We start from the raw sequence: 111,248 nt of genomic DNA on the forward strand, positions 1-111,248 counted from the left end.
TTTTCAAAAGAACTCCGTTTACATAAAAAAACGTCCTTGGCAAAGACTTGAAAAGTTTGGATCTATCTCATTTTCTATCCAATAAAAATCTCTCTCTCTCTCCCCTTTAACCCTCCCCACCGACACCTCCACAGAAACTACAGTCAGAAAGAGAACAAAAAGAAAGAGTGAGTCGAACACATGACACAAACACACATAAAATGTTGTATCTGTCTCTCTGTAAGTGGCGTCAGCAGCAGCCCTGACAGCGTATCGTTTCCCGGCTGCGGTGACTCATGTTGTTGTCTGGTTTCGTGCTGTAATCAAGGTGTGGTCGGTCGTCATGCAGGTGAATTAAGTGGTTGTCAGGACACAGCGTCGTTTTAGTCACTTTCACATGAAAAGCACAGCTATTGAAAACTCGAATGCTATTGTACTATCAACATAATTGAACTAGCCAACTAGTCTGAAAAGGCTATTATAGACTTATACTCTACTGTGTCGTGTTTTCTTTCTAATTTTATTGTCAAAATGTATCCACTGGAAGTCTGCTGTGAGCTTCATCTTTTCTGAATTTATCATAACATTAGGCTATAATAGGTGACATAAGCTCAGGCAGTTTTTAAGAAGTAAACATCTTGCTGTTTACTTTATTGACTCCAGTTCCTGACAAAAAACGAGCTCTAACGCCTCTCTGTGTGGAGCTGTGGCAGGGTGGGGTCGGGGTGAGGGGGGTGGAGTCTGTGCTGAGGTGACGCTTCTTTTACTCATTTTTGTTCAGAGGACTGTCGGCCAGCAGCAGCAGCAGCAGTGGAGAGAGTGGAGAGAAGAGAGGAGAAATACTGAAGTGTCCCGTACCGAAGAAAACAACAGCGAGCTGGAATTACTTTGAACTCTTCGTTGTGTTTCGACAGGTAAGACTTAATGAACGTGTGTTTACTTTCTCCGACAGTTTTAAACTGCTCTTAGTGTTTTTATCATCGACCTTTGTTCTTTTTCTTTCTTTTTGCGTGTTGTATTTTCTACCCTGCTATTTGTTTGCGTGTTAAATTTGTGTGAGATACTTTCTGCTTCGTTTTTTAAAATATTTTCCTTACCTGGGTGCATATCCAGCTTCATATTTGGAATTCATTTCCGCATGCCTCAAACTGACCACCACTGCCTGCTGTTTCGATGAAACGCACCAGCGCGAGCTCTCCGGTCAACAAAAGTTTGCTTTATCTCATGAAACTAATCTTTTCAATGTCAAAACTGGCAATTACCCCCTGTCTGACAAGTAATAATGACGTTTATGGCCCCAGTATCGATCATACATCTTGACGTCACTTGTCAATAGTGGGTCCCACATAGTCATTCGTGGTGTCTAAGTGTGTGCGCGCGCTCATCTGTTTTCGCGTGCGAGAGAAGCAGGTGAAAGGATAAAAGGGCTATTACTGAATTTTTGCTAATCTAGATAATGTCTTTTTTCAGAATAGACGGGGTATAATGGGTTACAGGCTATAATTTGTATGACAGTGATATCTCGGATAAACTTTTATGGTCACTTGTTGGCTAGACAACAACTAAACATTTATGGTTGTAGCTTACTCATAAATATAGACTTTAAAAGAGCTGACGTGATCAACTGATAAGCCAATTCACAGAGGTATAAATGTGCAGCTATTTCACTGGATTTCACAGGTTCCAAACTGTACAATAAAACATCTACTTTTATAAAACTAGGCCTAATTGTTGGCCTTTATATTTAATCAATCTGTCCATTTATTGTATTTGTCCTCTAATAAATAATGATTTTGTTTTGGAATATGTCACACACATTTTCCCAACATGTTACAGACCACACGATTAATCTAAAAGTTTATTAGCGAAGAGATTTAATCAATCTTGAGTTTCATCCCTTAAAACATTTTAACATTTGAGCTCAAACAGCCAGTAATACAATGAGCTAATTCTGCAGGGGGGGTATGTTCTAGTTCGCACACACGTGTAATGTATGACAATGAATAATAAATCATATCTTCAAAATGTGAGGATGTTACTATAGCGCCCATGACTCCCACACAGCTGTTCCTGCCAGCAGTGATGTCTCCAGTTGTTGCCAAATCTTCCATGATGTCATTACCTCAGTTTGTAGATGCATCAGACTTGACAGGACAGCAGATTTTCAGTCTTGCTTAATGACCTCAGGAAAGTAAATCCACTTAAGTCAACATCTATTTTAAATTACTTTTATCTTATCTGCTTTGTCGTATCTGATTTAGTCATTGGCTGTGTTTTCTGCAGCCAACTTTAATATGTGTTTAAGTCACATTTGACATGGACATTTGTATTCAAATATAAAAACCTTGGACCATTAAACTGTTAATGATCTATTGTTCTTTTTATTAAAGTATCAGTAAGTTACACTGTCCTAAAGCAAAAAGAACGGCTCTAAACAAGTTTGTGGCATTCATCTTGTTTCTGGACCAACGCGTCCAGCTGAGGCTGAATGTGTGTCAGGTTGAATAGGACACGGTGCCAATACTTTCTGCCAGTCAGGCCTCTGCCAAGCTTACCCCGGGTCTGTGTCATCAAGTTGTGCAGCAACAGACAGCACCCTGGTTGGAAAGCTGTTCCTGTCTGCCCTCAGGGGAAGAGGGCGGCTGGATGGTGGGACAGCAGCGGGGGATTGGGGGGGGCTGACTTACTGTAGATTTCGCAGCTACAGCTGTGGTAGCACGGTGATTATCTCCCCCCTCCTGCTTAATTCCGTGATACTGTCCTACATTAGCAGAGCAAGAGGCCAGGAGATCCTTCAGTTTATAAATAGGCCCACACTTTGCAAAGGGGATTACTGTATGGCATATATTCTGACCTCTTTGTTTAAGGATTTCTTTCTCTGTGGATTGACTGTCTTACCTCGTTTTTGTCTCTGTTCAGCGGTGCTTGACTGAGTACTTTCCTGGGGCTCAGTTACAGCCACTCGGCGCACACGTCTGGTGACCTGCTCTGTGTTTGCATAACACCCGGCCTCCTCTGTGTTCTACTGTTCCCATGGAGAAAGGGACGCACAGAGATAAAGTTTCCCATCAGCCACGATAGGGGTCTTTGTGGTTGGAGTCAAAAGCGAGCTAGTGTGACGGCATCAAAATCTCCACGGGGTACTCTTCTTGAGAAAATCTTCATTAGACAATGCTGTCATCAAACCAAAGCAGATTTATTCACCCCGGCAGCCTCCCAGACACCCAAAGCTCTACTAGTATTATAATCTCTTACCAGAGGACATAACCGCAAGAAATCCTAGTTGTTAATTCAATCTAAAATGCATGACTTTCACTAGCTAAACCAGGCAGGTGCAACAAAATACAAGTGAAGGGGTTAATTAAGTCATGCCAAATGATTGTTTGTCTCTTTGTTTAGAGTGAATACGGTAATTAAATAATTGGCAGGATCATCTGAAAAACGTCCATTCATGTGGAAGATTTCTGCTGTCACTGCCAGAACACAAAATCAGAAGCTTCCAGCAGGGCACAGCGGTATAATGCTGAGCAAGTAAGGCTGACACTGCCCAGCTGAACTCTTCCCATGACAGCCAGTGGAATTAATTATTTACCTTCAACAGTTCTTTTTGTTGGCTCAAAGGAGGAGGACGAGAAAATGTCCCTTACTTAAAATGTCAAAGGCCTAACGGCTGTTTCTTCCCGTCCCTGGCACTTTTAAATCTGTGTGAATGTCTGCCAGGTCGTTCATTTCAAGTCAGCTCCTATCAAAGCTCTGTCCAAAACACCCATGCACCCGTCCAACAGCATGCTGAAAATAGCTGAATCCCGCTGTTTTCTCCAGAATACATTACCATTGATAATTTTTTCATTACTGACGGCGCATCCGAGCAGGGAGGGAGTGAACTAGATTCCAGCTCTGACTCAAAAGATAAAGTTTTCACAGTTGGATGATTTGGCTGAGTTGGACTTCTCAGCATAGTGACTGTGATGAGGCCTGTGGTGTCTGTTTTTCTCCTCCTCCTCCTCCTCCTCCACCCTGTCCCTTAATTACACTTCTATGAGAGATTGAGGAAAGTGAGGACAGCAAGGGTGTGGCTGAAACGGAGAGCGTGACTTGTTACATGCATTTGCTCAACTTGATCTCACAAGGAAAATAGTTTTGCAAACCGTCACTGTTGAGTGAAAATGTCATAACTCTGTTTGTTTTTATGTTTCACTGCGATTGAAGGATTTCGTGCTCCCATGGGTTGGGAAAGTTGTGCAACCCTGGGGCCTGTGAATACTTTACAAAACACTGGATTACCTAAAAATGCAGGGGCTTTTAAGACAATCAAGGCTGTTCCTCTTCCTTTCAATTTGCTCTTTTGTGCCTTAAAAGTTGACATTTTGGAGGTGATTGTCTGACAACAGCAGAATATGGAGCAAGTGTCTCGACTGTTGTGAGAATAAGTCACTAAGTTTTTAATGCGGCTGGCTTTTACGCTTCAGACACATTTAGATTTTATGTTTCTTTTTCATAAAGAAACCCTGAACTTGAGCTGCTTTAAGAGGAGCGCTGTATTCGTTTGCCCCCCTTAGATTTTTTTACCCAGCTCTCTAAAGCACCCCCTCCCGCTCCCTCGTGTCTCTAATCCCCCTGAAAAATTAATCATCTGTCACATCGCCTCAGTGCTCAGACGCACACCGATGCGTAGCAGTTGCAGTTTAAGAAATAACTCCCCATCAGGCCTTTAAAACGGGGCTTTGGATGCAGCGCTGGCCACTGAACTTGGCCGGTGAACACACAAAGGCATTTTGATGTGCTTCAGCCTTTTGGTTCCATCCAACGGGGACACTTGAGACCCGGTTTCCTTTTCACTGTGACAGCAGTCAATGGGACAAAGCAGCTACTCTTTTCCTCTCTACGCCAAACAAAGTAACACAGAACCTCTCTGTGCTGTATCAGACTAAGTCCATCCTCTTCCTTCCTACCGTCCACCAAACAACATGGAGGAGGGGGCGTCGCTGTAGGTAGTCATTAACCTAAAAACACTTTTATAACCCAAAATAACAATAAATGGGCATCAAATGTTCAAACCCTGGAGTTAAATCTTTAACAAATCTAATGAAACCCACCCAGTGACTTCTTTTATGATCTATTGTTCTCCTGATACTGAAGACAATCTTTGGACAAACTTCCTCCCGCAATATCTGACATGTAATGGACTCTTTGATGAACTTTGTGGCTTTGCAAATGAGGGTTTATTACCACGCAGAAACACCCTTCCCTTTTTTACTCATTCCCTCCTTCTTTATCAGCTTGGTGTAATCTGATCCTGCTCTGCTCTCCGGCACCTCCTCCGAGGCAGCTCACATTTCCTTTGATTCACAGCGAGCTCCCACAGGGAGTAAACAACTGCACACCAGTTTGCAGCCAACATACTGAATCCACTGGCCTAATTTAACTCATTAAAGGGGCTGCAGTGAATCACCTGACAGATCTGGGACCATTAACCAACCGGCTGCTTATTTAATTCATCGGCATGCTGACTGTGGTTGACTTTGTTGTTGGGAATGTTTCCAGATCGGGAAAGGAAGGGGAGAGTGCCGCGCTGTATCTGCCACGTTCAGACAAATTCAGTGTGTGTTGCTCAAGTGCACAGCAGCAGTGTCTCATTGTCTGTTCTTTCTCTGTGGGCCCTTGGCATGCCAGCGTTGCTATGGTCTGGATTTTATCAACTGCATGTTACAGTCAATTGACGAATACTCTCTCTCTCTCAAAGAGCGTGTGTCTTGTTCTACCAGGACTTAGCGCATGGCGTGACACAGCCTACAGTAGTTTGTCACCATAGTTGTGCGTGTACAGTATGTAGGAACGGTTGCTAAAGTCCAGCTTCTGCTAATGAACTTCTCCTCAGACCAGACAGGCCAACAATGTTGGTGAGTCAGATAATGTTGACCACCACTTCCTGTCACCCACCACAATAAATCCATTAGCTGTGCACCACTTCACATCCTCTCTTATTGATTTATAGCAACCAGCTACCCAGTGAGCCCCTGCTGCCTCCATTACAGCGCCATGACGGCCATTGTAGGACGAGTGGGGGATAGGGGATGTGTGGTTTGGGGATCGGGAAGGTTAGTGGTTGGTGTTAAGCTGTATCCCATCGGGACGGCTGAACCCCGGCTCTGTGGGGAAGAGACGCACAGAGCCCAGTGTCAAATCTGGAGGCTCAGCTGGCTGCACCAGCCGTTAGCTCTGTGAGTGCAGGGTGTTGTGTTAAAGTAATATGGAGTAAAGAGTAAGAGGAGCGTGGTTGCATGTCAGGGGACATATATGTGACAGCATGTGTGTGAGGGGGGGGGCAGCCTATATGTCAAATCTGTGCAGATGGTGCAGGAAGCTTTACAGATGTGTGGTAACTTAATCTGCTTTATTTGCATGTCAGTCTAAACATGACATCAGCAAGCCTGTTAAGAACCACAGACAGTCGAGGTTTAGTTCTTAAAACAAAGCTGTGATGATCTCATGACGGGAGAGCATGCAGTTCACATAAACATAAGATACAATTATTGCTGCAAAAATTGGTGTTTTTGGTTGTTGAGTTAAAAGAATAGCTCTAAAATTTTGGGAAATGCTTTCTAAGAGAGTTACAGAGGAAGACAACGACTTAAGTTTGTACAATAAATATGACACTGCCGCTAGCCATGGAGACAGCTAACTTCGCTTGCTGTAGCTTTATGTAAAAGCGCCAGTTTGTACTCAGTCAGGGGTTAATGTGCAGGAAAAGTGCCTGTGGTTTTTGTGTGGATAATTAACATGATTTCTAACATTGTTATTATTGAGCTTTCTCTGGACAGAGCAGGGTTTCTACTGTTCCCGTTCTTCTAGACTAAGCTAAGCTTAGAACAAGTTTTAGAAAAAAGCTGTAATGTACTGACTATTATTATGCAAAATATTTTTGTTGAATTCTTGATTTCATTTGTTTGGTTAAAACATGTTAAAAGAAAAGCTCAACTTTTTTGGAAAAAGTCCTTTTTGAGTTCTTAACGAGATTTACTACTCAGCTACCTCTAGCCTAGGAGACAGTTAGCTTAGCTTCTCTTAGCTCAGTATAAGCCTACTTTGTACTTTTATGTGTATTTCCTTTCATGTTTCTTAAAACAAATTATTTATTAGTGAACATAGAGGTTCAGGTAAATGTATATTATTGTTTCTGGATAGAGCCAGGTTTCTCCTGTTACATGTCTTTAAGCTAAGCTAGGCTAACCAGGCCCTAGCTCTAGCTTCATATTTAGTTGACAGAGCTAGGAGAGTTGAAAATCCCTAAACTAGTCTTTTACACTTATGAGCTTAATCTTCTAAAGCAGCTTCTAAGGCAAGCCTGTAAAAGCTGAGCACAACATATGGCAAAGGTCAGGTAACATGTAATTTACGCCCCTGTCTGCCAAAAAGACATGAAGCTAATAACAAATCATTGTCATGTATGTGAGGAGCCACAATTGTGTACGACCAGGGTGCATCTCCAGCCCCCCGGGCCTCTTCTCTGACCTGATTCATTCCTGCTGTGACACGAAGACAAGCTTAGAAAGACGAAGTCAAAATCTGTCCTGCAGTTTGTCACCACATAATTGATTAATAATCGTGAGCATTAAGATCTACAGTTTAGCCCCTGCAGTCTTTAGGTGTATTCAGCCTCACCCAGCTCACCCACACACTGTGCCACACCCTGCAGAGAGCGAGTCACTGCTGGGGAGACACTCCCTGTGTAACATGCCTGTGGTTGGAGGGGGGCCGGAGAGTGAACCTGTTTTCATGATGTAGTTATTCGTCCATTGTCACACTGTCATGTCCTCATAGTATTGCTATATCTTTAGTCACTGTCTGAGTGAGTCGGTGAGATAAGTTTAGAAAGGTTCAGCATGAAAAAAGTGATAAAAATGATTTAGAACAAGATTTATGTGAGATCATTGGACAGATTGAATATATAGTGTTAGTGAGGAATGTCACAGCAGTGTTTCAGCATTGCGTGCTAAACAGTGTCATCTCTGCTCTTCTGTCGCAACGTGTTCACTGGCTGCTCGCACTGATATGCATTCCTGGTTTTACTGGGCAGGTTTTTTTCTCTGGAAGAAGTCCTCTTGCTTAAAAAAGAAAGTGGGAGGGGATGAGTGTAAGGTTTCCCGAGTGAAAAGTGTGGCTTCCAAGTTTCTGTTTATGTGGGTGGATGAATGGATGGACGGAGGTAGTGACAAAGCAAGGTACAGTGAGAGTGAAAGGATGCATAACTCATTAACTAGAAGAGAGCAAAGTCCAGACACAAGCACAAAAAACAACTAACAGCTTTAATTCAGCGCTGAACAATCCCTCAGTTGTTCCACTTTGAGTAAACTTGTCATAAAACACAAAATAAAAGTCTTTTACTATATTATTTCAAAAGTATCTTCTTGGCTTAGACTACAGTCTGGAGCATTGTGGGAAAGTAAAAAGAACAAAGTTATCAGGAAACCCAAGAGGCCACAAACACTTATCAGCAATCAGGCGAGCAAAGCTTCAGACATCAGATGGGTCAGCAGATAAAACCTCCATAGTTCAGGGCCTGAGCAGAGTTACCTAGGCGATAAGCGGGGCGTGTTGCAGCATTGCAACAGTTGGCTGAACTCACTGCCTCGCCCAGGAAAACAAAGACTACACAAACACTGTCCCTGATTTACAGAGAGCAGGAAAGGTCTGTGGCGACACTGTATGCATGCTGTAGATCTGCTTCTAACAAACAGACATGTTTTTAAAGCCTTTATAATAAGCTAAACTTAAGCAAGGTTGGTCTAATTATGTGAATTTAATCCCATTTGCATGTTGATCACCAGATAGCAAGTAGTTGCTTACAATCTTGATGACAAGCCGTCATGCTAGCTTTTTTCAAACAGAGGCCACACCTCTAGTGGGAAATGTAGGCGTACACCGTGATAATAAGCATAGTTTCTGCCTGTGCATGTGTGAGTCAGTGCTTCATCTGTGTGGTAGCATGTAGCTGCAAGTCCTCCGTGGACTGGTCCTGCAGGATCTCATGCCAGACTCACAACTGCTAAAATCGCTGAGCTGCTCCCTGTGAAAGTGAGAATCAGTAAAGAAACATGTTAGGACTTTACAAGAACAGCAGGTCCAGGTGGATGTGTTTTGAACATAATCATATCCATAATAAAAAAAAATAAAACACAAACAGACCACAAAAATTTGGAGAGTTGCAAATGAGTTGCTAGAGATTAATGAGGAACATGCTGGTGCACACATAACACTCATACAACTGTAACGGAAAACAAAGCCCCCTGCCTGCTGAAGCTACAATGACACACAATTACATACCAGTACACACACACACATCGATGCCTGGGGGGGAAAAAGTGGGCGGGGTCGGCTGAGGGAATGAAACACAGCACGACACATCCCTATGCAAAGCCTGAGGGTGAAAAGATGAGGGAGTGGTGCTTTAACTAATATGAACAGCTCCGGCGTAAAGCAGCGAGACAAAGCAGTTCACTCTGTACAAATTCTGTTCCTCCAAACCCGCAGGTCAACTTTGATTACAGTACTCACCACATTGTTAGGCTGTGATAGTACGAGTGTGAGAGTAGGTTTAGGTGGTAATTTAGGGGTTTATAGCTCAGTTTGTGCCAACACAGCAGCTCGACTGTGGATTTTAGCCCCGACTTGTTTTATTAGCTGTGAAGACGGAAGATAAGCGTAGTTGCTTATTGCAGGGAATCGAGCCATAACATGCTGTCACACAAAGAGCTTCGAGGAGGGTAATATTTTCACCTGTTTTCGTCTGTTAAGGCATTTGCTTATTGACTGTATTGTGTGTAAAGCCCCCTGGTACCTTCAGTGCAGTGCCTGAAGAAATCAACACACACACTATTACATGTTCAACACTCACACACAAAAACACAATGGTCCCCCTGCATTGTGCTCAGCAAAGGATACCGTGAGTGACTGTCAGACATCTGAAAACACTTGTAACCAGCACAGTGAAGGCATTGTACTGTATCTGCCATATGTTACATGTAGAAAGCTATTATGAAGATTTCTGTGGTGGGTGACACTCGCGCTGCAGAAATGTGGAGAACAAGGAAGTCTGTAAGGATAGATTGTGTTTAATCTTCTATTTTAGGTTCAAATACACAATAAGGATCTTGGGTGCAAAAGAGTCTGGCTAAGGCGGCAACATTTCAAGAAAATGAAGTTTAGTGTTTGAAACTGTGTCAGTAAGTAAAATACTTTTGCCATATCTTAATAAACAGTCTGCAGTTTACATGTAAACTAGTTCTGTCAGCTTTACTCAGATGTGCATACATTTAATGGTAAAGTGCATGAAAATGAAAGTACACTACACCTGGGTCAAAATATTTTCCTATTATCAGATACAGTATAATCGCATACTTAAGTAAATGTAGGGAGAATATCTTTTAATAGGGAAATGAGATCGTGAAGGAGGAGTAGCAAAAACTTGCACCAACAAGTAGCTCGGCAGTTGCACAATCTTGACAATCAATCTTAAACTACATAAGATCAGGAAGTCCCATTTAAAGAGACCCACAAGTGTTTAAAATGTGGCACATTTTTGACTCAAGTTGCAGGCGTTTTCCTGAGGTTTGTGTGTGACGAGGAGTATGCTCACTGTCTGAACACTCTCTCAGCCAGTGGAGGGTAAACCTGACGAGCAGGTTCCTGATTGCCTTACGTCAGCAGCAGGCTGCTCCCACGGCTGTATGGGTGGAGGCCCGGGGTGAAAGGTCACTTGGGCTGGCTAACATTCCTGACTTACAGCTGTCTCTCCTTCCACTTCACCCTCTCTCCCCCATGAGCCTCTGCTGCTGCTCTGTGTTGTCATTTTCAGGTCAGGGTGCATGTCTGAGGGGGAGTCGTCCTGTGAGCTGTCACACTCCGGTTGCATATAAAACTGAATGATGTGTTGTGTGAGGTAGCAGAGACTTCGCTGGAACAGAGGCGGCGAGCAGCTTCATCATCATTGTGACGATTAAATGTGTGACTGAATCTTGACCTTGTCTCTGTTTGTGTTTTTTCTTTTAGGTTTGCTTCAGCGTTGTTTGATAACGTGAGGCCAGGATGGAAATGAGTAAGTCATGAACAGATCTTTATTTCCTCTTCCTACATTTTTGCATACTCTGTTTTAGTAATACAGTGATTTTTGGTTTTATTTCTGCATTTTCAGGTTCCTTTTAATCTAAATCACCTCATTACACAGCACTTTTAGGGGACTGTTGAATGTTTTGAGCTTGACCTTTCCTACTTCCAACTATTGTTGTCATGTTGTTATACTGAGGTCACTTCCTAAACACAAATGATAACTAAAAGTTGCTTCTGTAAAACAGTTCCTTTGTGTGGTGTCAAGGTAAACACTGGGGAGAAAAATGAGGGTAGCCACCTCTAAAGTCCAAAATGTCTTCTCTTCCTGCTCTGCAGTGGCTGAGGCTGAAAGCGGCGTCATGAAGGTGACAGAGTGGCAGGAGACAAGGTACGGCATCGACTCCGGCATCCAGTCCGGAGCCAATACATACAGAGATGACGACGGCGATTTAACCAACTCCAAGTACACTGTAACCACCATCACAACTGAAGAGCCCGGTAAGACCACAAGCTAGAACCAAACCAGCCAGTATGCATAAACGGTATATTCTAATCTATCTATATAATCTATTCGATCTATATTCTAATAATATGTGGCCTGTGATGTCATCTATACAGAATTTCATGCTACCAGAGCCCTGCGGGTGCGAGCTGCAATGTTTCCAGAGACCATTGAGGGGAGCACCACCATCCTGTCTACCCAGACAGACCCATCCCAAATGACCAATGTCCAGAAGCTGGCTGAGCCCTCCCAGCTACTCAAGCAGGCCATCGTCCATCTGATCAACTACCAGGACGACGCTGAGCTGGCCAGCCGCGCCGTGCCTGAACTCACCAAACTGCTCAACGATGAAGACTCGGTGATGAACCCAGAACACACACACGCACAGTCTGAAATTAACATTACATTTTACATTCCTGATACCTCATTAACTACGGTGTTGGTGTTACTTGTAGGCTTTGTGCTAAGCTAAGCTAAGCTAATCGCTGTAGCTTCATATTTACTGTACACAAAAGTAGAACTTTCAATCTTACTCTCAGCAAGTAGGCAAACAAGCGTTTTCCAAAACGTTTAACTACTTCTTCAGTCAACAACAATTGTGAAAATCCTTTAAACATTTAAGTCATTTATCCTGAAATACACCACAATCCATAAGGCCAAAGCTTTTCGCCGATTTATGGCATTTCAAATTCAATATTTTGGCGTGATTTAAAACCGTCATAGAAGAAGAATTGAAAACAGGAAGAGTCACTTTCAAATGTTAATAATATTTCCACCAGTATAAATTAACTCTTACCTCCTCTTTCACTTCTCACCAGGTGGTGGTCAGCAAGGCAGCACAGATTGTCAACCAGCTTACACGCAAGGACGCCTCTCGGCGTGTGATGATGCAGTCCCCGCAGATGGTGTCGGCGGTGGTGCGGGCGATGCAGAACACGAGCGACATGGAGACAGCCCGGGCCACAGCCAGCATCCTGCACAACCTGTCCCACCAGAGAGAGGGTCTGCTCTCCATCTTCAAGTCCGGAGGCATCCCTGCTCTGGTCCGCATGCTCAGGTACATCAGGATGAAGAGAGAAATTTTGATTCTTGTTTTTTCTTCTCTTCTTGTTTATATATGTTGGGAAAATATACTCTACTTATTAGCTTAAGTTTAAAGCCAATATCCACCTGAAAACACTGACTTTATTCATTATTAGGCTCAGTTTTTTTGTTCTGTGCTCCTTTTGACACAGGTTTTACTGACAGCTATATTAGGACATACCACATACTTAATATGAAGAGAAACCTCATTGTTCCTGCCTCAAGTAGAAGTAAAAGACACAGAATAATTTCTTTAAATGTCACTTGAAATTAACTAGTTGATTGTGTCTAGAAGTAAGAACATCCAATAATGGAATCTGACTTTAATGCATGGCAACAGGACATGCCATTTTTTTGTGATACCGACCTTAACCACCTGTTTTTCTCCATCAGCTCTCCCATGGAGTCCGTGCTCTTCTACGCCATCACCACGCTCCACAACCTTCTGCTGCACCAGGAAGGAGCAAAGATGGCCGTGCGTCTGGCTGACGGCCTGCAGAAGATGGTTCCTCTGCTGAACAAGACCAACCCCAAGTTCCTGGCCATCACCACAGACTGTCTGCAGCTGCTGTCCTACGGCAACCAGGAGAGCAAGGTGTGTGTGTCTGTGTGTCTGTGTGTGTTACTTACTGACTTAATACTAAACAAAATGGCTGATTCATTTCAAACCAGCCAAGTGTTGTAATTTGATACTGTTCAGGTTGTCGAGCTTGTGGGTGCATGTGTTTTTGTTTTGGGTGTGGCATGTGAACAGAGTCGTTCAGAATGCTGGCACAGTGAGGCTGTGGGTGGGGTTATTAAGTGGAAGATGATTAACTGCTGTTTATCTGCTTGGACAGGTCACAGCTTTGTAAGAATTGTTCATTTTGAAAGGTTTTCTTTACAAAAGAGTGTTGCATAATACATATTGTCTTCACTCCCTATGTACTTGTTATATGCAAAAATACTCACACAGCCTCTCTCTCTCTCTCACAGCTCATCATCCTGGCCAACAGGGGACCTGAGGGTCTGGTTAACATCATGAGAACCTACAACTATGAGAAGCTGCTGTGGACCACGAGCCGAGTGCTCAAAGTGCTCTCTGTGTGCCCCAGCAACAAACCCGCCATTGTGGAGGCTGGTATGTAATGTGTGTTTTCTGTGTGAGTGCACACCTGTGTGTGTTTATAAGGCAGTCATACAGGTGTGTCAACTTCTTAATACCTGAACTGCCTTGTTGTCAGCCACATCAGAAAATGAAAGTACGATTTATGAGATGCTGGTGAGAGCCGAGTGATTTGACTGCTCTGATCCTGCAGGTGGGATGCAGGCTCTGGGTAAACACCTGAATGGCTCCAGCCAGCGCCTGATGCAGAACTGTCTGTGGACGCTCAGGAACCTGTCTGACGCTGCCACCAAGCAGGTCCGTCACCACAAGCACTCGCAGTTCTTTCTCTCCTTCTTCCTTTTTGTAATTTCTGATAATTCTGTAGACAAGAAACTGAAAAATGTTCTCGTCCAATCATTTCCAGGAGGGAATGGACAGCCTGCTGCAGACTCTGGTCGGCCTGCTCAGTTCAGACGACCTCAACATGCTCACTTGCTCCACCGGCATCCTGTCAAACCTCACATGCAACAATGCCCACAATAAGTCCCTGGTCACAATGAACAATGGAGTGGAGGCGCTGATCCACGCCATATTGCGTGCCGGTGAGAAGGAGGATGTGACTGAGCCTGCCGTTTGCGCTCTGCGCCACTTGACCTCGCGCCACCAACAGGCTGAGCTGGCGCAGAACGCCGTGAGACAACACTACGGCATCCCCGCCATCGTCAAGCTGCTCAACCAACCCTACTACTGGCCCGTCATCAAGGTAGAGAGAAGGGAGGGACGGTGTTTGAAAATCATGTAATATTAACTTAATCTTTTATGCCAGTTTTTTTCCTCGTTGTTTAGAGTGATGTGCCATCACAGTTTAGCGTGAAATCATATCAGAACATCACCCTTATTTGAGAGAGTTTTCTAAAAAGAAGGTAATAATGTTTTCGTGCAAAGATGAGGGTTAAAAAAATAAAGGACACCAACAGAACAACTAGGTGCTTTAAGGGAGCATAAGTTAAGATTTTAATAAACATGTTGATGAACAAATGGGTTTAGTCAAAAGGGAGCGACTGGGCAAAATGGGGAGAAGTAGACAGATGGACAGAGGGGATGGCTGATCTGGCTGAAGTCCAGAGTCTCAATCAGCCTGAAAGAGCATGAAATACTCATGACAGCAGGAACAGTATGTTTGACAAGAGGAGGCATCAGGGGGAAAAATAATCAATTCATGTAATGGAGAAGCTTGAGTTGTTTTGTCCAGTAAGATATAACAGCATAATGACCGTTTCTTTACCTGTCCTCCCTGCCTAAAGGCTGTGGTCGGCCTGATCCGCAACCTGGCGCTGTGCTCCGAGAACCAGGCCCCTCTGAGGGACTCTGGAGCCATCCCCCGTCTGGTCAACCTGCTGCTCAAAGCCCACCAGGACGCCCAGAAACACGGCTCATCCACCCAGCAGACATACCAGGTACATGAAGTGCTAGACTGAAAGGATGCTTTTGATGACTGAGGAACTATTTGTGTGTTTAAGGGATTTGGGGAAAAGAAGATGTGAATTATTTAAGCTTTTTTGTATGCTTGGGTAACATTTGTTCTTTTCATGCTGCTCCTCAGGATGGAGTGAGGATGGAGGAGATTGTGGAGGGCTGCACAGGAGCTCTGCACATCCTGGCCAGAGATCCCATCAACAGAGCAGAGATCGCCAACCTGCAGACCATCCCTCTGTTTGTTCAGGTAACAGAGGACACTGAGGCTCCCCCACTTTACTTATTATTATTCCTTGTGTTTTACTTATTTTCTTCCTCCCCCTCTGCAGCTCCTCTACTCTCCAGTTGACAACGTGAAGCGTGTGGCTGCCGGCGTCCTGTGTGAGCTGGCTTTGGACAAAACATCAGCTGAGATGATTGACGCTGAGGGCGCATCGTCGCCGCTGATGGACCTGCTGCACTCCAACAACGAGGGCATCGGTATGACACCCACATAATGGACTTTGATTAGCTCACCATTAAGTAGCCTTTAGTCAGAGGTAGAAAGCAACAAAGTCAATTAGCTCAAGTGCAGTGCTTACTTTAAGTGCAGTTTCCAGGTGCTTCACTCTGCATGACCATGTCCATTTTGTTCGATGGTATCCTTTTAATGCACTACATCTCAGAGTGACATGTCGTTTCTCCTATATTAAAGAAAACAACACAATCATGAAGAAGGATGCAACGTTTGAGTTAATTCTAGCTAAGCAGGTCGTTGACTTCATAAAATATGTAAACACTTAGAACAAGTTCTAACTTAATAATTAAACATGAAACATTGTGCAGATATCACTTTACACTCACAGCCAAGTGGATGTTTGTGTGTTTGTATCAGAGTCACAGATAGACGCTACATTTAGTAACTTTGAATCTATTTTAATCATCATTTTATTTATCATCATATTTTTTATCTTGCTAAGAGTTAGATGGAAGATTGATGCCACTCTTGTGTCTGTACAGTAAATATGAAAAAGCAATTTGTACTGATTAAACAAACAAGAGAACGGTGTTTATAAAGCCGCTTTCCCACTGGTCAGGTGGGAAAGGTTAAAATCGGCGTTCAGACCCGGGTCAAATGACTCTGCAGTAGACCCGGGTAATTATCGCCTCGGCTCCGATCGGCATTGATGAGAACACAAAACCTGGGTGGACACGCTAATCTCAATCCCTTTTCCTCTCGTCCAAATCGTTCCAAATTTGTTGGCGCCGAGTTGAAACAGATAACCAGATTGAATGAGTAATAGATACAATAAAGACCTAACCACCGTAACATGTTCCCTGGCCTCCATGCTGCTCACCAAAGAGTATAATGTATGTTCTTTGTGCGTGCTATTGTTTACACGCACAACCCTGTTTCCAGCGCGTTTGTGACGTCAGAAAAGAGACGAAAGGAGTATACTCCACTGGCAATTGGAAAAGAGACAATCGGCATTTATTAGCAGGTCTTCTCGGGTCTGAAAACCCGTGTCAGCAGTCTAATTTTGATGGTAAATGGGTAAAAGTGAGCTTTAGAAGTTCCTGTAGGCTGATTTTTGATACCTTTTTAACAAAGAGCTATGCTATCCATTTCCCCCTGTTTGCAGTATTTATGCTAAGCTAAGCTAACAGCCTGCTGGCTCCAGCTTCATATTTAGTGTACAGGTAGAAGCCTCAGCAAGAAAGTGTATTTCCCAAAAAACTCACTTTGAGTTCAAGTTGGTTATTTCATCATTTACTGGCCACATTTAGGAAGATATTTCTCTTTGGCCACATTTCCCATTCCTATCAGGCTTAAGGTTTGTTTGTTTCACACATTGTGCTGTTAAAGATTTATGACTCATTATACTAATTCAATATATTCACAAGTATCCAGAGAATACTATTAAAGAGTCCCTCCTGCAGGCAGGGGTTCTAAAACTACTGTGTAACCGCTTTTAACTCTGCTGAAGACTAGACTAAATGTACACTTGATCTTTTTTACTGTCAATACATCCACACCCCAACACATTATTTTTAAAGAAAGGAGTGGACGGCTTTTGTAAATCATTGAATGTGTCCTTGTTTCCCCCCTCAGCTACGTATGCTGCAGCTGTGCTCTTCCGCATCTCTGAGGACAAGAACTCCGACTACAAGAAGCGTGTGTCTGTGGAGCTCACACACTCTCTGTTCAAACACGACCCAGCTGCCTGGGAGATGGTGAGTGTTTGGCGCCCTCCACTGCCAGAAATGAACAACTGCACATTAAATGAGATTCGTTTTAGATATTTGTTTTAATCTCTAGAAGTTTCTGTGTAACTCATCTGAACCCTTTTGTATAACGCTGATAGCAGTTTCAAACTACATTTAAAAAAACATTTTTTAAAGAAACTTCATATCGTAATCTGCAGCAATACTTCACGGGCTTTAAATAATCTTTCTATATATAAAAGTGTTGACTTAGTTTGACCTTTCCCCGTCTTGTGACCCCTCTGCAGGCCCACAACACTCTCCCTGCTGTCGACCAGGCACAGTACCAGGATGGTGAGTAACTATGTCTGAAATGTGCACAGACAGCACATTCCCCAGCTCTGGTCACTCCACCACAGGGAGCGACCGCTGTGTTCAAATGCTGTAATCTGCTAACAGGATGCCTCCCCGCTGCAGCCTACACATTCCATCACATTCATGATGAAGCAAAAGAAGTCGTTTTTTCTTGTTAAATGAGAACTCAGTTATTCAGTATCTGGAGGAGCACAGGCCAAGCTATCTCTTTTACTTTCATGTCTCTTTTTAATCAGGTACTTGTGTGGCCTCTTGTGCCTTTTGTAGCATTGTAAATTGCCAAGTCACTCTTTATCTACATTATTCAAATATGGAGTACTTAACCTGATTCTTGTTTTGCTTACTTTTATATAGTTTTATTCTTGAATCTTTTTCTCTTCAAACATTCCTCTTTGCCAAATCCACAAGATTTTCTCTCTGTCAATCTCCCTCCCCTTATCCGTGTTTTCATCCTTCTCTTAATCCCGTCCTTTCCTTCTCTTGACTTTCTCCTTTTATGGCGGTGATGTTTTCTGTGTCCTCATAGAGCAAAGAGACCCTCAGGGGGGGAAAGGATCAGTCTCCTCTCTCTCCTTGTGATCATAGTTTCCCAAAAATGTGGAAAACGTTTAAAGTTTTTCACTGTCTTAAACACCTTCTTTATACGGCTCCTGCCACTACTTTGACAGCTGCAGTAAATAAACCAAGTGAAATTGCATATTATCTGTTGGTCTAGTGTGAAACAAGTAAAAACAAATGTAATGTCTTACAGAAATGGATGCTGGTTTTCAAGCCTATGGGTATGGAGGTGACTTACCCATGGACGCCATGGAAGGAAATATGATGGCTGACGATTACGCAGGCAGCATGGCCTACCAGGGACAGGCCTACAATGATTACTAACCTAAAGGTGAGTAAACATAAACGTTACCTCAGCCAATCATGAAATGTAGTTTAAATCTTCTGAAAACTAAATAACAGATCGTTTTTAAGCTTCAAAACACAAAGCATATGAAGGGATAACTTATGAAGGTTTGGACACTGAAAAACTCTGAGGCTCTGCCTCGTCAGGACCGCGAGGCTGTAGTTTGATCGGATTCAGTTGACAATGGGCTGACAACACGAGCAAATGGCCTTTTGTTACCAACCTCTTAAAAGCTTTAAATCTTCAAAGCACATCAGGTACAGAAACAAAACATGATACCAGATACAATAGTGCCGACAACATTTTCAACACCACTATATAAGAATGTCATACGGCTAAATATGGCAGAAAAACTAAATGAATGATAATAAAACCTTCAATATTAAAAGTCAAAGCTCCTGTGAGGAGTTTTACGCTGGTTATGAAACAGACTGAAATTAATTCTGACTACTCTATACGAGCTACAAAAGCAAACCAGACCATCAGCGTCAAGATTTTTATGTCTACATACTTATTTTTAATGCCTGAAAACGCTGGCGGGCGGTAGGTGTCAGACGAAGCGATTAACTGCACGCTGCCTTTGTTTACATTTCCCAGGTGAGTGAGAAAGTGAGTGATACATATGACTGTTAAAGAAAGCAGGAAGAGATGTTTTGTAAAAACCAACTCTTAAGCACGTACAGGACAGAATCAGAGAAGGGATTAGAGGTACGTGTCTGTGAAGGTCATCCAGGTCATAGTCATTCTAAGCTTAATCCAAAAGGCAACTAGACTTGTACTTGAAGTTCTTGAAGACGTTTCACCTTCAGGCCACCACCTCTGTTAAGGGATGGTTTTTCCAGCTTAACATAGATGGCTTCCTTGACACCTTTCAAACCAGCGGTCTTCTATGGTGGCCTTAGACACCACCTATCACCCACTTACAATGCAGTGTTGAATTCTCTGCCCAAACAGCTGAGATCACGCTCACACACAGGATCATGTGAGCCTAACGACCCACCAACACCAGAGGGTGCCAGCAACTCTGTGACACTAGGTCAACAGCTCAGGTTAATGACTCACCCTTGCTTACACATCTATTAGCATACTAATGACTTTTGGATGAGACGTGAAATGTCTTCAAGAACTTCAACCGAGTCCAGTTCCCCTTTGGATTAAGCTTGGACATAAGAGGTGCGGCTTTGTCCACAAGGGGCGCCAAAATCAGCACAAATCTAAACTCACTCAAAATGAATGCTTAAAATTGTTTAATTATTACAATGTTTCAAGAACCTGAATACTTTTTTTTGTACATTAAATATATTCCCAATAAAACGAATAAATAGTTGATATATTCTAGAGATGTGTTACTTGTGTTGTTGTAGTAACAAATGGTATTTGTAGGCTGACGGTGGCTAACATTATTGCTTTAACACATGAGAATTTAAATCAGACCAAAGTGTCATTGTTACTTTGAAAACAAACTATATGAATAGATGTTTCATCAGCTTGTACACAGAAAGACATGGAGTTGTTTACATTCCCATATTTAGAAGTAAACAACTGCTTAAGTACATGACATCACTTCCCCCCGTCCACTTCAAAGCTTTGAGAAGAGCTCTTTAAAGTTTGAGGTTTCTATTTCACAAGATAACGTGTGTGCTCGACAAGCTTTTCTCATCATGTCTCTTTCCTCTTCTCACAGACCCAGAGACGGAGGAGCGGTGGAGAGGAGGAGCTGATGTGTGACGTAATGGGACAAGGAGAGGAATCTCTGAAAGCCTGATGTAATATATGCAATTATCAGAGTACGGGACTCATCATGTTAACAGGGCTCAACTTTGTTTTATAGCATAATTTTGATTATAATTCTGACAGTGACGACGCTTGTAGGTTTCTGTTAGAGAACCTTTTCAGAGTGTGTGTGTGCGTGTAAGTGAGTGTGTATGTGTGTGTGTGTGTGCGTGTGTGTTTATGCTTTCGGGTGGGTATTCTATGCCAAAGAGATTTTATTTTGTGATGATAATCATGTAGCTTCTTCTTTTTGTAAGAAAAGTCTAAAAAAAAAAGAGAATAATAGTTGAACACACTGCCAGAGGTGCACCTGCTCACCACTCTGTTTCTTTTTAACGCCTTTGTAACAGACACTGCTGTCTGCGCTGCAGTTAGACACTATAAACTGTCAACTTTCTCCCAGTCAAAGTCAGTGAAGAGTTCACATCGGCTCAGCAGTCACTGATTCAGTAGGAGTGAACAAACGAGGAGATGTGGAGGTCTCTGACAGACCCCTGAGAGAGCGGTGTAGGGCCGCCCCCCGCCATGGTCATGACTTTTTAGAGTGTAGATGTTTGTTTTTAGGAAATGTTTCTCATCTTTTATAAGTTATTCATTGGGAAAGGTTCACATTATCCGGCATTACTAGATTCTTAACAAACATGTCTTTCATTAAAAGAATGGTTCTGTGACTGTTATAATCAACATGTGAGATGATGTAGTCGGGGTCGGCCCTACAGCTGGAGAAACTACTGACAGGGAATCTTGTCTTTCTACTTAATAAGAGTTTTTACTGAAATTTTGTTTAATAAAATAAAGGATATATTAAACATATGATGGTGTCTGTGTTTACTCAGGTAAAGATTTACATGTTGTCAGATCTGTAACAATATAGAAGCTGTGATATCACAAGTCATCACAACTAAAAATGCACACTTTGATATGTTAAGTGTTTTGACTCCATCCCATAATAACTACCTTCTGTCCTTCATGGTTCCTACCACCCTTTTTTATTCATTAACAACTTATTAGGCTCTGCTGGCTGTTTGACAATCAAAAGAAGGATTATATTAAACAACATTTTCCATAAGCATACTCCAAATTGTATCTTCCTCTTTGAGATAAACAGCTTTAGGCTCTCTCATTAGTATCATCCAGTGATCCACTGAAGGAAATCGTAACAGCAGGATGGAGAAAAACATGGATTGAGAGGAAGGCACTACAAGTGATAAACCAGCTAACTAAAACGCTCCTCTGGTCCTGTTGCAGCAGTGACGTCAAGCATGACGTTCGCTGGCAGGGTTCATTACATTTGATAATAGATAAGAACTCTATAAAGATAAAGATGGATGTAAAACTCCTGCTGGAAAGAATACAAAAATAAATATGCATAGCAACTGTGTGTTTTATTCAGTTTCATCTATATAGAAAATAAATGAACACTTTCATCTGACAGTATGACCAGTCAAAACAGCCACATCATGCAGACACATCATACACAGTAGTATAATAAAGGACGACGGAGAAGAGTTGATAACATTAAAGATTATTGCTTGATTTCAAACTTCATCCCTTTGCTAGAGCCGCTCCTCTTCTTCAGTGTAACTGTGAGTACAGAAAGTGTGTGATACTCTACAAAGTATAAGCATGTTTCAATTTCTTTCATGTGTCTGCACATTCACTCATGCACAAGAGAAAATAGGATGAGTTATAATCATCATTTAGACGAGTAGCGAGGCTGCAGCAGCTAACTGTTGCTTGTGAAATAGCTGCTTGTCTCCTGCATTAAATATGCTTCCTCTCATCGGCCTTCACAGCTCAGTCGATCATGATACAAGATCTTAAAACACCAGAATCCACCTTTCGAAAACTGTCCTGCACACTTTATATTTAAAAAGACAGAAAAGGGTGATTTTAGGTTGATATCCTCAGGTTGTTGTGCCCTGCAAACACAGTTCTTTGTAGCTTGAGGCTGAAAAACTGAAGATGAGCTCCAGGTGGGAAAATCTCACGTCTGCGACCACCCAAAGGCTCAGATCACATGATCAAACATGTGCATGGACTGCATGATGTTCTCATCCTGGAAGGTGAAGCAAGGGGACAAAGTTAAACCAGTGAGAGAGCTGTGGATGGAAATAGAGGTTTCGTTCATCATGTCTTTATATGAGTCATAAAATAGTTAAATATGAAAACAGGCAGAAGACCTTTTGACATGTCTCCAAGAACTCCTCGATGGTGACCACTCCGTCATTGTTCTTGTCCATTTTCTGGGAGAAGACAAAGATGTTTCAGAGGGTAACTTGAAGGTGCACAGTGGAGTTTTGCCTCAGCCTGCATAGTTGAGATGATCTCTACTAGCTGGCAATCGACCTTTAATGCATCACCACACACTCGTGCATACATGTGTGCCCTTGTGCGTGTGCAAAAGATACAAACAAATCAGGGACTAGCTCATAAACACATTGCTCCATAGCGCCACTTGTGCTCAATAGGGTGCCTTTAAGAAGCCCAAACAACATGCATGAAGACATATAAACCTGTTGCAGAGTGCTTTATATATTTATATTAATCTACAGTGTGCAGAGTGGACAGATGTCTGGGATTCACCTGGAAGAAGTTGTCGACATGATCCTTGGGAGCGCTGTCCTTCATGTTGGGGTAGGTATACTTCCCCATCATGTCGTAGATAGAGTTCATGATGTCTGTCATCTCCTGCACAGACAGAGGGGAGAAATAATGAGGGAAGAAAAACGACCAAATCAAACAGAACAAAGAGCTTCAAACACAGAGAGAAAGGGAGAATGGTTCTCGTACCTCTCTGGTGATGCAGCCGTCTTTGTTCAGATCGTACAGATTAAAGGCCCAGTTGAGTTTATCAGTGACGGAGCCTCTCAGTATGATGGACAGACTTAAAACAAAGTCCTACAGCAGGAAGATCCGGAAAGTGAAAGTAAGAAAAGAGTGCAGGATGCAAGATGAGTGCTGTATATTTAGTGGTTTGCTGGAACAGCTTATGTTTTAGTGATATGTGCATAAAACAAAAACTAAATGCTTAATAAAGAGGATTTTTTTTCAAACGGTCCAGTAAAAACGATCCAGGATTTACTTGATGAAGTGTTTTCAGGAAAACAAAGATTATTTTTGTAACATTCAGCCTTGTCTGTGTGTCAGCTGAAAGGTCTATATGAGAAACACACATAATGTGTCCTTATGTATTTAAATAAAAAGTAAACACTAAGCTCAATATAATACATTTAACAGGGAGTGGGGAAGCCTTCTTTTTACTTTGTGCTGTCGGCCTTTTCAAAGTCCAGACTTTCCACTATAGAGCACAATGAAATCAAACACAGAAGTGAAGTAAGCTAAGGAGCACAAACATTTGGCCGCACAGCAGAGTGAAGGAAGCGAAAAGTTACCTCAAAGCTGACCGATCCGTTGTTGTGGGTGTCAAAAGCCTCAAACAGGAAATGTGCGTACATACTGGAATCTGGGAAAAAAAAAGTAACCAGTCAATAACATGTCCTGCAGATTTTAATGAGTTCAGGGGTAGAATCGGCCGTCTCTCAATCGGAAGGTTGGTGGTTCGATCCCTGATTGCTACAGTCACATGTCTCAAGCAAGGCTCCAGTCATTTTTTCATGGGAAAGTCACGTCAAGTCAAGTCACAGGTTATGTCAAGTCAAGTCCAGTTGAGTCCTTAGTTTAGGGAAGTCAAGTCATTTTTTTCCCACCCAACATACAGCACTCTTACCTGTAGTATCCGGTCTTTATAAAGGGAAAAGACAAGGTATTAGTAGCTTGTCTAATAATTATATTATTGGCCAAATTATATAACCTGTTCAAAAAGTATGACGATGAATTGTATCTGTATTATAATTATTGATATTCAGTGAAATAAAAAGCTTATTTATTTAATATTCCTCCCCATCACTTTTAAACAGTGAAACACTGACAGCTAGACTACAACGTCAAACACAAAACAAATTACCTACATTTCCTTCAATCCAAAAAGTATTCCCTTTCATATATATAATATATCCCCATCACGGGGGTCTTTGGTGCTGCGTGTTGCCATAGTGAGGAGTTTGACTGACAGCCAGTCATCAGTCATGACAATCACATACTGGGGAGCTTTTTGAGTCGTCCAGTCATGATCCCCAGTTTGTGCTGCATACAGACTTAGAAACTTGAATTACATCATTTTTTATTTAACAGCTAAGATTTAAACTCATGAACACAAGCAAGTCTTTCGAGTCATCATGTCTCATGTCTCAAGTCCAAGTCGAGTCTCCAGTCATTTATTTTTTGTCAAGTTAAGTCGCAAGTCATCAAAACAGTGACTCAAGTCGACTCGAGTCCAAGTCACCTTCACTCAAGTCCACATCTCTGTTGTATGAATGTCCATAGATCCTGACTGGAGATTGACATAGTAGCCTTTGCCATCAGTGTGTGAGTGTGACATGTAGTTTAAAAGCCCTACGAGTGGTCTGAAGACTAGAAAAGCACTATATAAGTACAGTCAGATTATTTATTTACCAAATAAGAGTCAGTAAGGTTTTTTCAGGTTGTGGGTGCTGCGGTTTTCTATAAAACTGTAAAGCCTGTGAAAAATGGATTGAATAATTGAATGATTGATGTTTGTCAATATGAAAAACAGATTTATCGTTGCAAAACGTGTGAGAATGCCTGAATAAAATGTGTGCACAGATGAAAATCAACAGTGACACACAAAAATGAAGAAAAATAACAACTTTGGAAACATTTGACTACATTGCTCGATTTATCTGACACTTTTATCCAAAGTGAACTACAATTTGTGCTTTGAGCCGTGTGAATTTGTAAGAATCATACAGGTATATCAAATGTGAAGAGTTTTCTCTGTCCTGATGCTAATGTGGAGCTCGTTCAACTTCTGTGGAGGACAGCATGCAAAAGAATAGCGTGATGGTAATCTGATACATGATGTCTCTGTCTGATCGGGCCCTAATCACAGATTAAAATCCAGAGTATGTCTCCCCCTGGTGTTTGAATATGAAAATCAACTCTCCTCCAGTGGCAGTGTGTCTCACAGTGAAGAGGGAAGATATTTTTTTTTACAAAACTCCAGTCGGTTGTTTTACATCTGTTGTCTTGTAAATGTAAGTAACGTTAAAATTACAAACGAGTTGGAGGAGGAGGATGTGACTGACCTCCATGAGGGAAGAACTGCGAGTAGATGCTTTTGAATGTCTCTTCATTCACCACACCGCTGGGACACTCCTGTGTCAATGACACACACACAATTAAAAATTCCTGTCAATATGAATAAATTAAAAAAACTACATATTCATAAATCTGTGGTCATTAAAAAGATCAAAAATCAGCAGGATTATTTGACGTACGTTTTTGAACCCCCGGTAGAGGACCTGCAGCTCTTTCCTGTTGAAGCTGGTCTGCTGCACGAGTCGGTCGAGCCCCTCCGGCCTGTAACTCACCGTGGCCAGCTCAGAGTCATCTGTTAAACTTCCTGCACGCAGGGATGGAGAGAGAATTAAATAAATACTCCCTGAGATACACCAGAGTGAACATGAATCACCTTAAGAGTTAGGATGTTTAAAAGTATCAGTGTATCAAGTTTCCTTGGTGACTAAATATGTACAGGAGGAATAGGAGTGTTGATACTCGCCTTGATTAACTGAAGAGCTGGAGCTGGAGCGATAGCAGGGGAGCAGCTTCAGGAAGCGCTGCTTTATGCTCTTTTTATGAGGTTTGGATGGAGGATTACCTGGAGACAACCAATCACAGCAGAGATTACAGGCAACGACCAACATCAGGAAGCAGCAGGTTAAATGGATAAAACACCAAACTATACTTAAATACTTTCCCATTAAACTTAGTGTGTGTATGTTAGTTTGCGGACCTGGCTTTGATTGATTGACGCATCAGATGAACGCTGTTTGGAAAGTTAAAGACACATGATAAAAGTCGGAGCTCTGATAAACAGAAGTCAAACTGAGTGGGTAAAAAATGTTGAATGGACTTCCTGTCATATGAGACTTTAAAAGCAGTTTTCATGAGTTGGAAAAAAGTCTACAGCTTTGCAGGGACGACTACTGACAGTCTAGACCCTGATGCTGCCACACCACCATTCATAATGACACACTATTCATAGCCTGCCATAACACAAATCTGACATGTTTTCATTAAATCCATAAATTAGAAAATGTAATGTTGAAAAGAAATAACTTAAGAGACCTATAATCAGTGGTGTAGGTGGGTGCATGGGTGAAGTAGTGTGGACTGCAGTGCTGTGTTGTGCTGACCCACAAGCCAAACCACAACCAAAAAGCCAAACGTCTCAGGAAGAAGAGCACCAAACAAAACAGATCCAAGAGAGTCCTTCAGAGCAGCACTGGCACGCTGTGTCCAGGTGTTGACAGTGTTACTGACCTGCAGCAGAGCAGAGCACAAACAAGAGCAGCTACAACCGCCATGCGACAGGCAGAGACAATGATGTCACAGATAATGCCTCGACCGTCAATTAATGCCGGAAACAAAACAAATTCAGCCGAGTCTCTCCACGTAACACTGGCAAGTTTAGTTTAGACCACAACAAGGCCGAACCGCAGGAAAGGTCTGAACTTTGTTTTAACCAATGTAAACTTCAGGAGTTAGAGCAGCATGTTAGTTTTGAAAATGTGTCTTAGTATATGTCGTGTACATTTTTCTCTTTATAATCCTATAAAAGTAGCCATGTACAAAAAATAGCAAACAAAAATGCACTCTTTGAGTCTGATGGCAAAAAAAGGCTCTGTGCTGGTGCTAGCAGCTGTGTTAGCTGCTCTGTGAGGACACCGCTAAATGCTAATCTTACCATGCTTACATGCTCACAATAACAAATTCTGATGTTTACAAGGTTAAAGTATTATTGAACAAAATTCCCTTGTGTTCTTTTGAACAGTCTTGCCTCTTTTCAGCTGCTGAATTTGGCAGCGTGAAGTTAATCGCCTTGTCTGACACCTACCCCAAGGTGGCAGTGGTATCAGGCAAGATAGAATCAGTCTTGTAGCTGATGATCTTCTTGATCTTTGTTTTTGTAGCTCATATGGAGCCATCAGTGTTAATTTCAGTCAATCGTTAATACGGTGGCCGACAAGGGCAATCGCTGCAACAGTCCTAATGATTTCCATTAGAAGAATCAGGCTGCACATTCAGTAACAATGTAAATTACCAAAAATTTGCAGCCTGTTTCTTCTAATGGAAATCGCTTGGGCCGTTGCAGCACAATTGGCGTTGTTGGCCACTGGACTTAAATGACCTGAGTTGTCAGAATGTCAAAATGACATCGTAGACGGCCCACACATGACTTTAACTGCTAGGCTGCTCTATTTGACTGAATCCTTGGGAAGGAGAAGAATAAGAGGGAGCTAGCCAGGGCTTTGGACCCAAACTATAATGCAGTAAGAATAGTGATGACTTTTTTCATTTAACACCAACCCTAGAATTTGAACTTACTGCTTCTTCTGTGTATAATAATGATGAGGTCCCTGTACATGAGTCTAACATGTTTGTGTTTATGTTTGGGATCATGTTGAGAGAGAAGGCGGATGGGTTTATATGAATGACTCAGATTTGGGATGGGCCCTGTCACTTGACCTTTCTCCCTTTCAGGGGCCCAGCCATGTCTCTGCCACTAGAGGCCAGTGTTGCACTACAATCAGATAACACTCAGGTGTTCAGAGAGTCAGGTCAGAGCAAATATAAACTAATACACAGACAGGACGTCACTATGAGCAATGCAGGAGACACCAACACATGGAGCAACCTGTTTGATGGATAAAACATTTGAGCTCACAGCTGCTTTATAACTAAATGGTGGCTCCAACATCTTACTCACTAAAAAATAGAAGGTTATAAGAAAGAATGAATTAATGATGTAATTTAAATGTGTGACAATGATCCCGATGCAACCCTGTCTTTATGTCAATCAAACTAGCAAACACAGCACTGGAAAAATAAACAAAGCATTACGCACGCACACACACACACATAAACACACACACATGGGCAATGAGAATGGCACATACAATACATCTCCACTCTAATATACTCTTTATAAACTGGAGAAGCATTATTCAGAGAGACAACAAAAAAAACTCCCCTGCTGTTTCATTTCTTTAGCAGGTATTTTTAGACGTGACGTGGCGTCAGGTTTGCAGAGTAATCCAAGAGAAACAGGGCGAGAGGTTGTTCTTAGAGAGACAAACAGCTTATAAACGTCTGGTTCAGCTGCAGCATCATGCCAGCTGATTGTAAGAGCTATATAAGATATTAAACATACAGGATTGTGTCCCCTCTGTTCTTTATGTTACATTACACGACCAAATGCAACATGCTATTTAACTAAACTTTTAATGCACGTTTATGTTTCCAGAGCAGCTTGTTGCATTTCATTTAACCTTTGACCTCTCCCACGGTACAAACTGAACATTAAACATCTAAGGGTTCGACTGACTCAGCAGTTATTTCAGCAGGTCTGAGATCATCCAGCAGCCTTTCCTCAGGTCTGAGGCCGTCTGAGTGACTCTGATTAAGGGACATTAATACACTAATCCCTGCTGTTATTAACACACTGAAAAACTCTTTTGATCCACCGGAGCAAACGTTTCAAGCTGTGTCTGTGAAAAGTGGCAGAGAAATAGAGAACTACATTAAAAGGAGGGCAGTGATGCATTGAGTATCATTGAGGATCATTAGAGCAACTTTTACTCATAAAGAGGCTTATGAATAATCTATTAAAGTCTTGATCCCTTTTAAAGATTTAGCAGACCAGACATTTATTGCTGCATCTCAGTTTGTTTTGAGGGGAGGGCTTAATCTGTCTTATTACTTTTCTAAACATCAAACGGGGCTGTATCATCCCATTTATCCATTATCTATACCACTTATCCTGCTCAGGGGTTGTGGGAGGGGGGGCTGGAGCCTATCCCAGCTGTCATAGGCCGAGAGGCGTGATTACACCTGGACTGATCACCAGTCAATCACAGGGCTGACACACAGAGACAGACAACTATTCTATCTACAGGCAATTAAGATTCCCCAATGAACCTAACGAGACTGTGGGAGGGAGACAGAGTACCAAGAGGGAACCCATGCATGCACATGCAAAATCCCCACAGAAAAGGCCTCCTATGTCGGCACCTGGATTCGAACCAGGAACTTTCTAGCTGTAGGGCGACAGCGCTAACCACTGCACAACCGTGCAGCCCTGGACCAATCGGCTTTTAATCAACCAGATCAGGGAGGCGAGTTTCTGGCATGAAGAAAAAAAGATGGGGTCTTTTCTTAGAAATAGGACTAACTTGTAAAACTGTCCTTTCTTTGGTTAATCTTGTTAGGCACATTTCATACAAAAACTCCCAAATGATCCGATTAAACACTGAGCTGAGACACAGTGAGCTCTATGGACCTATAAATGACCAAAACTGTTTCCATAAGTTCTTTATCCAAGAAGTGAGCACGTTAGCAGGAAAGCTTTTGTTTATCTGTGTGCCTCATAACTCGTAAGAGAGAAATATGTAGTAATTTTTAAAGCATAAAAAAGGGGTAAAATTATCATTCCTGGTTGTCTTGGAGCATGTTGTGCTCACTGGGAGGTCACGGGCAGCTCATGTCAGGTCACACAGCACCAAATGAATGTTTGTGAGATAACGTTGCCCGGGCAACAGCCTCCACTCTTACCATAATCCTCAGCGGGACAAGCTTCAGATTACGGACATCATTCAGACCATGGACACACACACACACAAATATTCCAATTGACCCAATATCTCTCCTCTGAGGTCGTCAGGAGGTCCCAGGTGAACCTGAGTTTATATCACAGGTTCTTTTTACCTCATGTGGACTCACATCATCAGTTATATATCAGCTTTGATTTTTGTTACACAACGTTGATCTTAATGCATCCGTCCAGACTACAGCCTAATCCATTTGGCACCAAAGACATGACGTCTATTTGCTGCTGAGGGATTTTATTTTGAAATCTGTAATGTAACTATGTTATATAAATACAATATTTATGTTATCAGTTACAGTTTTTCATGCATTAGAGTAAAACCCCATGAGCGCTTTACAAAGATATCCTGAGTTTAATCTATGAAGGTAATCATGCAAACACACACGCATGCACACAAAGAGAAGAAAAGGCTTTTTCATTCATAATTGCAGGTGCACTGGAAATGATTGTACAATATGGTGCGGTGGAGACTTTCACCACACTCACAATCACAAGTGTGATAACAATATTTCATAAACCTAGCCGAGGGATTTGATTCTGAAACCCCAAACTATAAACACATGAATCTGAAAAGAGTAGTTTCTCACACACTTTGCTTTCTTGTTAAAGTTAGACTCTCTAAACTCTTTACAATAGATAATTAACTGCAACCAACAACTGCTAGCTTAGCAGAAAAGACTACAAATAAAGGAGAACAAAGGAAATAGGAAACAGCCAGCAATTTAATATAATATAAATATATATTATTTTCCATTCACCGTCTTTAAACACCGCCTCATCCCACACTCGTGTTCTGTTTAATGTTTACTTCATGTGCGTCTTCAGTTTTGTAGATCTCTCTGTCGTAGCCTTCAGTTTCTTCTCCGTTGTTTTGTCTCTTTTTTTATCTCTGTAAACAGACCAACGTCAAATTTACCGACTTCTTTGGCAGATTTATATGATTATAGTTAATTGTGTGATTAGAGCTGAAACCCTACGGTCTGTTCTTCATAGCAACGGTCTGTTATCGAGAAACAGCAGACCTCGGAATGCCATAACTAACCAGTCAGAATCAAGTATTTAACACAGCCGTGTAATAAGTAGGCAATATCACACTCGAGGTCGTACTGAATATCATCATGGCTGTGATTATCTGGCATAAGGCCACAGAATCACAGCAGTGCTGACACAGTTACACAAGTGGCAAATATTAGTAAAAAGTCAGATTCATTTTTTAGTCCACCAACTCAACTAGTTCCACAAGTTAACTGAAACTGGATTGTTGTATTTCCAAGCAACACAATCTCCTGTACCTATTCTAGATTAACACAGATTAGCAGTTTTTTTATCATGTACATTTATCTGTATGTTTTAATTTATCGTTAATCAGTGAAATAGTGAACTGTGTGATTCAGAGCCACCAGCTTGATTAATCTTGACATACACGCTCTGCTGTAATGTTCATTAACAGTATTCAGATCACCTGGCTGAGGCAGAGTGATACACAGAGTGAAAAGTCCCGATGATGTTGTACTATATATATCAGCACTCATGGAATGCCTCTTGTCCAATCAGATTACTTGGTTGGAACTAACTGTTGTTCAACCTGGAATGAGAACGTGTTCCAGATTTAGTTACCATTGGACAGAGTGAGGCTAGCTGTTTCCAGTTTTTATGCTAAGCTAGGCTGCTGGCATTAGCTTTAAAGCACAGGTATAATTCTCGTGGTTGGCAGGAGCTATGACTTGTTTCCAGGTGACATGATGGTGCAGCTGAGCAGCAGTCAGTCAGGGTGATTGTAACATGTGAAGTGTAGTGAAGAAAGTGATGACTTGATAAAGATGAGGTATCAATAATGTATGAACAGAGTCAGGAGTAAACAACAGCAGGTTTACAGCAGAGCGGCTGCACATAAAGACCTTTTCTTGCTCAGTGTAAATGTGTTTGTAGCTGATAAATCTTTAAAATGCACTAAAACAGACTTTTTCCATAAGCAGTACTTTTTATCTACACGTTTACTATCGCTGTATGCTGTTTGTTTGACAGAAACAATTGTGTTGGACAGTAAAGGCAGCACTTACACAGTTTGTGCCTCAGGCTGCAGAGCACCACAGCGCTCCTGTGCTCGACTCTCTGATAAAACTTGAACGCCCCCTTCAGCCTCTGTGTGCCTGCACCTGTTCACTGTTTGGTTAACCTGCTGCTCAATGGAAATCACACTGGGTATTGTGCCCGTAACAACTAACAGCCATGTAATGAACCTTAATCTTTGTACCATCTGTTCTTCTGTCAGTGGTTGTCCTGCTGAGTAAACGTGACGAGCACAGAGCAGCTATTTTTAAACATTTATAAAGTCATGTTTAAAAGAAAAGACTATTTTGGGAAGTTGTCACAAGAATGACTGACCAGCCTTACACTGCACAAAGAGCGAGGTGTGTGTGTGTGTGTGTGGTAAGATAGTCACTGATCTCTAAAGAGTCTTTGCAGGCACTCATGAGGAAAATAAAACATTGAAAAGTCTGACAAACAGCCTCAATGATCGCATGAGGCGACAGACACAGACAGTCAGGTATCATTTGAAAACAACAAACAAATAAACTCCACTTTTGTTATATTCTTTTTTTTCTGTTCTCTCTCCTCTCCACTTATCGGTTTATTTATCCCAAAGATGTCGACTTCTACACCCCAGAGGGAACTATTGATGTGCATGTTTTTGCTGAAATTTGGACTTCAGTTACATTTACTGCCAAATCAGTTATCAGTGCATTTGGGTCTTTGCACTGCATTTTTAGAGCATCTCATGAAAACAATCGGCTGGGATCTATTCATTTTTCACCGTCTATTAATAAGTAGTCTACTTAATGTCAACAATATTGTATAATATCCAACATTTCAAGAGCCAACATGTTTATTTTGTCATTTAAAATGAAAAAAGTAATAAAATACCAACATTTTAGAAGCTGCAACCAAAAATTGTTTGGCCAAATGATTGATTAATCAACTATTCACGTCACCGTCAATGTTAACAAAGGTCAATATGGAAAACAAAACCATATATATTTCACATCTATTAATAGCACCGTCTACTTTACAGTCTCACGTGCAGACTGTAGTCATTTAGTGAACAGAATTCAAATTCATATTATACATCCATGTGGAGACACAGAACCTCCATCACTTCTTTTGAAAAGTACTTAGACTCACTTTATCATCAACATGAAACAGTTTACATCACACATTGCATGTAGTAACGTGTTTCCCTGTTGACCTGACCTGATGATGCTGAGGACCTCTGGACGATACAACCAGGCTGCTTTAAAGACCATTTGCACATATTCTACTGTTATTCTATATCTAACCATGATGTTAAGTTAATCAGGCTTATAATAACAAAAAATACCTTTCAAAAATGATGCTCAAATTCACTAAATTTTGTGAATGAGGCTGATGGGTTTGTATGGAGCAGCAGCAGTGTGCACACTCACACACACTGAGTTTGCACCCTGGCAGATTATCAGCAGCTATAGTGACAGATGATGAAACAGAATTTTGTGTAAATACTTATTAAGTATTAAAGTCAAATTTTTGATTAGCCAAATTATCGAATGTGTGGCAAAAAGTTCTTTAGAAACCAAAGCAAACTTTCATGAGGGCACAGAGATCAAAGCCAGGTCATACCGCAGAAAATCAATAAACTGTTCTGTTTTTCAGAAAGATAAGAGAAACGATTACCTGTGAGTGGGTCGTAAGATCTGTCCAGCTCTCTGGAGTCAGACAAGCTCTGGTCCTGACTCCTGGACTTCATGTTGGTTTCACTTCTTACCGGAACCACCTAACCGAGCCTGCCGGAGCTCTGAGTTTGCGCGCGCAGGAGCCCCAGCTCGTCTACGACTTCTGACACTTCATGCCTGTTCGCGAGTCACTTTCCTTCATCAGCCTGGTCTCAGATAGAAGGAACGAGAAAAAGCGTAAGAAGTCCGTGTAAAGCTCCTCTGTGTGTGTCCCTGCTGCTCGCCTCTGTCAGAACTGAACTCTCTCCTCCTCGCGCTCAGCAGCAGCGCGCGCTCACATCCACACACTGCGCTCTGGCGTCACTGTGAGACGCTTCTTTGGGCTTTTGGTTAAAATGTGATGTTGGTGTACTGCTTAGAACAAGCAATTCGATTCAACTTTACTTTGATCGTTGCCCACACCCACAAAAGCGTTAAAGTGTCAGCTGGAGCACGTGCACTTGAAGAAAAGAGAGCGACATTGCAAAGTGAACGTTGTGGAAAGTAACTACATTTACTCAAGAACTGTACTCCTCATACAATTGCTACTTATTCTCTGCTTCACCTCAGAGCAATATTGCACTTTTATCTGCATAACATTAATCTGACATCTCAGTTAGCCTATTAGTTTCTTTACCAGTTAAGATCTGCGCACACAACGTTCAAACAGCAGCTTATTAAATATCCTGCTTTGTATAAACAGCTACAGCTTTACTCGATAAGTTGATTGACAGAAAAATGAAATGCTACAACTTATCATTAATGAAATCTTCATGCAAAAATATTTAATTTTTCTAAATATTATTTTACATTTTGTACTATTGTTTAAAGCATTGTCACTCTTGGCTAAGAGTAGTTATATTTCACTTTTTCTAAATTTTTACAAACCAAACAATCAATCAATTGATGAAGAAAATAGGCAGGTTGGTACATAAAGAACATAATCATTAGCTGCAGACATATACACAAAATGAGCTGTAAAATTGTTCTTCAATTGATCAGTCTCTTGCTATATCAATATAAATCAATTTCTATAATCCACAATCATATCAAAAGTTATCTCAGGACTATAGAAATAACTCCTTGTTATATTATTTAGAGAGAGCCAACATGAATCCACCTTGAGCTCGTGCTCGGCAACAAACCTCGAGCAGAACCAGACTCATGGTGAACAGCCATCTGCCTCAACTGGATGGGCTGGGACAGAAAGAGAGAGATGGACAGAGACAAACAGACAGACACACAGACAGACCAATGACCGTATATGGATGACGAGTCTCCATCTGCTCTCATTGTACTTTTTTTTTTTTTTTTTCGTATCAAAATATGTACAATGACGATACTCAAATGTACATCCGTATATAAGAGACACCAAAGGATCACTACTTACTAAAGTGATGCCAAAATACCCCTGTGATAGGCGCTGCCATCTTGCGATGGTGACGTCATTTGGAGCCAGAGTCTGTGCAGTAGAGATCGGCAGGTGGAGTGGCTGTAGCCACTGCCACTAACCAAAACACAAACTAAACTCGTCCTCCGCTCTGCTAATCCGGAGCAGATCGGCGGCAGGAGCCGTATCAACAGAGCTGTCAATCATGATTTTGACAGCATCAAATAACTAATTAAGAATAAACTTGTCAGAAAAATGAACACTTGGATGTAAATCAGCATGAAAATAACTAGCTAAAATGACAGGAACCATGTTTGAGAAACATGTATTTGGTGTGTATATTGATTTTATAGTTTTACTCATGTCCCACCTGTTAACATGGAGGAGGCGGCTTTATGAACTATACTGTAGCCCATCAGCAGGGGGCGCTAGAGATGTTTTGGCTTCACTCTTAGGGAGCTGTCATGTCGTCCATCTTTTTATACTGACTATGAGACAGACAGACGGACGTACAACACCAGATCATACAGACGTTTGGTTATAATGCAAATAATAGTAGAAAATGGTTAATATTAGCAATAACAACTAGGCTACAGTAATGATAATATAAGTATGATTGGTAATATTTATTGTAACAGATGGAGTCAGGCAGGTCCACAGCAGCAGGCCATCTGCAGCAATGATCAACTGGAACCTGCGAGACAAGGGAGCTCAAAAATTACTGGGAAGATATATGGTTGGTAACATGCATTTATAGGACATGAATGCATACAGATCTATATACATATATAGAGAGAGGAGGACACAGGAGCTCGGTTAATCAAGTCCCCCAGCAGTCTACACCTAAAGCAGCATTACTAGGGCCTAAGTCAGCCCTACCTTTAAGCTTTGTCGAAAAGGAACATCAATTAGCACTGATGCATAATGATGATAATATTATATGTAATAGTGTAACAGTCACACAGGACATTTTCTGTATTGAGTGCTGTTACTTTCAATACTGCAAGTACATTTTCCTGATTTAACATACTCTTAGTAAAGTAACACTTTAACTTGCAGGACTGGTGAAGGTGAATTTTTATTGTGGTATTGTGTTATACAGCTGACAGCACAAGAGGAGGAGTGATATGGAAAGACAGACAGACAGACGTGGTGGTGTATATGTGCTGATCTGTGCCTCTCTGATGGATGGTCTCACCTTGGCTCGGGTCTTGAGCAGCTTTGGCTCGATGGGGAGAAGTAAAACCTGGGGATCAATACGCTGTCAGCTCCTTGTCCTTGAGTAGAGTTAACGGATGACTTACTCATATTTCAGAAAAAAAGGAAGCACCAAGGTCCTGATTATAATAAACTCATTTGAATAATAAATCCATAAATACTCCCTGTAAGCTTGATGGAGACAGAGGAGGCCACGGCCTGATTTATGGGATAAACTTGAAGATCTCACAGCTTTGTTTCCCATCACAAGCTGCTATTTTTACACACTCACTGTTACACTTTGAGCTTTTCTGGGATACATCAAGGTGTAAAGAAAAGCTGTAAATGAGTGGACTGTCATGTGTATTTTTAGAATCAGATTTATTCTGTCCCCTCAACTTCTAAATGAATTATGGCATATTCTGTGTAAAAAGGACTGTAGTCACAATGTTACATCTGCATAAGAAGGAGATTTCAATAAAGTTGGATATTATTCTTTAGCTCATATTACCAAAGGGTCCTTGAGAAAAGATGGCTCCTAATAAGCAAGTGTTTTTTGATGATTGGGGCGATTGAACTCTTCTCTTTGATGTTGCATCTAAGTTTTACAGCTGTAAAATGATCAACATTACCTTTTCACTTCAAGTTCAATCCTTCCTTTGCAAAGAAAATGTGATTTTAGTAAAATGCAAATCCACAACAACCGAAAAGCCAAAATAACTTCCATGTTGCACCCAAGCTGTTTAGTTTTGCCCTTCAAAAACCTAAAGGTCAGTTAGAGCAGCAGCCTCTACAGCCATGCTAGCAGCTCAGTGCAGCTGTCATTGAGATAAATGCTAATATGCGTACACCAATGCTAACATTTGGATGTTGAAAACATGTTTACAATGTTCATCATGAAAGTTTAGCATGTTAGCATGCTAACAATTGCTACTAAGCGCAAAATACAGAGTGCAGATGAGGCTGGCGGGAATGTCATTAGATTTCTAAGCTTTTGGTCAAAAATCAAACGACAGAAACAGAAATGTTGAACAAATGATGCAATTAGATGGGTTACAGCATCATCACAGTGAATACAATTCATCCTTCAGATGCTGAATCACAATATCAAGGCGATCCTATGAGAAATTGTTGATGTTTTAAATAAAAGTACAAACCTTAACCTCGTGGTACAATAGCTCTTAAAGTCAAACATCACCAAAGGCATCAGGATGAAACATCTGGGGACCACGAATGTGTGCTCAACAATGAGACCACTCCTAGTAGATGTTTGGATATTTAACAGAATAAACACAGACTTTGACATGCTGGTGCAAGAGGGGATCAGTAAAGTAATCAGGATTCATCCTCTGGGGAACAAGAATGTCTGTACCAACAATCAGTCATCCATCCAAAACTGGTGGAGACTTCTCTAGAAATTTAAAATGTCAATAACATGGTAACTACAGGAAACATGATGGGTTTACCAAAATCATCTTTTGGGGACCATGAATGTCTGTACATGTCTATCCATCCAGTAGTTATTTCAGTCTAGACCAAAATGGTGGATCAATTTGCTATTGGAGCGTATGTGCTTCCCTTCAGAGTAAACTGTCAAACCACCATAGAAAAACAAAATTGGAAAAGAGAACTTATTTTTCCAAGAACTAAACTAAATAATACATGTTTGGGATAAACACTGTGGTGAAGCTTCTTTATAGACAGCCAGGTGGATGAGGGATTACTCTGTCCCCTCTCAGAAGACTGATGGATGGAAAACAGGAAATAATATCTATCAACTGCAGGAGACGAAAGGGACAAAGAAAAGGGGAAGGAAGGACACAAAGGAGACCTGAAGATAAAAAGAACCAAAGAGAAGGAAAGAGAAGCAAATCTGTGACAAAGAGATGCTTAAAAAACTCTGGGGAGAAATAGAAGACGACAGCAGGAAGGCGGTGGAGAGGTATTAGAATATATTAGCTGCCCTGGGACGGTTAAATCTTGCAGTATTGATGGTGTTTATCTCCCTCATGGGTTTATACAGAAGTTTAGCATTGCTGCAGGCGGGAAAGTGGAGCCGACAGATAACCAATAATGAGCTGGGATTGATGCCTGAAGTTATGCATGCTGTGGAGCAATGATACAGGTGACAAATACACACACACACACAGAGATACAGTAGAAGTACAGCTAAAAAGGTGAGCTGGCACAGGCTGGATCAGTACTACAGTAGATCATTTTCAGTATAAGACATAAAAAGTAGTGCCACGTGTCGGCAGGAAAGAGGCAGTTTAAGTTGATTTAGTTTTTTCTATATTTTATGCAGGCCCAGATACTGGAGAGGACACAGATAAAGAAAAGAAGGAGTGAAATGATGATAAAGGGATGAAGGAGGGGGGGCTCAGGCGAGACAAAGTAGGCAATCTCCCCTCAAATGAATATTTGATGAGAAGGCTGATATGCTCAAATGAAACGTTATAAATACTCCGCAGCGTTAATGGGTTGTCACAGTAAAACACACAGCTTGGCTCTGTGTCTCAGCTGCCCTCTGCACACACACACACAAACACACACACACACACACACGCAGAGCAGTGATTACATCAGAGACTTGATATACTGCCCAATATACAATAAAGCCAACAAAATTAAAGGATTTAGAAATACGTCATGTCGGGGGATTGAGGTCCTCAATATTAAAAACACATTGCATAAAGTGACATCCAGGAACCGTCATCACCCTCCTCCATCCTCACACACACTCACAGTCTGACTTCAGCGCTGCAGCATTGTTCCCAGCACATTATTGTCCCTGGCAATGGATCTTTGCACGAACATGATGCCTGCATGTCCATTAGAGGCTTATCAGAGTAATTCTCTTCAGCACGCGACCGCACAGTTCTAATTAAGTCTGTGAGAGGAGGAGAGATACAGGACAGAGAAAGGGGGGGGGGGGGGGGGGAGTGGGCTTGTTATCAGTGATGTTAAAGGTCCCACTGCTGCATTACAGGAGCCAATAGATGGCCCTGCATGCCCTAATCAATAAACTACAAGTGTATGAGGCAGTTCTTTCTTGTTAAAGGAATGGTAATGTGATCATGAGGAGAAAGTTCCCTTATTGATTGTACTGATTCCTTAAACTACTTTCAATTCTCTTTTGTTCCTCTCATTTTGTTCAACCAGCACCAAAGACAAAACTACTTAAGATCCCATATTCTGCCATTTGGCCAATTAGTTAGTCCCCATTTATCCGTAACTCTGATCATATTTTAGAGTAATGTGCTTTTTTACCGACTTCTTAAAGTAAACAATTACATTTAAAATTCTTCTTTTGCAGGTGGTTTCCTCACAGTGGGAGGGTCCCAAGAGGTTGAAATCTTTTTTTAGCCATGGGGGGGGGGGGCGGCATCTGTGTGTAGTTTGCATGTTTCTCCCCGAGCATGCACAGGTTCCCTCCAGCTACCCCGGCTTGCTCCCAATGACATGCTTGTTAGGTTTGCCTGCAGGTGTGAATGTGAGTGTGAAAGGATGTCTCTGATTGACTGGCGACCTGTCAAGGGTGTACGCCGCCCCTTGGCCCCATCCACATGATCAGGATAAGCTATCCTACCAATACGCTGATGATGCACGTTATTATACCTCTAAAACTCAGTGACACTGTGTGCAGAGAAGCTTCCATTAAAGGTGCACTGTGTAAGATTTTACATGTATTAATCACTAAATATTATGGTAGAGGAACTGAAAAATTGAGACCTTCCCCATTTTCTGTCATTGCCTGTAACAGCCTGTGGGCTGATGTATGTAAAGCATTCGGGTTGGTTTACCTGCGAAAAGAAGAGGGTGCGATGCAAGCTGAGAAATGGAGACACATAATGCCAACAAACGACCGGCACCCACAACAACACCAACACAAAGTACGTGCAAGAATAAAAACAAAAACAAGTTGTATCTATTGAAGCCCGACTGGAATGTGACCAACGTCAGGGGGAAAACTAGCATCAACATTGGCAGGGCATGCGAATTATGGGGACCTTTGATTGCTTTTGGGGATCAGAACAGACGCAGAACTGCCTTTCTTCCTATTGGACAGGTAAGCTGACATCGCCGCAAAGTGTGTGTACATATATATCATCGTGATATTGTGGCTTTAGCAGGCTAATGTTAGCGAATGCTTGTGATGATTTGCTGGTTTGCCGGCATAATTTGTCTTTTGGTTACGAAGCACGATGCCAGATTTATGTAGTGTATACTATAGAGCTAGTTGGCAAACCTTAGCATGTTCGCTAACGTTATGACTACCAAAATACTATGCGAGTTTGTATGTCAGTTGTCTAGCTTGACAAATGACTTTGCCAGCTAACATGACAAACGGTGTTGATTTTGGCCAACAGTAAATTATGTAGAAGAACAAAGCAAATGTGTATAACTACTGATTGTTTTCTATTAGCCAATATCGTTGCATTAACCACTTAGGCTAAGGTTAGCCAGTTAGTTGTAAGCTGGCAACAAGCAAACATTAGCTTGATTTCTATCCCAGACGATTTGCCAGTTAGCCGATGTAGCAAATTACCATCAAGTGGATAACATCAGCGCGTGCAAGAAGATTGACTGCAGTTCATTCAACAGCCAGCGGTGTCACTTACAACAAGGATTTTACACAGTGCACCTTTAACGTGTGTGAAACTTTTATAACGTTTATCCAGCAATTTCATTCTGATTTGTTTATTCTGACTTCTGTTTGTTACTTTGGTAAACAACTAAAAATCCAGTTGATGTTTGTGCAGGCCTGAGGGAGCTGACATCATTAGGTAGGGGCTCAAGGAGAAAGTTTATCAGAGATATTGGCAAAACAATTCCACAGTAGGAGGGGGCAAAGGAGTGGATGGAGGGAGATTGATCGAGGACAAAGAAGAAAGGAGGGAAATCACCAGTTTCAGCAACCATGACCAGACACTTCAAGTTAAATCACTTCTCAGAATAATATCTATTCCTTCTGATTAACTCCACACACTTTTTTGCACTGTTTCTGTCAACTGCTTAAAGACTTTTTCATGATTCAGTAGATCAGAACTGGAACTTGGTCAACACACATGCACATATTGCATTAGTGAGTCTGGACTGTTCATCATTTTGTGATGTTTTGGAAACATTTAATAATGAAATGATTCAGCGCACACTATCTGATGAAATTACCTCATTCCTGCTGTGACTGCTTCTCTCACATTATCCCTCAGAAGTTCTTCATGGAGGTTAAACAAGTGACAAAAAAGTGTCTTAGGAATAAGCAATGTGTTTCAGTCAACAGCCTCGTTTTCTATTAAGTATTAAGTACAACAAAAATGTGCTGGTTTACATGATCAGCACGTATGGACTAATATTCATTATGAGTATTGTCTTTGGCTGACTGGCAATATAAGTCTTATATTCTCTTTTAGCTCTGTTTTTGGTCACTACCAACCTCTAATTGAATTTTCTCTCTTGTGCAAGTACATGGTCAACATTGTACACCAGCTCGTCGCTCACTTTGTCCCTCTGATGTTTGGTGCTGAGCAGAGAGTGTATAGTGTTTTAATATTACAGTGTATAACTTCCTGTAGCGACTGAAAACAAGAGAGACCAAAATAGAGTAAAAATACAAGTGAACAAATTCTCCATGTGAACAGGTGTTTTATAACCACATCTGGGCCTAAGATCAATTGTTTTAGCTTTAAATTGAATTTATTAATTTATTCCACTTTGTTTTTACTGATGCTGAAAAAATATGCACCATTTGAATACCACAAATGACACCACTGTTAGTTGAGCGTGTGTTTTAGGTTGTTTGACGCTGAGGTTGAACTTGCCTGGACAGAGAGTGAGGCCAAAACATTACATAATAAAACTACTGGAGCTTAGCGTGCAGCCATCCTCTCTGCAAACTCACCCAAACACTCGATCAGTCGAGCGTAAGCTGCTTGACGTTTTACTCAACAGTTCATACGAGCTCAACGGGGGACCAGAAATAAAGAAAAGATCAGAGTAAAAATCATTTGTTATCAGGGACAGTATTCATCGCATGAAGAGTCATATTTCAATTCTGCAGAGTGGGGATAGGAAATCAAGTCCCCCGCTGACACCCGATGCATCACACTCAGAGAGTCGGCAGTGTCAGCAGAGGACAGTGTGTTTGTGTGTGTAGGTTAAGATGATGAGGATGGTTGTTGGAGAGCTTAGTTTTGATGATACAGCATATATAAGGGAGTAGTTAATAGAGGAGGCATTAGTTTAGTATAAGGAAACCAACCTTTATTTAAAAAAGAAACATAAATATTCTACAGGAGTTGGAGATGAAAGAAACGAGACCCTACACTTGAAGAAATTGCATAATTCAGATCTGCCTCCAGTCAAAATAACCACTCCAAATGTTCAAACAGTTGAATGTATGAATCTTTTCTTATATCTAAGCAGACTTCAGGTGCCGGAGACACAATCATAACTTTTAACCATTGTCAGATTTCCTTTTGAACTAACCGCTCCCTAAAACACATTGTCATGTATTTGTTACACTGACGAAAAAAATGCCTTGTGCGCTGTACAGTCATGAATGTTAGTCATGGCTTTGTTCAAAAAACAAAGATTTGCAACATTGAAAGGTTTCATTACCTCAGAGTATTCTCAACTTGATCACAGCTGAAAATATTCCACCCCTTAGCGAACATGAAAATACAAAATACTCCTCTAAGAATTAAGTTAACATTCACACAATGAGCATTCAGAGTTAATGCCAAAGAGGATTCACCATAAGATTCAAACTGAAAAAGGCTCAGGGCCACCAGAACAGATGTTAGCCAGGGAATAATGCTTCACTCAAAGCCTAAATCTTCTAAAATAATCACTGGAGAGATAAATCATAAGCTGTGGACTGTTTGACAGCAGGATCTACTTACATCACCATCAGAGGCAGAGAAAGGTGGATGTGAAAGCTAAAAATACTTGACTTCCCCACCTTAAATCCAAACTATCATGAGACAGCTAACAGTCCAGCCAATACTGCAGATTGCACATGAAAAAGCAGTGCAACACGGGCACTTCCTTTAACTTATCACACACACACACACATATGAACGAGCACAAAGGTATTAAGTCAGAGTTTTCATCTTCTTAAGGTGCATCCAGCCCGTCAGTGTGTCCATCTCTGTTTCCATTGTTCAGTTGTCAGGAGGAGGAGGAAGAGGGGCAAAGAGGAGTCATGGGAAGAAGAATGGAGGATTGTACTGGATGGTGTTTGTAGTGTATGTGTGAAAAAGTATGTTTGTATGTCCACACGCACGAAAATGTACCGTCCATGTCCGTCTGAAGGGAGAAGGCTGAGTGTAGGTGTGTGTGTGTCTCTCAGGAGATGGTGGAAAACTCTTTGAGCAAGATGTCCTGACTCATTGTGTTCAGAGAGACATTCTTCCTCACATTCAGACTGATGGAGCGAACCTGGAGAAGACAGACAGACAGACAGACAGAGTGAGACTTATCACAGCTCAGGTTCATACTAACACAGTAACACACAGAGGCCGTGGCTTAATCTCGTCCCAGTCACTGCCCCATTGCCTCATCAACTTGACATTTGAGTGCTCCTGTTGATGGTCCAACACATTAAATTCAATTCATATGTATCTGTCTATCAACATATCTGCTGTTTTATTACACTCCACTACTTTTCAATGTCTGTGCATGTGCCAAAAATGGCAGGAAGCACACAAAACACACATTTTCTATTTTGTCCCACTCAAAAACATTTGCAACATTTTTTGTGTTAATTTTGTTTGGTATGTTAATAACAAAAATCATAAGCCCTTTATACACTGCCAGTTAAAGGCGGGATTATTAGCCTCTGTTACGTTACGTTGTTCTATGTAAAACACACAGAGGTGGAATGGTGGGGCGAAGTTGTTTCGCCTCAGAGCCAGCATGGGAGGTAGTAACAGAGGCGTAACAAAGGGGAAACGGCGTCTGCGTAAACCGCGGAACCGGCAGGGCAGAACAGCGCTGTGTGTGTATGTATTTGAAGCATGCGCCGTTTGTTTACACCTTGAGCATGTTTTGCTTCCACAACACCGGTACGCTGTGTAAAAACACACACTGGGGCAGCTTAACACCGGTGTTGCTTGGTGCAGTGGTCTACGGAGGATTTCCTGTTTGCATCACCAGCTGTTCCCGCCCTTGACCTTGTCACCAAACACTGCACCTGTTGCCTAGCAACAGGTAGCTAGCGTGCTAACTAGCAGCACATAACTTAACCTATTATTTTAAAGTTGGGCCAATTCGATGGATCCTTCTTGGCCCAGGAAGAGAAGGATGCATTTGTCGGTCGCATCTGAAGGAGCCTTTGAAATGGGACAGCCTTTGATGCGCTGCTGTGACGCAATTGGCCTTCAAATATGTGTTTTGAAGGGTGAAGCTCCTGAATTGGGACACAGCTATGGAGTACCTAGTGGAATCCTTTAAAGCATTATGCGGCTCTAGAGGTGATCGTTCAAGCCTTAAAGTAATACCGATAATGTTACTTTGATGATGTCATTAGGGTTATCTTGCATTGGGCATCGGAACAACGCAGTGTTTACAGAAATCCTGTGTTACAAAAAGTTAGGAGAGTTAAGTGAAGGATCGATCCTCTTGATAGTTATAACGCACATCTGACATCGGAATGTGTCAATCAGAGAAGTTTCCTACAGCGTTGAGTCTGCTTTCTTTTGCAGAAGATCACATTTAACCATCAACTCCCACAATGCATTGCCCCTCTCTCTCTTACCAGCTCCTTGAAGAAGGCAGCCTCTTTGGGCTGCTCCGAGTATCTCTCAAACTGGTCCAAACCATCCTGCAGTTTGAGCGTCAGTGTGTCGTAGTTGGACCGAACCACCTCCAGCACCTGAGAGGGGGCGACATAAATGAACATAACCGCTCCACAACAGAGAGCTCTTAATGCATCACACAGCAAACACTAACTTGAATCGTCAACAGTCAAATATTAATCAGTGTTAAATACTTTATCACAACATTTTTATTCATGGGGGATCATGTGGAAGGTCGCAACCCTTTAGCATCGCATCTTGCTCCTGCATGAACATCTCTAGTCAGTAACTCCTTCCTGTTGGGATTAACTGCACACTTAGAAACAGCAACATGTCATCTGCAAATAGATTAATTTAGTTGTGTCATTTGCTTTGTATTCTTGTTTGTTTGGTCCCTTTTCTTCACAGTAGCTAGAATTATGTGATGGTTCCTAATATCAGTGGTTTAATTGAAGACTGGTCCTCAGTTTGGTACCAAAGTGGAGTCCAAGTGTGTGTTTCTGTTTTCTGTCCCAGTTAGATTTAAGTGACAGACTTTCACAATAAGGGCACTTTTGCAGCAGGAGGTAATTTAAGGAAGGATTCGCTTCATAAATTTTAAGGTCAAGGAATAAATACAGTCACTTTAATTTGGTAAAGTTAATGTGTGCGAGTGTGTGTACTGTGTTCTAAGTGCAGAGGACACTCGTGCCTGAGGTGAAGTCCAGCTGAGATAAGGTGAGCTGAAATCAGAGCTAATTATGCAGAGATTCTCCACACTTCCACCCCTGCCGTCCCCTCATTCATCCATGAAATAGCCCCTAACCAGACCTTTTCCATTATTTTAATAATGTCCCTGCAGCACTCCACAAAACATTCACTGTGAGGAGCAGGGGCAGGACTTTGTCGTGCCAACCAGAGAAGCTCTATAAACACACACGTCTCTCAAACACATCCAGCTTTCATCCAGATGAAAACACAGATGTGGATGTAGGCCTTCTACAGTTTATGCACCCACAACAACAACATATTCTCCTTTAGCTCCGGCAGTAAATCAAGTGTACAGCAGAAACATCATATTTCATTTATGAACAGTGTGAGAAGTAGGAAAACATTATTCTTCCTTTTATTTTCCTTTAATAAATCTACAGCTCTGCTCTGTGCTGTTTTTATTTCTACCTCTGATGGTTCAGTGATGAAAAATTAATTCCCATCTTTCCCTCCCTCTCTCCCTCACAGCTCTCCATCATCCTCCTCTCTATGAAAACGTGGAGGGAGGTCCGAAGGAGACCTCAACAAAATGTGCATGTTTTTTTTAATCACTGGTGCTGACAGAGATGGCAAAGAGGACAGAGGGTAGGACAGAAAGTGTGAGCTATGACCAAGAGAGCAGGGACAATGAAAAGGAAGAGAAGTAATGTAGAATAAAGGAAAAGGTTAAGAGAAGACAAAGAGACAATGTAACCTTTATGAAAACTGTGCAAAGTGTACAAGTGATGATAAGTGTAGGGTTCAGCATTTTGCACACTTGCACACACACACACGCACAGACTTAATGCATCACTAAGCAGACATGATTGTGTGCAAACAGTTGTCATAGTGTTTATCTTGAAGCGCTGACACAAAAGCAGCTCTGTGTGCTAAAGTGTGTTTTGGCTCTAATATTGTTCTGTGTGTGACAGACACAAAGTACAGCAGCTCATTTAATGCTGTGTGTTTCTGGAGGACATTCATCTCACAGTGTCACTGCAGGGAATGAAGAGGCTCCGGGCGGATGGAGTGCAGATGGTTACTGTGTGTGTGTGGACATGGATTACTCAATATGTAGAGACAAGAATCTGTTTATAACAGGAACCTTCTGGAGACAGGCTTTCTTTGAGGACAAAATGCAAGTCCCTGTAACATACCGACTATGTTATCCATGACATTATGACCACCTGCCGAATACTGTGTCAGTACTCCTTCTGGAGCCAAAACAGTCCTGACCCATCGAGGCATGGACTCCACCCGACCTCTGAAGGTGTGCTGAGGTATCTGACACCAAGACTGGTGTGCTTGGTCAGCAACAGTGTTTACATAGGTGGTACATGTCAAAGTGACATCCACATGAATGGCAGGAACCAAGGTTTCCCAGCAGTACGCTGCCCAAAGCATCACACTGCCTCTGTGGCGTGCTTTTTTCCCATAGTGCATCCTGGTACCATGTCCTCCCCAGGTGAGCGATGCACACATACCCGACCATCCACATGATGTAAAAGAAAACATGATTCATCAGACCAGGCCACCTTCTTCCATCGCTCCGTGGTCCAATTCTGATGCTCACGTGCCCATTGTAGGTGCTTTCAGTGGTGGACAGGGGTCAGCATGGGCACCCTGACCCCATACACATCAAACAATGATGCACTGTGCGATCTGTCCGTATTTGTGTGCACAGTTACTCTTAAGTATAAAGAAGGCTACTCTCATCATGCTGTGAATGACACAGGCAGGAGCTGTAACCTGCCATCAGTTCATCATAGTTTATAATAACGCAGTGCGGGAGGACACAGACGTTTAATAACGTGGATCTGTGTTAATCATGCAGATTCTGTCTCTCTTTCACTGTTAACAGAGACTCCAGTCTGCTCTGCTGTGTAGTTCATATATTTCACTGATAAACCATGGGAGCATCAGGCTTCATGATCACACTAAGTTGTCTAACACATCATCACTTCAGTCTGAGATCACCCGCTCCCTCCCTCCCTCCCCCTGTGCGTGTGCTCTGCCCCTCTCAGTGTTGCAAGTCTGCATCACAGTTTGTATTAAATTATGTTTTTTAAAGTCTAATGAAGGTGAAAGAGGCTCCTTGTATATAAGACTGGTCAAGTACCAGTTCGGATCTGGTTAAGGGCATCTCTTCAGAAAATGCATGTACTTGGATGTGACGTACTCTGAAGTGATGGACACAAGCATGTTGAGTAACTGCGTGACGACAGACAGAAAAGAAAGAGAAATATGAAAGGATTCACATCTTATGAAATAAGTCGAGAGGGCCGGATGTAATAAGGAAAAAAACAAAAAGGGGTCTGACAAAGCGACGTTCTTAACGTCACTAAAAAGGATCAACACATTATCTCGTCCTGCGTTCTCTACTTCCGTTCTGCCTGTTAACACACGTGTGAGTCACCAGCTTTCAACTGGAGACTTTTGTCTGCTTTCAACATTATTTTGTTCAGGCCGAGGTAAGAGGTAAGTTGTCTTTTGTTCAGATTAAGCTCCAGCTGAGGTTTTTTCAAAACCCTCCTGCATTTTTTCATTATCCAACCAACATTATGTGTTCAGAGAGAGTGACGTACATTTCTGATAAATGAGCATTACTCCAAAACACAGAGAGAAGTAGGGTGGGCAGGAAAGAAGGGGTTAGGTGGGGAATGACATCCAACTAAAGGTCATGAGGGGACACAAACTGGGGTCATTGCAGTTCATGATCTAAGCCTTAAACCCAGATAACCAGAGGTCACAAAAGGACTTCGCGTCATAATCAGATAAAATGATTCCTGGATTGACAGCAGAACGGTATAAAGATCTTTCTAGTTGGATATCTTTCTATTTTTATTTAAGCTTCATTTTACCAGGAAGTGCTGGCTACTAGAGCTGCACGCTATTGGAAAAAACTGAACTGACATGGGGATTTTTCTTCTCTGCGATTTATACTGCTGGATGTAAATGCAGTGTGTTTTTATGTACATACAATTAAAAATGAATGGTTGTACTTTTAGTTATCATTTAGGACTTTAGGTCTCTTTTCTACGAACAAAACAAACTCCCTCCTACTGTCACCACACTTGGTTCTGCCCTCTGACAGGCAGGGACTCTCTGATAGACGAATACAAAGAAGAGTGAGAACAGGTGGAGTGACATGTTTTGTAACAGTGTTCAAACGTATGTTTAACAGCGTGTCAGCCCCCTGACTGTTACTTTTTGAAACCAAAGCTCACCCTATTGAACTACCAGTAAACTCACGCCACACTATACTGTGCGTGCTGAGCCGCACGTCTGTTCCGTAAACAGCCGGCGTATGTTGCCACAGCGCTGCACCTCGCGTAACTGAGCATCTGCCTTGATATTACTTGTGACAGCAGCTGCATCACGTGCATGTTTACAGGCACAAGACACTCCTTTTTGCACCAAGCAATACAAAATCAGCAGCATGACGTGTTTCAGGTAATTTAATTGCTGTCCTGCGATTTGACTTTGCACATGCGCACATAGCAATTGTTATGGTTAAACGATAAATCGTGCGGCCCTCGTGGCACCTTTTTATTTATTTATGCAGCAGTTTTAGCAAGCTGGTGTAGTTGGGATGTGGTGTGATAAGAGCTGGTGAATATGGTTCAAATGAGTCACGATAAGTTAGATTACTTTTCTCGCATGGACATATGGCAACACAGAAGAATGATAATCACATATTAAATATTGAAACTAAGATTTAATGCAAAGAGCTGCTAAAGCCAGTCATTAACAACCAACCAAGTTGGATAGCTTAGCGGATAAACCTTGGAGTGATGTCACCAATTCTGTGTTGTACTCACTACTTGTTTCCACTGCACTCAAGTCGCAAAAAAACACTTTGGAAGAGGTTATCAAAATTTGATTTACATTGACATGAATGAGTATGGATAGCTTACCTGCTGCAAAACTTAGACGAGTCAAGTTAACTTCACTTGTCATTTGTTGTCAGGCAGAAAAAGTTACACGCTCAAAGACATCTTCCTTTGTAACAGGTCTCATTGATAAAAAGTACACCTTGATAAGAAGTATTTAAACTTTTACTAACTCTTTTCTCTGGTTAACATGAAAAAAATGTGGGTTAAATTCATTTTTCAAACCTTATTGTTCAGTATGGCAGCAGAAAGTTTGTTGCTGACATGATCACACTACAGTAGCTCCACTAAGATGTCTCTGTAGTAGTAGGCCTCTCGAAACTACCACTTTCCAAAACACAAAGTGAACTATCTGATGTGTCTAACGGGTGTTATATCACAAGTGGAAAATCATATAAAAGCACTCAGCTCATAAGTAAACTTCTGCCTCTCCTCTTTGTTGTGAATTAATCTAAGGAATAAAAGCAGAGAGGTAATTGGGGAGTATAATGACCAGATCCATCACTCTCTTATCAGCCTGCAAAAAAACAGACTCCTGCACCGTTTCAACAGAAATGATAAAGTCTTAAATAGAGCCAACGCTCGCTTCAGTGAGCTTCAGCCTCCATCGAGACACACGGTTTTTTTTATGATGAAGAAAAACTCAGCGTGTCAGGAGTTGTCCCGTGGCTTCATGAATCAAGTCTAACTCAATATATGTGTTTGCAAAACATTGGGACGCCTATTGTGTTGATAAATTGTTATTTCTACAAGAGTGAGAAACATTTACTGTACATTGAGTATCCAGGAAATGATAAAACTGTGAAGGTTTAGCAGGAGATTATTCAGTAGTTGATATTTGTGTGTCCAGAAGTAACTTAATGCAGTATGTTACTGTGTGTGTGTGTACAGTGTCAAAAGTTTCATGTTTCTTGTAAACAGGTTCCTCTTACCAGCCTGACCTGTTTACAAAGACTCAGCTGTGATGCGTTTGAGCTCAGTCGTGTGTGATAATAACTGCTCTACTGTCGTCTCATCAAAATAAGCGATCCAACTCATCCATCTCTGTCACACAGCTCAGCGTACTCCTGGATGATCACATTCTTTCAAAATAAAAGCAGTGAGCCCCTCCTCATACACTTTAAAGTGCTGCCTGTTCTCCATCGCACACTAAAAAATTCATTAAGCTTTACCTTTGAAATGACACGAGCAAAGTCTCAGTGGAGTTCTGCCCAAATGGCCCTGAGATGTTGCTCAAGTTCAGTTTTATTTACATGCAGCTTCTTGTCGGAGTGTGAAAGGATGGGATGTGTGTTGTGTTCACCTGTTCTTCAGACAGCTGGGAGATGTGGTTCACGGCAGCGTACGACTCTATCTTGGGGTTAAAATGGTTGATGATGGCCCTGAAAGACAAAGACAAACATGACTTTGGTTTGAAATCCAAAGATTTAAATTACAGTACACATCTATGTTCCCAACCATACATTACAGACATAATGTGATCATTATACATCTCATTCAGAAACCATGTGCTTTCATCTATTTTAGGGAAGACCTTCCACCACATTTAAACCTGCTAATATGGATTTTCTCTCAATAATCCGCAAGATTATTTGTGAGGTCAGCCATGTTGGGGGATAAGGTCCGGCTCGCAGTAGGTGTTAAGGTCAGAGCTCTGTGCGGGGAAGTTTTGCCACAACAAACTAAGAAAACAGTGCAGTGAGGTCCTGTCATGTTTAACAAAACTGTTGTGTTGGGCTGACATCCAGAGAGAGAGAGAAAGATCTAAAAAGATATAAAGAGTTAAAATAATGACTGTTGATGCTGCGCAGGCATGTGGGGCGGTGAGGCTTATCATTAATGTTTTGTTTGTTGTTTAACGCATTTGGTTTACTGTAAAAACTTGCTAGAGATACGGAGAAGAAACGTTGGTTATCATTGTTATTTCAAACGTGATTTCCATCATTAAAAGCCAGCACACACAGTAAAGTCCTTCCCATCCCTGCTGTCACTCACTGTGGTCTATATTTCCTTATCCTTCATCCTGATCATCTTGCCTGAGACTCCGAGATGCGGTGCTCGCATGCTGTGGATTCACTTGCAAATATCAAGATCCAGCGGATCGTTTACATTCTTCCTTCCACCACTACGCAGTCTGGCCCTTTTACTGTCTTCCTCAGACAGAAGTGGAAGTTAAAAATGGTGCTTTACTCTTCAGAAAACCTGATAAACAATTGATGTGTACCCGCTTCTACGTGAGACCTGCGTATATTTGTCAAACATGCAGCCACAACCGGCTATTAAAAGGGGCATAAAGAGACTTTAATTGGGATCGGCTTATACCGTATTTGAAGCTTTACAGTATTGCATTTTATGCTTGGCTGAGATGTTAAAGTTGGTGTTACAGTTTGTTTAAACTACATTTCACAACGAGCAATGGACAAATCCTTAAATAAAATAGAATTTAGATGAAGCGTGTGATATCAAAGCATGCTGAGGCCGTTACAGTTTACATCAGTCATAGTGGCTTGCAAATGAGCCCACATACACACTTTACTTCCTAATGTTAATGCATCATGTGGTCCTGAGGGGCAAAACTATCTCAAGCATGTGTTCGTCTTGAGCAGGTGATTTTTCTCCACCTGAGAACTGAGCTTTTCCAAAACAGCCTCCTAAGTGGATAAAAGGTGTAACTCTAGTGTGATGGTTTATTTTGAGCAGACAAACATGAGAGTTTTTGTAAAGCGATGACGTCAGCCTGCTCAGTCAAAGCCTGAGGGGGCATCGAGTAACTTTCACAGCACATCTGTTGTCATTATCTTGTATTTATGTTTGTTTGTCTGACAGTGATGCAGGTATAAAGTAATGATGTGTGGTGAGCAGGCAGTTTATGAGCTGCAACTCATGATTTGTATGACAACAGAAACAAGATAATCAGAGGGCTTAGTGAGGAGATAGACTAAATTCAGGGAACTCTTAATGCTATTACATAAAATAACATTTCAGACTAAACGTTGAAGCACCAAAGCATGAACAACTGCAGCCAGCCCGGCTACAAACTGTAATGCTTGTTCCTGGAAAAGCCTTCTGTGTCTCCTTTAGGTCCAAACTAATGATATAATGACAGTTCTGAGAGCTCTGAACAGCAGATACAAACGAGCTGTTTCAAGCAAAATCTCATTTCTGTTTATTCCTTTTCGATTCGGTCAAACTGGGAAAATTAGATGTTCAGTCAGAGGCAATCTTTTCCAGCATTAGCATATTATTCTAGGAAATAAACACCTTCATAGCTCAAATATAAGTTGATTTAATAAGAATAAATATGCAGTGAATACTGTATAGTGGTAATCCTGATGGCATTAGGGGTGGGAGGTCGGTGTTTGGAGGAATGCACTGATGAAAGTGAGAGAAAATTGGTCCCTTCATGTGAGTCTCAGTGGGTTATCTTCACCTCTCTGTCTTAATACCTTCATACATCTGTTCACTCAAATATTACTCCTTCAATCTATTCCTCCCCGGCTTCCCCGTCACCCCCTGTGATTGCTTCTTCAAACAGTGCAGTCTGCTCCATCAGGAGCCCACTGAGTGGATGAATCCTTCGGGAGTATCCAGCTCATACGGGTGCCCCCAGGGGGCCTCCATGACGGGGTGACCTCAGAGGATCATCTCTTCGGAGGACGAAAAAGAGATTACAGGGGACATCGTGGAGGGGAGAGCGTGAACAGGATGTGTGTGGAGTAGAGCAGTGTTGGGGTAAAGAAGATAAAGGCTTAAAAATGATCAAAAAGACGGGCCTCAGGGAGGAAGTGTGGAGAGGGAAGTCAGACAGATGGAGAGCCTAAATTACAGCTCCAGACTTCATTCACTTTATTTTGACCTTTCCCGTCACTCGTTTGCAGTTTCCATCAATCCAATATGACTCTTTTGTCCTTCTTAGGACACTGTACTTGTGTGTTGTGAGTGTGTTTGTGTGTGAGTGTATGTTTTTACCGAACATTGACAAGTGCGTGTGTGACCTTGCTGGCTGCCTCCTTCCACTGGCCCGTGTTGGTTGATACTCTCAAAACTAGACGGCAGAAAAAGAAACAGGATTATATCCACACATACACAGCTGGACTTTTACATACCCCTTTTCATCTGTACGGTTAAGGACTCTCACAAAAATTTATTTTTTATTGCCACTTAATTGCCACTGATTTTAGTGAGAAACTCTTTGGATCTATGAAAGATTGCGAGTGAAAAACATTCATTACAGTAAGCCCGAGCCCAAGGTGACATGATTAAATGTTCTGTTCTGTCCAACAAAAATCCAAAGATATACAACGAACAACTCAACTAAACAGTTATACAAAAGCAGCAAACCTTTTGTTTGATAGTTTACTTAATCGATTAATTACTTATTAAAATACAGTCCCTTCATTCTCATCAATGGGCTGGTCTTTTTCAAAAAAACATGAACATGAACATGTATCAGAAAAACATGCAAAATAAAAAGAGGAATTCTGGTGATTGAAACCAGATTTAATGTTATAAAGAGAAACTTGCAGTTTCCAGAGTGGGGAGGAGGACAAGAATGAAGCTGGCTTATATTTGAGACTCAGGCAGGGATCGAGCTTACGGGCCTGTGTCGTCCCAGGGGCCATGAAAAATAAGATCATGGAGGATGAAAATTAATTTTGGGACGAATTTCAGAAGAGGGTTGAATGAATATAAAAAGACGTTACCGTACAATAAATGCTGATGAAGCTGACAGTTGTCACACAGTTGTTCTCAATGACAACATAAACACGGGCACGCGCTCACAGCACAGACACGGGCCTGTCATCGCTTGTATTCTATGTCAGCCTGACGTTATCAGTTGGCTAACGTCTGATGTTAACAGTAATGTTACAGTTATGCATGTTAACGAGTGAGCAGCCGGCGTTTCCATTTACAGCGAGTGAGCTGAAATAGTTAACATTAATTATGAGGAGTCATTACTCTGCAGCAGCTCAAATCACGTTAATCACTTACTTTTTGTAGTTACTACTCATCGTCCCCCTTTGGGACATAAGGCTGCAACGAGACATTTTTTCCATGGCAACATGCTGCACCTCTCTATGACAGGTGTGTCTTGTGCAGCAGCTCAGACGCACCGCGAGTAGGGACATTTTTAGCTTTTTGGGGGCCCTATGGAAAACCCTGTTTATTTTCTGTAAATGTGGGTATACTGTAGGCACTGTCACAAAACTTTTACTTATTATTTTCAGATTCCTCAAATGCCTCCAGTGCAGTGATTGATCATTTAATCATTTGTTTGCTGTTTTATTTAAGTTAAAGGTCACTTTGAATGACTTTGACGAGATTCTTTTTGGAACGGCTTAAATTGTATTTTGGGACGTTTCTGGAAGGATAGGGAAAATAGTTGGTTAAGAGCCCTGCTCAGAGAGTTCATAGAATAACAATAATCTCACTACTAACGTACCCATACAGTAGAGGTTGTCAAAAACCTGGTGCATTCGTACGATTTCATAGTACAGCTCGTCGTAGCTGTTGGAGGTGGGCAGGAACGTGTCGCCATATGTTATGAACATGTTGAACAGGTTCACCACCTGGAGGAGACACATCAGGCATGTTAGTGGACAAACACTTTGAACTTTAGTCTCAAAAAGGACCCAACAAGAGAAATGAGAGAAAAGAAAGAAACAAAAAAAAAAGTTTTCTGAGGGAAATCAAATTTATACTGCATCAGTTTCTGCACATGCAGCCTGTTTGGCCTCTTCTGTCTCCTCTAACAAACAGTTCAGAGTCTGGTGTGTGATTTGACTCAGCTGGGCTTCAAGCAGCACCACTGATACAGCATCTGGCTGTTTATCTATTACAAGACCATACACACATCCCCAAGAAACTCATTTCCATTGCTAGTGTACTCTGTCAAAGCCCTGTCTGCAGGTTGAGTGTATGTGCCTTTGTGTGTGTGTGTGTGTGTGTGTGTGTGTTGCTCACCAGTAAGGCCAGATGAAAGATGTTGTGCTTGGCCAGCAGTGTGGTCTCATTTGACAGCAGGAACTTCAGCAGGTTGATGAGCGCTGTGCAGAGGGAGACATGCACACAGTAATGAAATAATGTGAGTGCTGACAGTCGAGTAGAAGCAGAGGCATGCGGCGGCAGTCTGCTCTCCTCAGTGTGTGACTTTATTAAGGTAGATAATAGAAACACAGGAGGGGGGAACATTTCAACACCAAAACAAGTCCTTACAGAGGAAAACAAAAGCCATAAGAAGAACAAAAATGTGAGCGCACAAAAAAAGCTTTTAACGAGCTACAATCCGAGCTGGCACAACATCACGCTGAAAGAGGACAAACACGTCTATTGCTTTAATTTGGAGTATTTTTCTCTCTAGTCTTATTTCAGGGTGTGCAGTTATCACCACCAGGGGGATAGGGTCAGTGTCGTTCAGGGAATTAAGCTGATTATTACTCTGATTAGAGGAATATGTATCCTAATGAGGCACAGTGCAACGGGGCCATTACAATCTGAAATGTTGTCTGTTTATGTGTTGACCAGGCTGAAAACAAGACCACCAGGATGGATTGTTCTTTCTTTAGAGACTCATTATCTCAATGATGCAATACACTTCAAAAACAACAGACCTAACGACCTCAGGATAATGTTTCAAAAAGGCAGGAACTCTTCACTCTAAAGGAGACGCCCTGCACGTCACAACGTGTTTCCTATTTATATTATACATACAAGGTGTCCTGAAAGTTACATTTAGAGCATGAAGCCTGATTTCGTAAAGATCCTTCATGGTTAACGTCTGCATATGATTTGGAAGTAAAGAAAGGAACGATGCAACGACTTTTTTGTCCCTTTAACACAGCTCTTAGCAAGTTGCAGAGCGAGGCGCTAACAATTAGTGACTATTTAAGATTTATATCTGTAATAATAGTAGTAAAACTTTGTTAACTTTCTTTTTTTAACTGGTCGTACACCTCGTTTAGCCTACAGCTAACAGAATTGGTTGCTCAGTGATAGTAATTATGTTTAATGAAGCTAACAGTTATCATCATTCCCTAGTAATTTTATCTTTTCATATCAATAAGCCCAGAGCAGGATACAGCTCCGTAACGAGGCCAACATGACTGATTATAAACCAGTTGTATGGCTTTTATCCACTCGGTGATGTGCATCTTATGTTTTGTACAATTGTTGCACTCTAACAGCTTGGATCAGCATGAAACTCTCCTGGTTAAACCATCACTACAAAAGATCAACAGCTGTGTTAGAAAGTATTTAGATCCTTGATGAAAGCTGTAGTTAAAAGCCTGTGAACAGAAAAACTTTAGGGAGAAGTTCGCTGGGAGTCCCTAGATACACTTTAGAAGGAACATCCAATAATGAAGGTTCACTTGAGGATTGATATTAACAATAAAAATAATAATAATAATAATAATATATATTTATTTAACTTTAACTTTATTATCAACTACAACATATTCTTTCAGCCACAAATTCAACCATGAAGTGTTTTTCATTTCAAAAACTCACTGATCTAAACCTTTGACTGGCTCCTTCTCATAGCAGCAGCGGTCAAGTATCTTTATAATGTTTCCTGTTTTTAACCATTATTTTAAACACCCCTATGATCATTACATCATCTGAGAGATAAGTGTTAACAATTCATTTTGATGGCATCAATATGTGTTTGATTTATTTTTTATGAGCTGTTGAGTTTTAGACTTCAGGTTTGTCACTTTCATTTGTTTTGTTCTCACATCACTGCTCCCTCGCTCTCATTCACTCTCCAACTGATGATCAAAGATCCTGTTATTCACCAGTGTTGTCCACTTGATATTCCTTTGTTTCTCTTTTTATTAGTATTTTGCCAATAGCAAATCAAACTTTATAGTTATCTTATTTAGAAAAAAACACCCTCCAACAAAATGCAGGTAAAGTTCTTGAGTTCCTCCCTATAAAGGGAGCCTGCCTAACCTGTTGACATGGGAAAATGAGGCCCCCTCACCTGACCAGAGCTCTCTCCAGGTGTAGTGTAACCTGATTCTGCACTTCTTCTGGTAGCACAGGAGTTTGTGGATGATCTGCACACAGCGCCTGCACAGGACATACACATTAAACTGATGTGACTGAGCTGTTTAGTAGATAACACAGGAAAAACGTGTGTTTGTGAAGTGCAGGTGTTCTTACAAGTATAAATCCATGGGAAAATCCTTCATCATATGAGTGACAATAAACTCCACCATCAGATCTAAACAAAGGGGTACAGATAAGACAGAGGAAGTTATTATGAGATGGATGCAGGCCAGGAAAAAAAGTCCTTCCAACAAGTAGAGGAGAATGTCCTGTGAATGTACTCGAGAGTTTTTATTCTGAATGCTGGCCACCCAGCCGTGAATAAAGGTTAAAAAACACACAAAAAAAATAGAAACATTTGAATATAAAATTAATAAAACATAAAACTGTTCCTCATACCTAGAACAGCACACACCAGTGGCCGTGAGGGGATGTTTTTGTCCACCGCTTTTTTTCTGTGTCTCATGGGCTGAAAGAAATACAGAATTCAAATATTCACTAATTGCGTAACAACTTAAAACACTGTTTAAAATGCGCAGCTTACAGTTTTCTTTGTCAAGTGGGTGGTTTCTTAAACGTCACATGGATGAAAAACCTGGTTAACGTAATCATGGACAGGGCTGCAGGCTGCAGGTTCTACATTAAACATAACCTGACGGTCTGAGAATGGCCTAATGATTTCTTCTTTAATTTCTGTTCTCACTTTCACTCACTTACAATCAGAAACTCACCATTCTGTGGAGATTGACTCTGAAGTTCATGTTGTCGTCATGAAGGAAGGCATCAGCGTACTGGTCCTATAACACACACAGGTGACGTCAGAACACAGACACTCTATAGGAGGTGAAAATGTTGCAACAGTGGACCTGCTCTTACCTCGGCTATGCAGGTGAGGATGATTAGGCACAGTCTGGCACTGTTGAGGCGATGCTCATCTAGAAACACACGCATATACAGTATTAGCCTCTTAGCAGACAGAAAAATACAGGGTCGAGTTTCTTCTCTCTTGTTTGGAGAGGAGAGCGAGTGAAACGAATGAGTGCGATAACAACCGTGGGATTGAAGAGAAGAACATTTATTTGCCTCTGCTGTCTAAGAGACGTACGTGAGAACACTTCAGGACAAGACAAAGTGAAAGAATAAATAATTATAGAAAGGCAGAGTGAGAGAGACAAAGAGGAAGAGGACAGGGAGGTTTACCTTTAGTGTCCTGCATTACGATGGAGGCATATTTGAGGAAGGTGATCAGAAGGTTGCTCGTCTGCAGGTTGGGATCCAGCGGCAGTTCTGGGTTGTTCATCACTACGGAGAAGGTGATACAACTTCAGTTAAGCATAATCACTGCATCTTTAATGTTTTTCTTATTGACCCTTCACTAAGTCCCGCCCCGATTGGTTACTGTTGCTTGACCGCAGCCTCCGCGCCTAGTTACGGTTGCTAACGTAGGATTGGACAGTGGCCGTTCAAGAGAGGGGCTTATCAAAGGGTCAACTGTTATGGAAGCGGAGAAATAAGGAGAATATCATGACGTCCCAGACACCTGAGCCTAAACTCAAAGCTCACTGTCTAAAACAGAGAATTAAAACAGCTGTTGGCTTTCATGAGCAGACAGAAAGCTCACTCAGGTAAATAACAGCGTTACAGTGATGTCTTTGTCCCATTACTGTAGCTGTGTTGTCTCGACAGGCAGCGTCATCCCTTTAAAAATCTCTGCTCTCTCTAACATACAGCTTGTTCCATGGATAAATGATGAGGCAGTCATTTCTATCTCCCCACCGCAAACTAAACACTCATTTGTTCACTTCTTCCTCTGATCAGTGCAGGCTAAAGAAAGATTTCACACTGTCAAGACACATATCATCACAAGGGGCTTTACTGTGGAAGGAGAAGTGTATTCCTGACATGTGAGTGCAGACACGCGTGTGTGAGTGTTTCTGGTCTCAGTATATGCTCCTCTAAGTGCTGCAGCTCCCATGACATGGCGTAGTGCACGCTGCATGTGAAACATTCATCTGTGCTTGAAGCTGCAGGTTAATATTTTATACAGAAAATGGCTCTTTGGTTTACAGCAACGGGAGGAGAGCAGGCCGGAGATAGAAACAGTCACCTTTTTACAGCGTGTGTGCTGAGTGACCTGATTTTGAACGATGTCACCTGAGCTAGCAACAATATTCATCTTCAAGTTTAAAGAGCTAATAATAAATACTTATTACATATGTATAAATACGATTAACATGTATGTAACCCACATTAAAAGTACAGGAGCTTCTCTGTTCTATCAGATAACCTTTAAAATCTATTAAATATTTGAAAGGCTGCTGCTGAGGGTGCATGTGTGCCTCTGCTCAGAGCAGAGAGGAGATACAGACGTGATGTTTTGAGGGAGAGTTTTTAAAAATGTATGTTAAAACTGTTCCGATTAAATTGAGCCGAAGGCTGAGACCCCCGATGCCAAAAAGCCTTTACTCCATTTGTTTCCCTTCAGGTGTTTTAAATGAATATTTCAAGTTTGGTTAAATCTGATTTGAAGGTGAAGCCATGGTATTAAAAACATGTTAACATGCAGTCAAGCTGTCCTTCCTTGTAAGCTCTGGTGTCCGTCAAGGTGGAAAATTTAATGTTAGGCCATTTCTTTAAGTCAATTTCTATAATTATATTCATATTATAAATCTATCATTTTGAACACTCTTGAAGAGTGGCCTAACGTCACCCAACAGCGATGTGTCAGACTGCTGGAGAGCATGCCAAGATGCACGAAAGCCGTAATTAAAAACCAGGTTATTCCACCAACTATTGATCTCTGAACTCTTCCTGAGTTAAAACATGAGTATTCTGTTGTTTGAAAATAAACATGAACTTGTTTTCTTTGCTTTATTCGAGGTCTGAAAAACATCTTTTTGTTATCATAACCAGTTGTTATGTCCTGCAAATAAAAGACCTAAATGAGAAGTATTTGGAAGAAGTGAGAAATGTTAAAATAAAACAAAAGTTCATTTTACACAAACCTATAAAAAGAAGAACCACAAAAAAACTAATCTTTGCAGTGGTCTCTTAATTTTTTCCGGAGCTGTCTATCTTTACTTCATAGTCCAAACACATTCTTCAGCTATGACAACATAAACACAGAGTTAAAATAACCTTGCTGCCATTCACAATTTTATGTGGTCAGTGTTTTTTGAGCCTCAGCTCTTCCCCACTGCAGAAAATGTGGTTTCACATACGGACATGAAGGCAGTGTGAAGTAAACCCCAAAACAATCTAGAAAAAATCCCCTCAGAAACTGATGGTCGATGTAACAGTCACTACATCCATGTTTCCTACGGTTAATGTCTATGAAAAATGAAAAGGTGTATGACTTACTGTCAAGGGAGGGCGGCGTTGTGCCAAGTGGTGTTGTAGGTGTGGTTGGAGTAGGTGTAGTAGGTGTGGTTGGGATGTCGATCTCAGGGTGGCTCTGTTGAAAGACCAAATATACATGTGTAATGTCATTAATAAAGAAAAGTTGTTCAAGGCTACATTACAGGCTCAGCAGGAGAGCCACATGAGGACTGAGGAAAGGAAACAGGATGCCGTTTAACGGGAGTCGTGAAGAGGAGGCTTTACTTCTTGTAGTGCAAAACATTTACATAGTACGGTAGATTTATCATTTACTGCTAATTCATCTTGGATTGGTGACTTATTACAACAATTAAAATCGCAGCCTCTCTGTGGAGGCACCGTTTGTCTGAACTGTATTTGTGACCAATCCTCACTCTCCCCTTAGAGAGTTAGGATGACTCAAACACTGACTTTGAGTTTCCTTCATAAAGTAAAAGAGACAAAGTAAACTAAATGATCTAGTGCACCTTTAAAGAAATACATGCTGAAAGTAGCGTAAAATAATTATCTCAGTATCTTAACCCTGCTGCTAAGGTATGTACAGGTAAAATAATGTATTAAACATTAAAGAGATAACCCCTGTCTCCTCCTTTAATCCAACCACAGTCGAGTTTGGTCCATTCTTGTCAAAGGTCAATCACATCACATATACTAAGACTGGAGGAAGATTAGAAGGCAAAGGATGGAAAAGTTTTGTTAACGTTTGATAGATATACAGAGACAGGAAGAGAAGAAAGATTTCAAGCAGTTCTTAATGTCATTAATACTGTCCAATCGAGGTTTTGAAACTGTGCAGATCTTGGCAAACCTGCAACCTCTCTTATTTTGAAACCACAATTCTCTTCTGAGAAGAACATTAAAAAAGGTAGACGTAAAGGAAAAAAGCAATGAATCTCACCTGTGCTAACACAGTGATGAAGTTGCGGTTGAGGTGCACAGCCTCATAGAGTGCAAGGAGAATCGCCTCATTAGTCCTTGAAAAAGAAGGGAAGTTTGTGATCAGAGTGAACTCTTTCATTTACAAAATAAAACCTCCAAAACTTCACACAACATTAGACGAGGCAGGAAGAAGCTTCATGCTTTGATGCAGTCGAGCTGTAGAAACAAATGGAGGGGCGGTCTGGTGTTTAAAGTTGATTAACAGCTTCAGCAGGTCACTTTTTTAATTTTCTGTCTCATTAAATACTGCACAACCACTAATACATCATTTACCACATTTCTTTACATTAAATTCAAACTGATAAATTATTTGAATATAAAAAATAAAAAAAACAGCAAACCTCGTTAACAAGGAAAAGATGGATGCCTTGGACATCTCAAATGTATATATATAACCCCTCCTCCCTTTGTGTTTAATGATTTATTGATTGTTTTTGTAAATGTTTTTTTTTCTTTTAATTTTATTTTTCATCTCCCAGTTTATTTCTGTACATGTTTTGTTTTGGTTTGTACTGTATGAAGTTTGGTTATGTGTGGACATGTTATATGTAATATTTGTAATGGTATGGGTCAGAGTTAGAGTTGGGATGGGATCTTGGTAAAAAAAAACTGCAATCTGTCAAACTGTATTTCAAATAGTTTTTTGAAAACTTCAAAAACTAATAAAAACACTTAGAAGAAAATAAAAAAACTTGCAAGCTTCATTTTTAACTTTAAAACACCTCACTGACTTAAAATCTGAAGAACAGCAACAGGGCATCAAGCAACTGTCTTAACATTTGATCTTACTGCTACACGGTCACGATCAGTGAGTGTAAATGCCCCCTAATATTGAAATATCCTACAAAGAGAAGAACTGTTCAAACTGTGGTTATATCATATTGTAATGTCCGACTGCAGTTTGCAGATGTTGAACATTTTACCAGACAAATATTTATTAATGAATCATGATGAAAACAAAGCTATTAAATATGTTATGTATTATATACATATGCTGTTGAGCTCTACTCAACAATGCCATTTTGTCTGAATCCAGTTTGAGTTTTGAAATATGTTCAATGAAACAGAAATCATTTGCAACAACAAAGCAGAGAGCAGGAAAAAGCCCTGCAGCAGTGATGGATTCTCTCACTGAAGTTTTAGAGAAAAATGTAATTAACTTTGAATGATGACTAAGAAACTTAAATTACTTTGCACTTACTGTACGGAGAGTTTCTCATCAGCATCTGCTATAAACATGCTGCCCACCTGTGAACAGAGGGATCAATGCATCAACAAACAGTGGCGAAAAAGCAGCTACAATGTGGCATATGAATATTAATAACGTTTAAATTGACAATCGTAAGTAAGTATAAGATCCTACCATACTAGTGAGGGTAGAGAAGAACCCGCCCTGGTTCTCCTCCTCTTTGTCTTTGTACTGCCTAAAAGGAAAGACAAGAGAGAAGGACAATGAGCAGGATGTAATGAAAGAGTGGAGAGGATAAGACTGAAGACAGGCAGGGTAACACAACAGCAGAGGCAGAGATGTATGATTCCACTTTAACCAAACAAATATTTACCTAACATCTCCTTCTGCTCACTACACTTTATTATCTGGGGGGGGGGCATTCAGTTTCTACACAAAAACAATGAACTGTACGCAGCCATCATCCATCACTTTGATGCATCCGTCTCCACACGCAGACAGACAAGACCCACCTCACACACAGTATTTTAATTTCCAAACCTCTGCCTCATCCAAAAAACATCACAGAGAAAAGAAAACTGTCAGATATAAATAACCTGAAGTATAAAAGGGCCTGTTTTATTCAGGAGAATAGAAATAGAACATTTGTGGGGGACATCAAACTAAAGTGATGACGTTCATTAAAAACATGTTTTTGAAACATGGACATTTTTAGATCTCACCTGTTATATTCTGTCAGAGCTGTGTGGACAACCATCCCCATTCCCTGAAGAAGAAAACATCCAGTGTTTCAGTCAAATCTTTGATGATCTGCCTGACATCACACTGTTATTCATTATTCTGCAGTTGCATACTTACATCTAGTGTTGGCTCATCGTCCACAATGGAGAGCTTCACTATGTATGGATTCACAGACTAACAAACAGAGGAAATCAATGAATTAGAAGCTGTTAAATATTTCACACAAATACTGAACTTAATTCTTCACATCAGTTCTGCATACAGTAACAACCGGCTACTGATCAGGGTCTCTTATATACACATGCAAGGTTCAATAATGCAACTACAAACGCATGAAGATCAGCTTTAAGATGGCTCCCCTGTTTGTTGCCAAGAAAGCTGATTTACTCGCAACAAACTTATAAGCCAAGTCTGTGACTCTTGATCAGAAAACAACTCAATCAATCAAACTGACTGTCTTTTTCATGCTGCAGCAGTGACTAAACTGTAGAATGTTGCAGCAAACTTCAGCTGTGTCTTACACACTTTACTAGAGTAAAAAGACAGAAGCTCCGTTTGCTGTTGCTCACTTTGATCACGTAAGAGGGTACATCCAAAACCCCAATCCTCATCCTTTTATCCCCTCCTCCCACACTGCCACTCTTATCCTTCCAAGAAATATCTGGAGAAGGACGTGAATTAGAATTCATCTCAGAGAGCTTGTTTGTTTCTGTCATTACATCTACATGTAGGACAAGTCTGTCTCTTTAGCCTCTTTCACACATGCACTCCCAACATTTTCCTAAGAGAGATTTCCAGAGTTGCCCTTTCACACATGTTCCTCACAGTGGGAGATTTTTTCCCTGTCGGACACAGAGGGGGGGCAGGGCGAGGGGCAAGTATATCATGTCTTTTTTTATCCGTCAAAGACCGTCATCCACGATGGACTCGACACTCGACCCCCACATTCTGTCTCTCCCACACCTGGAGCAGCGTCTCCCGCATGCTCATCAGAAAAACACACACACACACACACACACACACACACACAGACAGACGTTTGCTGGTCTCTCCTGTAAATGCATTGATTGAAGTGCGACGTTTTCCGTTAAATACTGACCATCTTATTCTGTTTTAAAAGTTTGTAAGTACAGCTGTGTAGTGTCGGTCTCATTGGTCGGATTTGATCATTTCAACGCGTACCAACGAGCCTCCCTCCCCCGGTCACTTGCTTGCAATGAATACTCCTGAGTATTTCTTGCTGCGTTCACACATCGGCCGACTCGGACTTTCTCCCGACATGATACCAGGTCGTTGTCAGGAGAAAGTCGGGGTCAAAAAACCGTCCCTTTGCATTCACACATGCAGCCTGCCCAGGTAAAGTCAGGACATGTTCAGGAGTGCAGTGCATGTGTGAAAAGGGGCTTTTGACACCTGATATGACCCAGGTCAAAGATTTAAAGACATGTAGTGTTGGGTTTAATTCTAACCTGCACAAATATCTTGTTGATGTGTTCACGGATGAACCTTTATGCTCAGATTTTAATCGTGGGCTTTGCAACATTCCTTTGTGATATAACTTGACACCTGTACTACTGTTATGTATTAAGAGATACTGGCGATATGATGGATTCACAATACAGGCATTATTATTAAATATTAAGATATATTACAATTTTGTAGCCATTTACAAGCCATTATACTGCGACATTTTATAAATCTAATATAAGATAACTGCCACAGTATAGAGAACACCTCCCTTTACCGTTTAAAAGAAACTTTGTGTACTTGCTGCTCTAATTGTTTCCTCCAGTGTCAGACAGCAGCACAAATGTCAGTCTCTGAGTCAATGAAAAAGGCGAGCAGTGCAGGAAAGGAGGCCTGATCTCTGGAGATTTTGGATGCACATCTATAAACTCTGTGACACTTAAGAGGATTTATTACGCTGTTGCTCAATACTAAAGCTTAGTACTCCTCCCTGCTACTCTTAAAGGCTTTTCTATAGACAAAACAAGAATAACTTTATAAGACAAATAATGTACAAACCTCATATTTCCTGTAGTTGACTAGCAGTGCCAGGAGCACCACAGCATCATAACCATGCCGCCCTCTGCTGGACACATCTGACAGAATCTAAGGACAGGAGAGAGGGGAGAAGAGGTCACCACAAAGGATATAAGACAAAGAGTCACAGCAGAGAAAGCCTGTTGCTCATCACTCACCTGCAGAATTGCTTCAAAGATGCTGTTGATCATCACATATTCCAGTATGGTGTTCTGACTTATATTGTCTGTTACCTGTTAATACATTTTTAATATAGTTGTTATGTTTTACTGGCACAACAAGCATTCCCAAAAGTCATAACATTATAATTAATCTTTCTGTCCAGCCTCACCGTCACCAGACACAGCAGCAGTTTGAGACACAAACTCTTTAGACTCTCTGATCCTTCTCCACAAAGAAGGCTGTCCAGTCTCTCCATCAAGTCCTGCAGGAGATACAAACGTTAACAACATGAAGAAACACAAACCATGTATTTCTCTTCTTTCTTTCTTCAGTGAATTGTCCACACACCTTCATCCTCTGCTCAGCCTTGTCAAACCCCATGAGCATGTTGATGATGTCAAAGCCAGAGGCGGATTTGTTCTTCTGGTGAACCCCCCGGAAAAGTGCACAGAGAGTCTGGGGAGAGAGGCAGAGGAGCTCAGTGATCACCAGAAAATATACTGGTGACAAAACAGAATCCATGAATCTTATAAGGGGAGACTTTTCAGATAAGTTATAGCATGATCTGCAAACTCTGATGCTCTTAATGTGTTGTTAACATGTGCCATGTAAACAGGGGGGGAAAAGCACTGTGATTGTACCAAACTTTGGTTATCTGCAAGGGGGGCTGGGCGATCTAGCCCAGGAACCATTTTTCACATTACACGCACCATTTAGGATTTAAATTGATTGTTTTTTCTTATAAACAAACACAAAATCAGAGGTAGTAATTTGGTGTTTGAAATGCAAGCAGCAGCTTAAAGAGAATTTTTTGTTGACCTCTCCCAGAGAATTGGAGGAGCGGTAGCGTATGTTGACCCCCATGTTGACATTTTACCTTTGTCTTAAGTAAATTCTTGTGCTATAATGAATGGTGGGAGCTCAGTGAATCAGAGGCACTTCCATACCTTAATAACCTAAGTTAAAGTGGAAATCGAGTTTCATTTTTAAACATAAATTCCAAGTCATTGATCAAATTTATTTATAGCCCATCTGTACCTGCAGGGCATTGACTACTTTGATCTGGTGCTCCTCTCCCAGAGCCTGAACACAGTGGTGGAACAGAGAGTTGATGTTGTCCTGGATCCTTTGTACCTCATCTCCGTCAACACTCTCCAACTTTGTCTCCAGATACTCTAGGTTCACCTAAAACATGATGGATAGACAGAAGTAAACAGGTGAGGTGCAACGGATGGGAGAGATGGTATTCAACTGACAATGTTACAATAACATCCTGTCAAAACAGCTTCAGCTCAGACAATTAGAAAGGCTGAGAAGCAGAAAAGTCTGTGTGTACACATCACCACTTCCTCTTTTCACTACTTAGAGTTTGCCATCACCACCAACAAATATGTCATGATCATAAGGCTGAAAGTAAGTACGGACATCACATTCTGAAATCTGTCTCCCATTACCATTTTTCTGTTTTACTTTACCTTCATAAGAAACAGCTCATCCCAGAAGCGAGGGTTGTTTTTGGCTGGATCTTCTTTCTGAATCACAGGAATAGACAGGACTTTGTTAAGACTCCATGCACACGTATTACTCCTCACTTTAAATCATTGACATTCTCCCATTGCGATACTCACTGCAAAAATCTCATCATACATCAGCACCACCTTCTCTTTCAAGGGTTTTTTAGAGGATGACGTCCTCCTCAGAAGCCCTGCCTTCTTCTCCACCTGAGACATGACTAAGTCTGAGAAAAGAGACACAGTAAGGTAAATAAAGAGGATGCACATATAATCTTCTGTTCTATGGATTCATTAAATTATAAGGGAGATTATCTATTTTTATACATCCAAAAATCCAATTTAAAAAAGACCAAAATCAGGCTGCCTGCTGATCTTAGTCTAAACGCCGCTTATTTCCTACTAACGATAGAAATCTTTTAGTGTCACAAATGTTAAGTTTTATATTTCAGAAACTAAGAATAATTTCTTCAAACACCTGGGTATTGTACTGAGGAGTAACAGAAGTAAATGGTGAGTTAGGCTGGGACTATTTTCAGACATGGACAAGTGTGTAATTTAGAGTCCAAGAAAGGTACAAAAGTGTATTTGGATTAAATTCCAGCACCCATGTTGTTCATTATGATTAACAATATCAGCCTGTGCAAAAAATGTGGCTCATTAACGCCTTCACGTCTACACAAGTTCTATGACACAGAGGAAATTAGCATAATCAGGTTTTGGCTTCACAGACAATCCTTACAGTGGGATCAATTAATTGATTCTTACTAACAATTAAAACATAACCTGTAGCCTACACTACAATCCCTCCTGCCGATACACTAGCATGTTGTACTCAGCCAACAGAAAGACCCTCCACAACTGAAGACTCACTCCCATTACTGTATGTCATAAGAGGTTAGGCCATCAAGCACAGTCACCTGTTAGAATGCACAAGTATCTAGTGTTAATAGCTATTTAACAAACCTCCATTACACAGAATGAAGCAAAAGCACAGTGAAAACATCTGTAGTAACCATTAGACAGTGATTTCCTTCAGTGACGTCACGTTAGTAAACAATTAACGTAAACCTTCTGCTGTGAGATAAACAGAGTTGCCATGTTTAAGTTATATGACGCAAAGCTTTGAAATAAGTGCAAGTTAGCTCAAGAGGGATTATGTTTTTCAAGCAATTATCTGCTCACAATTGCTTAAGTGATGGCACATTATGTTGTGTGAAATATTAACAGCTAGATAACCTGAGAGAAGTTGGGATGGGCAGCTAGCTAATTGGCTAACATTAGCTAACTGACCTATCGTTAGCTAACGGGGTTTAACTAACGTTAGTCCAGGGCTAACAGTGACCTGTCCAGGTTGACAAGCACGTCTTGTTGTGTGATAAGCACTCGAAGATCACTATAATTCATAAGCTGTTAGCTCACCTAACGTAAATCAACTGAAATGTTCAGTCTTTGCAGCCACAGCTAATGCTAACTTAGCTAGCTTATGCTGACAGACAAGGATGTTAAAATTGATTTAGCGTTGGCTATCTTATTTCAGGGTACAATTATTGACAGCATTACTCTGTAACATGTCTAGAAGATGCCGTTTAGTTAGGTTTATGGTTCTTACCTCAATGAAAGTATTAAAATCTATGTCGTAAATATTGTTCATGAATCCTTGTGACAACACTAGCCTCTGTTAGCCTCAGTTAGCATGCTGCTATCAACAGCCTCCTGCTGGTCTTCAGGGTCCTGGTGCACCTCAGATACTCTGTCCTCTTCTCTATGGGTTTGATGATTGATACTACATTTATTGTATTCAATACATGTTACCGTTAACGATGAGATAAGGCAAGGCAAGGCAAGTTTATTTATATAGCACATTTCAGCAACAAGACAATTCATAGTGCTTTACACAGAACAACAAAAGCAAGAAACACATCATAAAACAAGACATTGTAAAACAATGTCATAAAACAACATAAAACAAGACAAGATAATATCACACATGCATTTTAAAGTGAAGTAGGAAGAATATTTTACGTTTAATAATTAGTATAAATAAAATTCACACAATTTTATTTTTCTTTGTTGACACAGCTGCATTTTTAATGTCATTTTATTATAAATAAATGCATGGACCAAAAAAATTATAATAAAATAAAATGATACAGGAAAAATAATTGGCTAAACCCTGAGATGCCAGAAGCTGCCACTGTAGACAAAGGGCTGAAGTGTCCAGGTCCTGAGTCTCTGTGATCTTTGGCCACTTGTTGCTGATATAAAACACAGGGGAGTAAATGATAACTGTAATTTCTGTTAGAGCTGATCATCTCTTAACGCATGCACCAACAGGTTACATAATTTTATGAAATATCTTCGTAGAATGAAAATGAAAGTGTAAAAAGTTCATTTATTTTCTAACTATATTTTCTAGTAGCAGTTTTATGGCATCTTTACATTCCTGATTAACCATAAAGAGGAAATTAAACAGTCAGATGCCTAATATATAACTGCTTTTCAAATAAAAAGAGATCGTTGATCAAGATTTGTGACTAAGAAAGAGTATAATATTCTCTGATAGACCCGTTTCTCTGCACAAGTTAAGAAATTGCACAATGGTTTTGTCTCCAATTTAAAGCAACAGTTGATTCTTCCATGTTTTGACCTCATGAGTTCCTTGGTAAATTAAATTTACCATCAAGGGTGCAATATATCTGGTAAAGACTAACTAGAACGCCTCAATTTCCTGAATAAATGAGACGAGATCTCCTTTTATCGTGTCATTAGACAGAGAGGGAGATGAGAAAGAAGAGGAAAGGAAATCAGGATATAATGAGAGAAGTGGAAGCGAAGAATAGCTGCTAAGGAGTGAAAGAACATTAAGTGACACACACAGAACAGCAGGTAGTTAAACACACACACACTAAACATTCACAAGGAAGGTTGCTTTTAACTTTTCTGTCGCTTGAAAATTTGCTCATGATGGTGAATTTTAAGCCTGAAACTCAAAGTTAATGTTTCATTTTGTGGAAAAAAAAGCATTTTAGACATGAAGAGGAGAGAGTTTGAGCAAAATAAGGCACTACTGTGATGATATTAGAGATTTTCAATGTGTTATAACAGCATTATAGTTCTGTAGCCTAGCATAACACCATGTCTAATAACCTCTTAAAGACAATGTCTCACCAGATTATACTGTAGAGTAAACCAGCAAAAGAATCTCTACAAAAACATAATGGTAAGTTCCTCTGTAAAGATCACTGATATCCAATTTCCCAGATGGATCAATGCACAATTATAATGAAGAATTACTCTTACTGCCACCTGTCACAACATTTAGCTAAGCAGCAGTCCTGTGTTAAAAAGATTATTTATAAGATTTTTTTTTTTTTTTACATATAGGTTATCTTAATTATCTGTTAACACTTAGTTGTATTAGAGTAAATCATCTTTCATATTTTAACTCGAGCTATTGCAAGTGTCATTAGGTGAGCGAATAAAGAAGACATAACTATAACTCTCTTTCTCCCTTGTGGACCCTTGCAGTGTTTGACGCCTGTGAATCATCTTTGTGATTTTGTTAGGACAGGTCACACGAGTCTGAAGTTGATAGTAAACATTAACCGTTTGAACTGAGGAACATGATAAACGGTCTTGAGAGTAGTAGAGAGCTGTATGTGTCTATGGCTCGAGTCGACGCACTGTTAACAGATGACACAATAGAGCAACAACATCATGTCATAATGCAGCACTGATAGGATTAACAGACCTCAGTAGCAAAGACATGAACAATATGAAGATATTGTATCTAAAGTGTCAAAGGGCACTAATAAGTTGACTGAAGCTGCATGTTTTACTGGAATCAGCAGCTGATCACAGTAATCTGGAGACATGACCTGCTTGGACTGTTGTTATTATAACTTCATCCATTGCTGTCATTAGTATGTTCAAGGCCTCTGCTATAAATGGAGATGGAAGAATAAGAAGCTAATACAAACACAGAAAAAAGCATGGAAGGACAAAAAAAACCCTGAAAATGCAAAGAAAGCGACTTGACCCGTATTCATGAATAATATAAAGGGCTTTATTTAGATGATGTATTTAGTATATGTGGTCTGCCAAGAGCAGAGCTTTAAAAACACATCCTCCCTTTCTTTGTCTTTATGGCACTCACAAATATTATCAAATAACAAAGATGTGTTTGGTAGGTATGAAGTGATGACTGAAAAATCACAACTACCAGAGAGAGGACAAAGCCCACCTGCTCTGCCATGCAGGTGAGAGTTTTCATCAGGCTGTTATAGCTTGGACCCTAAGGAGACCCTCAGTGTTTCAGCAGGCTGAAAGCTTTGCTGACTGCCTTTACAGCTCTGCAGGTGCAGTGACACATTGAGAGGAGTAAATACCTGAAGAGAAAGTGTGATAGTTGGCAGGTGAATGTGTGTGTTGAGGGCTGGTGTGGAAGGCAGTGGATGAACTAAAGGAGTTTCACACAGAGACCCATGGCCTGTAACCTTTTTGGGTGTTACAGAAACAACGCAGAGACAATGATATTTCCATGCACACAAAAACAGTTTTTCCTTCCATCAGCTCACACACCGGGCCACACCATGCTGATCAAATTGTTGCTGCCACTCCAGATCAGCACCAACCGTGACATACAGTAATGTTTCATGACAGCAGGCTTGTGTTACCTTCGACGTACCCTGAAAATGAGAAAAACTTGCAGTATCTTAAGTGAATGTGAGTCCAGCGAGAAAGACCATGGGAACATTTTGATCCTTGGGCTCCTTTGCTCTGCCTTTTAGTCTTAAATGACTGATGTAGACCTGGATCAAAAGCTAAAAGCATCTAACTCCCTGTAGGACCAAACACCATAGGCCTCTGTGCCCTGGGGATAAGACTTTAGGAGCACCAGTTTCCCCAGCAGCACAGCTTCAGGCCTGTCTGACAGCTCAGCTACACTGACAGATGACAGCCAGACTGCAGAGCGATGTGACTACACAGAGGAGAGGTTTGTTTCAAAGGGAGGAGAAGCAGGGTGATGTGCTGTATATCATCAGCCAGTATAGAAAAGGGGGAAATGAAAAGAGCCTGAAGCATTACTTTTTACTGTATGTCTTCTTCTGTCATTCTGATGACAATTTGACGGTTACCATCACAAAGAAGAGTCAGCTCGTGAACACAGATGTTTAATGTTTTCAGTAGCTCTGGATCGTAAGATAAAATAAGTCAAATAACCCTTGATGATGTAATCTGTCTATCAAAAATCATGTTTTACAGACTGTGATGTGGAATGTACAAGAGAAGTTTCAAGTAAGACTTTAATGAGTTGCATTATGGGATTTGTAGGATCCGTTGTTTTGGGAGCTTTACCAATACTCGGAGCTAAAAGTCTGATTATCTCAGGTACTACTCTATTCTTTTCATTTCAAAGTGATAATCCCTTATAGATGGATCTTGTCGAAGGTGTGGTACACCTGCAGGAAGAACTCCTGGGGAACGCCCTTCAGTCCCAGAATGTTCTGGAAACAGAGACAACAGGTCTGCTGTCATCTAAAACCACTGAGATGTACGGTGGAGGTGGATGTGGTGAAATGATGAACATAGAGGGTGAATAAGAGGAGTTCTGTGTTTGCTTTTTAGATGCAAATAGCAACTTTTGTTTGGCACAGGGGACAAAATTGAGTGATTGAGCCTATGGCCCACTGATGAAGCCTTTGCATTTGCAGTATATTGTATTATTATGGACTGGGTGTCTGTGGTGACTTTTGCAGAAAAAATCACAAGCGGCGCCCAGTTAGTGATGCGATCACCCAGCAGCGGTTGGTCTGTCAGAGAGGGTAGGTGGAGCTAAGTGGCTGCTTTTCCGGTCTCTGCAAGTGTTGCGAGTAAACGGTAATCTACTATGGCTGAACAAACTACACAAATGACTACAGATACAACTTGAAAATCCAAAGAAAAAGAAACAAATTCGACACTCAGATGAAGGAAAACAGTCTAAAAAGGGAAGTGAACGGACCCAACCGTGGACGTCACAAGTGCAACACTGTCTGGATACCTGGGAAGTGTGCTCCTGCATTTACCGTTTATCACCATAGGTGCCGCCAAAAGAACAAAACTGAGATCTTCGAGATTACAACTTTAAGATTCATCTTTCTTTGATAACTAAATAAAAGTATCTATCCATAGTAAAATATTGGGGCAGCTGTGGCTCAGTGGTAGAGTCGGTCGTCCTTCAATCAGAAGGTCAGAGGTTCGATCCCCAGCTCCCTCAGGCTACATGTTGAAGTGTCCTTGGGCGAGACACCGAACCCCAAATTGCTCCCGGTGGCATAGCCAAAAGGCATGAATGTGTTATCTGATTGACAGTTGGGCACTTTACGTAGCAGCCTCTGCCATCAGAGTGTGAATGTGATATGTAGTGTAAAAGCAGCTTTGAGTGGTCGCAAAGACTAGAAAAGCACTATATAAGTACAGTCCATTTACCATTCCATTTAGTAAGAGAGCTGTTGAAAGAAAAATGATTCCATGCAATAAGTTAGGTGCATTGGTAACAGCCTCTCCTGTGTTTCAAGGACTTTGTGTTTGGGTGGTTCTTATTTACATCCAGACGGTGTACACGCTGTTTTCTCAAGCTTCTCAACAGTGGTTTCACTTTTATCCTTGGCCTCCCTGCTGTCAAACCAGGTTTCATTATTTAGGTGTTTCAAAGGGACTGAACACTGTAATTGTCAGTTGTGTAACTATGATTTCAAAATCAGCACAAACATAGTCTGTTAAAGTGAAAATGTATCTTTTATTGGTACCATACATTAATTATCAAGGGCAGAAACTAACCAAATCAAAAAAATATATATCAAACGATGATTTTTCTACAGGGATTGGAGAAGGTACAAGTCACCATTCAAACTCAATCATAACTGCTGCTGGAGTCGACTGTAAAGGAAATGGAAATGTACAAAAAACAGCTGTTTGTCAGACTTCACAGACTCAGCATTGCTACCAAATATGCCGCCTGAACTTCATGTTGAGCTGGCTTTAGAAGATGCTCGGATGATTGATGGTTTTATTCTGTTTGTTATGACAGAGACAGCGTAGATGAAGGTCATGTTTTAGCCAGTGGTGAGACATGAGAATCACTGGTTAACTAAAATTCAGTGAGCACATTCACTTGACATCAAGTTTAAAGTAGCAGTACATAAACTGTGATGAATGTTGGGAGAAAATCACTTCCTGTATGGATGAAAAAGAAGTTATGTAGTAAAGTTTCTGAAATAAATACAAAATAATAAAGTGAATCATCACTTCATGGTGTCATTGTACCCTCGGGGGTTTGTAATTTAATTTACACAAGTTTTAAAAAAGAGGGAGGAGGAAAGAGCAGGAGGGAAGATAGAGGGGACGGGTTCATGAGTGTTTTTTCTCCTTTTCCTATTTTTGTTTCTTTACATTAGATCGGGATGGCTTTAGGTAAATCTAAGTAAGAATACATTTTATTACAGTCAGACAGAACTTTGCTACTACCTTAAATATACAAGCACAAATACACAAAAATTTAAATCTCCAAAAAAAAGGAACAAAAAGACAAAATAAAAACATCCACACTAAATTATTTCTCTTTTATAAACATAAAAGATAAAAACAATATATTTTAGAGGGGGGAGGGATAAAAGTCCTGTGTTGCTCCTTGGTCTGTAGCTTTTCAGTATTGGTAGAAAATAAAAAAGTAACAATTGAAATGAAGGCGTTTAATACAAATTAAAAAACATTCTAGGGAAATATATACTGTATAAAAACTCTTAAAATGTGTAGCTGTGTGTGTATGTGTGTGTGTGTGTTGTAAATGCTCTCTGTTTGAACGACTGCAGCCATTGTAGTCTGATCAGAGATGGCTCGGGCACTAGGGGACTCAAATCCTTCAATCGATGTGTTTAGTTTTGTATGTGTGTGTGAAGTTTCCCTAGTGCCACATTTCAGCTCTCCTACTAGTGTGTGAATTCAATGGTTTTATAGACTGTCTCTAAATTCTGGTCCGTCTGCTTCAGCAAAGCCACGAATAAGCTCAGACTGGCTCCTTTCTCTCCTCACACATTCGCACACACACGCACGCACACAAATACTCTATTAAGAAACATTACGAGTGACATGCGCGTCAGACAGAGCAGACCAGAATTGAGAGCCGCATTTGGAGGACGGGTGGACAAGCGGTCCCTAAGCAACTCGCCACCATCTTGAAGCCCCCGCTGCAAACATGCCCTCCACCCCCCACTGACCTACACGTGGACTTCTGTACAGATAGTTTAGTGTGAACAGTTCTTCTCCCCTGGATTAAATCCCTGCGCCTCGTCAATCACTTCTCCCCCATTCGCTGTCCAAACTGTATATTAGCGAGAGCAGACGGGACATTTTGAGTGTGAGCTGAGGAAAAGGGAGACAGAGGTATGAAAAAGTCACAGCATTGATGAAAACGTGTGAAACTTCCTCCGGCTCAGTGACAAAGTCTAAGACATACTGAGCTCCCTCGGGCCGCCTGTGTGTGATGAATCTGAGCTCGACAGTGATGTCTGGGTTGGCGATGGATTGTTGCTGTTGCGCTCGTGGCTGTTAGGGTGGGGGGGGGGGGGGGTCTGAGGAGTGACAGAGAGGAGGGGGTGTGTGTGTTGAGGTTGCAGGGCTCTGGGCTCTACTGCGATGCCTGTGAGGTGGGGTTGTCGCTCTTGCTCTCCTGGCTGGAGGGGGCCTTGTTGTTCCAGGGCGAGTTGGAGCCCAGCGCCGGGGAGTTGTTGAAGCTGTCCTCGTCGTCGATGCCATTGGCAGCATCGAACTGCGTGTTCTCCAGCCGCGTGATCAGACGCTCGTCTTCATCGCCAAACTCCCCTCCCATCAGTGTGGGCTCGCCCACCACCATCACATCCTGCAGAGACGCAGAATAAAAAGTTGTTTTCGTGGGAAAGAAAGCAGGGTTTGACATTAACCATGGCCACCCAAAAAAGTTACTCTGTGCCCACTAAATATTAAGATAATCATTTATTGATCCCCAGGGGGGAAATATTACATGTAGACGGGCCACTGTGGACGCTGACTTTTATCCTTTACGCACACACTGTGAGCCTTCGCAAACACACTATTACAGCCTTACAATCATCACAATGCCTTTGCACTAGCATTTGATGCCTCGACATTTACACTGCTGCTGCAGCAACAACAGAGCTTTGCATAGTAAAGAAACATTGAGCAGGTGAAGATGACACAATCTTACAGCAACTGCACAACACACCTACTTGCTCTGTTAATGTTATGGCTGCTTTTTGGCTTTAAGAAATGAAAAAAGGAAATTAAATGGATTTTTACATGGTTGATTAGGCCCAGCTAACACAACAGTAAGCCAGTGCTTTAAAATATTAGCGCACTTCTTTTGGATGAGCTCTCTAATATTGTGTACAGACATATATTTACCCTACACCCCAGGGTTACTATCAAATCCCCATGCAAACCTTCAATCTTGTTGGTGCAGCCGTTTAGCAGTTGCTGAGCAGCATTTGACTAACCAAACATAGCATTTCACCTAAATAGCCAAAACGCTGGACTCCGTCTCATTAAGGCATAAGACTTTCTTCCACTTAGATTTATCTCCCACACACCTTCTGTCAAAAAACTACCCTGTATATTTTTTGAAACCAGACGCTGTACTTGATGTCCTTAAAATGTTTCTAAATCCTTTTAATCATTAGTAACTTTCAGTTAAGTTTGTCACAATTTTTCTAATGTGACTTTTCCTTCATGGGGAAGTTCTTGCCAATAAATTAACCAACCAACTCTTAGACCTTTATGATACACTTATCCCTCAATCACTTGAAACATTAAATTACAGTCAAGTCATCTGAGATTTAAAATGTTGCTGCCTAAATGAATTTATGTCTATTTTATCTAATGTTTGTCTTATATTGATATATAAAGATATATAATGATAAAGAGATTTGTTGTCACTATATATTTGAATGATTCCTACTTTTTTATAGGCAACTTAAATACACATCACTGTAAATATACAATATAACAACAGTATTGCTATGTCAACAACAAATCAACTCTTCTGGTAAAGAGCTGTACTTGAATGCATCACACTTTAGAGCCAGCATTAGTCACAGCTTTATTTGTGTAGGTGTTACATAATTCAGTGTCACTGTGTCCTGCTGTGGTTCCTATTTTGATATTGTGAAATTCACTCCATGAATCAATACAGCAGTTCATGTTCGGACATAGTGATAATGTTTGTGTTGGAGGTGTAATAGCAGAGTACCGACACTAGAGGGCAGTAATGTACTCACTGGAACTTGGCTGGATAGAGGGAAGCCGCTGCCAGGGCTCTTCTTTTTGTTGTTGTTGTTATTATTAGTTCCTCCTCCTCCGCTGATGGTGCTGCCACCTGACATCTTACGCTTCCGCCGTTTGTTTGGGGCTTGTCTTGACGGCTCAGCTGCAGAGAAGAGTATAGAGAGTTACAGACGCATTTATATTGGGTTTACCTGGATGTGCATATATCTGGGCTTTGTGTTCTCTTACCTGGTGGTGCCACCATCCTCTGCCATTTCTGGAAGAGGCAGGTCTTGAGGCAGTCTCTGGGGCTGAGGCTGTATGTCTTGTGTCTGGACATCAGCTCCTGCATGGGCTCCAGAATCACACACAGCTGGAGGGGGGAAAAGAGAGAGACAGCGGGTTAGAGATTACCCAGTGTTTAAGATCATTAGAGATGCTCTGATCGATGAAGCAGCATCATTAACAGCTGGTGTTCAGTGCAAATGACTTCATGTGTGACAGAGTTCTCTGATCTGAAAGCCTGATGAACACAGGAAGGAACAGAACAGGAAGCAAACAAATAAAGATGATGTTTCTAATCCAACACTGACATCCCTCTGCGTATGTTTGTAGAACACAAGATGCATGCAGTACAGAGAGACCAAGTCCTCCACACTGTACCTAATACCTGTACTAATGTCTTATTGAATGTACTGAAGCATCACAAGCCATAAAGCCATTCATAAAGCAGACTATTTGACTCATGCTGGACGATTCGGCAAAAGATATGCTCACAATATTTATAAAAACTCTACATCGATCAATATCAAAATCTATCACAATATGCAATTTGATAGTGCTGACAGTTTGAGGAGTTCCAGGAGTTCAGGAAGTTCACATAATAATCTTGAGTATAAAGTTCATCAAAATGAGCTAAAGTTATCTATCAAACATTTCAAAAGACTGTATTCTGTTGGTAGAGGAAGTGATAATTAAAACAAGTAACAACACTGCAGTTTCTCATTAAAAATCTGTGTCTCATCGACGCTCTTCAGCAGCCAGAGCATGTCGGAGTGGGCTGCAGCTAACATTAGTTCAGCCTGTTTCTAGTAGCTTTGCTTGTTTACGTTAGCATTATTCTAGTGTTCACACAGCACACAAAGTAAACAGACCACTTCAGGGTTGTACAATATTGGAAAAAGACATACATTGCGATATGTTTTTGTTCTGCGATATTAAAAACCCCCTGGAAATTATACCAGATAAATGCAGTGTTTTTTTTCATGTTCATATAAACTATTAACAATCATACTTTTTATTATTTGGGACTTTTAAGTCTATTTGCTTCTAACAAAACAAAACTCCTCTCCTACTTCTATCACTCTTGGTTCAGACTCTGACACCAGGTGGAGCGACACGTTTCTTTATAAAATAAATACAAACCGACTTGTGGGCTGCAGCTGTGTTATTAATATGGTATGTCGTCAAACATTTCTAACGATATTCAAATTATATTAAATCAGCGTGATCAGCCCCGAGACAGTAACTTTATGAAACGAAAACACAGACAACCTCATGCCGTGTGTGTGCTGCAGGTGTAGCCGCTAAAAGCAAACACTCCGCAGCACGTCCGCTCCATTAACAGCCCGTTTATGTAGCCCGATGTTAGCCAGCACCAGGACGAGCAGCTAAAAGAATACTTTGCAGTTGGAAGTGGCGTGTATACTCCGGCATATACTTCACATGCAAGAAAACAAAGAACAAATGGCTGTTGTCTGCTGTGCGATCGGGGGTTTGATCCGTCCATGTTGAGAAAAAGTTAAGTTGTTTTATCACCCAACACTAACTTTAAACACACTGAAAAAGGTAATTACCACAGTGAAAGGGGGACATATTTGATCATTTTCAGTAGTTGCCTTTATTTTGTGTAATTTCCATGTGTAAGTAGAGTCTTTTTGACAGCGGCTCTAGCTGTCCTAAAACAAACGTCTGGTATTTAACTGCAACGTCAATCTTGACTTTGAAACTTTCCTAAAAGGCACTATTATAGTATGACTGAACCATTATCAGGACACAACCAAGAGGAAAACATTTAAGAAAGTGTTATTCTAGAGTGAAAAATCATACGTGCTTTACTCACTCGGAGGTAGTTAAGGGTGGAGTTCGACAGGCCACATCTTGTTATGTTTTTGGACAGCTGGTCCAGCATCTGTGGGTCCTGGGCCTGAGACATCAAAAGGAGACAGATGATGAAGCTCAAACTCACACACATCATCATATAAATCTGTGAAAGGTATGTAACCGTAACCATTCCCTCTCCCTCTGCTTGCACTCACATGCATGGCCAATATACTGCGGGGGATGAGTTCACGGTGTTGTCTGATACTGAAGTGCCACGTCTTTATCCTCATCATGTCGTCAAACATGAACTCCAGGTACAAGCGCCCTTCTACACACACCTGGAGCAGAATAGAGGACTGAGGTCAGTATGCTGCAGTTAGATTATACAATACATGTTTGAAACAACTGTTGTAAGTTGGGGTGATCACATCGCTGAAGAAATCGCTTCACAATGACAATGACTGTTTATTTTCTTAAGAATATGAGTGTTTTTTATTTCAGAATATCTGTGTTACTGTATGTTGTTCTCTAAACCCTAATTATACAATACAGAAATGCAGCCATACATATATTCAAACAAGTGAACACAATAACAGAGACTTCATCATAGTTTCAATTTCAAACCTCCATACTTTTCCAAACTCAAATTTCCAGACTTGTCTTTCGATTTTTCACAACAACATTTTACATAAAAATATAAATAGTTAAATGTTAATTATGTAAATAAATGGGTTTTAAATCAAACTGTTTACACACACGATACATTCCTACTATGTATGCTACAGGGATGGCTGGCTTTATTTTTATTTTATTATTTTTTTACTTTATTTTATAAGAAAGGGTACCAAAAGTATTACTATCACTATGACTTTGCAGACTTTTTTTAGTGTGTGCGGTGATAATGGTCTCCTTGCTTAGACAAAAAAGTGAATTTCCTTTTTGATAACAACATCACTGCATAACTCAAATGTCAAGATGAACTTTTTATTTGGTTATGAGGGTTGCTAAGTATATTATAAGTATATTTGAAATTTCAAACCAATTGGGGGAGGATGTCCAGATGTGGTACAGTTAAAAGACATTTGGGGAAGAGCTGTTGTGCAGGCTGCCGTGTCAGAAGCTGAGGCAGCTCTGTGCAGGATTGTGCGTTCAGTCACACGCAATACTTCGGAGGACATCACCCTCGCTCAGGCCCAAGCTCTCATATGCAGCAATGTTGCTGTGTTGGCTATCTGCTCAAAACACCATGAAACACTTTGTTTGTATGACTTTCTAAGCCATTCAGAATGTACTGTCTATTTTGTAAAAGGAAATAGGGGTAATATTTTAAGAACACAAATATTTGACCATAATGTCTTTTCCCCCATACTTATCCAAACCTGGGAATGACTAAAATTCAACTATTTTTCCTTCTAATATCTAGAGACACATACCTGTGTAAACATGGGCTTTCCATTCTGGGTGACCATGGTGCACTGATCACAGTCAAGGGAGACAAAGTTATTGTGGAAGGACTCCTTGGGATGTTTCAGTACATAGTAGAGCTCAGTGGCACCGCCCTCGAATATACTTCGGAAGTACCTGGGAATCAACGTCCGGCCAATTGCTTTAAAGGAGAGAGAAAAAAAAGGAGCATGAGAGAGGAAGAGATTGTCACAGTATGCAGTCCCTTTTAGGACTTTGGATTAAAAGGGGCACCATGTAAGAAACAAAAGCCCCTCAAACACTGCCAGTTCAAGGCAGTATTATTATGCTCTGTTACGCCTTGTCTTGTCTGAAAAACGCATGGAGGCGGAATGCTGGGGCAAAGTTGTTCTGCCTCTGAGCCAGCATTGGAGGTAGTAACAGAGGTGAAAATGCGTCAGAGTACAAGGCAGAGCAAGCAGGGCGGAACAGTGCCGTGTGTGTATGTGAAGCGTGCATGTTTTGCTTCCGCAACCGGAACACTGTGTAAAAACACACACTGGGGCAGCTTTACACCACCGCCCAGCTATGTTTTGGCGCTGCGGAAAAATTGAAATGTATGGGCTTGAGAGGCTATAGGTTTTTGTGGTTCCTTACTGTAGCGTTTGGGTCCATCCTCCAGACAGAAAGTTATGGTCAACATGGCGTCATCTTCAAAGAACTCTGTAGTAAATGCATCCCACCACAGGTTATCACATTCCTACAGAAAGGGAAATAATAATCAGTTACCAGCACATTTATTGGACTGTGTTTGATTTGAGCGTGTGTGTGTTTGCGCGTTTGTGTGTGTCTGTCTGTCTGTCAACGAACCTCTGTCCAGTTCTGTAGCCGTTTGTTGAGTTCAAATATTCTGTAGTCTGTCTGGTTGCCATATGGTGTGTGCCTCCTGCTCCATCAGAGACGGACAGAAGGAGGAGGAAAACAAAGCAGGACACGGGTAAAGAACAGTTAGATTGTGGTATTTTGATTAACAGTGCGATAAGAGCACTACTTCTCACAACTCAATCTTTTCTTGTGTTATTTTCACACCAGTTGGACACAATGGTAAATAATACAGTCTTACCCTATTCCTGGCTCCAGGTATGTGGGAGGATACATTGGGGTTGGACTGGAGAAACAAGAGACAGACAGATTATTACATTAAACTATGGTGATAATATGCCCTCCTCCAGGAGCAAGTCTGTCTTTACGACTCTGGGCCGCAAGCCAAACATGGCACAAATTGGATGATACAAGGAGACAGTAAATAACAACACTTCTCAGATACACACACCAACTGTAGCAGATTTAATTACTAAAAAAAGACAAGCTGCGAGGCACATCACAAATGCTGCAGAGGTAAACCCTCCAAACTTACTGAAACACACACGTTCAATCACTTTAAGCAATGAACATTAGCCACAGACAGCCGGACCAGAATTATCACTTTATATCTTTATAACTCAAAAAGGCATTTCCCTGGATAATGGGTGGAGTTAATGCTAGTAGTCTACCTAACACAGAACAATTTTATCAATTTTTTAATGACCAACTGAAGATTGACAGATGTGCACTTTCGCAAAAATCACCTAAAAACCTCTCTGCACCAACAGGTGCTCTCAACCTCAAAAGGTGTTTGAACAGCATGTGTTGTATACTGAGGGCTACAGTTACATGGATGAATGTTCAGCACTGGGTTCTGGGAAGTGACATTTTATTGGATTTTATTGTACATCTTAAATATGAAAATATTTGCTCAGGACATGTGTGAACCTCCTGCCAGGTCTGATGGAAAAAACACCCCTCTCCTTTACCCTCTGGCTGCTTTGACAGGGAGAACAAGTAAAATCCAACAAGTCCCTAAATTTCGAACTCACAATACAATGTGTTCACCATCATCGAAATTTCTTTCTACAGTTTGCTAACTGGTCAGACTCCCAGCTGCTAGTTTTAATAGATTACTTGTGGTTGTCTTCTAGACTATTATCTATTTTTTGTGAAATAAAGTCATGATACCCAGGCTGGACTTCGAAGGATATAAACATATGACATGCAATAATGCAAACATCAGCAGGACTATAACACCATAGCAAGAGGAAACTCCAACACACAGGAAACAGGGACATAAAACTCACCCCACGTCTCTGTCCAGCATGGTGCCGGGGTGGAAAGGGGGGAAAGTGCTACCGTTGGGGGGCTCCTTGGGGGAGTACAGCTTGAATGACTTGGAGGAACAGCCTGGAACAGAGGTGAGAAAAAAATAAAGAACATGAACATCACATTTCATTTTATATTATAGGTTCAGAAGTTACTAAAATATACTAGATGCAAGCGTCTCTGGATATGGGACCTCTAGACTAGGGTGACTGCTAAAGTGGACTTAAATTAAGAGCCGAAAGACAGAAGAAAATACGGTAAGTTGAGTTACAGAGGCATTTCAAATGTTTGTTTTTCACTTTGGAGTGACACTTCCAAAGAATGACTGTCATGTGAGGGTGAAGGCACATGCAGCCTGAACTGTCCAATATGGCCCCGATTCAGATGGCTGCACTCTTTCACAGGTGATCCACAATGTGGTTTCATAAAGACACAGAACAACAACAAAGCGACCCTACTACACTCTTACAGAAACTGCTGCCCTCCATCTACAAACGGCAAACACAAGGAGAGCAATCCTGACTCCATTCACGGCCACATAAAAAACAACAAAACAGATGAATCTCTCTTACACACACACAGCTCAATCCCTTGTTCTACTCTAATTGCCCAGCTCTCCAATAAAGGCCAACCAGGCGTGCCGGCCTCGAGGTCATGACCCCTGCCGTCACCATGGTGAAGCCCCGCCTTATTAATGTCTCTCTGTCTTGTGTCTGCATATTAAACATACCTCTGGCAGTATGTGAATGAAAGAGAGATATCTGGAGACAGAGAAGGAGAATTAAGCTTCAGTCTTATAAGATATATGAATATCTTATGATATGTCTTCAAGAAGGGCAAGCTGTGATTTCTAAACACGGCAGTGTTGTTAAATAGGCCTATGTATTTCTAGTACACAAGTAAAATAGCCTTTCCCTTGTCAGAAGAGGTTTAAAAAATGTGCCTTTTGTGAATCTTATAGACGCACTATCATAGTTATGTTGTTGTATTTTGGTCACAGGCTTTACAGCAACACAAATCTTAGGGGCCAAACAGACACACATCAGGTTGGTGGTCCTAATAAAACATCTATAATCGTATTCACTTTACTCTTCTCTTAAATAACAGCAGCTTTTCTCTAAAGAGAGGATTTACATCATTTTTGGTTCCTACTGTATGTATAACTATGGTCTCAAAAATTTTCATAAGGGTGGTATAATTCACAAGTGAATGAATAGTAAGTAAACAAGTCAAGTTTTATTGGTAGAGGTAGCACAGATCCTAATAATAAGATTATAGTCTTCCAGGTGGGAGAAAAAGCTATAAAACAGCCATACATTTGTTTATACACAAAGTGGAGGCAGGATTTCAAGTTGTTTACTGTGAGAGCCAGCCCGTCTATGCTATGGGCTGGATGCACCACCAGAGGAAAACAAATGGGATTGATAAATAAATAAATAATCGATGCTTATGTGTCCATTAGCTGTTGAGAGCTCCATTAGCTCCTCTCCTCTCCTGTTAGCGGTTAATGACAGGCAGTCACAATCTCATCAGCTGGACTCCACTTCCTCCACTGGGAATCATGTTCATCTCTCTCTCTCACAAGCACAAACAGTACACTATATACATACATACATTATACATGCACAGCAGACCACCAGGGCAAATCATGTTTGAATAGTTGAGCACAGATGTCAAAACAGTCCTTACATTTGATTTCAACTCCACAAAACTCCTTTAGCAGTACCAGATCTCCTCTAAATAAGGCGAACCTGTGGTGATTTTGGACTTCTGCCACCCCAGACTGCCACCATGATTGCTAGGGGGGACATGTAGCCTGTCCAAACGGAATATTAGCGATAGCTAGGTTATACTGAACTATTAACCTACTTTAGCAATATGTTCAAATAAACCGACACGAAACCTAAGTTTTTGTTAAGCCGCGATTTCAAATACCATTTTCAACATATATGTTACTCCTAACTTTAACAGCGAAAGCAAATTTGAGCTGTGTGGTTACAAAGGCAATTAGAAAGAACATAATGCTAACACTTAGCTGTTAGCTAACGTTAAACAGGTGATTCAGGGACGGGAGCTAACTTCGCTACATTATACTAACACTTACTTTCACACCCAAGAAAAACATGTAAACATACACTATTCATGACCAATAACCTCGACTTCGTCCACCACCAAAACATCACCGCCGTGCAGGCCTGCGGGGGAAGCTAACGTTAGCAGCCAGCAAACAGTTAGCTGGTGTTAGCAGCATGCTAACGCCTGACCGTTAAATCCCTTTTCAACGGAAAATCAGTGGAATAAGACCCTAAATCACAACCACGGCAGCTAGTACACCACATTTAATTACCACAGCAGTTAGAAATTGCGATAAAAGTGTGTGTTTGGGAAAAGCGACCCCTTTACCTGCAAAGAAGTCCGATCAGAGGATTGATGTTTACAGATCCGTGATGATAGACCGAGTGCACGCTCGTGCGTAAAGACCGATAGGCCCGCTGGACGCGACGTACCAACACAATACGTCCCTCTGAATAGGATCAATGAAAAAATCTCCTCAAACCAAGACACTGAAACGGAATAAGGCCGAAATAGCGGGAGTCGGTCGGTTATGTTTTGTCCCGCATGAGGCCTTGTCAGTGGGCTGGAGCCTGCTGTGGGTTTACATACGGACCCAGATGAGCCCTTTGTTCACGGGAGGACATGAACAATAGCTGTAGGCCCTCCTCCTCCTCTCCCTCCGCAATGCATTTACTCCTCTCTCCTCTGCCCAGCACCGCCAGCCGCCCTCTCCCCCTTCTCCTCCTCCTTCCCCTCCTCCCCCCACTAATGCACAACTGCACATGAAGGTTGTCTGGTAAGCATTTTTTTCCCTTCCTTCCTCCTCCCTACATCCCATCCCTTCCTTGTAACTGACACAGATGAGAATTGGCCTAATGCAGCCGAGTGGAAATGTGTGTGGAAATAAAGATCATGCTGACTGTAAAGTGGTTTTCGTGTCTGCCTAATTAGTGCACATCAGCCTGCTGCACACAACTGAACTGAGACAGTGACATGAGCCTGGGCATATATGCATTATACACTATGGGTCCATGCAGTCTAGTCTATACAGAGCAGATGCAGCATGATCAGTCAAAAGCAGATTAAGATCCTTTTTATTAACTTCTATGTCAGGATAACACACTTGGATTGTTTACAATTAATTGTGTCTTTCAGTTTGCACACTGAACTGTCTCCAAGGTAGGCAAGTAAATCCATTTCCACTGGGAGTCTCGCCTCTTTCTCTCTCTGTACACACACATACACAAACACAGACAAACAGAAACACACAGGAAGCACTAAGCCAAAAGGAATATCCCATAGGCCTCTAAATCTGCTTAAATCGCCTCAAATTATAATCAGATATTCAGATCACAGCCAGCGAGGACTCACCCATATGGTCAAAGTTGGTATAAAAAAAGAACAAGCAGTATTAGGTCAGTAGTTTGTCATACATTTATGCAAGTGTGTGTCATAATACTAATTTGAAATTCAGTTTTCATCCACAAAGAAAGTAGAGTCTGATACTCCAAACATTTATAGGCTATTCGATATCAAGGTTGAAAAATTCTTTCCTTTGAATCAGTGAAGCACTTTTGCCTGCCCTGATTATTTAAGGACGCTGCAGCCACGGCATGAATACGGCTCTGATTTATTCACTACTCGTGTACACACTACACAGGCAGTGAAAACACAATGTTTCATACATGATTTATCTGGAAATTAAGCTGCTCCAGGGAGCTGCTGTGTGGAAACAGTTTACAGACTTCTACAGAGGCTGCTCTACATCTGAACACCATTGCTGCGGCTACATTATTACAATATAATTCAACATCATTAAGTGGAATTATTTTTCAGAGCCACGATTTAGATAATGTGACCCAAAGATAAACAATTTATACAAAAACCTTTTTTAATGTAACTTGATGAGAATAGTTCAGATTTAGAGTTTTTTAATAATAAGTTTCATTCCAGGGTGCATTTAAAGGATCAGTTCCACAACTTAATGAAGGTGACGCATTTGAAACACTCCAAATATTCATAAATGTGTTCTGCTGTAAAGAGACAGGAAGAAAAGCTCAGAACAAAATCCTATTTTAAAAAAAAAAGTTACATTCCGAGTTATATTTTATTTAAAGGAGCAATTCGCCCCTGGAAAAAGCCACTGTCAGTCAAAGCTGATGTTCTCTGTAATCGATCGAAGCAATAATATTTGAAATTGGCGCCATAGCTGTGTATAAAGTTGTACAAACAGCTCATGGTTTCGCCCATTCTACATTCCTACAATACCCAGCGTGCATTGCGAAGCTCCCTGTGAAACAGACGGCCCAGTGAGAAGCCAGTGAGGAGTTTCTCTGCAGGCAATGGGTCAGAGCGGTACAGAATCCGAAATACAAAAAAAATCTTCGGATCTGCAGTCTACATTTCAAACCTGACGATTTTAAACGAGACATGACATCAGAGGTGGGTGTCCTAGATTGAGGAAGTGTAGTTTAGCAAGCTCCCTGTGTCAGACTACGCAGTCGCAATTGAGGCATTTTTGCTCTACCATTTTGGCATTTGCTCCCCATAATAGCACGATAGGACTTAGGTTGAAAATGGGCAAACTGGGCCTTTAAAAGAAAAATATTAATGAGTAAAGTATTGCCAAACTTATGAACAAAATAATAACAATAATAATAATAATCCCTCTTAAACATGTATGATAACTGGAATAATCTGATTTGAATTATAATCAATGTAATTGTTTGGTCCATCAGTTAAACATCGTTTCCCCCCTTATTATGTCAAATGACATCTGTCTCTCTTATTTTAATTGTCTGCCTCATAATCGACCTCATTTCCAAGATTCGGACATTTTGGAGACAGTGAAGCCGGGTTTAAAGATCTGTGATTGTATGTTTATTTTTCTGTCTGTGTGATTTCCTGCCACAGCTGCTGTGTCACTTTATTTTGAAATATTTGCACTTTTTCCTGTCTGCATCTTCAGTCTCAGAACACAACTCCTGCCTCCCTCACAATGGCAAAATGAAGACGACAACTCAAATGCAGAGAAATCTGGAGTATTTTGAAGTGTAGTGTCTCCCAGAGCCAGACATAAGCCACTCTGAGGCCTGTCTCTCACCCGAGCAGCACAAAGATGCTCGTCCTGACTTTATGTATATTTACTCTGTCCCTTTAAAGCTTGTGACACAAGCACTTCACAGCTCACGAGCCTCCTGTCACTCCTCTGGCAGCATCTTTGTGTGTCTAGTACCAGGGGGAGGTGTAGGCAGTTGTAGCTTAGAGTGTCTGCTGTGGGTGACTTATGTGGATTTGCCTATCTTACATTTGCTGGCCCCTGTAGCCATGGCAACACGAGCAGTCAATGCTGTCACAACCGGAGCGAGGCGAAGAATCATCCATGGAAATGGACACACAAGGGTTAATCCTGTGTGTGTGTGTCTGCAAAGCTTGCCCATTGAAATGGTACATGACGGGGTTAATCCCTGCTGCATGTGTGTGTGTGTTTGAGAGTGTGTTTGTGTGTGTGTGTGTGTGTGTGTGTGTGTGTGTGTGTGTGTGTGTGTCTGTGTGTGTGTGTGTGTGTGTCTGTGTGTGGTGGGGTGATGGAGAGGAGGTGGGGTGGGAGGTGTGTCGGGATAAGGCTTGAAGGGCTTACACACACCGTCTCTTTCGCTCTCAGGCATACGGCAGGCCTTATCTTCCACCAGCACCCCAACCAGCGAGAACACACGCATACACACATTACACACACACAAACACACACTGCTGCCTAACCCTCACTTCAGCAGCTAGCCCTATTTACTGACTCACACTCATACATTCACACCTAAAGCCATAAATCCATGTACAATGAGTGATTACAGCTGCAGCATGCGGTGGCTGAATAAACTCCCTAAAGTGCACGGTGTGATGTTTCCTCTCAGCTTACACTCAAACCTACAAGAGCTACTTGTTTAATTCGGTTTATGAAAGTCCAAAAAAGAGGGGACATAGCCAAACCTGTGAAGAAATCTCTTGAGCATCAATAAACCAAGCGATATAACAAGAAAAAAATGGCTTTTTGTTTGACCTCTGGGGTTATGTTGCTGAAGCGGCTGAGAGAAACACGAGAAAATAGAGACTCACCTCCTTCAGCTTCTAGCTGCTCTGACATCGCCATTTTGTCCCCCACAAACACACTTTCACAGCTAAACATTGACTAAACTCAGAGTCCAACTCTGTTTTCGTGCCTCTCCCTCTCTCTGATATCTCCCATGTCCAGACTGTCAGGCTCAGGGGCACGAGGAGGGGGGAGAAGGATAACTACACTATGTGTGTGTGTGTGTGTGTGCGTGCATGTCAGTGCAAGTGTCAGCATGTATTTGTGTGTGTGTTTTCGTGCATGTGTGGCCTGGGTATGTGTAAATGTGTGCAGCATGCCACTTCCACTCACAAGTCAACAGGAAGCTGAGCGGCACACACATCTGCCAGAGTTCTGATAACGACGGTCCCGGTCACCTCCCTTCAGCGCAGGCTGACACGCTGATCTGGGGACAGTTTAGTGTTGGAGTGAGTGTAGAAGCAGCACTGACTGAACTGATCCTGGTGTTAAGATGAGAGCTGACTTTTAATAATTGTTGTTTCTTCCGTTTTTCTCCCAAACAGGAATAAAAATAAAACCACTCCTGTTTCCTTAGATTCTTCCCGAGTGTAACACCACGGCTTCTGTCTCATGCTCATAGTAATAAAGTCAGAAATACTGTTAGTCTCTTTCCTTTATTTGGGAGCTGGATGTCTCTGGAGCGGTTTTCACTGCCTGCCAGGTTTGATACATTTGGCAGCTCTGCGCTCTGATTGGCTCACATGGAGGGACAGAGATCTATGTGTCTGATTCAGCTCTGATAAAAGATCCAAAAGACAAGCTGCCACTTTCTGGAGGATTCAGCACTAACAGAGAACATTGGCAGGCTTTGGTTCAAAGAGTCTCTGAGCCAGACTCAAAAACACTCATCTGAAGTCGTACTTGTACTTTAATTTACTGCTACTTTATACTTTTATTCCATGAGAGAGGAAATGTAGAGTTTTATAGCCCACTACATTTATCTTAAAGCCAAAGCTACTTTACTGATCATATTTTATATATCATCAAACAATGACTGAATTACAGATTAAACACACTAACAAGTAATTAAGTATCTTCACCTCAGCAACATCAAAATGGTACTTAGACATTAGTTTACTGGGCAACATGACTGCAGACTGACGTACAAAGCTGCAGTAACCTAACATTTAGTTAAAAGGATTGAGAGCAGATGTTTGTTGACTTGAAATTTCTGAAAACCAAACCAGTTAAAGCAAGAGAGCCAGCTAGCAGGTGAGATATCTACAGCTAGCCCATGAAGGTAAATTTAAATTTTGCTCATTAGTTGTTTTCCCATATTTAAGTTTCCGTTTTGATGAATATCTCTGAAGCTTTTTTGTTTCTCCAACAATAATAAGGATGCAGCTGAATCCAGGACCACAATTACTGCCCTGTGTTGTCTGCCTCTGTTAACCAGTCAAGCTGCAGTTGTGTTAGTTACCTGAGGGGGACACATAAATGAGTCAAATTCCCTGTATGTGTGTTGACCAATGACTGTAAGTAAAGAGAGACGACGCGTTTCCATCTGCTCTGATTGTACGTAAGTGATGCCAAAATAGCCCCCGTGACGGGCACTGCCATCTTGCACTGGTGAAGTCATTTGCGATCTGCGGGTAGATGGCATATTTAACAACAGAACAGCGTCTTCATGTTGGTCTGAAGCAGACGTTCACAGATATGGAAACGTCAATGACTGTAGTAATTGTTTAAGTTACGTTTCCTCTCGCCGGTCCTCCTCTACTCTGCTAATCCGGAACAGATCGGCTGCAGGAGCCAGATTTGTCAACAGAGCTGTCAATCATCCTTTTTACAGCATCAAATAACTAATTAAAACTAAACTTGTCAGAAAAACGAACACTTTGACATAAATCAGTATTATAAGAACTTACAATAATTACAGAAACCATGTTTGAGAAAAATGTATCTGACGTGTATTTTGATTTCATAGTTTGACTAATGTCCCATCTGTTAACATGGAGGAGGTTGGCTTTATGACCTAAACTGAAGCCAGTCAGCAGGGAGCGCTCCAAATGTTTGGCTTCTCTTTTAGGGAGCTGTCATGTCGTCCATCTTTTCATACAGTCTATGGTGTGGACTTGTTTGCCTATAATTATTCTGACAGAACAAACTTGCAGCTATGACAGCAGACAATGGTTCAAACATGGAGGCTTCACAAATATCTTCAACCCAGCAGAACAGAAGACTTATTAAATCATCACAGCTTAAAGAGGGCAGCCAAGATTAGTGTCACCAATTCCGTAGCTGAATGTCTCAGTCTGGTTGACCTTTTACCCTTTGGGTAATCACATAAATGAAACCTATCAGACAATTGTTAGACTGTACAGACTAAATATATAGTCTTTGGTATGGATGCACTGACAACACGGGAACATTTGCCTCATGCTGTAGTAAAGCAGCCAAAGTACAGGTGTGTAAAGATACCTAGCCTAGCTTAGCAGCTAAGCAGTAACTGACATTTTGGTTTATCTATGAAAACGTTATAGAGCAGTATAGTGTGAGAGGATTTAATTCATTTCTACAGTCTACTCTACTGTTTATACTGCGGCATCTCTCATGTTGTGATCTGAGTGTGTAAGGCCTTTGTCGATAATGCTGCAAATGACCGAGCAGGAGTTTACACTTGAATAACATGATGAGCCACAATGAGGTTTACAAAAATACAAAGAAAAAGAAGAAAGAAATAGAAGTATAAAAAAAATAGCATTTTATTTTCTTTCTTAGTGTTAACATATTTGCATCAATTCTTTACTAATGTTTAACTCATCTGTTTTCCTCATGTAACTAATATGCAATAAACTTGATCTCCTGTCCAGGATAAACTGTATCAGACAAACTCCCATAAATATCTCTTTATTTAAACTTAACTTTAATTATCCCAAAAAATAAATGGCAAGCAGAATTCTATCAAATTTAAAACTCTAAACTGGTCAAGAACCCCGTCCCTCACTTTCACATGAGGACAATCAGCTAGTTGTGTAACGGACATCAGATGTCCACAGGTAACCTCAGTGTGCACTGTGGCTTTTATTATGACAGCAAACATTGTTCCCCCACTTTGTTTGACCTGTTTTCTAATTGCTTCATCATAAAGTCATCATAATACACTGTATATATATGTATGCCTTATTACTAGTCTGATATGGCAGCTTTATTGCAAATTAGACTTATTTTATGATCACTGCATATTAGATGACTTTATTACTGTTGCATTATTGTAAAGAGACAAGAGACTTTATACACACAGAAAATGTGTTTTTTTAATCATAAATATTCCTGCCAGCAGAAAATGAACTATATAAGAATAAATGGACTGTGCATATATAGAGCTTTTCTAGTCTTCTGACCACTCAAAGCACTTGTACACTACATGTCACATTCACCCATTCACACACACACATTCACACACTGATGGCAAAGGCTTAAGTGGCAATCACCTATCAGCATCTATGCACATTCATGACTTAATCCTTAAGGAAAAATTTGGGGTTCAGTGTCTTGCCCAGGGATCAAACCCCCAACCTCCTGACTGAGCGACGATCGACCCTACCGCTGAGCCACAGCCACTCTGTTATGATTATGATGAATGTATGAAATCATTATGCCACTCCTGGTAAATATTAAACAAATATAATAAACATAAAAACACACACAGGGATATTTTTTGGCTTTAACTCTCTTTAGTAAAGGATGATATTTTTTCTTCCATCACTGCTCATCTGTCACACAGACAATATTGATGCTCTCCTTTACAAGAGCAAACAAATCACAACAACAAAACATAAAAGAACAATAATCAGAGCTTTTATGTAAATGTACTGTCGAAGTCAGACTGTATGCAAATGATGCCGTTGTTCCTCCTCACAGAGCGATCGCTCTGATTTACAGTCGGGACATCATGCATCATTACAGCAGGAGAGAAATTAGAGCTGACCTACAATCCTCTTTGACAGCAGCGCCCTCTTGTGGCCGCAGAGAGCCGGTGTGTTTGTTTTCATGCTGCCCAACAGTATTTTCTCGCTCACTGGGTGAATTCCCTGCTCAGGATTTTCTCTGGCAGGCGAACAGACACCCTGCAACAAGGGAACCTCAGCGGCGAGCGTCACATGTTAGTCCAGGCCAATGGGTGATGGGATTAAACCAGAAACAAGGCTCTGCTTTAGGACAGTTTAAATTCATATAAATGATCAGTGTTTCATTAATATTACATGTGTATGTCACAGTAACTTAATGATCAGCATTATTGCCCATCATCCTCAGTTCTTTCCCTCTCATGCTGGCATTTTGCAGGTGGCTTAGCCTTTAAGAGAGTGTGTATCAGCGTGTGTGTGTGTGTGTGTGTGTGAGTCAGATGTGTGTGTGTGTGGTGGCGGTGGGTGTCAGCTGACAGCTGTGTGAGGGGAGATGACAGTGCCCTGATGCTGCGTTCTCTGTTCTCTGGGAGCCATTTTGTCTGTCTCTGATCTCAGAGTCAGGTCTGCCCTCCCCTCCCCTCCCTCCCTCCCCTCACCCCCCCTCAGCCAATCACGTCACCGCTCAGCCTTGCAGAAAACATAGAAACACAGTCTGATCTCTCTCTCACTTTATCTCACCCTTCCTCCCTCCCTCCCTCCCACTCCTCCTGCGCTCCTACAGAGCTCATCACCCACTCGCTCTCTTTTCTCGGCTCTTCTGCTCTCTGCCTTCTCCCCCCCCCCCCACTCCTCTGTCACCTCTCTCCTCTCCTCTTCTCTCTTTCTTGCCACCCTCCCTGCTCTTCCTCTCTCTTAATCCACATCTCTCTCTTCCCCTCCGTCACTCCCTCCTCCTCCTCCTCGTCCTCCTCCTCCTCCTCAGCCTCTCTTGTTGTGCAACCCGTTTCCAAACAGCTCAGCCTTTGTGCCTTTTTGTCTGTTGCCATTTCAGCCGGGCTGCAGTCTTTACTCATTTCCCTCCAATCAGGGACACCATGTGACTCTCTGCATGAGAGGGCACAGTCCCTTCCCCCTCCTCTCCTCCCTCTCTCTCTCTCTCTCTCTCCATCTCTCTCTCCCCCTCTCATCCCTCCTTACTCCCCCCATCCCTTCCTCTTCCTCCCTCTCATCTAGCCAGCCAGCCAGCCAACATACGCTAGCAATCAGGGAGTCAAAGAGAAACAGGGAGTGAGGGGATGGAGGGGGAGAGGGGAGGGAAGGGTGAAGGTATACACACAGTGTATGGTGTCAGAGTGTGCAGGGGAGAGAAAGGAAAGAGGGGAAGGAGCAAAGGGTGAGCTTTGGGGGTCAACATGGAGTTGGATTAACCACAAAGCCCAAAACATCTGTATCTGCAGAGAACAAACTGTGTTGTTGCGTCTTTTCGTGGACCACTCTCTGCTCCATTGTTTATGTCATCCACATGTTGGGGCACATGCTGCGTGTGTATACATCCACACACACACACACTCACGCACACACACACTCAACGTACAAACTTTGAGGCCACCCAAGAAGGGGGAGGATCCCTGTGTGTTGAACACGGCTCTGGAATGTAAACAGGCGAGAAGGAGAGAAAGAGACGAGTCCGACTTCAGAGAGACTTTGTACTTTTATATTCTCCGTAATTCTATCAAAGTTAGTCACAGTGACATCTCTCCACCCTCTGAGTGGATGCATGGAGTCATTGGAGACAGGTACTTTGATACAAATTAACAAGCATCACTGTAGGTCAAGTTTTGGGGTCATTTGGAGTTAGCATGAGTGAATGGAAGTGATTGTTCCATAATTGGAGGCAGTGTTTACATTGGTTTTTATTTGTGTCACGTTGTACAGATAAGTGTAGGTTCGATATCACACACAGTTTTTCAGGCCTCCAGGTTTGACATGACACAATATTAGTGAAAAAATGTTCTTATTCTTTGTTGGTAAAGTTTGTGTTTAAAGTTACAGTTTCCAAAATCTACATTGAAGCCTCAGAATAGAGTGTCAGAAGAGATGGTAAATCTAGTGTCCTTTTGTTGAGTTGAAAAGAAATGTGGAGAAAAACAGCAAAAGAAAACATCCATAAAGCAGAGAAAGCAGGGGGAAAGAAAGGGGAACACCAGAGAGAACAATACGAGAGCACAAGTGGAGCGAACACGAGTGCGGTCATACGTCTTTTTGGAAATTTCCATGACCACGTTGATTAAGTATGCAATCTGACCGCAAGATAGCTCAGGCCCGGTTCTAAACAAACGCTCCCGCCTCTGCTGTGCAGCCTCGTTTAACGGCTGAGGTGGCAGCGTTTGCCTTCATAGCACGGGGCGCTGCGCACAGATTGAAAACACACGCGCGCACACACACACAAACACACACACAGGATAACTCTTGTGTGCATGCAGTCAAATTTAACAGTGGTACAGCGCGTTCACTGCGCCAATGTGTGTTCAAGACAAACTGTCATCTGTTGTGTCTGGAGGGTTTGTCCTTGCTGATACCAAATCCGTCTGGTTTGCTCACAATGCCAATATTTCTCGCTTTTTCTACCACATCTCTAAATCCTTCTGCTTCAGTCGTGTGTCATTTCTTCATCCATTCATCCATCTTTATTGTAAAACCGTGCAGGCCAGGATGAGTTGGCATTGTTTCCGAAACTTTCCGCCTTTTAAAAAATCTGTCAGCTAAAGAGTTTCCAAACCACAGAACATGGGACCAGTTAGTGTTTCCATCCTTTCTAATGATTAAAGTCCAGACTGGCACCAGGGAAATCTGATCCTGGATGCTCGGTCGGCTAAATTTCTCCATCCACATCTCCGGCTGTGTGAGGGTTGACCACAGCGGCCGCTGCGGCCTGTAGGCAGGAGAGAGGAGGCCACGTCAGGGTGAGACAGCACCGCTCACTTCCTCCTCTCCTGCTGCTGTGTATTAAATAACAGAAGACTCTGAGTACATTTATCACGATTATTCAGCTATGGGATTGTGTTTCATGTCCTACACGTCCCATCAGGACGGCAACATAAATCGCTGTAACACCTAATATATTGTTGGAGGCTCAGGGGTGCACCTTTTATTTCTAGAACTTGATTTCCACTTTTCTTTCCTCTGTCTGATTAAAGTTAATAAAATGAGAAGAATTATCTGTTTGCTTTCAGGCGCAACAGTTTGGGGTCTACAGGGAGTTCTGCAGCCGTAACGGGCCGTGAAAAAGTCGTATGCCTCTTAATATGATGCTCTAATATGACGGATATTACCCCCTGCAGGTTACTCTCAGTGGCTCAGCTCCCCAAAGTCCCAGGCTGTGACTCAACTTTAACCACTTTCATTAAAAAGTTACAAACAAACTCTCAGTGCAAAGTTGTTTCTTTATCATGTCATCGATTTTGCTTTAAAGTCGGTCTTATAAACCCCAATAAAACCAAGAGGTCAAGGCAGAAGGGAAAGTAGATGTGAGAGAAAGCAGCAGAAACAAACAAATGTCGACGCCTGCGATTGCAACATGCAGGACGAGGTCAGCACCCTTCGCCTCTCAGGTCTGCACTCACTGACCTCCTTACATGAACTCCAGAAGAGAGGACTCCTGAGGAAAAGGAGAGGATGGAAACTCCCCAACAAGGCCATTATACAACGAGTAATATCTTTAGGGATGCTGAAACTGATGTGTTTCCAAACAGAAGTGGTGATGCTGCACTTTCCTGTGCGTATCACTGGCACTGAGAAGTACCTGACTGTGTAGCTCTCATCTCGCTTTCTGCATCCTAAATGGTCTGCTCCTCTGCGAGCTGTGAAGCATCAAACATTCATTAATAACTCTGGCGCGGAAAAGAGTTGTGCAGGCCTTTGATCCGAGCCGTGACCTTTGCCCTTTAAATGTCACACTTTGATCCTCCTTTTCATTTCTGTTACTTCTTCATGAGAGGTATCGCAGGACTTCCACTGTGGATATGCAAGTAACATCTGTGCCCGCCTAAGAGAAGTGGAAATCTGAAGAAGCAACAAGAAGAAAAAAAAGTGATGGAGGACGAGAGGAAGAAGTGACAACAACTTCATGATGTCTGCACCGACAACAAACACCTTTTTCGCTTCATCTCCACATGTTAAAAAGCTACATTTAAACAGACTACATGTTTATCTGTTCCAGCATGTTCTCTGCTCTTCATCCTCTCTGCCATCACAGAGGGCGACCTCCCATGAGCCTTTGCAAACAGTGCCCCAGGGCCCTGTGGCACCTCTCTCCCTGCCTCTCTCTGCCCGAGTCACGCCACGGCAGCGGCTGTACTCACCCAACCAAAATACAACAACAAAAACAACGAGCAGGAAAAGTCAGCGGCTGGAAACAGCAGCAACAGCAGCAGCAGGCAGCAGGAGCGGGGCTGTCGTTAACGGCAACCATCACCACGGCAGCTACTTACCGGGACACGCGCAGCCGCCCACGGACATCTTCTCACATGTCTGGTGTGAATCCGATCAGAATGATGGTGGTGCTCCTGTTATCCCCGCGCTCTCTTCCTCTCTCTCTCTGCTCCTCTCTCCTCTTTCTCACCAGTCACTGCTGCCGCCACTGAGGCTGCTCACATGAGCGTCTGTTATCCCCACAGTTCACACACACACACACACATACAGAAACACACACACCACTAGGGAGCAAAGAGAGGGAGGGAGGGAGAGAGGGAGGGAGGGAGGGAGGGAGGGAGGAGAGAGTGACGACGAGGGAGGAAAAGAGAAAAAAGAGGGGAAGAAGAGGTTAAAAAAAGAGCACACACACACACACACACAAAGGATCAGATTCTCTCGGTTGTAGCTGTACACTGTGAATCACACCATGTATGTGTGTGTACGTGTGTGTGTGTGTGTGTGTGTGTGTGTGTGTGTGTGTGTCATAGAGTGAGAAGAATTCTGTTCCTGCCTCTGCTCTGCCCTCACCCTCATCAGCCCTGCAAATTACAGCTCAGGTGGGAGGAGAGAGAGAGAGGAAGAGAGGAAGAGAAAGGGAGGGAACGAGAGGCTGAGTGCTCCAGAGAGAAAGAGAGAGAGAGAAAGTGTGTGTACGTGTGTGTGTGTTTGTGTGAGTGTGTGTGCTGGAGCGAGGCAGGGAGAGAGAGAGTGGACTGTCAAAGTGACCTGAGAGGCAGATTTGAGAGAATAACAACCATGTGATGTGGCTCCTTTTTCCCCCCGTTAAATATGTAGAGGCTGTTTTTCACCGCTGCTGCTACAATGACACACACACACACACACACACACATAAAGGTACACGCATGAAGGTTTAAATGATCATCAGGAAATCTGGCTGCACATGTGTGTGTGTGCGCGCTGCAGCCGTCTGAGTGGCTTGTTACCATCCAGCGAAGGTCTGCTACATGGCAGGGAGGGCAGGGGGAGGGAGGGAGAAGAGGGAGGCAAAGGGAGGAGGAGAGAGGAGGGGGCGATTGACGTGCCTCCGCTCTCTCTCTCTCCCTCTCTGTCGTCTCCCTTTCTCGCCCGTTCACTCTCTCGCTCTGTTAGTCTTTCTGTCTGCAGTGTGCCACACAGTGTTGCTCTCTCGCTTCACTCATCTTCCCCGTCTACTCGGCCATTTATCTCTCCTGCCCTCCCCCCCATCTCCTCCTCCCTCCTCCTCCTCCTCCTCCTCCTCTCCACCTCCCTTCACTGTCTCTCCCTTTCCTTATTACTCTTTCTTACCTTTTTACCTTTCCCTCCCACTGTCTCCATCGTGCATCGTGATCCGTGATCCATCACTGTGTCATTTGTCTCTCCCTGTTTGATGCACAAGTGTGTGGGTGTGTGTGTGTGTGTGTGTGTGTGTGTGTGTGTGTGTGTGTGTGTGTGTGTGTGTGTGTGTGTGTGTGTGTGTGTGTGTGTGTGTGAATTGTTAGGCCCGGGTTACATACAGACACCTGATTACTCTGTGGAAGCCTGCCATATATTCTAAATGTATCTTATTTGAAAGGGCAGAAATCAACAAGGACCTGATCTTGCTAACATGTCTTGAGTTCCAATATTTGGAGACACACTGTTGCATCAACTGATATGTTTCTTAATTCAAATGAACCAGGGCGCTTTAGTTCACTTTGACTCTATCCTACATACAACATTGTGGCCCTAAATACTTACTTTAACGTAGTGTAACACAAGACATGTATCAATCCACAGCTAAAAAATAGTCCCCACTGAATGCACTTTTAACACCTATTTGAGCAATGTTTACTAAAGGCTACAGAGCCCAACTGTTTGAGGAAACGACAGAGCCTTATTAAAATAAAAGCACATCTTTTTTAAAGTTCAAATCTTCAGTTGGAGGAATTTGGCTTGGAGCTGAGGACCACAGATGGAGAAGTAAAGTCAGAAATAATGGTATTGTTGATTTAAGTCTTCCCATGGGATTTGTTGACATCAAGGAATACAAAGAATATTGACAGTTTTATCTGTTTGACCTAAGCTTCCCAACCCAAGTGTTTAACCTTGTAAACATCTCCATGTGGTGTTCTTCATGTGCTCCAAGACATATCAGGGACAACATGAGCACTCATCGCCATGTATGGGCCTTTCTGCTTTTAAACTGCAGTGTAGCAAGGACAGGTTGAACAACACGTTTTCAGATCGGCAGGTTTGAGACGTCACAAACCTAAGGCGCCAATCCTGTTAATGGACAGGGTGACGCTATACATCCATCCATCCATTATCTATACCACTTATCCTATTCAGGGTCGCGGGGGGGCTGGAGCCTATCCCAGCAGTCATTGGGCGAAGGGCGGGGTACACCCTGGACTGGTCGCCAGTCAATCACAGACAACCTTTCACACTCGCACCCACACCTATGGGCAATTTAGAGTCACCAATTAACCCTACGAGCATGTCTTTGGACTGTGGGAGGAAGCCGGAGACCCCGGACATGCACAAGGAGAACATGCAAACTCTGCACAGAAAGGCCCAAACCGGGGTTTGAACCAGTGACCTTCTAGCGGTGAGGCAAAAGCACCAACCACCGCACCACCGTGCAGCCCGACGCTATACATATCAGACACAATTTATTATTTCAAGCAGAGCATTTTATACGTCTTAAAACATGATTGGAGCTGGTCTTAAAGATAAATAGAGGGGTCATGAGATAACTGAAGGTATTCAACATTTTGGGGAATACCCTACCTTGATGACTGATGACAAACTGCCGTTTTTACTTAGCTGAACTTTGATGTACAAGGAAGTTACAGCACCGGCCAATAAATAGCTCTGCACATAAAGTACATCTTTGCAGTTTCACACTTCAGTTTTTTTCCTGATTATAGCAACATTGAGAAAGTACAATTTTTTTTGTGATTTTGCATCCCTACAGTTTCAGGATGCACTTCTGAGTAAAATCCAGTCTGACATTTACTCATGTCCTGCTTCTTTCACTCCTCTCTGTCACTGTCCTCTTCAGTCTCTTCCCCTCTGCTGCGATGTCCATACTGAGAATACTGAGCCAAAACCAATAAGCGGGTGTCTGCCTTCAGGGCGTTCTGCCAGAAACTGTGTTGTAACTTCTCTCGAGAGATCATACTCTCTTAACCCAGGTTACATAGTGCAGGAACGGGCACCTCTCTCCCTTTCACAAGAGAGTGTACTATCCAAGATTTTAAAGTGGTTGTTTCAAGAAAAAGTAAAAGAATAAAACTTTAAACAAAGAAGACATAAGGTACATAGTAGAAGTGGGTAATTTGTGAGTTTTAAAGCGGCTGATTGGTTGAATATGTTGCCTTCAGACAGAGCCAGGATCTCTGTTTCCGCCTGTTTCCAGTCTTTATGCTAAGACGCTAAGATGCTAAGCTATGGTGAACAACTGCAAGTTGTGGCTTCATATTCAGTGACGACGAATTGAAGTTGAAAGGTTAGCGACCTCTGCTTTGAACGCCAGTATATAAAAACTTTCAAAGATCTTCAAATCTTCAGACCATTTCAAAGGTCATGACCCCGCGTGAGCCCACAGCTTCCATTACACATACATACTAACACCTGAAGAGACTGCAAGCAGGTACACTTCAGTGAATGCACATGCACATATCTAAGACAGAGAGCTAAATGTAGGAATACAGGATTTAGCTATCCTGTGTTCTTTCCCTCCAAAATGACATCACAGAGGTACTCTCTCTTTACATGCAACAAGGATCACAAGTCTGCATAGATCGCCTCCCCCACATATTTCTACTTCCTTTTTTAAGACACTTGCTCTTTGTCTCCCTCCCTCCCTCCCTCCCTCACCCTCTGTCTCATTAGGCAGCATCTCATTTTGAGGAGGAGAGTGTTAAGCCAATCACAGAGGGGAAGAAAGAGCAGAGGAAGGAGGGAGACGGAGAGGAGCGGAGAGAGACGGAGAGGTTGCAGGAAGAAGAGGGCAGAGAAGGAGAGAGAGAGAGAGAGAGAGAGAGAGAGAGAGGGAGACGGAGGAAAAGAGAGGGCGATGGATGGATGGAGGGAGGGAGAAAGAGAATAAATAGCTCTGGCGCACTCGTCCCCCATTACCCCGGGAGGGCACTGTCGCCATGGCAATGTGGCAGAAAAAGGATAGCACAAGCATGATGAGCTTTACACACACACACACACACACACACACACACACACTTACAAATGAAAACTGTGATTCACATATATATCTGTGAACATTAACAGTTTGACAGAGACTGTTTTGAGGAGGACATGAGCACAACGCACACCGTCTCACACCTCACATCATTATTTACATAAAGAAACACACACACGTTAACAGTTCTCCGGTTAGCAGATAGTCAAAGCCCCATAACACACATAAATAACAGAAACATAAAAAGCTGTGGAGGCTGAATTATAAAAACTGACAGTAAACAGAAAACAGGGAGGAGAAGAAAAGGGAGAAGAACAGAGAAGAAAATGACGAAGGAGACCAGGAGAGCAATTTTTGCAGCTAATCAAGTCTCACAGCTCCCTGCTGGGCTGCAACACAATAAACTTTGTGGAACCAGAGGGAATATTTCCTCACTTCTTCCTTATTACTTTCCATGAGTCTTGTATCTGTTGTGTTTAGCAATGAAACAACTTAATTAAACGTGAAATTGCTGATTTTTTTTAGCTTAACTTGGGAGCAGAGCAACAAGTTTTAAACATAAGGGAAACTTGCTAGCAAACAGTGTCTTTTTCTTTTAGCAGACAACAACGTTAGCAGTGATTCAGAGTCGATGTCCAATATTCCTCCTCTTTTAGCTTCTTTTTTGTCTCTTTAACCGGTCTTATGTTTACCATTTACACCAGTAGTCACTAACTGTGTCTGGCTACTACTGGAATTACAGCTAATGACAGAAAAACAGTGAAGCTGCTTGTAGATAAACCAAAACAATAAACCTAAAGATGCTAATTGATAGTCAAGAGACTACGCTAGCAGTTCTGTGAGGCTGTATAGAAAGAGTCCTTTTATGCCAACGTTGGATTGCTAACCTACATCCAAGACAATGTTACTATGCTGCTGTTTAGCAGGTATATTGTTAACAATGTTCATGTGTTAGTGTAGCATCTTAGCATGCTAACATTGGCTACTATATACAATAATAGCAAATACAGGGGAAGCTGATGGGGATGGAATTAGCTTTAGAGGTATATTATCACAAAAAACACGTTTTGATGTTAATTTGGAGAAACATGAAAAAGATGAGGGAGTTGAGTCAAAGTTATTTCAATTTACAATTGACCTTTTAATCTTTTAAACAAATGTTGGGCTGCTGGCTTAGCTCAGTAGAGCAGGTGCCCCATAGATGGCATAGAGGCTACAGTCCTCGAAGCATTGATCGTTTGCTGATCATTTTGTGCATGTCATCCCCTACTCTCAACTGACCCTCCCAAAAAAACTATTGTCACGCTCATGGTAGTGCTAGAAGAAGTTATTGGATCAACAAAGTCTGTTCATTCATCCTCAGGGGACCATTAATGTTTGTAACAAATTTTATGGGAATCCATCTGATTGTTGGTAATATATTTCACTGTAGACAAAAACAACGAGGCCAACTGAAAAACATAATTGCCATCATAGAGTCAGACTGCTAGCATAGCTAAAATATTGATTAGGGCAGCTTTAAGCCTAAGTGTGTTTCACACTTTGATTTTGTCCGTTACATCAGATCTGGGCTATCAAAGGTAAATATCATCCCCTGCCAGACTCCCATTATTCTCTGTGACCCCGGTGACCCAGACCTACAATGTGCTGAGGCTCCTGGCAGGTTTAACCGTATCAGTTTATCAAAAGCTGTAGAGACTTAGTCATGAACCAAAGTCATTAATGTTGAAAGATTTTCACTTTGTCGACAAACAAACCATTCCTGCTACAAACTGCCTGTTAAAGAACTTCAGTAATGTAACATCCAGCAAATTAGGGACTCATGGAGAAACACTGCTGAAAGAATTCACCCCACAGAGTAAAACAAATCACCAAAAGTCAGTAGAGTGAAGTTAAAAATGGCTTTAGCGCCGCTCTCATGCCTTTGTTGCAGTACACTTATCTTGCAAAGTTGTTTGGATGGCAAATGTGCTGGTTAATTAGCTTAAGAAATCTTTGTGCGCATCCAGCCGGAGGGCGAAGCTGAGAATGAAAGAGGCTGTTCTGAGCGAGCCAGCTCTCTGTAAACTCTTATGTAAGGCCCAATGTGCATCCTGTTTCTCTCAGCTACATTATTGATGCAGGCTTCTGTTACCACGCTGTGTGTGTGTGTGTGTGTGTGTGTGTGTGTGTGTGTGTGTACACCTGTAAGTCACTGCCTCCTGCTGAATAGTCTCTCACCTCTGCTGATCTATAGGAAGGGGTGGTCTCCTCCGTCACTTTGTCTCTCTCTCTTTTCACCTCTCTGCATGCTCTCGTCTTCTTTCTTTCTCTTGTCTCTTACTTCCTCCTCCTCTCTCTGTCTCTCTATGGCCTTCATTTCTCCATAACAGCTGTTCTCTGCACCATGTGGGAGGGCATTCCTTGTCTCCACTATGAAAGCCAAAGAAAAACAAGAAAATCAAGAGAGAGCGACTCGACACAACTCCCTAACTCGGCGGCTTAAAAGTAGCGGCTGTGCACTCTGCAAGGAGGTGTCAGGTTAAAGATCAGAGTGCTTTTGCCTTTTTATATCACACAGCACCTAGCGCTGCACAGTATCTGAAAGGTCATTGAAGTGCATGGCAAAACAGCATTACTGACCAGGTAAGATGACATAAAAATAGACACATGAAAACACACAAGAGCAGCATGTGTGAGGGAGGCAGGAAAGCATATATGGGTATCTGACTCCTCAGACCTCATGGGTTCTTTAAAAATTCAAACATGCCAGAAGAGCACCGTGGGAGTCCTGCAGGTCAAGAGTGAGAAGACACGAGAGGCAGAGGGGAGGGAGAGAAACAGAGACAGAAACTGGTTGTATTTTTTACTCTTCGTCTTTTCCCCCTGAGATTGAGAGTCACGTCTGGCACTCTGTTGAGCTTCAGGGAATCACGATAAATTTCGGTTTACGAGTGAGTGAAAGAGACTGTTTAATAATTTGAATTTAAAAAAGTGGCCCCAGTGAGAATAAAAGGCGACAGTGTATGGGGAGTGGGTTAAAAACGTATGTGTGGCCGTGTACTGACATGGTGGCTGGGTGCTGGATGCTGCAGTAAGGTGACCCACTTACACAGCGCTCCCCCCTCCTGAACACACACACTTACACTCCTGAACACACTTCACCCGCCGGAGACTGGAGGATGCTTTGGCCCCATTTCAGACAGTAATGTGTTTCAAGAGTTGTGGGAGATGAGGCAGGAGGTGGTGTGTGAGGAGACTTGTAGCAACAGTACAGAAGAAAGGGGGATTAAAGGGAACTAAAAACAGATAGAGGTCGCTGAGCAGATGTTCTGTAGGTAAGATGCATAAGGGAAGTGAAAACCGGGTGGCCCTCTGGATCAAAATAAATGAAGAGGTAAAATGTGTTACCTTGTTAAAGTGTGTCTGTGAGCATATTTCCTCCCTTACTAATCTAATACAGACTCTGTGTACGGCCATGACATTCAGCAGAAAGGTCAACTCCTCTCTGGTATGCAGGAGATAACAGGCCAGACACATCCACAGACGTCTACAGAGAAAAAAACCAGTGAGATAATTCAAGATAACACCACACAAATGAAGAGGAGATGAACCTGAATTCATTATGTATCCTATTCATTCATGTGTGAGTATCTGATTGACACCTGTAGAGGAATAGGTAGCTCCCATGTAGCAATCAGTTCAGTGTGAAAAAAAACTCATTCACAACTTTTGAAGGCTGATAGAAGAGCAGAAGGTGTGAGCTGAACTTACAGATGTATAATATCACCATCTAGTGGAGGAAATTGTTCTCATTTATTGTTCTTTTTTGATGGAGGGGGCAATGCCTTGATGAAAACAATGTGGCAATAGCCTGACAGATAGACCACATTGAAAATTGTGATTGCATTTGATCAGATGTGCAAAAAACGGTCAACTAAAACAGTAAATATCGAAGGGAACTCAAATGTAAACGTGCAGCTCCAGAGCATGAACTTCTACTTGCAGCACTGCTACACACTATAAAATGTGTCTGAATTCAAAACATAACATGAGAAAAGTCATGTAGACATTGTGAGCCAAGTGAGCAGATTCAGGGGGGGTGATACTGTATTTCTAGTCCTTTTAAGAAATAAGCAAATCTCAGGGCGCTGGTTTAGCTCACTTGGTAGAGCAGACGCCCCATGTACAGAGGCTGCAGTCCTCGACGTACTGATTGCAGGCTTGACTCCCGGTCTACCGATCATTTGGTGCATGTCATCCCCCACTCTCTACTCCCCATATTTCCTGTCTCTCTTTAGCTGTCCTATACAATAAAGGTAAAAGCAAAACGACTGAACCTCCACAAAACATACCTACCACACCTGACCTAATGGAAATGGAGCTGGAGCTGGAGCACCACTCAAAAGCAAATAGACATTTTGAGAACAACACTTCTTTACTTTGCTGCTGCGAGTTAGAAGAGAAAATATGTAATATTTCGATGTCGTGCAAATTAATATGAAGCTCGAGCCACTTTTAGCTTAGCTTAGCATTAAAACTGGAAACAAGGGAACCAGCTTACCTGGCTCTGTTTAAATAAGCAAAATCTATTCAAGCACCTGTAAAGGTCAACAAGATAAAACTTGTGCATTAGTGAACTTTAGATCTGATGGTGCAGCAGATTTTGTTACATTTGTACAGAGCAGAGAGAGCAGGGGAAATGAATTGAACTGAATTTTTTCACACAACCAGAGGTCTCAACCGCTACTGATGAGCCTTACAGGATTAACATGTAGCTGGAAGTGTGGTGGCAAATGACAAAGTTGGTGTCAGTTGGTAAACCTGCACCAGTACAACCAGATTCAATCCAAGTCCTGTGAAAATTGTTGACTGCGTAGTGGAACAAATTCGTCATCCCAGCACAATATAAAAGAGGGGGTTAGATGGCTGCTAAAGTGGAAGATGAGGGGAAACCTTGGCCTCTGTACTGAATATGTAAATGTAATCAACCATCCAGCAACCATGATGTGATGTGTAAGTGGAGCACAAGCTTTGGTGCTTTGTGGGTCTTCATCAGCGAGAGGGAGACATGAAAACCACAGGGGAAGATACTACCTCAGACAGCTGTGTTTATAATATAACGTTTAGAATAATGATTCATCCTAAATCAGGCGGCATGATGTGGAGCTGCACAGGATGAAGTGGAAACAAAAAAGACTCCCAGAGATTTATGATGAAACAGCACTGCTTCTGATTCATGTGTCTGCAACGTACAAGTTATGCAGGGCCCCAGAAACACTGTAAGTCAAGTGAATACAGGCGATAAATTCATTCAAATGTATTCAATCATAATGATGTAGTGTACTGTGCAAATGTTTTCTGATGCCTGAGCACATTTTAATTAATGCAAAGACTTAAATCTGCACCTCAGTAGGTGTCATTTAAATTGAAACGCAGTTGCAACACAGTTGTTAGGCCGTAACAGTGAACGACAACGAGGTGGAGGGTGTGTACACACATTAATAAGCAAAGTCAACACATCAATATTGCAATGTCTGATCATGCACATAATCGCTGTTTGTTCAGGTGATGAGGAGGACCACAGGAAGCAGATACACTCAACACTTGAAGAACTGATTATGTTAATGTTGCTTATTACAATACTGACTCTGAATGCACTGATATTTTTATGATATTCTCAGCAATATTACATGGGACATAATGGAGCACTTGGGTAAATTTAACAGCTTTACAGAGAGTTGTTTCCAGTTTCAAGGTAACTCCCAGTTACACTATTAGTGCTCTCTCTCTATTAAACCTCCCGCCATAAAGGGGAAAAACAGATCCAAAGAAATCATTAATTTTATAATGTGGGAGGCAGCCTGAGCAGTATCTGCTGAAATGATGCAGTTTTATTTAATTAAAACACAAATAACGATTCATTTAGCATGAATACTTTTAAAACCACCTCCACTTTAAATATTTACAGTAGAGTTTTGTAAAACATGTAGGCCTACAGGTATGTACAAATATAAAGGGATAGTGTATTTGGGAGATTGCTGCCGCCTGTTGAGTATCTGCCCTATGTTCACGAGTACAACTTGTAGTATGGTCATTTAGACTCTAGACGTCGCGTTAGCGCAATAAACATATAAAATAAAATTATTAAATTAAATGTAAAACCCTGTATCAAACGTTTATAAAGCAGTAATTCAGACAAAATTTGAAGGCAGACTCAAACATATGAAATGCGTAATATTTCAGAAAAAATTTAAACAGTTTCTTTATCATGCTATTTACATATATCTAGTGTATCAATTAAACAATATAAACTGTGCCGACCCATTAACTCGGGGTTTAAGCAGCAAAATAAAGCACGTAGTTACTTTTCATAGAAAACCAATTTATAATCAATGAGGATTATAGGCAATACATACAGCTGACCTGGGATATGATTTCTACTTTTCTCCTTACGCTATCTAAAGGAGTTGGCGTTGACAATCTGATCCCAGGTCGGTGTTCTCCGCGTGCTCGCAGCCGATGACCACGTGTCTCTGTCCGGCCTGCCTGTAGTAGACCATGTGGTGCAGCAAGATGGCGGCGCGGTGGAGGGGGAAAGACGGGAATTTAAATGCCAGTAAAAGGGACTTTCTGGCCAGCAACATCCCAAATGAGGTACTGGGTTTCTCATGTGACCTAATTTGACATCAAAGTAGCTGCACGCGAGCGGGTTTCGATGTTTTAATATGAGCTGTTTCGCCGGCGCACGAGGCCACATGAGTGTATAGCGACACGTGGCTTATACGAGGTAGTAGTACTACTGAGATAGTGACCAGGGAGTTGGCGGAGCATCCGTTTACAGCTTGACGACAACCGAGATAATGTTAAAACGTCTTTGTTTGTGTCGTATCTGACGGATTGAATTGTATTCATCTCCACTTTCAGGGATTTATGTCTGAAAGTTAGAGAGACCGGCTTTTTTCCTCTAAAGTACAGGATGTTCAGACGAGGCTGCACCCTCACCACTGTCCTCTCACTATACTGAATCTTTCCTTTCTTTTTCTATTTTTTTCCACCAACATCACTCAACCGTTATATTTATTATTTTGCTGTCTGAAGTTAGGTATTCAACCGGCAGACACGGGGATATCTGTCTTTACTGTCAACCACGAGTAGTACAGCTCTTACTTCCACTTCCTGTAGGATTGAGACCCGCCTCTGCGGCCTCATGTCCTCTCAGTCTGCCTCCTCCTGACTTCAACCCTGTCGTCCTCATAAAACTTTATTAGAGTGCGACAAGGCTCTTTCACAGCCTGCTGGTCTTCATATATATAAATATAATACTATAAACTTTATTATGTTTATGAATGAAGTTGCATCGATAAATTCAAACTACACTTTTAATTTCTGTAATGATGTGTAAATAAACATTTAAATTTATGTTATTAAGCAATAAGTTTAGTGGGGGAAATAATTTAAGTTGTTTATTAAAAGTCCCCTTTTAAACAAATGCAAGAAATATCCAGTTTCCAGCTTTTAAAACTAATGGTAAAATACTGAATATGTTTTATTTGAGTGTTGCAATGATAAATCGTGACATGCATATATAAAACACAAGTTATTAGGTATTAGCAATCTGCATTTTTCACAATTTTCTGACATTTTATAGATACAATTATTGATCTATAAGTTTAAGAAAGTTGTTAGTTTATCATAAGTTATTACTCTACGTTTAATTTTGTTCAATGTCATTGAGATGTAACTCGCTTATTAAAAAAAAAGTAACATCAGCACTGCCTAACATTTTTGTAGTTGGCAGCTCTGACTGTTTGTACTGAGAAGATTCATTTCCAGCTTGTTGTGTCCTCTTACTCAACACCTGGTCACACACAGAGAAAGGAGTGTACTGTTAACTTTATTGAGGTAGGAATAGACCAGATAAGAGTGCATGCAAATTCTCAAATCATGGCTGTGATATTATGTTTGTCTCTGCAGTTGGTCCTTGGTCGTCCTGATGTGGAAGGCATTGAGATGGACCCACAGTCCTGCATGGATCACTCAATCCTGGCCATTTTTGAAGACTCCAGTGTTGCATCAGAGGTCAGACTTAAAGAGAAAAACCTATTCTGAGGAGCATCTTCTAGCTGAAGCCTGAAGCCAGGGACTATGACCTTTGTACATGAGAAATTACAAAGATGAATAAATAAATCAGGTGTTGTTTTCTTTTCAGGATAAAAGTGGAGCGGAGGAGGAGAGTGAGACCCTGCTGTCGGCCCTGACTGAGATGCTCGACAGTGTAGAGGATGACGACGGGACTCTGTCTCCCTTTGACACCCTGCCAGACACCAAGCTCCTCACACACCCAGAGCGCAGGGACAACTCGGTGGTGGGTGCCTAAAATAATATTTGATATGAGACTGAAAAGACTCCCCACATGATGATCACATGAACTTGCCTCAGAGAAAGCTGATTCATGACACTTAGATGTGACATAATAGCTCAGATAAAGATGAGTCACTAACTTCGATAAACTTCACTGAATACACACGAGCACAAAAGGGAATAGGTACAAAATAGACCCTCTCTGCAGACGAATGATTTGTCTCTCAAAATTTACC

At 41.6% G+C, this 111,248-nt stretch overlaps 5 protein-coding genes across 12 annotated transcripts in view; 2 read left to right on the forward strand and 3 right to left on the reverse strand.

Annotated features, from left to right (window-relative positions):
- Positions 1–772: 772 nt before the first annotated feature.
- Positions 773–21,282, forward strand: jupa (junction plakoglobin a). Its single transcript, XM_069665331.1, has 16 exons — positions 773–893; positions 11,029–11,074; positions 11,422–11,583; positions 11,704–11,945; positions 12,406–12,644; positions 13,064–13,265; positions 13,646–13,790; positions 13,969–14,072; positions 14,182–14,520; positions 15,062–15,214; positions 15,361–15,480; positions 15,563–15,713; positions 17,326–17,447; positions 17,726–17,771; positions 18,544–18,681; positions 20,381–21,282. The coding sequence occupies exons 2-15, from the start codon at positions 11,065–11,067 to the stop codon at positions 18,672–18,674; spliced, it is 2,166 nt and encodes a 721-aa protein (XP_069521432.1). The 5' UTR covers positions 773–893; positions 11,029–11,064; the 3' UTR covers positions 18,675–18,681; positions 20,381–21,282.
- A 1,198-nt stretch (positions 21,283–22,480) lies between these two features.
- LOC138594425 (A-type potassium channel modulatory protein KCNIP2-like) lies at positions 22,481–34,007 on the reverse strand. Of its 5 annotated transcripts, XM_069665498.1 has the most exons (10): positions 33,935–34,007; positions 30,995–30,997; positions 26,110–26,212; positions 25,830–25,950; positions 25,638–25,707; positions 23,865–23,935; positions 23,263–23,370; positions 23,056–23,160; positions 22,653–22,715; positions 22,481–22,528 (listed from the first exon to the last, which is right to left on the reverse strand). In XM_069665498.1, the coding sequence occupies exons 1-10, from the start codon at positions 34,005–34,007 to the stop codon at positions 22,481–22,483; spliced, it is 765 nt and encodes a 254-aa protein (XP_069521599.1). The 5 variants fall into 5 exon arrangements, with proteins under 5 accessions (XP_069521599.1, XP_069521598.1, XP_069521597.1 ...); XM_069665497.1 differs by lacking the exon at positions 30,995–30,997; XM_069665496.1 differs by lacking the exon at positions 30,995–30,997 and having other exon boundaries at positions 25,830–25,989.
- Positions 34,008–42,815: 8,808 nt separating this feature from the next.
- armh3 (armadillo like helical domain containing 3) lies at positions 42,816–69,688 on the reverse strand. Its single transcript, XM_069665840.1, has 26 exons — positions 69,610–69,688; positions 68,115–68,224; positions 67,962–68,018; positions 67,525–67,671; positions 66,835–66,942; positions 66,656–66,748; positions 66,483–66,557; positions 66,307–66,393; positions 64,399–64,455; positions 64,263–64,306; positions 63,715–63,775; positions 63,553–63,599; positions 62,311–62,386; positions 61,395–61,488; positions 59,235–59,336; positions 58,911–58,969; positions 58,766–58,831; positions 58,434–58,503; positions 58,149–58,209; positions 57,967–58,055; positions 55,947–56,029; positions 55,426–55,552; positions 53,952–54,027; positions 51,286–51,364; positions 45,321–45,437; positions 42,816–44,002 (listed from the first exon to the last, which is right to left on the reverse strand). The coding sequence occupies exons 2-26, from the start codon at positions 68,214–68,216 to the stop codon at positions 43,910–43,912; spliced, it is 2,070 nt and encodes a 689-aa protein (XP_069521941.1). The 5' UTR covers positions 68,217–68,224; positions 69,610–69,688; the 3' UTR covers positions 42,816–43,909.
- Positions 69,689–74,761: 5,073 nt separating this feature from the next.
- Positions 74,762–105,136, reverse strand: ldb1b (LIM-domain binding 1b). Of its 4 annotated transcripts, XM_069665575.1 has the most exons (12): positions 104,890–105,136; positions 98,525–98,695; positions 83,981–84,083; positions 82,930–82,974; positions 82,677–82,752; positions 82,464–82,566; positions 81,836–82,008; positions 80,618–80,740; positions 80,422–80,505; positions 78,549–78,672; positions 78,314–78,462; positions 74,762–76,899 (listed from the first exon to the last, which is right to left on the reverse strand). In XM_069665575.1, the coding sequence occupies exons 2-12, from the start codon at positions 98,550–98,552 to the stop codon at positions 76,669–76,671; spliced, it is 1,239 nt and encodes a 412-aa protein (XP_069521676.1). In that variant the 5' UTR covers positions 98,553–98,695; positions 104,890–105,136; the 3' UTR covers positions 74,762–76,668. The 4 variants fall into 4 exon arrangements, with proteins under 4 accessions (XP_069521676.1, XP_069521678.1, XP_069521675.1 ...); XM_069665577.1 differs by lacking the exon at positions 98,525–98,695; XM_069665574.1 differs by lacking the exons at positions 98,525–98,695; positions 104,890–105,136 and adding an exon at positions 90,168–90,248.
- Positions 105,137–109,224: 4,088 nt separating this feature from the next.
- The window catches only part of LOC138594834 (peroxisome proliferator-activated receptor gamma coactivator-related protein 1-like), a 6,691-nt gene continuing 4,667 nt past the window's right edge, over positions 109,225–111,248 (forward strand). Inside the window, exons 1-3 of the mRNA XM_069666077.1 lie at positions 109,225–109,305; positions 110,626–110,730; positions 110,861–111,016. Coding sequence (XP_069522178.1) covers positions 109,225–109,305; positions 110,626–110,730; positions 110,861–111,016 — 342 coding nt within the window. The remainder of the gene's footprint in view (positions 109,306–110,625; positions 110,731–110,860; positions 111,017–111,248) is intronic.

The sequence above is a fragment of the Semicossyphus pulcher genome, unplaced genomic scaffold (genome assembly GCF_022749685.1).
Source record: "Semicossyphus pulcher isolate SPU_LCO1_2020_fin unplaced genomic scaffold, fSemPul1.0.p SCAF_17, whole genome shotgun sequence".
NCBI lineage: Eukaryota > Metazoa > Chordata > Actinopteri > Labriformes > Labridae > Semicossyphus > Semicossyphus pulcher.

Bases quoted from the DNA above. Each gene is read 5' to 3' on its own strand.
- jupa (XM_069665331.1), top strand. The intron at 12,645-13,063 runs GTACATCAGGAT...TTTCTCCATCAG, and splicing joins GCTCTGGTCCGCATGCTCAG to CTCTCCCATGGAGTCCGTGC. The intron at 17,772-18,543 runs GTGAGTAACTAT...AATGTCTTACAG, and splicing joins CCAGGCACAGTACCAGGATG to AAATGGATGCTGGTTTTCAA.
- ldb1b (XM_069665574.1), bottom strand. From the start codon at position 90,237: ATGTTTAGCTGTGAAAGTGTGTTTGTGGGGGACAAAATGGCGATGTCA. The intron at 82,753-82,929 runs GTAAGACTGTAT...CTGATGGAGCAG, and splicing joins TACCTGGAGCCAGGAATAGG to GAGGCACACACCATATGGCA. The intron at 76,900-78,313 runs GTGAGTACATTA...GCGTCTCTGCAG, and splicing joins CTCTATCCAGCCAAGTTCCA to GATGTGATGGTGGTGGGCGA.
- armh3 (XM_069665840.1), bottom strand. From the start codon at position 68,216: ATGTCTCAGGTGGAGAAGAAGGCAGGGCTTCTGAGGAGGACGTCATCC. The intron at 68,019-68,114 runs GTGAGTATCGCA...CCTGTGATTCAG, and splicing joins TGTATGATGAGATTTTTGCA to AAAGAAGATCCAGCCAAAAA. The intron at 44,003-45,320 runs GTAAGAGAGAGA...TGTCTTCTCCAG, and splicing joins CTGCCTTCTTCAAGGAGCTG to GTTCGCTCCATCAGTCTGAA.
- LOC138594425 (XM_069665496.1), bottom strand. From the start codon at position 34,007: ATGAAGTCCAGGAGTCAGGACCAGAGCTTGTCTGACTCCAGAGAGCTG. The intron at 26,213-33,934 runs GTAATCGTTTCT...GGTTGTCTCCAG, and splicing joins ATCTTACGACCCACTCACAG to GTAATCCTCCATCCAAACCT. The intron at 23,161-23,262 runs GTACGAGAACCA...CTGTCTGTGCAG, and splicing joins ACGGCTGCATCACCAGAGAG to GAGATGACAGACATCATGAA.